Below are 108455 nucleotides of genomic sequence, written 5' to 3' on the forward strand. Positions count from 1 at the left end.
GTGGATGCTGTGTGATTTGTGACTCTGTTACAAATAAGTACCGCAAAATAACAGACGGTACACCACATACAATGAAATGATTTAGCTTTATAATTCTTAATTTGTCTAAAGGGTTAGTAAAGAAAATGCAATAAAAAGAAAAGGACCCATTTTAATGAAACAATCTAATGTGCACAAGTTGGAGCTCAAAGTTTCCCCGTCACCGATCCTCCATCCATCTCCCCGGGCTTCGCGGGCCCTGCACCAGGTCAAGTCCTACAAGCACTTCTCTCCAGTGACTTCTCCCTTCATCTCCCACTGAACCAAAGACCCAGCTCACCCCGGGTGTCAGGCACACAACATGAAAACACAGTCCCCTCATTGGACGGCTCACATTCCAAAGTACCTGTTATCTCTAACCATAACCCAAACTCTGCTTCTACAGAAAGACCATTACGTTACAGTGAAACCTTTCCCAGGGTGTTACATGAGTCACCTCTGATCCAACTTCTCTATCAGGGGAAAAGCTTAAGTTTGCTCAATCTATGCTCATAAGACATGCTCTCTAATCCAAACGTCATCTGGTAAATCAGCTATGCGCCCTCTTTAAAGCTTCCACATTGTTTCCATACCGGGGTGACCAGAACCAGACACAATATTCCATATGTGGTCTAACCAGAGATTTATGGAGCAGCAACATTACCTTGTGGCTCTTGAACTCAATCCCTGACTGATGATGGCCAGCACATCTTGTGCCTTCTTGACCCCCTATCAACTTGTGCAGCTACCGACGGGAATGCCAAGTTGCCATTGTTCCTCTGAACTGTTAAGAATCCTGTACTCTGCCTTCAAATTTGACTTTCCAAACTAAATCACTTCACACTTTCCTGGGCTGAACCCCATCTGCCACTTCTCAGCCCAGCTCAGCATCCTGTCGAGGTTCAAGTTTCAAGACACATTTATTATCAGTGTGTATGCAGTATACAACCCTGAGATTTGTGCCATTGTAACAAAAGACTACCTTCTACATATCCACAACTCCACCAACTTTTGTATCATTGACAAACTTACTAACCCATCCTTTCTCTTCCTTATCCAAGAACTGGAAATAACATTACACAATCTTGAATCTTATTAAAATCACAAAGAGCAGGGGTCCCAGAAGAATTCCCTGTGAAGCACCACTGTTTACCTACCTTGAGCAGAATATGTTCCATCTACAACTATCCTCTGCCTTCAGTGGGCAAGCTGATTCTGAGTCTGTACTGCCAGGTTTCCCTGGATCTGAAGCCTCCTGATGTTCTAAATGAGCCTACTATGGGGGTCTTTGTTGAATGTCATACTAAAATCCATAAACATCACTTCCACTGCTCTTCAGCTCTGACAAGCCAATCCACTAATAAGACCACAAGACATAGGAGCAGAATTAGGCCATTTGGCCCATCAAGTCTGCTCCAACATTCAATCATGGCTGATCCTTTCCTCCCCTCTACCACATTTCCCAGCCTTCTCCCCGTAACCTTCAATGCCATGTTCAATCAAGAACCTATCAAGCTCTGCCTTAAACACACATGTAACACACTATTTCACTGCTAATGTAATGATTTCTTTGTAATGTTCACTGCTGAAGTAACAGTTCCTCTGTAGCAGCAATGTTTGAGTTATGGCTGGAGATAACAGGACTGTGGGATGCATGTTAGCCAATCAGTATTTTGTTGCCCTATCTTGTGAATCTGGAAGCAGTTGATTTTGTGGGCTTTTGCCAAAGAGAGAGAGAGATGAAGGGAGAAAAAACGCGAATGGAGAGATTTGGTAGACCGCCAGACGGGGTGGAATCAAGGCGAGGGTCCAAAGGAGTTTGATGGGGACCAATCGGCCTATGAGTGAGCTCCAACTTTGCACACAGACTGTTTAATAAGATTGGGCCCTTTTTTTAAATTTCATTTCTCTATTAATCATATCGTCAGAGTTATAAAGCTTAATCATTTAATCGCATATTGTGTACTGTTTGTTATTTCAAGGTACTGATTTGTAACAGGGGACACCGCACAGCATCCACCCAAATGAGATTTCTTAAGTTTGGCTGGGCAGGAGGTTATCACCCCTTATATTAAGCCGCTAGGCAAAGAGAGAGTTACACACTCAATGACCTGGCATCCACAGCTGCCTGTGGTGATAAATTCCATAAATTCAACACCCTCTAGCTAAAGAAATGCCTCCACATCTCTGATTTAAATACCGGCACCTCTACCCTGAGGCTATGCCCCCTTGTCCTAGACTCCCTCACCATGGGAAATATCCTTTCCACATCTACTCTGTTTAGTCTTTTCAACATTTGAAAGGTTTCAATGAGATTCAACCTCCCCCCCACACCCAATCTTCTAAATTCCAGCAAGTACAAAGCCATCAGGCATTCCTCATATGATAACCCTTTCATTCCCAGAATCATCCTTGTGAACTGCCTCTAGACCCTCACCAATGCCAGCACATCTTTTCTCAGATGAGGAGCCCAAAACTGTTCACGATACTCAATGTGCGGCCTCACCAGTTCCTTATAAAGCTTCAGCATCACACCATTGCTCTTGTACTCTAGACATCTTGAAATGAATGCTAACAAACATTGCATTTGCCTTCCTCACCACTGACTCTACCTGTAAGTTAACCTTTAGGGTGTTCTGCACAAGGACTCCCAAGTCCCTTTGCATTTCAGATTTTTCTGCACATTTATTTCTATTGCCAAATGCATGACCGTGAATTTTCCAACATTGTATTTCACTTGCTACTTTTTTGCCCATTCTCCAAATCTGTCCAAGTCCTTCTGCATTGTACCTGTTTCCTCAACACTACCTGCCCCTCCACCAATTTTCATATCATCCACAACTTCAGAATTAAGTTTATTATCACTGGCATGTGTTGTGAAATTTGTTAACTTAGCAGCAGCAGTTCAATGTAATACTTAATATAGAAGAAGAAAAAAGTAAGTAAATAAATTATTGTATATGTATGTTGAGTAGAATAAAATCATGCAAAAAAACTTAATAATTGTATATTAAAAAAGTGAAGTAGTGTTCAAGGGTTCAATGTCCATTTAGGAATCAAATGGCAGGGGGAAGAAGCTGTTCATGAATTGCTGAGTGTGTCTTCAGGCTTCTGTATCTCCTCTCTGATGGTAACAGTGAGAAAAGGGCATGCCCTGGGTGCTGGAGGTCTTTAATAATGAACGCTGCCTTTCTGAGACACCGTTCCTAAAGATGTCCTGGGTACTTTGTAGGCTAATGCCCAAGATGGAGCTGACTAGATTTACAACCTTCTGCAGCTTCTTTCGGTCCTGTGCAGTAGCCCCTCCATACTAGACAGTGATGCAGCCTGTCAGAATGCTCTCCACGGTACATCTATAAAAGTTTTTGAGTGTATTTGTTGACATGCCAAATCTCTTCAATCTCCTTATAAAGTATAGTCGCTGTCTTGCCTTCTTTATAACTACATCAATATGTTGGGACCAGGTTGGATCCTCAGAGATCTTGACACACAGGAACTTGAAGCTGCTCACTCTCTCCACTTCTGATCCCTCAATGAGGATTCCTCCGACTTACCCTTCCTGAAGTCCACAATGAGCTCTTTTGTCTTACTGACGTTGAGTGCCAGGTTGTTGCTACGGCACCACTCCACTAGATGGCATATCTCACTCCTGTACACCCTCTCATTACCATGAGATTCTACCAACAATGGTTGTATCATTTGCAAATATTTGGATGGTATTTGAGCTATGCCTAGCCACACAATCATGGGTATAGAGAGAGTAGAGCAATGGGCTAAGCACACACCTGAGGTGCACTGGTATTGATCGTCTGCGAGGAGGAGATATCATTATCAATCCACCCAGATTGTGTTTGTCTGGTTTGGAAGTCAAGGATCCAATTGCAGAGGGAGGTACAGAGGCCCCCGTTCTGCAACTTCTCGATCAGGATTGTGGGAATGATGGTGTTAAATTCAGATTCAGATTCAGTTTATTGTCATTTATAAACCACAAATACAATGCAGTTAAAAAATGAGACAACTTTCTCCGGAATGATATCACGAAAAAGCACAAAACAGACCACACAAGAAAAACCACATGATGCTTGGTAATCCCCAATCCAGAGTCCGGAGAGGCTGCTGCGTATCAATATCGCGCTACCGTCTTAGTACGTTCCCCAGAAAGGAACTACAAACCCATCAGACAAACCTAAAGCTACAAGACCTACACAAAACCACATAGATTTCATATAGTTATAGTTAACATATAGTTTCAACAGTGCAGACAATACCATAATTGATAAAAGACTAACTGACAAAGACCACATAATTATAACACATAGTTTCAACAGTGCAAAGCAATACCGTGATCTGATAAAGAGCAGTCCATGGCACGGTTTGAAAGAAAGTCTCAAAAGTCCCGACAGCCCATCATCTCACACAGACGGTCAAAGGAAGAAAAACTCTTACTGCCATGAACCTCCAGCGCCGCAGCTTGCCGATACAGCACTTTGGGAGCTCCGACCACAGCCAACTCCAAGTCCGTCCGAAAACTTCGATCCTCCAACCAGCCCTCCGACACCGAGCACCGAGCACCATCTCTGCCGAGTGCTTCGACCCCGGCACCGGCCGCCAAGCAACAGGCAAAGCCGAGGATTCGGGGCCTTCCTCCCCGGAAATTTTTCTGATCGCACAGTAGCAGCGGCAGTGAAACAGGCATTTCAAAAGTTCCACCAGATGCTCCTCCATGCTTCACGCTTCCGTCTCCATCAAATCAGGATTGTACACGGCCCCTACTTACAGATAACAGATATTCATTCCTGGAGTGACCGCTGCACACTGCGTTGCGCCACCATCTTGGCTGCTAAGCTATTATCGATGAAGAGCATCATAACATAGGTGTTTGTGTTGTCCAGGTGGTCTAAAGTCATGTGGAGAGCCATTGAGATTGCTTTTGCTGTTGACCTTTTGTGGCAATAGAAAAATTGCAATGGGTCCAGGTCTTTGCTGAGGCATCTATTCCATCATTTAAATCATTGATATACAGCATAAAAAGAAGTGGCCCCAACACCGACCCCTGCAGAACACCACTAGTCACTGGCAGCCAACCTGAAAAGGATCCTTTTATTCCCACTCTCTGCCTCCTACCAATCAACCAATGCTCTATCCATGTTGGTAACTTTCCTGTAATACCATGGGCTCTTAATTTGGTAAGCAGCCTCATGTGTGGCACCTTATCAAATACCTTCTGAAAGTCTAAATTAAAATATACACTGCATCCCTTTATCTATCCTACTTGTAATCTCCTCGAAGATGTCCAACAGGTTCGTCAGGCAAGATTTTCCCTTAAGGAAACCGTGCTGACTTGGTCCTATCTTCTCCAGTGTAACCAAGTACTCCATTACCTCATCCTTAACAATTGACTCCAAAATCTTCCCAACAACTGAGGTCAGGCTAACTGATCAATAATTTCCTTTCTGCTGCCCTCCTCCTTTCTTAAAGAATGAAATGACATTTTTAATTTTCCAGTCCTTTGGCACATGCCAGAGTCCAATTATTTTTTTGAAAGATTATTGCTAATGCCTCCACAATCTCTGACGCTACCTCTTTCAGAAACCTCAGGTGCAGTTCATCTGGTCCGGATGACTTATGTACTCTTGGCTCTTTCAGCTTTTTGAGCACCTACTCCCTTGTAATAGTGACTGTATTAGTAATATTGAATAATATTCAATATTCATTTAGTTCCTTTAGCAATGAATAATTTTCAAAATTAAAGATGCTCTTTAAATTAAAAAGTACTGTTAAATTATGCCATTTCACAGTAAAGATGGATTTTAAAACATTACAACTTTTGATACTGATAAACCACTGGAATGTTTATTAAACAGTAAAATAAAGTTTAAAAAATACCAATTAAAATGTACATCAGATTTTATTGACAATTTAAACTTGCTTAATTTTGTAATTTGTATGTAAAAAAGCAGGTGCTTACATTCAAAAATTTAAGACCTTAAATTTATTTGCAGGTATATATGAAATGCAACAGTACATGCTGGTATCAGGAGCCTTTAAAATATAATGTACAGTTTAATTTCAATAAAAAACTTCATTTGTCTGCAATTTAAAAACAACCATTTCAGCTGCATCTATTTGCGGTGCCATACCCTGCATGTAATATGCAAAGCAGGTGAACGTAATATTCCACCAACAAAATCAACCTTGCCACTGTGTCTGTCCCCTCTTATCTACATGGCATACACATCCTCCCTGGTTATTGATCAAGCATTAATCAAACAGTTCTGATAATAATTGCATAGATTAAATGTTTAAAAAGTTATGTCAGATTATTACCCTGCTTCAATATTTATTGATCCACAGAATGGTTGTCTGACCCAACCTGTGTATTGGATTGATCAACACAGAATGATCAATACATTACAGAACGATTGTCTGTTCTATCTGTAACTATTAAAAACAGTTTATAATACCTAATGTTACCTTTTTACCACTTCAATTTGTAGAAAGCCTTTTTTAATATATAAACAATATTAATGCTATTAATTGGCTTTGATATTACTAAAAGTTGGTTTGTAAATGTTCAAAGTAATTTGAGTAAATCCCTCACAACGATGGAAGAAACAACATTACAACACAAAACAAAATCACTTTTCCTGCAGTTAACCCGCTCTATTAAAGCTGACAGGTTAATGCTAAGAATTGAAGAACCATAAAACCCAAGGCTTTAGTTTGTTAAATTCAACATTTTGTACTGTTTGTGAAACATTGCAAAAAATCTTTCATCCAACAGAATACAAATGTCAAATTTGTAAAATCAAAACTCGATAAGAGGCAGAAAAATACAATTTCAAATCTTGTCAAAGCACAATGAAGTAAGTGAAACCATAGAATGCTCCTTGGAAGAGTCTTGGTTTTGCATTTCACATGAAATGCCATATATGGCCCTCTGTGGTAACCATCATTCGCTTCACTGTCCTGTGAGGGGTACATGATTTGGCATTCAGGACCTCTGGCTGTCATAGTTATTGACCATCTGTTTGATATGAGCCAATTTTGTCTTGAGCTGCTTGCAATGTTTCTTCTTCTCTCGATATTCTACAGACTACCAAAAAAAAGGAAAATTGAGAATCAGTCAAGTATTTATCAGATGAGTAACATTTTAAAAACCCACAGAAAGATAAACTAGTAATCAACTCCAACTGGACACACACTTCCACAATGATGTGATAACAGAAAATTAACAAGCTTCACAATTCTTGGGGAACACCCATTACAAACTTCACAATTGTTGGGGAACACCCGTTACAAGCTTCACAATACTTGGCGAATACCCATTACAAGCTTCACAATTCTTGGGGAACACCCATTACAAGCTTCACAATTCTTAAATGCTACCAGACATAAAGTAACTTTTGCAGTGGTTTTATTTATTTAGAGATCTAACACGGAAATAGGTCTTTCCAGCCCAACAAGCCCAGGCCGCCCAATTACACCCATGTGACCAATTAACCTACTAACCCTTTCGCCTTTGGAATGTGGGAGGAAACTGGAGGAGCCAAGGGAAACCCATACAGTCAACTGGAGCCAGAGACGGATAAAAAAATTATCTGATATTCATTGCTGCATGATAGATCCTTTCCGTCAGGAGAACAGATCCAAAAACAACAGCTCTGTGCAGTATTGCAAACCAGGTCTACTTTATCATTTCCTGTCAGTCATCTTATGTACAGACACTCTTGTGCCTAGAGTCATTTTATAGACATACAAGCAATGTATACAAACTATCTTGTGTGTTTCTATTTATTGTGTTTATTTTATTATTGTGTGCATTATCTTATTAAGCTTTTGTCCTGCTGTATTGAATCCAGAGTAACAATTACTTTGTTCTTTTCTATACATGTGTACTGGAAATGTCGGGTGTCGGGTTGGAGATGTGAATCACAGAAATCTACAGCACAACACAGAACCTTCGGCCCACAACGTTGTGCCAACCATGTAACCTACTCTAGAAACTACCTAGAATTACCCTATCGCATAGCCCTCTATTTTTCTAAGCTCCATGTATCTAAGAGACTCTTAAAAGACCCTATTGTATTCGCTTCCACCAACAACAACAGCAGTGCATTCCACACATCCACCATTTTTTGCGTGAGAAACTTACCCCTGACATCCCCTCTGTACCTACTTCCAAGCACCTTAAAACCATACCCCCTTGTGTTAGCCATTTCAGCCCTGGGAAAAAGCCTCTGGCTATCCACAAGATCAATGCCTCTCATCATCTTATACATCTCTATCAGGTCATCTCTCATCCTCCGCTGTTCCAAGGAGAAAAGTCCAAGTTCACTCAACCTATTCTCATAAGACATGCTCTCCAATCCAGGCAACATCCTTATAAATCGCATCTGCACTCTCTGTATAGTATCTGCATCCTTCCTTAGTGAGGCGACCACAACTAACACAGTACTCAAAGTGGGGTCTAACTAAGGTTTATATAGCTTTACCATTACCTCACAGCTCTTGAACTCAATCCCACAGTTGATGAAGGCCAACACACCATACACCATCTTAACAACACTGTCAACCTGCGCAACAGCTTTGAGTGTCCTATCGACATGGACCCCGAGATCTCGCTGATCCTCTGCACTGTCAAGAGTCTTACCATTAATATTATATTGTCTTCAAATGTGACCTACCGAAATGAACCACTTCACACTTATCTGGGTCAAACCCCATCTGCCACTTCTCAGCCCAGTTCTGCATCTTATCGATGTCCCACTGTAACCTCTGACAACACTCCAGACTATCCATAACACCCCTAACTTACTAACCCACCCTTCTATTTCTTCATCCAGGTCATTTATAAAAATCACAAAGAGGAGGGGTCACAGAACAGATCCCTGTGGAACACAACTGGTCACCGACCTCCATACCGAATATGAATTACCTACAACCAACCTTTGCCTTCTGTGTTCAAGCCAATTCTGGATCCACAAAGCAAGGTCTCCTTGGATCCCATGCCTCAAACTTTCTGAATGAGCCTCGCATGGGGAACCTTATCAAATGTCTTACTGAAATCCATATACACTACATCCACTACTCTACCATCATCAATATTTTTTGTTATCTCCTCAAAGAATTCAATTAGGCTCATAAGACATGACCTGCCCTTGACAAGGCCATGTTGACTATCTCTAATCAGATTATGTCTCTCCAAATACACATCAATCCTGCCTCTCAGGATCTTATCCAACAACTTGCCCACCACTGAAGTCAGACTCACTGGTCTATAACTTCCTGGGGGATGGAACCCGGAGAGATAGAGCAGTGAAAGAAGTACATGGAGTAAAGCCAGATCTGACATATACAGAAGCTTTGAGGAAAGAGAAGCGGAATAAAGGGTGTAAAGGTAGTAAGGTAGAAGGGCTAAAGTGTGTGTACTTCAATCCAAGAAGCATCAGGAACAAAGGTGATGAACTGACAGCTTGGATACATACGTGGAATTATGATGTAGTGGCCATTACAGAGATTTTAGCTGGGACCAGGGCAGGAATGGATTCTCAATTTTCCTGGATTTCAGTGTTTCAAAAGGGATGGGGGGGGGAGGGGTGGTATTACTGGTCAGGGATACTATTACAGCTGTAGAAAACGTAGGTAATGTAGCAGGATCCTCTTTTGAGTCAGTATGGGTGGAAGTCAGGAAGGGGGCAGTTACTCTACTGGGGTTATTCTGTAGGGCCCCCTGGTAGCAGCAGAGATACCGAGGAGCAGATTGGGAGGGAGATTTTGGAAAGGTGCAAAAATAACAGGGCTGTTATCATGGGTGACTTTAACTTCCCTAATATTGATTGGCATCTGATTAGTTCCAATTGTTTAGCCGGGGAAGAGTTTGTTAAGTGTGTCCAGGACGGATTCCTGTTACAGTATGTTGACAGACCAACTAGGGAGAATGCCATACTAGATATAGTATTAGGTAACAAACGGGGTCAGGTCACAGATCTGTTAGTGGGTAAGCATCTGGGGGACAGTGATCTCCGCTCCCTGGCCTTTAGCATTATCATGGAAAAGGACAGAATCAGAGAGAACAGGAAAATTTTTAATTGGGGAAGGGAAAATTATGAGGCTATAAGGCTAGAACTCGCAGGTGTGAATTGCAATGATGTTTTTGCAGGGAAATGTACTATGGACATGTGGTCAATGTTTAGGGATCTCTTGCAGGATGTTAGGGATAAATTTGTCCCGGTGAGGAAGATAAAGAATGGAAGGGTGAAGGAAACATGAGTGACAAGTGAGATGGAAAATTTAGTCAGGTGGAAGAAGGCAGCATACATGAGGTTTAGGAAGCAAGGATCAGATGGGTTTATTGAGGAATATAGGGTAGCAAGAAAGGAGCTTAAGAAAGGGCTGAGAAGAGCAAGAAGGGGGCATGAGAAGGCCTTGGCGAGTAAAGTAAAAGAAAACCCCAAGGCATTCTTAAATTATGTGAAGAACAAAAGGATGACAGGAGTGAAGCTAGGACCGATTAGAGATAAAGGTGGGAAGATGTGCCTGGAGGCTGTGGAAGTGAGCGAGGTCCTCAATGAATACTTCTCTTCGGTATTCACCAATGAGAGGGAACTTGATGACGGTGAGGCCAATATGAGTGAGGTTGATGCTCTGGAGCATGTTGATATTAAGGGAGAGGAGGTGTTGGAGTTGTTAAAAAACATTAGGACGGATAAGTCCCCGGGGCCTGACAGAATATTCCCCAGGCTCTCCATGAGGCGAGGGAACAGATTGCTGAGCATCTGGCTAGGATTATTATGTCCTCGTTGTCCACAGGAATGGTACCAGAGGATTGGAGGGAGGCGAATGTTGGCCCCTTGTTCAAAAAAAGGTAGTAGGGATAGTCCAGGTAATTATAGACCAGTGAGCCTTACGTCTGTGGTGGGAAAGCTGTCGGAAAAGATTCTTAGAGATAGGATCTATGGGCATTTAGAGAATCATGGTCTGATCAGGGACAGTCAGCATGTCTTTCTGAAGAGCAGATCATGTCTAACAAGCCTGATAGAGTTCTTTGAGGAGGTGAGCAGGCATATAGATGTGGGTAGTGCAGTGGATGTGATCTACATGGATTTTAGTAAGGCACTTGACAAGGTTCCACACGGTAGGCTTATTCAGAAAGTGAGAAGGTATGGGATCCAGGCAGGTTTGGCCAGGTGGATTCAGAATTGGCTTGCCTGCAGAAGGCAGAGGGTCGTGGTGGAGGGAGCACATTTGGATTGGAGGGTTGTGACTAGTGGTGTCCCACAGGGATCAGTTCTGGGACCTCTACTTTTTGTGGTTTTTATTAAGGACCTGGATGTGGGGGTAGAAGAGTGGGTTGGCAAGTTTGCAGACGACACAAAGGTTGGTGGTGTTGTAGATAGTGTAGAGGATTGTCGAAGATTGCAGAGAGACATTGATCGGATGCAGAAGTGGGCTGAGAAGTGGCAGATGGAGTTCAACCCGGAGAAGTGTGAGATGGTACACTTTGGAAGGACAAACTCCAAGGCAGAGTACAAAGTAAATGGCAGGATACTTGGTAGTGTGGAGGAGCAGAGGGATCTGGGAGTGCATGTCCTCAGAGCCCTGGAAGTTGCCTCACAGGTAGATAGGGTAGTTAAGAAAGCTTATGGGTTGTTAGCTTTCATAAGTCGAGGGATAGAGTTTAAGAGTCACTGGGTAATGATGCAGCTCTATAAAACTCTGGTTAGGCCACACTTGGAGTACTGTGTCCAGTTCTGGTCACCTCACTATAGGAAGGATGTGGAAGCATTGGAAAGGGTACAGAGGAGATTTACCAGGATACTGCCTGGTTTAGAGAGTATGGATTATGATCAGAGATTAAGAGAGCTAGGGCTTTACTCTTTGGAGAGAAGGAGAATGAGAGGAGACATGATAGAGGTGTACAAGATATTAAGAGAAATAGACAGAGTGGACAGCCAGTGCTTCTTCCCCAGGGCACCACTGCTCAGTACAAAAGGACATGGCTTTAAGGTAAGGGGTGGGAAGTTCAAGGGGGATATTAGAGGAAGGTTTTTTACTCAGAGAGTGGTTGGTGCATGGAATGCACTGCCTGAGTCAGTGGTGGAGGCAGATACACTAGTGAAATTTAAGAGACTACTAGACAAGTATATGAAGGCAGAGTGAAATTGGGATGGGGAAAGGGAGAGGGAGGGAATTACCGGAAGTTGGAGAATTCGATATTTATACCATGGGGCTGGAGACTACGGTATATGAGGTGTTGCTCCTCCAACCAGAGTTTGGCCTCATCATGGCAGTAGAGGAGGCCATGTATGGACATATCCGAATGGGAATGTGAAGCAGAGTTGAAGTGAGTGGCAACCGGAAGATCCTGTCTGTTGTGGCAGATGGAGCGGAGATGCTCAACGAAGCAGTCCCCCAATCTGCGTCATTGAATTCTCCAACTTCCGGTAATTCCCTCCCTCTCCATTTCCCCATCCCACTTTCCCTCTGCCTCCTCCTCCAGCTGCCTATCACCTCTCTCATGATTCTGCCTTCTTCTACTACCCATAGTGCTTTCCCCTTACATTCCTTCTTCACCTCTCCTGCCTATCCCGTCCCTGCTTCCCCTCCCCCACCCCTTGATCTTTCCTCTGATTGGTTTTTCACCTGACACATTCCACCCTCTGCCCCATCTTCTTTATAGGGCCCCTTCCCCCTCCTTCTTTAGTCCTGACGAAGGGACTCGGCCCGAAATGTTGACTGCTCCTTTCAACGGATGCTGTCCGACCTGCTGAGTTCATCCAGCTTGTTTTTATGTGTTTATTTGACCACAGCATCTGCAGTGTACTTTGTGTTTACCATCCCAGAAGAGTATTGATAATGTCTGGGGTCACCTGTCTTGTAAGGGCACCACCCAGAAAACGACAATTCAACGCACTTCTGTAGAAGAATTTTCCAAGGATAATCGTGGTCATGGAAAGACCATCAGTGCCTACATCATACAACATGGCACATAATGATGGTAATGACTAGAAATGACATTGAACAAACTTGAATCTTCAAATTCTCCTCCCAGAGATTTTCAAGTTTAATCTAATAATCTGTGAGGTTGGAGCAGAGGTGCTTATCAACTCCTCATGACTCTCCAATAGAAGTTTGGTAAAAGAATCACCGAATCCTCATATTCATGACAGAAAGCAAAATAAGGCAGAGAAAATTACTGATATCCTATCCATGGCAAGCAGTGATCCATTCTACTAAATTAAAGTTTTAAACTACTCACATTCTTAACTTCTTTTAGTCTGTTATATTCAACAGCAATATCCTGGAGACAGAAAGAACATAAATATTAACTTTACGATCCTAGTTCTGATGAAAGCTCCTCAGTCCCAAACATCGGTTGTTTTTTTTCCCCTCAACAGATGCTGCATGGTTTACAAAGTAACTCTAGCATTTCCCATTAATTTATAATAGACTATATTGGGATATTTTCTAGGTTTTTACAACCCGTTCAGATGATTTAAGTACAAAAGTTTACCAAAATACCATGTAATTTTACCTTGGGATGCAATTCAATGTTTGAAATTCAAAGGAAATTTTTGTCCATAGTCTATTTATTCAAATACCAACAGAACAGTGATTGAATACATTATTATACTGAAATATAGTTTGACAAATTGTGAGTTTCCTCAGTTCCCGAGTAGGCCTGAGTTCAGAAAAATGTTTCGGTTTATACAAATACGTTGTTTTTACTAATTAAGCCACTAGGGATCCAGTTCTAACTACAGAAATAGCCCAGGTTTAATCCACAATGTGTTGATGCACCAACAAGCCAGGCTCTAATGTCAGTTCCATATTTAGAGTAACACACACAAAATGCTGAAGGAATTCAGTAGGTCAGGCAGCATCCATGGAGGGGAATAAACAGTCACCTTTCAGGCTGAGAGAAATGACCACTCTTTATTCCTCTCCACTGAAGCTGCCTAACCTGCTGAGTTCATCCAGCATATTGTGTGTGGTAATCTGGATTTCCATCATATGCAGAATCTCATGTGTTTATGCTTAATCTTTACTATTTTGAAGTTCATAGTTTAATTATCATTCAACCATATATTTATACCCATGAGTGCAACCAAACAGTGTTACTCCTGGACCAAGGTTCAAAACACAGTACCAACAGTGATGCACAGCACAAGGCACATATATCACATCTAAGAAAGCAGTAAACATATAACCACATAAAAAATTGTCCAAATCTCTGAATCCATGAATGTTGCAGCAGTTTGCAGGTGAACACAATCCATCTTGTCTCCTGCTGAGCAAATGCTGGGAGTCAGCACCAACTATAGCATGGACACCTCCGACAGCCCAGTGGAGCATCTGACTCCAGCGTCTCCCTGGGAGGCTGCAAACACCATGGTTTCAGGTCCAGTCTTTGCTATGACTGAGGCCACACAGCTCCCCCACTATCTGCCTCCGCCATTCACCAATGAATTGGACTTGCAGCATTCCACACCACCAATGTCCAGCAGGATCTTGCGATCACAAGAAAAACAACTGAGACAATCATTCGCTGTAAGACTGCACACCTCTCTGTCACAGGCAGCATCATGGACCACACCAAGTCCAGCTCATTCCATTTTTCCACCAATGAGCAACTCGCTGTTCAGAGAGACCTGCAGTACTTCAAGTTCTTAATGTCTGGCAACCATAACAAATATGTTTAAAAAGACAATAACACCTTTTGACCCCATAGAAGCCACTGCGTCCGAGTGCAGTGTGTCTTACCCTGCTCTGTCCTCATTATTCCCTCAATATCCAGGAATTGTAACCTTGGTTTCAAATTAATAGATGCGGTCCCTCTGATGTATAGAGTGAACAAAATAAAACTGGCAAATTTTCACCCGCAATAATCATCTAGTCCTGGGAAATATCCACAAAAGCCAAACAAGACGATGATTGTATTTCATTGTTGTTCTTCTTTCTTGTTTCTACTTTTCTTAAATCGCAACAAGAGGCGGAGAAGGAAGAGGTAAAAGAAGCTCCGAGAGAAGCTGTTTTTTTAACTGATCGCGGCAAAGAGGCTAGACTGCGCAGGCGCGTGACGTAACGCGCCAAAGGTTTAAAAAGAAAGACTGCCATATACAGCAGCCATCGTCGGAGTGGACTGAGGCAGAGTGGGACAGCTTTGGCTCAATCAGGCTTCCGTGAGAACAGGCAGAGGCGAGGTTTGAACGGGGCACAACTGTGCAAGCGCGTGCAAGTCTGTGAGGCAGCGGGAGAATTTAAATAGCAAGCAGAGACTGAGTATGAGCTTCACTCCAGGTGAGGTAAGGCCGGGTAAGCTCCTTTAATTAATCTAATTAGATTAGGAGTAGGTAATGGAGACAGCAGTTAGGGCAGTTGAGTGCTCCGTTTGCAGTGTGTGGGAAGTCAGGGCGAGCACTGTTGTCCCTGATGACTACACCTGCAAAAGGTGCATCTAGCTGCAGCTCCTGACAAACCGTGTTAGGGAACTGGAGCTGGAGCTGGATGAACTTCGGATCATTCGGGAGGCAGAGGCAGAAATAGATGGGAGTTTCAGGGAGATAGTCACTCCTAGGAGACGGGTAGTTGGGTGACTGTCAGGAGAGGGAAGGAGAATAGACAGAAAGAGCAGAGCACCCCTGTGGCCATTCCCATCAAGTATACCGTTTTGGATACTGTTGGTGGGGACGACCTACCAGGGACAAGTTGCAGTGGTTGCTTCTCTGGCACCGAGACTGGACCCTCAGCTCAGAAGGGAAGGAGGGAAAAGAGGAGAGCAGTAGTGATAGGGGATTCGATAGTTAGGGGGACAGATAGGAGGTTCTGTGGAAGAGATCGAGAATCCTGGATGGTCTGTTGCCTCCCTGGTGCCAGGGTCCGCGATATCTCGGATCGAGTTCTCAGTATTCTCAAGAGGGAGGGTAAGCAGCCAGATGTCGTGGTCCATGTAGGGACCAATGACGTGGGTAGGAAGAGTGAGGAGGTCCTGAAAGGTGAGTTTAGGGAGCTAGGTGCCAAGTTAAAGGACAGGACCTCCAGGATAGCAATCTCAGGACTGCTACGAGTGCCACGTGCAGGTGGGTTTAAAAATAGTAAGATAGTGCAGATCAACACGTGGCTGAAGACATGGTGCAGGAGGGAGGGCTTCATATTTATAGATAATTGGGCAGTTTTCCAGGGAAGGTGGGACCTGTTCCGGCAGGACAATTTACATCTGAACTGGAGGGGGACAAATATTCTTGCAGGTAGGTTTGCTAGAGAGGCTCGTGGATTTAAACTAGATATGAGGGGGGAGGGGAACCAGAGTGCAGGAACAGATGTATGGGAGAAGGAAGAAAAATAAGACAGTAAAGTTCTTTGTACTGTTAGAGATAAACAGAGAGGAAGAGGTGGAGAATTTCTTAAATGCATTTATTTTAATGCCAGGAGCATTGTAAGGAAGGTGGGTGAGCTTAGAGCATGGATTGATACCTGGAAATATGATGTTGTAGTTATTAGTGAAACATGGTTGCAGGAGGGGTGTGATTGGCAACTAAATATTCCTGGATTTCGTTGCTTCAGGTGTGATGAAATCTGAGGGACAAGAGGGGGAAGTGTTGCGTTGCTTGTCAGAGAAAATATTACAGTGGTGATCTGGTAGGATAGATTAGAGAGCTAGTCTGGGGAGGCTATTTGGATGGAATTGAGGAATGGGAATGGTGTAGTAACACTTATAGGGGTGTATTATAGACCACCTAATGGGGAGTGAGAATTGGAGGAGCAAATTTGCAAAGAGATAGCAGATATTTGTAGTAAGCACAGGGTTGTGATTGTGGGAGATTTTAATTTTCCACACATAAACTGGGAAGCCCATACTGTAAAAGGGATGGATGGTTTGGAGTTTGTAAAATGTGTGCAGGATAGCTTTAGCAGCAATACATAGAGGTACCAACTAGAGAAGGGGCAGTGTTGGATCTCCTGTTAGGGAATGAGATAGGTCAGGTGACGGACGTATGTGTTGGGGAGCACATGGGGTCCAGTGATCACAATCTCATTAGTTTCAATATAATTATGGAGAAGGATAGGACTGGACCCAGGGTTGAGATTTTTGATTGGAGAAAGGCTAACTTTGAGGAGATGCAAAAGGATTTAGAAGGAGTGGATTAGGACAATTTGTTTATGGGAAGGATGTAATAGACAAATGGCAGTCATTTAAAGATGAAATTTTGAGGGTACAAAATATTTATGTTCCTGTTAGGTTGAAAGGAAAGTTTAAAAGTTTGAGAGAGCCATGGTTTTCAAGGGATATTGGAAACTTGGTTAGGAAAAAGAGAGATATCTACAATAAATATAGGCAGTATGGAGTAAATGAGGTGCTCAAGGAATATAAAGAATGTAAGAATAATCTTAGGAAAGAAATTAGAAAAGCTAAAAGATATGAGGTTGCTTTGGCAAGTAAGGTGAAAGTAAATCCAAAGGGTTTCTACAGCTATATTAATAGCAAAAGGATAGTGAGGGATAAAATTGGTCCCTTAGAGAATCAGAGTGGACAGCTATGTGTGGAGCCGAAAGAGATGGGGGAGATTTTGAAAAATTTCTTTTCTTCGGTATTCACTATGGAGAAGGATATTGAATTGTGTAAGGTAACGAAAACAAGTAGGGAAGTTATGGAAACTGACGATTACAGAGGAGGAAGTACTAGCGCTTTTAAGGAATATAAAAGTGGATAAATCTCCAGGTCCCGACAGGATATTCCCTAGGACCTTGAGGGTAGTGTAGAAATAGCAGGGGCTCTGACAGAAATATCTCAAATGTCATTAGAAACGGGGATGGCGCCAGAGGATTGGCGTATTGCTCATGTGGTTCCATTGTTTAAAAAGGGTTCTAAGAGTAAACCTAGCAATTATAGGCCTGTCAGTTTGACGTCAGTGGTGGGTAAATTAATGGAAAGTATTCTGAGAGATGGAAAATATAATTATCTGGATAGACAGGGTCTGGTTTGGAACAGTCAACATGGATTTGTGTGTGTAAGGTCATGTTTGACAAATCTTATTGAATTTTTTGAAGAAGTTATGAGGAAAGTTGATGAGGGTAAAGCAGTGGATATTGTCTATATGGACTTCAGTAAGGCCTTTGACAAGGTTCCATGTGGAAGGTTAGTTAGGAAGGTTCAATCGTTAGGTATTAATATTGAAGTAGTAAAATGGATTCAACAGTGGCTGGATGGGAGATGCCAGAGAGTAGTGGTGGATAACTGTTTGTCAGGTTGGAGGCCGGTGACTAGTGGTGTGTCTCAGGGATCTGTACTGGGTCCAATGTTGTTTGTCATATACATTAATAATCTGGATGATGGGGTGGTAAATTGGATTAGTAAGTATGCAGATGATACTAAGGTAGGTGGCGTTGTGGATAATGAAGTAGGTTTCCAAAGTTTGTAGAGAGACTTAGGCCAGTTAGAAGAGTGGGCTGAACGATGGCAGATGGAGTTTAATGCTGATGGTGCTACATTTTGGTAGGAATAATCAAAATAGGATATACATGGTAAATGATAGGGCATTGAAGAATGCAGTAGAACAGAGTGATCTAGGAATAATGGTGCATAGTTCCCTGAAGGTGGAATCTCATGTGGATAGGGTGGTGAAGAAAGCTTTTAGTATGTTGGCCTTTATAAATCAGAGCATTGAGTATAGGAGTTGGGATGTAATATTAAAATTGTACAAGGCATTGGTAAGGCCGAATTTGGAGTATTGTGAACAGTTCTGGTCACCGAATTATAGGAAAGATATCAACAAAATAGAGAGAGTACAGAGGAGATTTACTAGAATGTTACCTGGGTTTCAGCACCTAAGTTACAGGGAAAGGCTGAACAAATTAGGTCTTTATTCTTTGGAGTATAGAAGGTTGAGGGGGGACTTGATAGAGGTATTTAAAATTATGAGGGGGAGAGATAGAGTTGACGTGGATAGGCTTTTTCCATTGAGAGTAGGGGAGATTCAAACAAGAGGACATGAGTTGAGAGTTAGTGGGCAAAAGTTTAAGGGTAACACGAGGGGGAACTTCTTTACTCAGAGAGCGATAGCTGTATGGAACGAGCTTCCAGTAGAAGTGGTAGAAGCAGGTTCGGTATTGTCATTTAAAGTAAAATTGGATAGGTATATGGACAGGAAAGGAATGGAGGGTTATGGGCTGAGTGCGGGTCAGTGGGACTAGGTGAGAGTAAGTGTTCGGCACAGACTAGAAGGGCCGAGATGGCCTGTCTCCTTGCTGTAATTGTTATATGGTTCTTTGGAGTTAGAAAAGGGACTAGGAGTGTAAATGGAACTCCACCCATATGAATACATTTTACAGCAATGACAACTGGTGGACAGATATTTGGATTTCAGTTCTATAATAATTGCTTCCACAGACAGCATTCTAACTGATTGCATCACCATCTGGTATCCTTTTAAGTTTGCCAGGATTTCTCCTTTACTGTGGCTGAAGGCTGTATGAGTTTGTAGGACGGGAGACAATATGGTGAAGTGGGGTTCAACGACCAGCGAATTCTGTGAGTGTGGCAAAAGGGTGCAGAACATTGAACATGTTCTGTGCAACTGCCCACTCTCACCTGATTTAGCTGACACTGACCTGCTCAACATCGACCAAACAACACTAGAGTGGCTGGCTGTCTGGTGTGACAAGCTATGAGTTGCAAACTCAGCCAGTTCCATCATGGGCAGCAGCCTCCCCAGCATCAAGGACACCTTCAAAAGGCATCTATCACTAAGGACCCTCATCACCAGGACATGCCTTCTTCTCATTGCCACCATCAAGGAGATGGTGCAGGAGCCTGAAGACACTCAAGTGCCCATAGACTTTGCAAGGAATCCTCCATGTATTGTTTGTAGTTTCTGGGCCTTGATGTCATCAGCTTCCAGTTCATTCCTTGGCCAGCACACTATTGTGCCTGGGTATCTGAAGACTGGTAGGGTGAATGTGTTGATGGCTTTGATCTTGTTCTTCGCATTCAGCTGGCTTTTTAAGTCCTGTCTCACTCTTTGAAAGCACTTGGATGTTGCAGCCTTCCTTGTGTCTTTGTCATGGCTTCCATGTACCTGCAAGGTCTCCAGGTATTTGTAGCTGTCCTGTACATCTGGTGTGTGGCCTTCAGGTAACTCAGTTCCTTCAGTCTTGATGAGATTGCCTCTTTTCACTACCATCTGGCTGCACCTTTCCAGTACAAATGACAACAAGTTTCCTAACATATAGCAGTGGGTGATAATAAAACTGATTCTGACCATCTCTCATAAAAGGTTTATCATCAGATGTCTTTGGAATAAGGCCATAAGATATAGAAGCAGAATTAGGCCATTAAGCCCATTAAGTCTGCTCCTCCATTTCATCACGGCTGATCTGTTTTTCTCTCAGCCTCAACCTCCTGCTTTCCCACCCAAATATTTCACTACTGGTTCCAAACATACCTCGTATAGCTCACTGTCCTCTCTCTCGTCAATCTGCTTGTCCAGCTGGGAGAACTGTTTATTTATTTCATCCAGATCACCTTGGAGATGCTTGTATTGTTGCAGATCACTGTCAAATTCCCTCTTATACTCCTGCCTCTGTTGGTCTGAAGTGATTGGAGGATACCGACTGCAAACACATTTCAATTCTAGTCAATACAAGAACTGCATTAGAAGCTGAAAACAATGGCATAATTAGCAACAGCTTTTTTGGTACCTCTCCAAATCCTCTTCATCCAATTCATCGCAGGATTCTGCACCAGTTGTATAATCTGTTTCATATTCATCAGCGTCTGGTCGGTTTGGTCTTCCAGGTCTCCTCTTCCTCGGCGGTTTTCTCTGTGTGGTCGGCTTGCTTTCATCGGAGTCCCAGCTGGATGAACGTAGAGGGGGCTGCTCATGCATTAATGGAATTGAACTTTCCAGAAAACTGCAATAAGACATTTAATACAGGGATGTTAAACTTTTAATAGCAGTCATTGGTCCTGTGCTTTAAACACATCAGTTTACAGTACTCAGCACTTTGGTGAAGAATCTATGATGAATGTTCAAGTAATTAGACTATAGGACAAAGGAACAGAATTGCTGGTCTGTGGCGTAGTGGCATCAGCGCCGGACTTTGGAGTGAAGGCGCCGGAGTTCGAACCCAGCCGACTCTCTTGCACACTTTCCATCGGTGCTGGGTTGAGCATCGAGCTAGCAACTTGGCTTCGTAAAAATAAGAAAGCCTGCTAAAAAAAACGCCGTCACGACAGCGTCCTGATGACTCCACTCGGAGTTAAGGGCTTTCTTCTTCTACTTCTTCTTCTTCACAAAGGAGCAGAATGACACCATTCTGCCCATCTAGTATGCTCTACCATTCTATCGTGGTTGATTTATTATCCCCCTCAGGCCAATTCTCCTGCCTTTTGCCTGCAATGTTTGATGCCCTGACTAATCAAGAAAGTATCAATCTTCACTTTAAATATACAGTACTCAAAGACTTCGCATCCACAGCAGTCTGTGGCAATAATTTTATAGATTCACTACCTTCTGGTTAAAGAAATTCCTCCTCACTTCCATTCTAAATAGATATCCCTCTAATCTGAAGCTGTGCCTTCTGGTCTCCCACTATGGTGAACATCTTCTCCACATCAACTCTGTCTAGGCCTTTCAATATTCAGTTTCAATGAGATTCCCCCCACCCCCCATTCTTCTAAACCCCAATGAGTACAGGAACAGGATCTACCCTCATAAAATAAAATCTACTTGCTTTGGCATACAATTCCACAAACATTTCGAGGTTTCTAGCTTCTCACTTGAAATGGGCCATCTTATTTAAGAGAACCAAAGGAGAAAATTAAAGAAACAATGCGACTCCTTTCAGTAAAAGAGTTTTGCATAGCCACAGAACTGTTTACAGTCATAGGTTTGTGTGACTAATTAGAAACTCTGGGGAGAAGTAAATGAGATCAACTCATCTATTTTTGTTTTCAGGTGAGCAATTATAATTCCATGGAGCATGTGGGGATCTTCCAATATCCAGGCATTCCTTTTTTTTATTTTCTTTCTTCTTTTTTTCAATAGGGATGTTAGGGGGGAGGGGTTAAGGGGAGGGGGGATGGGTAACACATATTTTCTTTTTCACACACTTTTATTCTGTAACTATTTGAAAACACAATAAAAAAAATTTTTTTAAAATTACAAACAAGAAAATGTTGCTCCAAATCTGCAGGAAGCAATAAAGTGATAATTTGAGATAGTGGAACATGGTGTACTCACCGAGGAGCCCCGTCAGGTTGTACTCGATTGGGCTCGTACTCAGTTTCATTCAGGGAACCGCTGGGTTTATAATAACCGTCTGTCACCAGTTCCTCCGGAACCCCAGACACATTGTTCACCTTGAATATGCAGAAATATTATTTTTTGTGTTAATGGGATAATATTTAGAGAGGAATTTTTCCACATCTAAGTTACATTTGGAGTATTCTTGTTCCATGAGTCTTCAGCAAATAGTCGAAGTAACCAGTGTAGAATGTAAATTTCAGCTTCCCTCTTTTTACACAAAAAAAAGGTGATTTTATTGTGTGAACTTGTCCACTTGATCATCAAAACAAATTATATCATATTTTTACTGAGTTAAGTATTGTATATAATTAGTTTTGCTAAAACAAGTGTATGGGACATTGGAAAAAATGTTGAATTTCCCCATGGGGATGAATAAAGTATCTATCTATCTAACTTGCATCTTTGAACCATTTCTTGCCACTATTTAAGGACGGTTGCTCGGAAACTTGTCAACAAATGTAACTGTTTAGTGAAGATTCAATTGTTTCATCACCCATCTTGATCAAACAAAAACCAATAGAGTTAACGGTTCAGGGCAAGTGAGGAGGATGAATTGTGGCCCAGGTGCTAAATTAGGCTATGGAATGTTCAGATGCACTGGTATCATTCATGTTAACAGTCTAAAGTCTATAATGAAGGAAACGACTGCAGGAATTTTGGAAAGCATAACCAATAAGGCAGGATTCATAAAAAGCAAATTAATTTTGATATATCTGAGGTTCCTTGAGATGTAATAAACAGTGAAACTAGGAGGTGGGGGAAGAGGGTGAAGTAAGGAGCTGGGAAGTTGATTGGTGAAAGAGATGGAGAAGGGGAAATCTGACACGAGAGGACAGAAGATCATGGAAGGAAGGGAAGGGGAAGGGCAGCAGAGGGAGGCGATGGGCAAGTAAGGAGATAAGGCAAGAGAGGGAATCGGGAATGGGGAATGGAGGAGGAGGTTGGGGGTGGACCATTACTGGAAATCTGAGAAATTGATGTTCATCCCATCAGGATGGAGGTTGCCCAGACGAAACACAAGATGTTGCTCCTGAGTGTGGCCTCATCCTGGCAGAAAAGGAGGCCATGGACTGACTGGGAAGTAGAACTGAAATGGGTTGCCACAGGAGATCCTGCTTTTTGTGTCAGATTGAGTGAAGATGCTTGGCAAAACTGAAAAGCCTCCATCAACTATATTTGTCCTGACGAAGGATCTCGGCCCGAAACGTTGACTGCTCGTTTCCACGGATGCTGCCCGACCTGCTGAGTTCCTCCAGCTTGTTGTACGTGTTGCTTTCACCCCAGCATCTGCAGTGTACTTTGTGCTAACTATATTTGTTTGACATCTCATCTTTAATGTTTGCTAGTCTAATATGCAAACAGAATTCATGATTAGATATTTAAAATCAATATCTAAGTTTAAATATCGTGATTAGATATACAAATTATTAGACATCTAAATTTCTGAACTTCATGCTTCCAGCAGAGTTTTTCCAGAACACAAATCATGTAGATTTTTCACATTCACAACTTTAAAGACAGGTTTTCCAACAATGGAAACAGACTACAAATGTAACAAGCCTCTTCAGTTCACCATGTCCTTGGCCAACATGAAATTTCCACTTATTGTCATTCCATCTATTAAGTGTTTAGACAGGAAAAGGCGAGTTGTGTGAGAGGGACCCTCCTCACCACTGACTACATCTACATGAAGCATCATCAGGAGAAAGCAGCATCCATCACCAGGGATCCCCACCACCCAGCACATGATCTCTTCTCACTGCTTTCATCAGGAAGGTGGTACAGGAGCCTCACCACCAGGCTCAGGACAGTTATTACCCCTCAACTACCAGGCTCTTGAACCAAAGGGGATAACTTCACTTGTCAATTCATTGATGTTTCCACAACCAATGGACTCACTTTCAAAGACTCTTCATCTCATGTTCTAGCTATTTATTTTTTATTTCTTTCTTTTTGTTCTTACACAGTTTGTTGTCTTCTGCACTCTGGCTGAACGCCCAAATTGAGCTGTCTTTCATTGAATCTGGTACGGTTATTATTCTATAAATTTATCGAGTATGCCCACAAGAACATGAATCTCAGGGTTGTAAATGCTGACATATATATACTCTGATAATAAATATTCTTTGAACTTTGAGATACTGGCCAATTTGTGGAGACTGATGAACATTGTCAAAGGATTCAGTCAAATATAAACCAGTTGGGAATGTGGGCAGATAATTGGCCAATGGTGTTTAAGCCCATAAGAATTTGGAGCAGCATTCTGCAATGCTGGAAATCTGTAACACACGTAATGCTGGAGGAACTCAGCAGGTCGGGAAGCATCTACGGAGGGGTTTGCGGAGGAGCATGAGCAAGAGATGGGCAAATCCAGTTTGACTAAATCTGACTTCTTGGAGCCACACACAACAGAAACCGTACTTCAATGTTCAAAGTAAATTGTCACCATGTACAACCCTGAGATCCATTTTCACAGCAAATACAAAGAAACACAATAGAACCAATGGCCCTGATCCATCAGGCATCTATCATATTGCCAAAAACCTCTTCCCCAAGTATTCCCTCTTTATCCACCAACAGCAGAACAATTTACAGTAATCAAATAATCTAACAATTGGAGGGTCTTTTCATGTGGGGTGAGGAAAAATGGACCCACAAGAGAAAACACACATGGTCACAGAGAGAACATGAAACTCTACACAGAGCTGAGATCAATATGTCATCCACTGTCCCACTGTGAAACCAAGATTCATTCTTTGTTAATCTAGTTCACTCACAAATACATCACAATTCAGGGTTCACAACTTCACCTGGGTTTCTGGGTAACAACATCTCTTCTGATCAATCCTGGACCCAACACAATGATGTAAATATGAAGGTGGCATGACAGTGGCTATATTTCAATAGGAGTTTGTTGAGATTTAGTATATCACCAAAGACAATCACAGACTTTTACAGATGTACCATAGAGAGCTTTCTAACTGGTTGCATTACATCTGTTATGGGGGAGGGGGTGGGGGGGGGGGCAGTGCACAGAATTGGAAAAAGCTGCAGAAAGCTGAAAACTCAGCCAGCTCCATTATGGGCACTAACCTCCCCAGCATCCAGGTCATCTTTAAAAGGAGATATCTCAAAGTGGCACCATCTCTTCTCATTACTACCAACAGGGAGGAGATACAGGAGCCTAAAGACCCACACTCGATATTTTAGGAACAGCTTCTCCCCCTCCATCATCAGATTTCTGAATGAAATTAGTTTGGCACAACATTGTGGGCTGAAAGGGCCTTTTCCATAAACCATGAAGACAAACTTACTTTTTTAATGTTTCTTATTGCACCTAACAGTAATTTTTATGAATTACATTGTACTGCTACAACAAAACAACACATTTCACAACGTATGCCAGTGATAATAAACCCAATTCTGATTCTAAAGAATGGTTGAAAAGCAGCTTTTTCTACCACCTTTCAGAATTCAGATGAGGAACTCACATTAAGAAAAGGGAAACAATGCAAATATACAGAGAACAGATGCTGGAATTGAAGGTTGTGGTGAGAAGCTTGTGTGCAGTAGGAACATTAGTATAATGAAGCAAAACCCATTTATTCAATTTAATCTCCAAATTCTAAAAATGCTTAAGCACAAGAGATTCTGTGGATGTTAGAAATCCAGAGGAACAGATGCACAAAATGTTGGAGAAACTCATCAGGTCAGGAGTATCTTTCTCCAAACAGTATGGCTGATCAACATCTCCACCCCTCCACAGTGACAAACCACAACTACTGTATCATTTCCTGTCAGAATTACCTTATGTACAAACACTCCTATGCCTAGCGATACTTTATGGACATACAATCAATGTGTATAAACTATCTTATGCATTTATAAACAGAGAAATCTACAACACGTTACAGACCCATCGGCCCACAATGTTGTGCTGACAATGTAACCTAATCTGGAAACTGCCTATAAATTACCCTTCCACATAGCCCTCTATTTTTCTAAGCTTCAAGTACCTATCTAAGAGACTCTTAAAAGACCCTATTGTATCGGCTTCCACCACCATCACCGGCAGTGCATTCCACACACCCACCACTCTGCGTGTAAAACTCACCCCAGACATCCCCTCTGTACCTACTTCCAAGCACTTTAAAACTATGCCCCCTCTTGTGTTAGCCATTTCAGTCCTGGGAAAAAGCCTCTGACTATCCACATGATCAATGCCTCTCATCATCTTATACACCTCTATCAGGTCACCTCTCATCCTCAATTGCTCCAAGGAGAAAAGGCCAAGTTCACACAATCTATTCTCATAAGGCATATTCTCCAATTCAAAAAACATCCTTTTAAATCTCCTCTACACTCTCTATAGTATCCACATCCTTCCTGTAGTGAGATGACCAGAACTGAACACAGTACTCTAAGTGGGATCTGACCAAGGTCTCATACAGCAGTAACATTACCTCACATTTCTTGAACTTAATCCCACGGTTGATGAAGGCCAACACATTATACACCTTCTTAACAACACTGTCAACCTGCGCAGCAGCTTTGAGTGTCCTATCGACATGGACCCCGAGATCTTTTTGATCCTCCACACTACCAAGAGTCTTACCATTTATTTTATATTCTATCTTCAAATTTGATGTACCAAAATTATATTTCTGTCTTTTTCATTGTGTTTTTTATCTGAGTATTTTTTAGATTTTGTGCTGCCAGAATAACAATTACTTTGTTCTCTTCTACACTTGTGTATGTGAAATGACATTAATGTGTACTTGAATCAATGGAAGTGAATAACAGTCAATGTTTCAGGTCAAGACCGTTCATCAGGACTGGAAAGAAAGGGAGCAGACATCAGAGTTAGAAGGTGGGGAGAGAAAGGTGGGTGGTGAAGGGGTTAAGTGAGAAGCTGGGAGGTGATTGGTATTATGTTTGTTCTTGATAAAAGACAAAGTTAGCGTGGGGAAAACCATCAAATGGTTAATTACAGAATGGCTTCAACCTGACACAAGCATGTGCAACCAGCTCCCCAACATCAATTCTGGTTCCGGGTGAGCTGCCCACATTGCACTCTGGGAACTGAAGTTCTTTATGAATATACATAATAACACATCTTGCCCCTTAAAGAAAAAGCAAACAGAAAGCAAAGGAACAATAATACTTTTTAACAAAGATATTTGCATCAACTTCAATTGTAATGAATCAATACATTCCCTTATTCCTTCAGCTCCTTACATCTCTGTGGTAATGATCCCTTTGGTCTGCTCTTCATTTTCACAGATATCGTGCTTTCATTTTCTGTGTTAATAATAATGTCTTTGAGAACTCAGATCAACATGTTCCTTTCTTTCACATCCTTCTGCCAACATCCTATCTGTTCATCCCTGTTCTTATTATTACTGTGTGATCATAATTCGCTCCACATGCCTCATAATAGAGCCCTGGCCCACATACGTGATCAGTGAGTCTTTGCACAAGTTCCAAATGATGATGTTTCAACTCACAGAGCTCCTTCTTTTGGCTGCATAGAAGACCATAAGATTTAGGAGCAGAATTAGCCCACTTGGTCCATCAAGTCTGCTGCACCATTTCATTATCTAATCTAATTTTCCCCCTCAGCCCAATCTCCTGCTTTCTCCCCATATCCCTTCATGCCCTGACCAATCAAGAATCTATCAACCTTTGCCTTAAATATACATAAAGCCTTGGCCTCCACAACTGCCCGTGGCAAAGAATTCCATAGATTTAGCACTCACTGGCTAAAGAAATTCCTCAACTCCATTCCAAAAGGACTACCCTCTATTCTGAGGCTGTGTCCTCTGGTCTTATACTTTCCCACCACAGGAAACATACTCTCCATTGAGGTTTTTCAGCATTCGATAGGTTTCAATGAGGTCACTCCTCATTTTTATGAATTCTAGTGAATACAGGCCTAAAGCCATCAAACACTCTTCATATAACAAGCCATTCAATCTTGAAATTATTTTCATGAACCTCCTTTGAACACTCTCCGGTGTCAGTACATCGTTTCTATGATAATGGGCTCAAAACTGCTCACAATACTCCAAGTGAGGTCCCTTCAGCCAGCTGGAGTCAGAAGTGGACAGAGTACAAGAGAACAGATATTAACCCTCTCAGTACCGTGTGAGAAATAAAACTAACATCATCTGCCACGTGTTCATAGACTTCAAGAAGGCATTTGATAGGATGTGGCATGAAGCACTCTGAGCCACAGTGAACAGATACAACATGGGCCACAAGCTGATCCAAACCAAGCAGCTCCTCACCAAAGCTAGCAGCATGGTACTTGTTCAAAGAACAAGTGGAGAATGGTTCCACACATCAGTTGCAGTCCAACAATGCTGTCTCCTTTCACCTGCGCTGCTCAACATTTTCCTGGAGCAAACAATGACAGATGCCCTGGAAGTCGATATCAGCACAGTCAGCATTGGAGGACAGATCATAACCAACCTCAGGTTTGCTGACGACATTCATTGGGTGGCAGGAAGTGAGGATGAATTGGTCTGCCTTGTGAACCATCTGGATGACACATCTACCAATTATGGCATGGAGATTAGCATAGAGAAAACAAAGCTGATGAGAAACAATGAAGAGCCAATCACAACAAAACTCACAGTCAGTGGACAAGAACTAGAGGCTATCAAACAGTTCAAGTGTCTTTGCATCATCTTCAACCAATAAGGATCAAAGCCTGAAGTCCTTGCAAGGATAGCCCAAACTAAAGCCAATCTTGAGAGACAATAAAATGCACATGAAATGCTGGAGGAACTCATCAGGCCAGGCAGCATCTATGGAAAAGAGTACAGTCAATGTTTCAGGCTGAAACTCTTCAGCAGGATTGAAACTTCAACTGTACTCTTTTCCATAGATGCTGCCTGACCTGCTGAGTTCCTCCAACATTTGTGTGTTGCTTGGATTTCCAGCATCTGCAGATTTTCTCTGGTTTGTGGAGATAGTAACATCGCTTTCAGATCCAAGTTGAAACTCCTGCATGCACTTGTGCTCGCCATCTCCTTGTATGCATGCAAATCATAGACTTTGACAGTAGAACTGAAAAAGATGACCCAGGCAGTGGAAATGAGATGCTTCAAAATGCTCCTCGGTATCTCCTATACAGACCATGTCTCAAATGACAAAGTACGAAGAACGATCACACAGCAGATGAGACACTACGAAGATCTACTGTCCACAAGTAAAGAGAAGGAAACTGAGATGGAATGGCTACATAACAAGATCAAATGGACTCTCAAAGTCTATTCTTCAGGTAGTAATGCAGGGGAAAAGAAAAAGGGGAAAACAGAGGAAGAAATGAATAGACAACATTGCAGAGCAGACTGGAGAGAGCTTTGCCACAACCTAGGCACTTGCCCACAACTGTGAGAGATGGAGGCAACTGGTGCAGCGCTCATCTGTACAGCGCCCCAAGACCCAGGCAGGTTGCAGCATCTGTAACCATAACTATCCCAACACTGACACCTGTGGAATACCAGTAGTTACCGACAGCCAACCAGAAAGGACACCGTTTTTTCCCCTAATCTTTGCCGGCTGCCAAACAGCCAATGCTCTATCCATGTTAATATCTTTCCTGCAATACCATGGGCTTTCAACTTGCTAAGCAGTCTCTTGTGTGGCACCTTGTCAAAGGCCTTATGAATATCCAAGTATACAACACCTACCGATTCCTCTTTGTCTATCCTGCTTGTTATTTCTTCAAAGAGTTCCAACAGATTTGTCAGGCAAGATTTTCCCTCAACGAAACCATACTGACTATGGCCTATTTTATCATGGGCCTTCATGTATCCTGAGGCCACATCCTTAAAAATAAACTCCAACCACTTCCCAACCACTGAGGTCAGACTAACTAGTCTATCATTTCCTTTCTTCTGTTTCTCTTCCTTCTTGAAGAGTGGTGTGACATTTGCAATTTTCCAGTTCTCTGGGACCATTCCAGAATCTAGTGATTCTTGATGCCTCCACAATATCTTCAGCTACCTCTTTCAGAACCTTAGGGTGTATACCATCTTGTCCAGGTGATTTATCCACCTTCAGACCTTTAAGTTTCCCAAGCACCTTCTCTCTAGTAATGGCAACTTCACTCAGTTCTGACCCCTGACCCTCTCAAGCTTCCACCATACTGCTAGTGTCTTCCACAGTGAAGACTGATGCAAAATACTTATTCATTTCATCCGCCATTTCCTTGTCCCCCATTACTACCTGTCCAGCATCATTTTCCAGCAATCCAATATCCAATCTCATCTCTTTTTATACTGTGTATCTGAAGAAACTTTTGGTATCCTCGTTAATATTATTGGCTGGCTTACCATCATATTCTATCTTTTCATTCTTTATCACTTCTTTTAGTTGCTTTCTGTTGGTTTTTAAATGCTTTCAAATCCTCCAACTTCTTTGCTCTTTCACTTTTATGTTGGTTTTGACTTCCCTTTTCAGCCAGATGCATCATCATGCCTTAAGAATTCTTCTTCAGAATGGATCTATCCTGTGCCTTGCAAATTGCACTCAGAAACTCCAGCCACTGCTGCTCTGCCATCATCCCTTCTAGTGTCCCATTCCAATTAATTTTGGCCAACTCCCCCTCATGTGTCTGTAATTCCCTTTACTTCACTCTAATACTGATACAACAGGCTTTAGCATCACCCAATCAATTTGCAGGGTGAATTCAATCATATTATCCTCTCTGTCCACTAAGGGTTCCTCCTTTACCTTTAAGCTCTCTAATCTGTTCCAGTTCATTACACAACACACAATCAAGTATAGCTGATCCCCTGATGGGCATTCTAGAAATTTCCCCTCTTAGGATCCAGCGCCAACCTGATTTTCCTAATCTTCTTGCATATTGAAATCCATGAATATCATAGCATTGTACAATGGACCATGGGTAATGGTGAAGGTGGGGCAGCAGAGAGTGTTTATGGGCAAGTTTGAAGAGAAGTCATAAGAGGGAGCCAGAATGGGAAATGGAAAAAGGAAAGGGAGAAGGGAAGAACTCATCAAAAATTGGAGAAATCGTGTTCATGCTGTCAGGTTGGAGGTCTGCAAGACAGAATACGAGGTGTTGTTCCTCCACCCAGATAGCGGCAGTAAAGGAGGCCATGAGCCAACAGATATGTTTTCCAATCTTTTAAAAGTTTTTTTTAACTAGTTTTACTTTTGATGAAGTAGCTTATATGTTCTAATGTGGCAACCCACTTTCTGCGCAGGCGAACCGGCTCACAAATAGCCAGCGCGGGGGGAGACTTTAGTAATGTACCTCCGATGTCATTTCCGCCCGGAGAGGGCGGGTGCTAGGGATCCTGAGAGGCAGGATTTATGAACATTTGGAGAGGCATAATATGATTAGGAATAGTCAGCATGGCTTTGTCAAAGGCAGGTCAAGCCTTATGAGCCTTGTAGACACCACTGGAACCAGCCTCCCCTCCGTGGGCTCTGTCCATCCTTCCCTCTGGCTCAGTAAAGTAGCTGGCATCAAAGACCCCACCCACACCAGGCATTCTTTCATCTCCCCTCTCCCATTGGGTAGATTGTACAAAAGCCAGAAGGCACATACCACCATGCCAAGGACAGATTCTATCCTGCTGTTATGAGGCGATTGAATGGTTCCCTTGTACAAGAAGATTGATTCGTGACTTCACGATGTGTTTCATTAAAATCTTGCACTGTCTGCCTGCACTGTACTTTCTGTAACTTTATACTGCATTGTGTTATTGTTTACCTTGTTCTACTTCAAGGTACTGATGAATGAATTGAACTGTATGAAGTATATGCAAGACAAGTTTTTCATTGTATCATCACTATGTATGACATTATTGATCATGGACTTTGACAATGATTGTACTTGGCAATATTTTTCTACAGAAGTTGTTTACCACTGCCTTCTTCTGGACAGTCTTTACAAGAAAGATGACCCCAGCCATTATCAATACTCTTCAGAGATTGTCTACCTGGCATCAGTAGTTGCATAACCAGGGAGTGATAAGTATTAGCCGCTCATTTGACCATCCACCACCTGTTCCATGGCTTCACGTGACCCTGATCCAGGGGTGGGGGAGGGGAGGGGTGCTAAGCAGGTGCTATACCTTGCCCAAGCGTGACTTGCAGGTTACAACTCCTTTGGTACAGACGCATCTCCACCCCACCACCTTGTATCTCAGTATAATAATAAACTGGTTGGCAAGTTGATGGAGAAGATCCGGAGAGGCAGGATTTATGAACATTTGGAGAGGCATAATATGATTAGGAGTAGTCAGCATGGCTTTGTCAAGGGCAGGTCAAGCCTGATTGAATTTTTTGAGGATGTGACTAAACATATTGACGAAGGAAGAGCAGTAGATGTAGAGTATATGAATTTTAGCAAGGCATTTGATAAGGTACCCCATACAAGGCTTATTGAGTAAGTAAGGAGACATGGGATACAAAGGGACATTGCTTTGTGGATCCAGAACTGGCTTGCTCACAGAAGGCAAAGAGTGGTTGCAGATGGCTCATATTCTGCATGGAGGCTGGTGACAAGTGGTGTGCCTCAGGGATCTGTTCTAGGAACCCCTATTCTTTGTGATTTTTGTAAATGACCTGGATAAGGAAGTGAAGGAAAAGTCAGTAAATTTGCTGATGACACTAAGGTTGGAGGTGTTGTGAATAGTGTGGAGGGCTGTCAGAGGTTACAGCGGGACATTGATAGGATGCAAAACTGGGCTGAGAAGTGGCAGATGGAGTTCAACCCAGATAAATGTGAGGTGGTTCATTTTGGTAGGTCAAATATGATAGCAGAATATAGTATTAATGGTAAGACTCTTGGCAGTGTGGAGGATCAGAGGGATCTTGGGGTACGAGTCTACAGGTCATTCGAAGCTGCTACACAGGATGACTCTGTGGTTAAGAAGCCATACAGCGTATTGGCCTTCATCAATTGTGCAATTGAGTTTAACAGCCAAGAGGTAATGTTGCAGCTATATAGAGTGTTAGAGCAGATGGTGAGGTGGAGGAGGATAAAGATCATGTGAGGACTGCTTGTGTGGACAGAAATCAAAGGTTTGTATGTGATAGGAATGTTCTCAGGTGCCAAAGTGAAGAGACTGGGGAAGAGGCGTCTGGCTCTCAAATAGAGAAAGATAGGAGACAGCATGTGAGGGAGGTGTTAGAGAAGGGACGCGCTTAGACCGAAGGTTTGAGATGTATCTATTTTAGCACAAGGAGTGTTGTGAACAAAGTGGATGAGCTTAGAGTGTGGATCAGTACTTGCAGCTATGATGTGGTGGCCATTACAGAGACTTGGATGGCTCAAGGACAGGAATGGTTACTTCAAGTGCCGGGTTTTAGATGTTTCAGAAAGGACAGGGAGGGAGGCAAAAGAGATGGGGGCATGGCACTGTTGATCAGAAATAGTGTCACGGCTGCAGAAAAGGTGGACGTCATGGAGGGATTGTCTCTGTGGGTGGAGATTAGGAACAGGAAGGGGTCAATAACTTTACTGGGTGTTTCTTATAGGCTGCCCAATAGTAACAGGGATATCGAGGAGCAGATAGGGAAACAGATCCTGGAAAGGTGTAATAATAACAGAGTTGTCGTGATGGGAGATTTTAATTTCCCAAATATAGATTGGCATCTCCCTACAGCAAGGGGTTTAGATGGGGTTGAATTTGTTAGGTGTGTTCAGAAAGGTTTCTTGACAAAATATGTAGATAAGCCTACAAGAGGAGAGGCTGTACTTGATTTGGTACTGGGAAATGAACCTGGTCAGGTGTCAGATCTCTCAGTGGGAGAGCATTTTGGAGATTGTGATCACAACTCTATCTCCTTTACAATAGCATTGGAGAGAGATAGGAACAGACAAGTTAGTAAAGCGTTTAATTGGAGTAAGGGGAATTATGAAGCTATCAGGCAGGAAATTGGAAGCTTAAATTGTAAACAGATGTTCTCAAGGAAAAGTAAGGAAAAAATGTGGCAAATGTTCAGGGAATATTTGTGTGAAGTTCTGCATCAGTATGTTCCAATGAGACAGGGAAGTTATAGTAGGGTACAGGAACCTTGGTGTACAAAGGCTGTAATAAACCTTTGGTCTTGGTCACTTCACTACAGGAAGAATGTGGAAGCCATAGAAAGGGTGCAGAGGAGATTTGCAAGAATGTTGCCTGGATTGGGGAGCATGGCTTATGAGGATAGGTTGAGTGAACTCGGCCTTTTCTCCTTGGAGCAACGGAGGATGAGAGACCTGATAGAGGTGTACAAGATGATGAGAGGCATTGATCATGTGGATCATCAGAGGCTTTTTCCCAGGGCTGAAATGGTTGCCACAAGAGGACACAGGTTTAAGATGCTGGGGAGTAGGTACAGAGGAGATGTCAGGGGTAAGTTTTTTTTAAAAACTCAGAGAGTGGTGAGTGCGTGGAATGAGCTGCTGGCAAAGGTGGTGGAGGCGGATACCATAGGGTCTTTTAAGGGACTTTTGGATAGTAACGTGGAGCTTAGAAAAATAGGGGGCTATATGTATGCCTAGTAATTTCTAGGGTAGGGACATGTTCGGCACAACCTTGCGTGCCGAAGGGCCTGTATTGTGCTGTATGTTTTCTGTGATTCTAATTCCAATTCTGGTTTGTTGTGACTGCCCAATCTTCACTTTGCTTTGTAGGTCTTCACACAAAAGTTAGGAATAAAAGGTGAAAAATTGAAATCTATCACCTTGCACCTTCTTACAAGCTTTGTGTAACATTGGCTTTGAAATTTAACACTACCTTTCTTCCAGAAATCAGCTTTCTGATGTTTCCGACTGTAGCTCTCTATCTCCAAGACACATAATCTCCATGGTTAACGAATATATTAAAGTAATATGGGGGCGGAGGTTCAAAGGAATTATGTCACAGATCAACACACAAATTGCTGGAGGAACTCAGCAGGTCAGGTAGCATCTATGGAAATGAATGAACAGTCAATGTTTTGGGCTGAGACCCTTCTTCAGGACTCACCGAGTTCCTCCAGCTATGTACATGTTGCTCTGGAATTTCAGCAATTGCTGAATATCTTCTGTTAATATCATAGATCAATTAAAATTGTATCAAAAAGGTGAAGCAAAGGCTTCAAGCTTAAGAAGAAAAACTGTTCCTAAATTCTTCAGATTTTGTTGTTAATAGAAATGTGCAGGCTTCTGCCATGCATTTCTGATGGTATTTCCCTGTGGTTTCGAGGCCTGGACAAGTTACAGATATTCCTTGAAGTGTGCTCCAACTCCTGCTCATTCCCCCCACCCTTCTTGACCATGTCCAGTTCCCTGGTTCTTACATCCCACCTCCCAGTCTCCATAACCAATGGATCCACAGTTGCATCAAGGACATGTATACAGCAAGGTGCCAGAAAAGCACCAGTAACATCACAAAGGATCCCACCCACTCTGCTCTTGGTTTGTTTGTCCCCCTCCCATCAGAGAGGAGGCCAAATAGTATCCACGCCAGGACCGCCAGACTCAAAAACACTCACTTCCCCAAATAGTAAGGCCGATCAATACCTCCACCTAGTAACCCACCCCATCGCACCCCAACCGCCACTACTTCATTTCCTGTCAGTCACTTTGTACAGACACTCCTATGCCCAAAGTCACGTTATGACATAATGTACAAGGTATATGTATTTCTGTCTGTGTTTTATCTTTGTTTTTTGCGCTGCATCAGATTTTTTTTTGCCTTTACATTTGTAGTACATAAGGAACTAACATTAAACAATCTTCAATTTGAATCTAAAAACTTCTGTGAGCTGTAGCAAGATTTCACCAAGTTATTCCACTTACCTCCCCTTTGATAATTTTGAACTGATCACTACCTGATTAACACCTGCATCATCCTCACTCGCGTGTCCAGACAGGTATACATAGTTTACCATACACCTGCATCATCCTCACTCACCACACCCACCTCAGCGCACCATCCCAACAAATATGGGAAGAGTCACAGTGGACTTTCAGCTCCTCCTCCTCCCCCCCCACCACGCACCCATCGTGGAAAATGATTCACCTATGCAACTTCCATCCCAATGAAGCACACGCATGGCTCACAATATTTCAACAGCTCACGAGCCAAGAGGTAATGTTACAGTTCTATAAAATTCTCGTTAGACCACACTAGAAGTACTGAGCTCAGTTCTGGTTGCCTAATTATAGGAAAGACTTAGAAGCTTTAGAGAGAGTACAGAGGAGATTTGTTAGGATGCTACGGATTTGAGAGCATGTCTTATAGATGAACGACCTAGGGCTTTTCTCTTTGAAGTGAAGGAGCACGAGAGGAGCTTGATAGAGGTGTACAAAATGATGAGGCACAGATCGAGTAGACAACCAGCATCTTTTTCCCACCAGGGTGGCAGCTGCTTATATGAGAGAGCATAATTTTAAGGTGGTTGGAGGAAAGTATGGCGGGGGGGGGGGGGGGAATGTCGGGGGTGGTATCCCCCCACACACAGGTGCATGGCAGAGGTGGAGTAGGTTCAAAGGTTAGCACAACATTGTGGGCCAAAGGGCCTGTACTGTGTTGTAATGCTCTATGTTCCATGTTCTAAAATGGTCCTCACAGAAGCTGAGGAATTGCTTTGTGGCACACCTCTGTTCATTCCACAGGAGTGACTCCAAGTTTCTGCCTACCTGCCATTTAGAATTGATATCCCACTGAGCATCTAGCCTGGGGCCTCTTGCATTATTACAATAAGACACTACATTGGCAGATTCAACATCCAGGTTCTGAAACTTCAGGCACCCAACTCTGCTTCAGAACAAGCTGTTTTCAGTGGATCTGGCTCAACCTACTCAGTCTGTCCTACAGACCAACAACAAAGGCAAAGCAGCAGAATACATTTCCCTCTTCATAGAAACATTCTTTCCTGATTTCTTAAAACCAAGTTATTTCTTTCTTTGACTTCAGACGCAATCAACAGCAGCAACAGAAGTGAATGAGTAAAATACCCAAATTAAACTCCTCAAAAATCCAAAGAGTTTAAAATACTCCATGTAGGCAGAGGGAATCAGAGATTTAGCTCAGTGACTTTTCTCACAAACAATACTCATCAGGATTCCTGAAAACTGGAAATGTAACAAAACAGAAGCAGGGAAAATGAATAAGGAAAGGAGTGTGAAGGATGTTGGGAGATATTAAATGACAGAAAGGAGACAAAACCTCATTACGATCTTGCAGTTTGTAGTTTACCTGTGCCAAACTTATTCAGTAGTTGTTACACTTTATTCTGCATTGTTACTGCTTTACATTGTCCTACTTCAGTACATTGTGTAATGGCTTGAACTGTATGAACAGTATACAAGACAAGCTTTTCATTGGATCTCAGTACATGTGACAATAATAAATCAATTCTAAGAGATTACAAGCCAAGTCATTACAACTGCCACTGTTGAAAATAGAGACTGTGGCTGTGACTTGAGATTGTTCAATGCAGTTTTAGTCCAGAACAGTTTGGATCAGTTCCTATCTCCCCGATACAGCTGCATTTGTTCTTACACTTCACCACTTCCTCTTTAAAACCATCCATTTCCTCAGTGTATTTCTACCAAACCCACACAGGTCCCATAGGAGGCTGCTTTTTTGAGATCAGAGAAATAGTTTGTCCCAATCCTGCACAGATTCAAGAATGTTGTATATATCCTTAATGTACTCCCTCTACCACCACCCTTGGCAGAGTATTTCACTCACCCTCCACTGTGTGAAAAGCCTCTTCAACATTGTTCCACCTCCTACTGCTTACATTAGCCATGATCTGCTCTTCTGTCTACAACAACCAGTTTATCACCACGGCAACCCATTCTGAATTATGGACTTTTGACCCAAAAACATTAACAGCTCTTTCCACAGATGCTGTCTGGCCTTTCTAGCATTTTAGGTTTTCAGGTCGAATTTCTAAAGAGAGATTAGCTTTTTTGTCATATGTACTTTGAAGCTCTGTTTGTGTCAAATCAAACCAACGAGGATTGTGCCATGCCCACAACTCACTAACACTAATCGACTGTGGGAGGAATCCTGAGCACCTGGATGAAACCCACATGTTCATGGGGAGAATGTACAAACTCCTTACAGACAGAGAGAGTTGAACACTGATCTTATAGCCAGCACAGTAAAGTGATGCGTTATTCACTAAGCTACCGTGCTGTCTCAGATTTCAGCCTTTCTGCATTTCTTTCTTGCCCTTTGTTGAGTTCTTTGCCTTTCAAATGGTTTCTGTAAAGATTTACCCCCCCCCCCCCCCCCACACACACACACAGTGCTCTGGACCATTTTCCCCTCTTCTTCCAATTATGCAACATTCAAGGGAAGTTTTGATTCCTCTTCTCTTTACCTCAGCCAAGGGTTGCCCAATCTTGGTCAGCAAATATTCTTTCTCCAGTTTCTTAATCTTTGTCTCCCTCTTGGACCATATTATAGCCCCTCGTAATCTCCCACCTCCACATTTCATAGAACATTGCTATCTCACACAAGTTTTAAAAGACAAACTTCAACTTTGAACAGTTAATTATGAAGTGCAACTTCAATTAAAAACACAGCACAGCATTATTTAAATAAAGCTCAACTTTTTGTTCAATTTATTTCTAGGTTTTCAAGAAACAGTATATAGATTTTAAAGATGAACCATCGATGATTGAACGTCAGACATCTTTAAACATTTCTGACATTAGGAGATAAAGTGATCTCATTGTGTCTCTGGTTTCATTCTGGACTCAAATAACCAGAACCAAAACAAAACCTGTTCTGTGCCTGTAATCCAATACCACATAACACGTGAACACATCAGGGTAGAGCCAAGTGTTGGAAGAAAATTTGTGCTTCATTTCAAACTGCAGAGAGCTTAACAAATAAATTGAATAGTTACATCCAAATTGTAATAAAGACTTTCTAAAAGGTAATTTATTTGTTTAGGTATTTATAATCACATGGGTTCCAATTTTCCACCAGAGGTAAACAGCTTCAATGTAGCAGGAACCATCAGAATGTAATCATTGGCATCATATTACAGATTCACCATTCGAAACCTGTTTACTGACACACCCAGAAACTGGCTCCCTGAAACCATCCCGCCATAGTGTTGCATAAAAATATTTACTTCACCAGGTGGGAGGAATTTCAGTTTCAATACTTAAAGCATTCCAAATCAAAACCCATCAGTTCACACACCACTTCCACAGAATTGTACAGCATCAGAACCAATTTAAACATTGTGTAACTGCTTCAGAGGAATCAACATCATTCCAATGCAAGAAGAATGTCTCCCATTGTTTAGGGAAATAAACAAAGTTATTTTATAAAATAAAGTTACTGTACATTAAAAAATCCCCTTTCCTTGTCTCCCCATCAGTTACGTCCCAGAGAAGAAGTTCTCAAATGGCAGGAGTAGGCAACCGTGAGTGACAAAGGAAGTTAAGGACTACATAAAATCCAAGGAAAAGGCATTTAAGGTAGCAAAAGTGATTTGGGAAGTTGGTTGATTGGGAAGCTTTTAAAATCCAATAAAAGGTAACAAAAAAAGCTAAAAAGATAAAATACAAGGGCAGACTAGCCAATAATATAAAGTAGGATACCAAAAGTTTTTCCAGTTATATAAAGAGTAAAAGTGAGGTGAGAGTTGATATTAGACCAGTGGAAAATGATGCTGGTGAGGTGGTAATGGGGGACAAAGAAATGGCAGATGAATATGGCAACTGTCTTCACTGTGGAAAACACTAGCAGTGTGCCAGAGGTCTGTGAGTGTCAGGGAGCAGGAGTGTGTGTCATTGCTATTACAAAGGAAAAAGTGCTAGGCAAACTTAAAGGTCTTAAGGTAGATAAGACACCTGGACCAGATGGACTACATCCCAGAGTCCTGAGAGGGGTTGCTAAAGAGATAATGGATGCATTGGTCATGATCTTCCAAGAATCACTTGATTACAGCACGGTCCTGGAGGACTAGAAGATTGCAAATGCCACTCCACTCTTCAAGAAGGAAGGAAGGCAAAAGAAAGGAAATTATAGGCCAGTTAGCCTAACCTCAGTGGTTGGGAAAGTGTTGGAGTCTATTATTAAGGATGTGGTTTCAAGATACTTGGAGTCTAATGATGAAATAAGTCAAAGTCAGCATGGTTTCTGTGAAGGGAAATCTTGCCTGACAAATCTGTTAAGAGCTCTTTGAGTAAGTAGCAAGCAGGGTGGACAAAGGAGAGGCAGTGGATGACATTTACTTGGCTTTTCGGGTGTTTGATAAGGTGTTTATGAGGCTGTTTAACAAGATAAAAGCTTATGGCATTACGGGTAAGATACTGAAATGGATAGCAGAAACAAGAGAAAATCTGCAGATGCTAGAAATCCAAGCAGCATACACAAGACGCTGGAGGAATTCAGCAGGCCAGGCAGCATCTATGGATAAAAGTACTGTGCAAGTTTTGGCCCAAAATGTTGACTATACTTCTTTCCAAAGATGTTGCCTGGCCTGCTGAGTTCCTTGGGCATGAATAGTGGGATGGCTGACAGGTAGGGAGCAGGGAGTGGGAATAAAAGGGGCCTTTTCTGGTTGGCTGCCAGTGACTAGTGGTGTTCTTCAGGTCAGTATTGGGACCATTACTTTTCACATTGTTTGTCAATGACTTGAATAATGGAATCTAAAAACGCAAACACGAGGAAATCTGCAGATGCTGGAAATTCAAGCAACACACACAAAATGCTGGTGGAACGCAGCAGGCCAGGCAGCATCTATAGGGAGAAGTACAGTCGACGTTTCAGGTTGAGACCCTTTGTCAGGACTAACAGAAAGAAGAGATAGCAAGAGATTTGAAAGTGGGAGGGGGAGGTCTGAAATTATAGGATAAGACAGGAGGGGGAGGGCTGAAGCTAAGAGCTGGAAAGTTGTTTGGCAAAAGGGATACATGGCTAGAGAAGGGGGAGGATCATGGAACGGGAGGCCTAGGGAGAAAGAAAGGGAGAGGGGAGCATCAGAGGGAAATGGAAAGCAGGCAAGGAGAGTTATTGTGATTGGGACAGAGAGAGAAAAAAGGGAAAAAATAGTAAATAAATAAGGGATGGGGTAAGAAGGGGAGGAGGGGCATTAACGGAAGTTAGAGAAATCAAAGTTCATGCCATCAGGTTGGAGGCTACCCAGCCGGTATATAAGGTGTGATTCCTCCAACCTGAGTGTGGCTTCATCTTGACAGTAGAGGAGGCCATGGATAGACATATCAGAATGGGAATGGGACCTGGAATTAAAATGTGTGGCTACTGGGAGATCCTGCTTTCTCTGGTGGACAGAGCGTAGGTATTCAGTGAAACTGTCTCCCAGTCTGCATCGGGTCACACCAATATATAGAAGGCTGCACCAGGATAACTGGACACAGTATACCACACCAGCCGACTCACAGTTGAAGTGTCGCCTCACCTGGAAGGACTGTCTGGGGCCCTGAATGCTGGTGAGGGAGGAAGTGTAAGGGCAGGTGTAGCACTTGTTCCACTTACAAGGATAAGTGCTGGGAGGGAGATCGGTAGGAAGGAATGGGGGACGAATGGACTAGGGAGTCGCGTAGGGAGTGATTCCTGCGGAAAGCAGAAGTGGGGGGGAGGGAAAGATGTGCTTAGTGATGGGATCCTGTTGGAGATGGTGGAAGTTACAAAGAATTATATGTTGGACCCAGAGGCTGGTGAGGACAAGGGGAACCCTATCCCGAGTGGGGTGGTGGGTGGATGGGGTGAGGGCAGATGTGCGGGAAATGGGAGAGATGCATTTGAGAGCAGAGTTGATGGTGGAGGAAGGGAAACCCCTTTCTTTAAAAAAAGGAAGACATCTCCTTCGTCCTGGAATGAAAAGCCTCATCCTGAAAGCAGGTGCGGCAGAGACGGAGGAATAGCAAGAAGGGAATGGCATTTTTGAAAGAGACAGGGTGGGAAGAGGAATAGTTCAGGTAGCTGTGAGAGTCTGCAGGCTTATAGTAGACATCAGTAGATAAGCTGTCTCCAGAGATAGGGACAGAAAGATCAAGAAAGGAGAGGGAGGTGTCAGAAATGGACCAGGTAAATTTGAGGGCAGGGTGAAAGTTGGAGGCAAAGTTAGGAATTGATGGCTTTGTGGCAAAATTTGCGGATGATATGAAGACAAGTGGAGGGGTAGGTAGTGCTGAGGAAGAAATGTGATTACAGTAGGACTTAGACAAATTGGAAGACTGGGCAAAAAAGTGGCAGACGGAATACAATGTTGGGAAATATATGATAATGCATTTTGGTAAAAGGAACAATAGTGCAGACTGTTATGAAAATGAGAAGGTTCAAGCATCAGAGGTGCAGAGGGATTTAAGACTCCCAGAAGGCTAATTTACAGGTTGTCATTGTTAGGTCCTATCTGGAATTTCCAGTTGGCGGATGATTTCCCTCCACGCTACTCTGTCCCGACATTTGTCCACAACATCCCTAATCTTGTCCAGCTTGGTCCAATCCTTGATGTTATCCAGCCACGTTGTTCTTTGCCTTCCTCTTCCCTTTTTCCCCTCCACCTTTCCATATAGCAAGTCTGACAAGATGTTATCGCCGCGTAACGTGTCCACAATAAGCAACTTTTAACTTCATAATCTTCTCCAGCAGTATCCGTGGTCTATCAACTTCGGACAAAACCCTCTCATTTGAAACTTTCTCTATTCAGCTGATCTTCAACATTCGTCGATAGCACCACATTTCAAAAGGATTAATTTGTTTCGTGTCATCCTTCTTCAGGGTCCATGTTTCTGATCCATACCTCAGCACTGAGCATATGTAACACTCGAGGAAATGGATTCTACTTTGGATATCTACCTTCTGATTGCATAGTAGATCTTTTAGCTTCATGAACTGAGTCTTAGCCATACTTATTCTCCTTCTGATCTCAACTTCCCATCTCCCGTCATCTGTCAGACACCTTCATGAACCCAAAAGAAGGGTCTCAACCCAAAAGATTGACTATTTATTCATTTCTGTAGATGCTGCCTGACCTGCTGAGTTCCTCCAGCATTTCATGCATATTACTCTGGATTTCCAGCATTTGTAGAATCTCTTGTGTTTATTCCAACTGTTCCACCCACTAACTAATCCTTAATCCATACCAGCACCAGCACTTGATGCTCCAGTCTAATGCTTCTTTCTACTGCTTTTCTGAAGCAGTGAATAAGCGTATCTAACACCATCTACAGCACACAATATTACAGTCAGGTCCTTATACAAAGGAAAGCATATCAGCAAATCTGTGTTTGGGCTTCTCAATGTGCATAAGCCCAATGTTCTACCGACTCCATGCAGACATTTGCCATTATGAAAAAGAACTCAACAAATATCAAACTCTCACATTACCTCATTGCAAGCTGCTTACATATCAGAAAGAATAAACATCACTCTGTGCATTTACATAGTAAAACAATAAAAATTTAAGCTTTATTTTATTTAAGAGATACAGCACAGAACAGGCTCTTCCAACCCAACCCAGCAACCCCCAATTTAACCCTGGCCTATCCTCAAGACAATTTACAATGACCAATTCACTTATTCACTGGCAAGTCTTCGAACAGTGGGAGGAAACTGGAGAAAACCCATGCATTCATGGGGAGAACGTACAAACTCTTAATGATAATGCTAGAATTGAACTCCAAACTCCAGAAAACGCTGTGTTGTAATAATTACTGTAAAGCCCCATATTGTTTTGATGCACATGACATCGAAATATACAGTGAAATGAACCATTTTCATCAATGACCTACAGTCTGAGGATGTGCTGGGGTCAGCCCACAAGTGTTGCCATGCCAACAAAGCATGCACACAATTCACTAACGCTAACAAGTACTGTATATCAAATAAAAAGCAAGTCTTGGAGATCAAAAACCAAGAATTGTTACAGATTCAGTGCAAAGAATACATTATTGCACAAGTTTTGTAGAAATAAATTTTGTAATGTTCTTCAACCCAGACAGTGAACTTATCCCTCTATCTACAGTGACAACATTCCTCCAAACACTGGAAATATCATTGGTAAAATCCATTCTCCTTTTTATTTAGTGTCTGTTTAGCCTATTTATAATCAGGGATCACCCCTACGATGCTATTGACTAAGTAACATTGAGAAAAGTGATTTTCTTTTAAATAAAAAGTTGGAAAATTTATTTTGCTCTGCTACTTAAATATCTCACTTGGCTTACCAAAAAACAAATGACAACGGATTTTTCCAATGCAAGGAACATTTTACAAAATAAACTATTTACAACATACTGAATCAAACTAAGAGAAACTTACCCACTCCTCGACATCTGGAGCCATCTCACTTTCCATGGGAATCTTATCCCACAGGATGTTGTCTTTACCGTATCGTGAAATCTTGCTTCGTGTTTTATATGCAAAGAAGATGATCAGACCCAAAGCTATTACAATCATGAATCCCATGACAATTGCTAGGGCCTTGAGGGAGATTACAAAACAAGATGAGCAAGACTCGCATCAGTATTCAACAGCACTGTTACAGTCTGATCTATAAGTGTCAGCCAGTGAATTCCCTGCTTCATTGCAAAGTTATCAAATCACATTTCTGAATGAAAAAACCTTACATAGCTCTATTTATAAATAATTGCTTTTAAAATTCATTAATGTTTTCAGAAAATTCCCCCAGAAATGTCAATGTAAAATTAAGCATGAAATATCAGTTAAACACTTAACAGACTATTAATATTGGCCACAATTTTATTGGGAACAATTGTCTGGATACTTTGTTTAGCAGTTTCTTGTTAAGAGTTTACTTTTTAAACAAAATATTATGTAGTGTTTGTTCATATTTCATTGGATAATTACCCAAAGTCACAAGTTTTCAGCTTAACATTGACTTACAAGGCTGAGTCTGGGTTTGAATCACTTTGGCCCCATTCACTACCCAGTGAATTAAAGGTTGACTGAATACTGTAATCCTAACACAGAAACCCTCCACAATGCACTTTGATCAATGCAACTACTTGCAGCCCCAGCATATTTAAGATTAGAATTTTTCAGCCTGTTCAGGTAAAAGTCACCACAACACATTTCTATTCTCTGGTACCTTGACAGCAAAAATTAACGTACCTATCAAATGCCTTCAAATAAAATAAATTTGTCAACAGTACTGGATTGAGTACAAGAGTTGTGGATAGAACAGAACAAGCCCTTCAGCTCAAAATCTTGTATTGAAAATTAAATTAGCAATCAAGTTGCTAACTAATCCTTCCACTTCCCTCACATTCATGTACCTATCTAACTGTCTGTTAAACGTCTCTAATGTATTTGCCTATACACCACCCCAAGCAGCATATTCCAGGCACCCACCAGTGTATAAAAACTTGCTCCTCACATCTCCTTTGAAATAATCTCCCTCTCACCCTAAATGTATGCCCTCTGGTATTAAATATTTCGAACCTGGGAAAAAGATACTGTCTGTCTACTCTATCAATGCCTCTCAATTTTATAAACCTCTGTCAGATGTCTCCTCTGGCGTTATATTGACATTGTACAGGGTGTGGGTGAGGCTGAACTTGGAGTACTGCAGACTGAATGAGTGCAGAGAACATGTACAAGGATATGAGGACCCGTGTTATAGGGAAAGGTTGAATGGCTTAGGTCTTTATTCCCTGGAGCACAGGAGTCTGAGGGGAGATTTTATAGAGGTATACAAAATTCTGAGGAGTATAGATAGGGTAAGTGCAAGCAGGCTTTATCCACTAGGTTGGTTAAGACTAGAACTGGTGATCACAGGTTAAGGGTGAAGGGTGAAATATTTAAGGGCCACATGAGAGGATGGTGAGAGCATGCAACAAGCTGCCAGGAGTGATAATCTGGCTTTGATTTCAACTTTTTAGAAAAGTTTGGCTAGGCTCATGGATGGGAGGGGTATGGAGGGTGATGGTCTGGATGCAGGTCAATGGGATTAGGTAGATTAAGAGAATGGCATGGACTAATTGGACCAAAGGGCCTCTGAGCTGCAGTGTTCTATGACTGTCATTGTTATCTTACTTCACTACAAAATTAGTCCTGACCACTTCAATCTGGACAGAGTGCATTGAGAACATGACAACAAAATGACACTGCAGTTTGCTTCACCTCAGAGGGTGGAGATACTCACCTCCTGTGGTTCGACAACACAGTAATGGTAGAGATACTGGTTAGTGAAGACTCCAGTAGTGGATGGGATGTAGAACTGATTACAGAGCGTCAGCAGCTGATTGTAAAACACCGATCCGGCAGCCTGCGCAGTGGGATTGACTCCCATGATGTAGACAATCGTCGCCACAAACATTATAAAGCCGACGACTGCACATGAAATGATCAGAATTAAATAAAACTTCCTTGTTCTTGAAAGACTGGCCCTAGAAACGAGGATGATGAAGACAACGAGCAGTGTTATGAAAGAGACGGCCGCTAACGCAATCATGAAGCCTTTAGCCGCCCGCGGATCAGTGTAGCCGCCTCCGTATCCATATGCTCCGACTCCAGCTCCGTATCCATAGCCTGTACCAGATCCATATCCAGTGCCAACTCCCCCATAACCTCCATAACCCCCATATCCCATGCCGTTTCCTACACCCATCCCTCCCCCGTAATAGTCCATGTCCCAGGGGAGAGTGGATGCCACACAAGCAAAGATGCCGATGCTCATCACAATGATGAGAACTGCCAGAATCTTGATAATTCCGGGAGGAGAAGACCACTTGTAGAAATGCTGCGTTTCATCTGGATAGTAGGAACCAGCCGGATGTGATCGCAGGTCTCCATCGTACATGTCCTTACTCGGGGCATAGAGTGAACCACGGCTAGAATGTGGAAAATAAAGAGTTAATTCAACAACACAAATCAAACATTACTTACAGAAAAGTAATCCTAGATTGTCTTTTTTCATAAATTACAACATTTTCCCCTTATAAAGGCCATCATTGAGAAAAGCTCATGTTTCCTCTTACAGCCAAAGTCTTTTGATAGCACTTTACAACTTATGAGGCATTTTTGATATGAGGCAGCCTAAAGGTCTTTAAACATTAGCTTTATTAGTCACATGTAAAATGAAACATACAGTGAAATGCATCATTTGTGTCAAAGAACGTGCAGAGGACAGCCCACAAATGTCACCACTCTTCTGGCACCAAAACAGCATGCCCACAACTCACTCACCCTAACCTGTGATGCTTTGGATGTGGAAGCAAACCAGAGCACTGGGTAGTGGGGGGGAACCCACACGATCATGGAGAGAATGAAAAAACTCCTTATAGACTGGCAGGAATTGAACTCCAAATCTTCCAGTGGGGCTGCATAGTATTACACTACCATGCTGCCCTTTATGGCAGCCTCTGTGAGAACAACAAGGACCTCAGTGCTTCTCCTGCGGCAAGTCTGTTGTTTCTCACCCAAGACAGAATTGTGAGAGTATTGTGTACAGGATGTTATGTAACTGTAGGCCGAGATCAATAGAGCCAATCAGTAATGGACTTAAGGGTTAGAGAGACAGGGCAGGAAAGTGGGCTTGAGGAATACTGTATATTCCATGACTGAACAGTAGACTAGGCTCAAGCACCTGAATGTTCTTCTCTTCTTAACTCTTGTGCTCTATTAGAGACTGCCCCATTTCACCACTAACAGTTCGCCCCCTTAACTGTCTCTCACTCCAAGGTGGTGAAAAGAATTATAATATTAAAGTAATAATATATAAACAAGTAAATCAATTACATATATTGAATAGATTTTTTTTTAATGGGCAAAAACAGAAATACTGTGTATTTTTTTAAGAAGTGAGCTAGTGCCCAAAGATTCAATGTCCACTTAGGAATCGGATGGCAGAGGGGAAGAAGCTGTTCCTGAATCGCTGAGTGGGTGCCTTCAGGCTTCTGTACCTCCTCCCTGATGGTAACAGTGAGAAAAGGGCATGCTCTGGGTGCTGGAGGTCCTTAATAATGGATGCTGCCTTTCTAAGACACCACTCCCTATAGATGTCCTGGGTACTTTGTAGGCTAGTACCCAAGATGGAGCTGAGTAGATTTACAACCTTCTGCAACTTCTTTTGGTCCTGTGCAGTAGCCCCTCCATACCAGACAGTGATGCAGCCTGTCAGAATGCTCTCCATGGTACAACTATAGAAGTTTTTGAGTGTATTTGTTGACATGCCAATTCTCTTCAAACTCTCTAATAAAGTATAGCCGCTGTCTTGTCTTCTTTATGACTACATCAATATGTTGGGACCAGATTAGATCCTCAGAGATCTTGACACCGAGGAACTTGAAGCTGTTCACTCTCCCCACTTCTGATCCCTCTATGAGGATTGGTACGTGTTCCTTCATCTTACCCTTCCTGAAGTCCACAATCAGCTCTTTCGTCTTACTGACGTTGAGTGCCAGGTTGTTGCTGTGGCACCACCCCACTAGTTGGCATAGCTCACTCCTGTACGCCCTCCCGTCACCACCTGAGATTCTACCAACAATGATTGTATCGTCAGCAAATTTATAGATGGTATTTGAACTATGCCTAGCCACACAGTCATGTGTATATAGAGAGTAGTGCAGTGGGCTAAGCACACACCCCTGAGGTGCACCAGTGTTGATCATCAGCGAGGAATATATGTTATCACCAATCCGCACAGATTGTGGTCTCCCGGTTAGGAAGGCGAGGATTCAGTTACAAAGGCAGGTACAGAGGCCCAGGTTCTGCAACTTCTCAATCAGGATTGTGGGAATGATGGTATTAAATGCTGAGCTATAGTCGATGAACAGCATCCTGATGTAGGTGTTTGTGTTGTCCAGGTGGTATGAAGCCCTGTGGAGAGCCATTGAGATTGCCTCAGCCATTGACCTATTGTGGTGATAGGCAAATTGCAATGGGTCCAGGTCCTTGCTGAGGCAGGAGTTCAGTCAAGTCAAGACCAACCTCTCAAAGCATTTCATCACTGTTGATGCGAGTTGCCTCCAGCAGTCTCTTGATCTCTTTCAATACTCTGAATATAAATGGTCATGTCCCCAGGATTTGTTAGTTTTCACAGTTAACTTCTCCAGCTCTACTTTATTCACTAACTTTCTCCTTCATTTCCTCAGTGGAAACTCCGGATCCTCAGTTCTTCAGTCCTCTGAGGTGCTTTTCAGGAAGACACAAAGTGTTCAATTCCTTTGCTATTTTCTTATTTCTCCTTCCAAAATCTGCTTTTATCCGGGAGGGACCCGCATTTGACTTTGTTGTTTTTCTTTTTACATAGAACATTAGCCCGCCATGTTATGCCAACCTTTCGCCTACTCTTAAATTAATCGAACCCTTCCGTCCTGCAGAACCCTCCATTTTCTATCATCCATGTGCCCATCTGCCTGTACCACCACCTCTGGCAGCCCGTTCCATACACCCACCCACCACTCTGTAAAAAAAACTACCTCCAACATCCACCCCTATAATTTCCTCCATCCACCTTAAAATTAAGCCCTCTGGTATTGGGTATAGGGAGATCGGCGGTCTCTGGCTGTCCACTGGACCTCTGCCTCTTATCATTTGTACACTGCTATCAAGTCACTTCTCACCCTCCTTCGCTCAAAAAGAAAAGCTCCTGCTCACTCACTCACAAGGATGGTGGGAGCACAAGAGCGTAGTCAGTCGCATTTATATACGAGGAAGTGACAGGTGTCCAGACGTCGGATCAAAACGGATGGATTCAGGAGTGAACCTCCTCACACACACAAGCCAACAGCTGAGAAATACCAACGTTTCGAGTTTATTTTTATCTGCACACATACATACGTGTGTACACAGGAGCAATGAAAACTCTTACTTGCATTTACTTGTGTTTTCACAAAAAGAACAAATTAAATATTTTTTTAAAAGAAAGAGCAGTTTTAGACGTCTCAAAGTAGACTCGGCTGAGAATGGGGAGAGAACGGAAGGAGCGGAGCAGTCCGACAACCGAGCTGTTCGCTCCCGTACTCGCTGCCGGATGGTAGGGGTGGTGAATCGGGAGCGGGTGAGAGAGACTGAGCACCGAGCTGTTCGCTCCCGTACTCGCTGCCGGATGGTAGGGGTGGTGAATCGGGAGCGGGTGAGAGAGACTGAGCACCGAGCTGTTCGCTCCCGTACTCGCTGCCGGATGGTAGGGGTGGTGAATCGGGAGCGGGTGGGAGAGACTGAGCACCGAGCTGTTCGCTCCCGTACTCGCTGCCGGATGGTAGGGGTGGTGAATCGGGAGCGGGTGAGAGAGACTGAGCACCGAGCTGTTCGCTCCCGTACTCGCTGCCGGATGGTAGGGGTGGTGAATCGGGAGCGGGTGGGAGAGACTGAGCACCGAGCTGTTCGCTCCCGTACTCGCTGCCGGATGGTAGGGGTGGTGAATCGGGAGCGGGTGAGAGAGACTGAGCAGCGAGCTGTTCGCTCCCGTACTCGCTGCCGGATGGTAGGGGTGGTGAATCGGGAGCAGGTGAGAGAGACTGAGCACCGAGCTGTTCGCTCCCGTACTCGCTGCCGGATGGTAGGGGTGGTGAATCGGGAGCGGGTGGGAGAGACTGAGCACCGAGCTGTTCGCTCCCGTACTCGCTGCCGGATGGTAGGGGTGGTGAATCGGGAGCGGGTGAGAGAGACTGAGCACCGAGCTGTTCGCTCCCGTACTCGCTGCCCGGATGGTAGGGGTGGTGAATCGGGAGCAGGTGAGAGAGACTGAGCACCGAGCTGTACTCACCCGTAGTCACTGCCCGGATGGTAGGGGTGGTGAATCGGGAGCGGGTGAGAGAGACTGAGCACCGAGCTGTTCGCTCCCGTACTCGCTGCCGGATGGTAGGGGTGGTGAATCGGGAGCGGGTGAGAGAGACTGAGCACCGAGCTGTTCGCTCCCGTACTCGCTGCCGGATGGTAGGGGTGGTGAATCGGGAGCGGGTGAGAGAGACTGAGCACCGAGCTGTTCGCTCCCGTACTCGCTGCCCGGATGGTAGGGGTGGTGAATCGGGAGCAGGTGAGAGAGACTGAGCACCGAGCTGTTCGCTCCCGTACTCGCTGCCCGGATGGTAGGGGTGGTGAATCGGGAGCAGGTGAGAGAGACTGAGCACCGAGCTGTTCGCTCCCGTACTCGCTGCCCGGATGGTAGGGGTGGTGAATCGGGAGCAGGTGAGAGAGACTGCGCACCGAGCTGTACTCACCCGTACTCACTGCCTGGCTGGTAGGGAGGTGGGCTGTCCAACACGCGACTCGACATGTTTCGGGCTGTGGAACCGCTGCGACTGCACTTCAAAACTGACAGGGACAAACAATATGAGAACAAAGTACTCGGTAGCAGCACCTCATCAACGGACGATCCCAACACGGCTCTGAGACACCGACACCCTTCCTAACCCTTCACCCATTGGTGGGTAACCCGCGAGAGCCCGCCTCCCCGTGCTGACCATTTGCTCGGGCCTATGTCAATCACTGGTGCCCATTCAGGGCGCGGTCGGTGGGGTGAACAGGTGATCCGGTGCCAATGATCGTGGCGCCCCCGGGAAGTCCACCTGTCACCTCGGCACACAGACCACACCGCCCCTCCGTCCAAAGACACGGACGCTTGGTGTGTAACTCTACACGTCTTGTACCTGGACACAGGTAGCGAGGCGCCAATGCCCACTGCTCGGCTGAGGATTCGACCCTCTCTGAGTTCCGTTCCGTCTGCGGTGTAAACACAGTTCTCCTCCCAAACTATAGTCATTGGCTGTCCCGCCGTTGTCAATGGAGACGCTGCTGTTTGCCTGCAGTTGTAGAACAGAGAGGGGAAGGAGATTCCGAATGCGATTTACTCATGGTGTCAGTAGATTCAGATTGAATTCACGTGTACATCGAAACATACAGTGAATTGCGTCGTTTGTGTTAACGAACAAACCTAGTCCTCAGCGAAATATTTCCACAGATGCTACCTGACCAGCTGGGTTCCTCCAGCATTTCGTGTGTGTTACACGTACCGCAAAAATCGCCACACATTTCAAAGCCCACACAGTATGACTACACAGCATGCCCACAGGGGTCTGGAATGAGAAATTACGAAACTGGGAACGAGTTTCATACATATGTCTGTAGAAATCAATGTTTGCAAACTCATTGGCCAATTTATTCGGTACCCCTGCCACAGTGTATGTTTGTGGTTTTCTGCTGCTGCAACCCATCCACTTCAAGGTTCAACGATCCAGAGATGCTCTTCTGCACACCACTGTTGTAACACGTCATTGTCTCCTTCCTGTCAGTTCGAACCAGTCTGCCCATCCTCCTCTGATCTCTCTCACTTATAGGATATTTTTGACAATAAGAACTGCAGCTCACTGGATATTTTTTGTTTTGGTTTTCACACTGTTTTCTGTAAACTCTGGAGAGTGTTGTACATTAAAATCCCAGAGGGTCAATACTTTCTGAAATACTCAAACCACCCCATCTGGCACCAACAATCATTCCACGGTCAAAGCCACTTAGATCACATTTCCTCCTCATTCTGATGTTTGATCTGAACAACGGCTGAACCTCTTGGCCATGCCTGTGTGTGTTTTATGCATTGAGTTGCTGCTGTATGATTAGATAAACACACGTAAAATGCTGGAGGAACAGGCAGCATCTGGAAATGAACAAACAGTCAATGTTTCAGGCTGCATCTCTTTATCGGGACTGGAAAGGAAGAGGGAAGAAGCCAGGAAAAAGAAGGGGTGGGGAAGGAGAACAAGCTGGGAGGTCATCAGTGAAGCTGGAAGGGGCGATGAAGTAAAACGCTGGGAGGTGATAAGTAGAAAAGGAAAAAGGCTAAAGAAGAAGGAATCTGAAATGAGAGGAGAATGGACCATGAGAGAAAGGAAAGGAGGAGGGGAACCTGGGGGAGGTGATAGGCAGGTGAGATGAGGTTAGAGGGGAACCAGAGTGGGAAATGAAGAAGAGGGAAGGGGAAGGGGGAAATTACCAGAAGCTGGAGGAATTGATGTTCATACCATCAGGTTGGAGGCTACCTAGACAGAATATGAGGTGTTGCTCCTCCACTCTGAGAGTCACCTCATCATGGCAAGTAGGAAACCATGGACCAACGTGCAGAATGGGAGCGGGGATTGGAATTGAAATGGAAAATCCTGATTTCTGCAGATGGAGCAATCGTGCTCAACACAGCAGTCCCCAATCTATTGCCCATCTCACCAACGTAGAGGAGGCTGCATCAGGAGCACTGGACTCAATAGACAACCCCAGCAGATTCAAAGTTGAAGAGTTGCCTCACCTGGAAGGACTGTTTGGGGCCTTGAATGCAGGTGAGGGATGAGGTAAATGGGCAGGTGTAGCATTTTGGCCACTTGCAGGGTAAGTGCCAGAAGGGAAGTTAGTGAGGAGTGTGACGAGATCTGAAGAGTTATTCTAAGTGGACTGTTCCTTCAAAAAAAGAGAGAGAGGGAGCGAACAGCGTGTGTGCTATTTCAGCAACGGAGAGACAGACAGACAGACAGACAGTCAGACATACTTTATTGATCCCGAGGGAAATTGGGTTTCGTTACAGCCGCACCAACCAAGAATAGTGAAGAAATATAGCAATATAAAACCATAAATAATTAAATAATAATAATTTAATCATGCCAAGTGGAAATAAGTCCAGGACCAGCCTATTGGCTCAGGGTGTCTGACACTCTGAGGGAGGAGCTGTAAAGTTTGATGGCCACAGGTAGGAATGACTTCCTATGACGCTTAGTGTTACATCTCAGTGGAATGAGTCTCTGGCTGAATGTACTCCTGTGCCTAACTAGTACATTATGGAGTGGATGGGAGTCATTGTTCAAGATGGCATGCAACTTGGATAGCATCCTCTTTTCAGACACCACTGTCAGAGAGTCCAGTCCCACCCCCACAACACCACTGGCCTTACAAATGAGTTTGTTGATTCTGTTGGTGTCTGCTACCCTCAGCCTGCTGCCCCAGCACACAACAGCAAACATGATAGCACTGGCCACCACAGCCTCGTAGAACATCCTCAGCATCGTCCGGCAGATGTTAAAGGACCTCAGTCTCCTCAGGAAATAGAGATGGCACTGACCCTTCTTGTAGACAGCCTCAGTGTTCTTTGACCAGTCCAGTTTATTGTCCATTTGTATCCCCAGGTATTTGTAATCCACCACTATGTCCACACTGACCCCTTGGATGGAAACAGGGGTCACCGGTGCCCTAGCCCTCCTCAGGTCCACCACCAGCTCCTTAGTCTTTTTCAGATTAAGCTGCAGATGATTCTGCTTGCACCATGTGACAAAGTTTCCCACCGTAGCTCTGTACTCAGCCTCATCTCCCTTGCTGATACATCCAACTATGGCAGAGTCATCAGAAAACTTCTGAAGATGGCAAGACTCTGTGCAGTAGTTGAAATCCGAGGTGTAGATGGTGAAGAGAAAGGGAGATAGGACAGTCCCCTGTGGAGCCCCAGTGCTGCTGACCACTCTGTCTGACACACAGTGTTGCAAGCACACATACAAGCACAAGAGAAAGTCTGTGAGTTGCCTTGGAAACTGAAAGGCGGAACCATATGATGGACAGCTAGTGTTCAGCACTTGTGGGATATTTACAAGGTCAGCTGGCTTTGTAATCAGACACACCAGACACCAAGGAGGACACTGGTGAGCTTTGTTTGCCCACGACAAGGGTGGGGTTTTTTGCTCACAGTGTGGACAAAGGGGTGACCAGTGGAACGCTATCAGTGTGCTTAACCCTTGCCTGGGTTGATAGCGGTACCACGTGTAAACGGCATCCTCTTTTTGTGGTCACAGCCGGTGACTGTAAGTTCGGGAGGAGGAGGACAACATGGAAGATCGACGGCATCGAAACTGGGAAGACAAAACAACTCCCTTTCTCTCCAACTCTACTCAAATCAAATTCCAGAACTGAACTGACTACTTACCATACCACTGTAAGACTGTATCAGCTAATCACCTGAGCTGGGAGAAGCTTGGGAACTTTAATTACTCACCTACAAATATACATATACTTTACTAACCGATTTACCTTATCTTGTTTTATATTACTTTATCACGTAGTTTCTAATAAAATAGTGTTTATAATGGAAGACTCAGACTCCAGGTGTGTCCATTTCTGCTGGTCCTTTTTAACCCATTATGGGGTACGTAACAAAATTGGGGCCTACATCCAGGATCTGAACAAATTGGTGGGAGACATTCTAAAGCTTGTTGGGGGCTTGATTGACTAGTTAATTAGATTGGGGAAATTCCCTTTTAATTTGTGTGAGTGGATTATTAGCAGAAATGGAGTTTGAGGTTAATAAGTTTGTGGCAGAACCAGCCCCTGATGATGCTAAGAGGGATATGAAATTGGGAATTTCTCATAAGTTAAAAGTTAAGGCAACCACTCAAATGAAGAAGGCTCAGATACAGCTGTTAATAGCACAGCATCATGTAGCCAAGGGGAAATTGGAAGTGGAGGTGTTGGAAATGTTTGCTGAAGGTAAAGTGCTTACTGAGGTTGAGGTTCAGCTTCAGGCAGCAAAACTGAAGTATGAGTATGAGTTGCAGTTAAAACAGCTTGAGATTGACAAAGCAGAAAAGCAAAGGATACATGAGGCTAGGGAGGCAGACAAAAAGAGGGATGAAACAGAAAGGCAGAGGGAGTTTGAGTTGAATAGGATAGAGAGAATGCAGCAAGGAGGCCCAGTGCCAGATCATGATGATGAGCTGGTGGTACCATTTAATATCAAACAAGAAATTAAGTTAGTACCGCCATTTGATGAAGCTGAAGTTGATTGGTATTTCCTACACTTTGAAAAGGTGGCCCAGACTCGGAAATGGCCAAGGGATCATTCGGCTGTCATGTTACAAAGTGTGTTGAAGGGGAAGGCTCAGCAGGCGTATTCTGCCCTGACCCTTGAACAGTCAAAGAATTATGCCACAGTTAAGGATGCTGTGCTTTAAGTCCATGAGTTGGTTCCGGAGGCGTATAGACAAAAGTTCAGAGATTTGAGGAAGTCCAGGAGCCAAACTTATGTGGAGTTTGCCCATGAAAAATGAGTATACTTTGATCATTGGTGTACCTCAAAAGGGGCGAATGAGAACATTAACAATTTAAGAGAGTTGATGGTGATTGAAGAACTTAAAAACTGGGTCCCTGACAACATCAAGACGTACTTGAATGAAAAAGAGGCTGAGGCCCTGTCTAGAGTTTGCTAGGTTAGCAGATGAGTATGCTTTAACCCACAAGGTAAAGTTTTTCCTGAGCAGAAACTACCAAAGGAGTAGCAGGGATAAAAAAAAAATACACCACAGGTTAAACCAGAGAGTAAGTTGGGAACTAGTGACAAGAGTAAGGAGGAAGGAAAGCAGTCAAAAGGGAAGTTTCCCAGTTTCACCTGTCACTATTGTAAGAAGCCTAGTGATGTGGCAGCGAATTGTTTTGCTATGAAAAGGAAAAAAGGAAAGGAAAAGGAGACAATCTCTACTGGTTGTGTTCAGTCGGTTGAGACACCACGGAGAAAGAAGGAGTCTGACTGAGTGCAAGAGGGATTAAGTGGTTTATCTCAGATGGGTTTGTGTCTGTAAAAGAGGGGTCAACCCCAGTTCCAAGGAGAATCTGAAGAGATACTAGGGCTTTTCAGTCACTAATATTGGATAGTGTTTTGGACTTTGGTGATGAGACAAAAACTGATTAAGTCAATATTATTAGAGCAATTGGAAAGGGGACTGAGTCTGTGCCTTTGCGTAAGGTAATTTTGAAATGCAAATTGGTGTCAGGACCTGTTAAGATCGTGGTAATATCTGAGTTGCCAATAGACAATGTTGATGTCTTGCTGGGTAATGACCTTGCAAGTAGGGATTTTTATTCAGCACTGCAGCTAAGGAGAAAGCCTGTAGCTGGCGACACACACACAGATACTGATGTTTACCCCGCATGTGCATGAAGCATGTCTGAAAAGGCTGCTGACGCAGATAGTAAAGACAGGGGTTAAACTTATGAGAATTTCTCAGAGACTTTTCTACCTTCCATGTTACATCAGGATTTGGGTAGTAAGGGGGATGAGAAAGGTTTGTCCTTATCCAGGGATGAATTTATAGAGAACAAAGTCAAGATTCTGAAACTTCTACGTTAATGGAGACAGCTCTCACAGAAGAGGAGGTTCAGAGAGAGTCAGTAGGATATTATTTTAAGGATGGGGTGTTAATGAAGAAGTGGAGACCACCGACTGTGCCTGCAAGTGAGGATTGGGCCATTGAACATCAAGTTGTGGTCCTGAAAGTTTACAGGGCTGAGATTTTAAACATGGCTCATAGTATGTCTTTAGGTGGACACTTTGGAGTGAGAAAGACAGTGAACAGGATTATAAAGGAATTCTACTTGTCTAATTTAAGAAAGGATGTTGTGAATTTTTGCAAGACTGTTCATACCTGTCAGGTTGTGGGAAAACCTAACCAGGTGATTCAAGTAGCACCACTTAGACCAATACTTGCTTTTGGTGAATCTTTTTCCAGGGTCATAGAGGATTGTGTTGGCCCATTGCCAAAGACTGCAGCTGGCTATGAATATCTGTTAACAATCATGTGTGCTGCGTCTAGGTTCCCTGAAGCGGTGCCTCTCAGAAACATCAGGGCCAAGACTGTGGTAAAAGCACTTATTAAATTTCTCACACTGGTAGGTCTACCTAAAGAAATCCAATCTGACCAGGGTAGTAACTTTACTTCGAGAACATTCCAGGGGATAGTTAAAGAGTTGGGAGCTAAGCACATTGTGCCATCTGCATATCACTCAGAGACCCAGGGGGCTTTGGCATGGTTTCACTCCACTCTTAAGGCAATGATTAAAATGTACTGTGTGGAAAATGGAAGAAACTGGGATGAAAGGGTTCCCCTACTCCTATTTGCTGTTCAAGATTCAATTCAAGAGTCTTTGGGCTTCAGCCCGTTTCAATTTGTTTTTGGTCACAAAGCTAGGGGACCTTTGACCCTACTTGGAAAGCGGTGGTCAGATCAGGAAGTGTGTATAAGCCTGCTTAATTATGTTTTGGAATTCAGAGACAGACTTAACAAGGCTTGTGACCTTGCGAGGCAGAAATTACAGCACTCTCAGATAAACGTGAAGCAGTGGTATGACAGGAAGGCGAGGGAGCAGAGATATCACGTTGGAGATAAAGTCTTGGTGCTGTTCCCCCTCCTTACCAACCTCCTTCAAGCCAGATTTAGTGGACCATATTAAATAATTAAGAAAATTGATTCTTTGAATTATGTTATTAAAACTCCTGACCGATGGAAGGCTACACAGGTCATACATGTAAATATGATCAAGCCTTATCATGACCTCGAACCAGCACCTGTAAGTACTGTTATGACAACAGAGGAAATTGTGGTGCCTGGTACTGGGATACCAGATAATTTTAATGAGCTCAATGTAGTTTCCACGAGACTTGGAAATGCTGAAGTTTTGAAAAATATTGACAGAAAGATCCATCATTTGCTGCCAAGGCAGCAAAAACAACTGAAGAGCTTAATTAACAAGTATAAAGATTTATTCCCTGACATTCCAGACTGTGTACAGTGTGAGGCATGATGTAATTGTAGATAGAGTTGATCCCACTAAGCAGCACCCTTACAGAATGAACCAAGACAAAAATAAAATGGTTGAACAAGAAATCGGATACATGCTAACAGCCGGCATAATTAGGCCATCCACTTCAGACTGGGCGTCACCTTGTGTGATTGTCCCTAAGCCGGATGGGAGTATGAGATTCTGTACTGACTACAGGAAAGTTAATGCAGTAACTAAACAGATGCTTATCCCATCCCAAGAGTGGATGACTGTATTGATAGAGTGGGGAAGGATAAATACCTTACAAAGATTAAACTGTTAAAAGGATACTGGTGTGTTCCTTTGACAGACGGGGTTAAGGAAATATCTGCATTTGTGACACCATCTGGACTGTATGAGTACAATGTTTTACCCTTTGGAATGAAAAATGCTCCAGGGATGTTCCAAAGGATGATGAATTCAGTGATTCAGGGTTTAGAAAATACAGGGGTTCATATTGATGACTTGGTTGTATGGAATGACACCTGGGAAGAGCATATCTCAGCAGTAGAGAAACTGTTTAAAAGGCTGTCCAAGGCAAATCTCACTGTAAATCTTGTTATGTATATTTTGCCAACGCCACTGTCACGTATCTGGGCTATGTAGTAGGCCAGGGCCAACTGGCACCTGTGCAGGCCAAGGTTCAGGTTCCTGTTCCGACGGGTAAGAAAGCGTTACGAAGGTTTTATTACCGTTGGTTTAGTAAGAACTTTGCAGGCATCACTCTCCCCCTAACGAAACTCCTAGGGAAGAGTGAAAGATTTGTGTGGACTGACCTCTGCCAAGAGGCATTTAACTGCCTGAAAACCGTTCTGTGTTATCACCCTGTGCTCAACGCACCTGATTTCAATAAACCATTTTCGATCACGATAGACGCTAGTGATGAAGCTGCTGGGGCAGTATTGTTGCAAGAGGACGATGATGAAATTGAACATCCAGTAGCTTATTCGCAAAGAAATTTAATGTACATCAGAAAAATTACTCCACTGTTGAAAAAGAGTTGTTAGCACTCATTTTAGCACTACAACATTTTGATGTCTACATATGTCCTGCGCAGAAACCACTTGTGGTTTACACAGACCATAATCCATTAGTGTTTCTGAGTAAAATGAAGGATAAGAATAGAAGGTTACTTAACTGGAGTCTGATCTTGCAAGAATATGACATGGAAATAAAACATGTGAAAGGTACTGACAATATTATAGCAGACTGTTTGTCTAGATATCTAGACCTGCATCTCAATATCACCAAGACCAAGGAGATGGTGGTGGACTTTAGGAGATCTAGGCCTCATATGGAGCCAGTGATCATTAATGGAGAATGTGTGGAGCAGGTTAAGACCTACAAGTATCTGGGAGTACAGTTAGACGAGAAGCTAGACTGGACTGCCAACACAGATGCCTTGTGCAGGAAGGCACAGAGTCGACTGTACTTCCTAAGAAGGTTGGCGTCATTCAATGTCTGTAGTGAGATGCTGAAGATGTTCTATAGGTCAGTTGTGGAGAGCGCCCTCTTCTTTGTGGTGGCGTGTTGGGGAGGAAGCATTAAGAAGAGGGACGCCTCACGTCTTAATAAGCTGGTAAGGAAGGCGGGCTCTGTCGTGGGCAAAGTACTGGAGAGTTTAACATCGGTAGCTGAGCGAAGGGCGCTGAGTAGGCTATGGTCAATTATGGATAACTCTGAACATCCTCTACATAGCACCATCCAGAGACAGAGAAGCAGTTTCAGCGACAGGTTACTATCGATGCAATGCTCCTCAGACAGGATGAAGAGGTCAATACTCCCCAATGCCATTAGGCTTTACAATTCTACCGCCAGGACTTAAGAACTTTTTAAAAGCTATTATTAATGCTTTTTGAGATAGTGATTTAGATGTATATCATATTTTTTACTGAGTTAAGTATAGTATGTAATTAGTTTTGCTACAACAAGTGTATGGGACATTGGAAAAAAGTTGAATTTCCCCATGGGGATGAATAAAGTATCTATCTATCTAGATGTTAAGTTTGAGTTTGTATTGCTTTGTTATGTTACCTGATAATTACACATGTATTGCTTTAAGCTGTATAATCGATAGTTAAGACAAAAATTTTGCTGCTTCGTCAAAATTTTTCTTGAAAGGAGGGAGGTGTGACAAGATCTGAAGAATTATTCTAAATGGACTGTTCCTTTAAAAAGAGAGAGCGAGAGGGAGCGAACAGCGTGTGTGCTATTTCAGCAACGGAGAGAGAGAAAGTCTGTGAGTTGCCTTGGAAACTGAAAGGCGGAACCATATGATGGACAGCTAGTGTTCAGCACTTGTGGGATATTTACAAGGTCAGCTGGCTTTGTAATCAGACACGCCAGACACCAAGGAGGACACTGGTGAGCTTTGTTTGCCCATGACAAGGGTGGGGTTTTTGCTCACAGTGTGGACAAAGGGGTGACCAGTGGAATGCTATCGGTGTGTTTAACCCTTGCCTGGGCTGATAGCGGTACCACGTGTAAACGGCATCCTCTTTTTGTGGTCACAGTCGGTGACTGTAAGTTCGGGAGCAGGAGGACAACATGGAAGATCGACGGCATCGAAACTGGGAAGACAAAACAACTCCCTTTCTCTCCAACTCTACTCAAATCAAATTCCAGAACTGAACTGACTACTTACCATACCACTGTAAGACTGTATCAGCTAATTACCTGAGCTGGGAGAAGCTTGGGAACTTTAATTACTCACTTATATATGCATATACTTTGCTAACCGGTTTACCTTATCTTGTTTTATATTACTTTATCACGTAGTTACTAATAAAACAGAGTTTATAATGGAAGACTCAGACTCCAGGTATGTCCATTTCTGCTGGTCCTTTTTAACCCGTTACGGGGTACATAACAGGAGGGGCAAATGGACAATGGAATCACAGAGGGAGTGATTCCTGTGTAAAGCAGAGAGTGGAGGGGAAGTAAAGATGTGTCTTTTGGTAGGGTCCTGTTGAAGATGGTGGGGGTTGCGAAGAACAATGCATTTGATGGGGTGGTAGGTAAGGGCAAGAGGAACTCAATCACTGTTAAGGTGACAGGAAGATGAGTGAGTGCGGATGTTTGGGAAGTGGAGGAGATGTGGGTGAGGGCAGCATCAGTAGTGGAGGAAGGGAAAACCTACTCTTTGAAGGAGAACTTGCCTGTTGTCCTGGAAAGGAAAGTCCCAACAGAATCTCTAATGTTAATCTGGCTGATTACCGGTAAGTATTTGCACTAATGATTAGATGTACTAATAGAGTAGCCATTGAGTGTAGACCAGCATTAACTTGGAAGGCAGACAGATTTGTTTGGAAGAATGCTGATTACCCCTCTTACCTGCACCGCAACCCACCTGCATGCTATCATTTTCTGGAGATTACCCCTCAAGTTACTCAGTTTTATCATAAACACAAGAGATTCTGCCAATGCTGGAAATCCAGAGCAACATACACAAAATTCTGGAGGAACTCAGCAGGTCAGGAAGCATCTAAGGGAATGAATAAACAGTCGATATTTCAAGACCCTTCATTAGTCCTAATGCAGACTGTAAGTGTCGCTACACTTCTGGCGTCAACATAGCATGCCTACAATTTACTAATTCTAATGTGGGAGGAAACTAGAGCATGTGGGGAAACCCCCATGGTTATGGTGAAAACGTGCAAACTCCTTACAGACAGCGTCAGGAACTGAACTGGATTGTTGCCACTCTAGAGCATTACGATAACTGCTATGTACCTTATTATGAATCTGTTATACTTGGAATCCATTTCACATGGGAAATAGCAGGAAAGGAGGATAACATTACAACCTACTGACTGTTTACAGGTAGCAACACCCACAGATACTCACACACAAAGGACTTACGCAAGATCACATGAAAGGTTCGATAATGCTGAAAGAATCTGTTTTCTCAAACCCTCAGGGAAATAAGTTACTCAGAATTTTTAGTCTCTATAACACGGAACATATTCTAGAATGGAATTGAACTTCAAATAAGTGGCATTGATTTGATCTGTCTCTTTTTCCCTTCTCCCAGCAGCCCCAGCATTTCATCTCATTCCACTCTTCCACCCTCTCATTCTGACCAGCACCCACACATTCCTCCATCAGGTTTCTGAACAGGTGAGGCAACACTTCGCCTGCGAGTCCATTGGAGTCATCTACTGTATCCAGTGCTCTTGGTGCGGCCTCCTCTACATTGGTGAGACCCGACCTAGATTCATGGACCAATTCATCAAGTGCCTTCACTGCATCTGCCACAAAATGTGGAATTTCCTGGTGGCCAGCCATTTTAATTCTACTTCCCATTCCCATTTCAACATGTCTGTCTGCATCTTCCTCTACGGCCACAATGAGACTACTCTCAGGTTAGAGGGGCAACACCTCATATTCCATTTGGGTAGCCTCTGACCCGATGGAATAAACATAGACTTTTGTTAATTTCTCCCCTTAGCCCTTCTCTCATTTTCCATCCTCCGTTCTATCTGCCCTCTCACCCCTTTCCATCTCTTTACCTGCCTATCACCTCCTTCTGGGTCTCCTCCTCCTTCCTTTTCTCTGATGATCCGATCAGATTCCTTCCTCTTCAGCCTTTGGCTTTTTCACTAATACTTGCAGCAGTCTGTGTGTGAAACTCATGAACCTGGACCTTCTCTCTCCCACTGGGCAGGCAGACAACCAGGATCAAGAACTCATTCTGTGCTGCTGTGAAAGACTATTGAATGCTGCCCCAGTATGATAAGGTGGACGTTTAATGTCACAATCTACCTTGTTATGACCTTGTAGTCTACCCGAACTGTATTCTGTTATTATTTTACCATCATTGGTCTGTGATCAAATGCTGCCTCACCTGTTCAGAATTCTGATGGAGGAATGTGTGGGGCGTGGTCAGAATGAGAGGGTGGTAGAGGTGACAGAGATGGAGTGCTGTGGCTGGTGGGAGAAGAGATAGAGGCAGAGAGTGAACAGACATTAGAGAAATTAATGTCGCTCAATTGCATTCCAGAGTACGTTCTGTATCGATCAGAATGAATAGTATTCAAGACAAGCTTTTTACTCTTCCTTAGTACAAGTAACAATAATAAACCAATTTTCATTCTATTTTCAATTCTTATAAACACTGCTTATTGCACTATATTCATTCTGTAATTTATAGTAAACTTCCTGTCTTTGCACTCTACTGTTCCACAGAACAACAAATGTCATGTCATGTAAACCTGATTCTAATTTTGATTCTTTCCACTGGTTCCTGTCCCCACCATCTTCTACTGTACTCTCCGATTAGATTCTATCTTCCTCTGCCCTTCGTGATTTCCACCTGTCACCTGACTACATTTTGTATCTTTCCCAGGTCCCTTCCCTCACCTGCCTATCAACCACCTCACCAAGATCCACCTATCACATGCCAGCTCTTGCTCCTACCACTCAGCCCAGCTTTTCATGCTGGCTGACTCCCCTCTTCACTTCCGGGCCCGATGAAGTATCTTGACCCAAAACAGCAGCTGTTTATTTCTCTTCATTCATACTGACTGACTTTCTGAGTTCCTCCAGTATTTTGTGTGTTACTCCAGCTTTCAAAGTTAGAAATTCAATGGTTGAAATCACTTTTTTTAAAAAAAGTTTTTGAATGGAATGTTTCAAAAGCTATCTCTTCAAGATTTAAGACTGTTTAATGTAACTTACAGTACGCAATTGTAAAGGAGAGCAAAATATATTGTGACCCCAGATCCGATGCAGCACAAAAGAACTCAATATAAAGAACACAAAAATAAAAAAAACACAGTAATAAAAACATAAATAAATATAAGTGTGAAGTGGTTCATTTTGATTGGTCAAACTTGAAGACAGAATAGAAAATTAATGGTGAGACTCTTGGCAGTGTGGAGGATCAAAGAGATCTTGGGGTCCGTGTCCATAGGACACTCAAATCTGCTGTGCAGGTTAACAGTGTTGGTAAGAAGGTGTATGGTGTGTTGGATCAACCGTGGGATTGAGTTCAAGAGCCGTGAGGTAATGTTACAGCTATATAAGACCTTAGTTAGGACCACTTTCCTGAAAGGAAAATCCTGCCTGACAAACCTACTGCAATTCTTTGAGGAAATTACAAGCAGGGTAGACAAAGGAGATACAGTAGATGTGCTGTACTTGGATTTTCAGAAGGCATTTGACAAGGTGCTGCACATGAGGCTGCTTAGCAAGATAAGGGTCCATAGAATTAGAGGGAAGTTACTAGTGTGGGTGGAGCATTGGTTAGTTGGCGGAAAACAGAGAGTGGGAATAAAAGGATCCCATTCTGGCTGGCTGTCGGTTACCAGTGGAGTTCCTCAGGGGTCGGTGTTGGGACCGCTGCTTTTTACGATGTATGTCAATGATTTGGACCACGGTATTAATGGATTTGTGGCTAAATTTGCTGATGATACAAAGATAGGTGGAGGAGCGGGTAGTGTTGAGGAAACAGAGAGCCTGCAGAGAGACTTAGATAGTTTAGGGCAGGGGTGTCAAACTCATTTTAGGTCACGGGCCGGATTGAGCAAAATGCAGCTTCATGCGGGCCGGATCAGTCGGATGCGTGCGAACGCAGCTTTCGTTGCCTCCGTTTTTTCAGCCTGCTCTCATGTGTCTCAGTCTCTGCTATAACTACAAAGTGTTTCGCTTTACAAATTCCGTTTCTTATGAAGAAGACTGCCGAGCAAGACTGACGAATAAACACTAAAAACCCTGAAAACCTGGTACCTGAATAAACTCAGCATTAGCCATATCATACGCCATAGGCGCTTCGATTACTGGGGCCAGCTTTAACAGTAATTAGATATTATCTCACGGGCCAAAGATAATTCCACCGCGGGCCGGATTTGGCCCGCGGGCCTTGAGTTTGACATATATGGTTTAGGGGAATGGGCAAGGAACTGGCAAATGAAATACAATGTTGGAAAGTGTACGGTCATGCACTTTTGTGGAAGAAATAAACATGCAGACTATTATTTAGATGGGGAGAGAATTCAAATTGCAGAGATGAAAAGGGACTTGGGAGTCCTTGTGCAGGATACCCTAAAGGTTAACTCCAGGTTGAGTCGGTTGTGAAGAAGGCGAATGCAATGTTGGCATACATTTCTAGAAGTGTAGAATATAAAAGCAGAGATATGATGTTGGGGTTCTGTAAGGCACTTGTGAGACCACACTTGGAGTATTGTGTGCAGTTCTGGGCTCCTCATTTTAGAAAGGATATACTGACATTGGAGAGGGTTCAGAGAAGATTCACAAGAATGATTCCAGGAATGTAAGGGTTACCATATAAGGAATGTCTGGCAGCTATTGGGCTGTATTCCCTGGAGTTCAGGGAATGTTAAAAGGCCAGAACAGATTAGATATGGCAAAGTTATTTCCCATGTTAGGGGATTCTAGGACAAGGCACGACTTCAGGATTGAAGAATGTCCTTATAGAACTCAGATGCGGAGAAATTACTTTAGTCAGAGGGTGGTAAATCTGTGGAATTTGTTGCCACAAGTGGCTGTGGAGGCCAAGTCATTGGGTGCATTTAAGGCAGAGATCGATAGGTTCTTGATTAGCCAGGGCATCAAAGGGTATGGGGTGAAAGTAGGGGAGTGGGGATGACTGGAAGAATTGGATCAGCCCATGATTAAATGACAGAGCACACTCGATGGGCCAAATGGCCTACTTCCGCTGCTATGTCTTATAGTCTTAAAGTCTTATCACTTAGAGTACTGTGTTCACTTCTGGTCACCTCACTACATCAAGGATGTGGAAACCATAGAAAAGGTGCAGAGGAGATTTACAAGGATGTTGCCTGGATTGCAGAGCATGCCTTATGAGAACAGGTTGAATGAACTTGGCCTTTTCTCCTTGGAGCAACAGAGGGTGAGAGATGACCTGATTGAGGTGTATAAGATGATGAGAGGCATTGTTGTGTAGATAGCCAGAGGCTTTTTTCCAGGATTAAAATAGCAAACACAAGGGGGCATAGATTTAAGGTGCTTGGACGAAGGTACAGAGGGGATGTCAGGGGTAGGTTCTTCACACAGAGAGTGGTGGGTGCATGGAAGATACTGTCAGTGATGGTAGAGGCTGATACAATAGGGTCTTTTAAGAGACTCTTAGATTGGTACATGGAGCTTAGAAAAATAGAGGGCTATGTGGTAGGGAAATACTCGGCAGTTTCTAGAGTAGGTTACATGGTCAGCACAACGTTGCAGGCTGAAGGGCCTGTAATGGGCTGTAGATTTGTATGCTTCTATGTTCACATCAGATAGTTGATATACACAGATTGCGTGCTCATAAAGTGACACTAGGCACAGGAATGTGACAGAAGGTGACTGACAGGAAATGATAAAGTAGTGGTGGTTGGGGGTGTGGAGGGGTGGGTTTAGAACATAGAATAGTACAGCACAGTACAGGCCCTTTGGCCCACAATGTTGTGCTGACACTTAAACCCTGCCTCCCATATAAGCCCCACCTTAAATTCCTCCATATACCTGTCTAGTAGTCTCTTAAATTTCACTAATGTATCTGCCTCCACCACTGACTCAGGCAGTGCATTCCATGCACCAACCACTCTCTGAGTAAAAAACCTTCCTCTAATATCCCCCTTGAACTTCCCACCCCTTACCTTAAAGCCATGTCATCTTGTATTGAGCAGTGGTGCCCTGGGGACGAGGCACTGGCTGTCCACTCTATCTATTCCTCTTAATGTCTTGTACACCTCTATCATGTCTCCTCTCATCCTCCTTCTCTCCAAAGAGTAAAGCCCTAGCTCTCTTAATCTCTGATCATAATGCATTCTCTCTAAACCAGGCAGCATCCTGGTAAATCTCCTCTTAACTCTTTCTCTTAAGCTTTCTTAACTACCTTATCTACCTGTGAGGCAACTTTCAGGGATCTGTGGACCTGTACCCCCAGATCCCTCTGCTCCTCCACACTACCAAGTATCCTGCCATTTACTTTGTGCTCTGCCCTGGAGTTTGTCCTTCCAAGGTGTACCACCTCACACTTCTCTGGGTTGAACTCCATCTGCCACTTCTCAGCCCACTTCTGCATCCTATCAATGTCTCTCTGCAATCTTCGACAATCCTCTACACTATCTACAACACCACCAACCTTTGTGTCATCTGAAAACTTGCCAACCCACCCTTCTATCCCCACATCCAGCTCATTAATAAAAATCACAAAAAGTAGAGGTCCCAGAACAGATCCTTGTGGGACACCACTAGTCACAACCCTCCAGTCTGAATGTACTCCCTCCACCACGACCCTCTGCCTTCTGCAGGCAAGCCAATTCTGAATCCACCTGGCCAAACTTCCCTGGATCCCATGCCTTCTGACTTTCTGAATAAGCCTACCATGTGGAACCTTGTCAAATGCCTTACTAAAATCCATGTAGATCAAATCCACTGCACTACCCTCATCTATATGCCTGATCACCTCCTCAAAGAACTCTATCAGGCTTGTTAGGCACGATCTGCCCTTCACAAAGCCATGCTGACTGTCCCTGATCAGACCATGATTCTCTCAATGCCCATAGATTCTATCTCTAAGAATCTTTTCCAACAGCTTTCCCATCACAGACAGAAGGCCCACTGGTCTGTAATCTGTAATTATCTGGACTATCCCTACTACCTTTTTTGAACAAGGGGTCAACATTCGCCTCCCTCCAATCCTCCGGTACCATTCCTGTGGACAACGAGGACATAAAGATCCTAGCCAGAGACTCAGCAATCTCTTCCCTTGCCTCGTGGTGCAACCTGGGGAATATTCCATCAGGCCCTGGGGACTTATCCATCCTAACATACTTTAACAACTTCAACACCTCCTCTCCCTTAATATCAAAATGCTCTAGAACATCAACCTCTCTCATGTTGTCCTCACCGTCATCAAGTTCCCTCTCAGTGGTGAATACCGAAGAGAAGTATTCATTGAGGACCTCGCTCACTTCCACAGCTTCCAGGCACATCTTCCCACTTTTATGTTTAATCGGACCTACCTTCACTCCTGTCATCCTTTTGTTCTTCACATAATTGAAGAATGCCTTGGGGTTTTCCTTTACCCTACTCACCAAGGCCTTTTCATGCCCCCTTCTTGCTCTTCTCAGCCCCTTCTTAAGCTCCTTTCTTGCTACCCTATATTCCTCAATAGACCCATCTGATCCTTGCTTCCTAAACCTCATGTATGTTGCCTTCTTCCACCTGACTAGATTTTCCACCTCACTTGTCACCCATGGTTCCTTCACCCTACCATTCTTTATCTTCCTCACCGGGACAAATTTATCCCTAACACCCTGCAAGAGATCCCTAAACATCGACCACATGTCCATAGTATATTTCCCTGCAAAAACATCATCCCAATTCACACCCGCCAAGTTCTAGCCTCATAGCCTCATAATGTGCCCTTCCCCAATTAAAAATTTTCCTGTCCTCTCTTATTCTGTCCTTTTCCATGATAATGCTAAAGGCCAGGGAGTGGTGGTCACCGTCCCCCAGATGCTCACCCACTGAGAGATCTGTGACCTAACCCGGTTTGTTACCTAATACTAGATCTAGTATGGCATTCCCCCTAGTCGGCCTGTCAACATACTGTGACAGGAATCCATCCTGGACACATTGAACAAACTCTACCCCATCTAAACCATGTGTCTTGGTGCCAGAGACTTAGTCACTGTGGCTCCCCCTGCAGGTTGTTCCCCTCCAAAGTATCTAAAGTAGTATGTTTCTTATTGAGGGGAATGGCCACAGGTATACTCTTCATTGGCTGTGTATTTACCCTCCTACTCCTGACAGTCACCCAGTTCCCTGTCTCCTGCAACCTAGGAGTAACTACCTCCCTGTAGCTCTGAATTATCACCTCCTCATTCTTCCGTATCAGTCGAAGGTCATCAAGCTGTGGCTCCAGTTCCTTAATATGTTCTCTCAGGAGCTGCAACTCAGTGCACCTGATGTAGATGTGTTTATCCGGGCAACTAAGGGTCTGCCGGACTTCCTACATCTCACACACAGTACAAAATAATGCTCCTGGAGCCATTCTCATTGCACTTCTTTGCCCAAACAGACGAAGAATGAACAATAAGAACAAAAAGAGGAACTTAACCAGATATTTTATCTCTCCTAAAGCCAATGAGCCAAAGCCACTCACAAAATTGGCTGCCCTGCTTCTGCTTGCATTATTTTATTCACTCTTTCTAATGAATCCTGTTCAATGTTTTTTCACAGTCCAACTCTGAAAAACTGCCACAAGGTTCTGCCTTTTCAATCTTGAGGGTGGACCTGATTAAAAAAGGTAGTTCTCTTCATGTACTCTTGCCCAATGATAAAGTTCATCAGCTTAGTTGTGTTGACATCAAGGAAGAAATTATTTGCCTGGCACCAGGCCTCAAGCTCTTCCGCCTTCTCACTGAAGGCCATCTCGTCATTGCTGCTGATGAGCCTGACCACGGTGATCTTGAGAATGTGATTACATGGATGTTTGGCCATGCAGCCAAGTGCACAGCAATGGGCTCAGCACACAGCCCCGGGGGGCACCTGTGTTGAGGAAGAACGGTTGTACATCCTGGCTATCTGAGGTCTGGTGGTTAGGAGGTCCAAAACAGTGATGTATTTGGACTGAGGAGTAGGTGTTTGTTCAACAAGATCTGTGGAACAATGATTTATTTATTACGGCCCAAAGAACCACACTGCCCAGCAACCCACTAATTTTATCCTAGCCTAATCATAGGACAATTTGCAATAATGAATTGACCTGCTAACCAGTATGTTTTTGGACTGTGGAAAGAACCCTGAGCACCTGGAGGAAACCTACACGTTGACGGGAAGGATGTACAAACATCTTACAGAGGATAACAGAATTCCATTTCGAACTCCGATGTCCCAAGCTGAAATAGCATCATGCTAACCACTACAGTACCACGGCACTCCTAATATTAAATAGTGTTGGATGCTGAACTGAAGTTACAGCATCCTATGATAACAATCTCAGTATTTTTTCTTGTAACTGTATCCTAACTCTTTCCAATTGCTATATTCTTTACAACACATACAAAATGCTGGGGGAGCTCAGCAGGCCAGGCAGCATCTATAGAAAAAAGTCCAGTCAACGTTTAGGCAGTCCTGACGAAGGGTCTCAGCCTAAAATGTCGATTGTACTTTTTTCCAAAGATGCTGCTTAGTCTGCTGAGTTCCTCCAGCATTTTGTGTGCTTTGCTTGGATTTCCATCAGCTCCAGATTTTCTCTTGTTAGCTATATTCTTTACACTCTTTATCATAATTTGACAAAAGATTTCAATCCCAGACAGAACCTATCTTCAAAGTTGTTGAGGAGCCTACTGTTGTTGTGAATGCCCTACAGTTTACAATATAATTGAAATTTCCTGCACTTAATCAAAAAACAGCCTAGCTGAGGATGGGCCTCAGAAACGGCCCATCCCAGGAGGGTTTGTTGTACAAAGAAATAGCTCATCTCAGGATGGGCCTGTTGTACCAAGAAACAGCCTAGCTGAGCTTGGGCCTGTTGTAGATTGAAACGGCCCAGCTGAAGATGAGCCTGTTGTAGATTGAAACAGCCTAGTTGAGGACGGACCTGTTGTAAAACCTGTTCTGCTGCTCTTGTCAAACAGTTTAAACAAAGAGCCTCCTTTTGTGAGGGGGATGGGGCCTCGAATATCCGAAAATTCATCACTATTAGCATTCTACAAAGCAGGTACTCTTCAATAGTTTTTAAAAATGAAAATGCTTCGTCAGTAATGACCTCTAGTGTGAACTAAATTTCTACATCTGAAAATGTAAAAAAGGAATTCATGAAACTTCTGTCTGCAAGGAGACAAAGTTGTGAATGTCTCTCAGTTGGTTGGAAATACTTTGCCCCAGGTAGAGCAGGATGGGTGTGGTGAACTACATATACCTGTCTGGACACGCCCCCTGCTGACTGCTCCTGTGGCTCCTCCCACTGACCGTGGCTCCTCCCACAGACCCCAGTATAAAGGCGATTGAGGCCTGAGCCCTGCCCTCAGTCTCCAGGATGTAGCATGATGGTCAATTGCTGCTTGTTCTTTCTTCCAGTCAATAAAAGCCTATATCTCGCCTCATGTCTCAGAGAGTTATTGATGGTGCATCAATGGGGAGGGCATGTTGGTTCACTAAGTTATCAGTGAATCATTTTATAATATCATCTGTACCAAGATACAGTGAAAATCTTGTGAATCATTTTATAATATCATCTGTACCAAGATATAGTGAAAGTCTTGTCTTGCATACTGTTCATATGCAGTACGTTCAGGTAGTACAGAGTTAGACTTTCGTAGAGTACACAGTGAAGTAGACCAGCTACAGAGAATGCAGTGCAGGTAGACGTAAAGTGCAGAGGTGATTGTGGGGTCACGAATCCATCTTTTGTACTAGCGAACCATTCAATAGTCTTACAACAGTGAGTGGAAGCCATCCTTGAGTAACGTACACAAAATGCTGAACTCAGCAGGTCCTGCTGCTATCTGTAAGGAGTTTGTATGTTTTCCCTGTGATCGCATGGGTTTCCTCCTATGGTCCAAAGACGTACAGTTGGTAGGTGAATTGGTCAGTTAAATCAGGGGTTTACTGTGCAGTATGGCTTGTTGGGCTGGAAGAGCTTGTCTGTGCTGTATCTCTAAATAAGTACAAATAAGTAAATAAAGGGTTATTTATTTAAAAGGACACTGGCTATCTTTGAGATTGGTGGTACCATGAGACATAGGAGCAGAATTAGGCCATTCAGCCCATCGAGTCTATTCTGCCATTCCATCATGGCTGACATATTATCCCTCTCAACCCATTCTCTTTCTCATCATAAACTTTGATGCCCTTACTGTAAGGAGAGCACAGACACTGTTTCAGAGACATCTCAGAGACACAAGAGATTCTGCAGATATTAGAGATGGAAGGTCTCAGCCTGAAATATCGACTGTCCATTTCCCTCCATAAATGCTGCATGACCTGCCAAGTTCCACTAGTGTTTTGTGTATGTTGCTGTGGAAATGTTCCATTGTCATCACCACTTAGGAGCCAGATTGCTGGAGACGACGGGATGATTGCAACCATTCAGCTCCTGTTCTGGGGTGAACAGGGGAAAGGAGGGGTTAGCTCAGCTTCATTGTCAACTTAGTTCAGTAGAGTCATTGTAGGATCAAAGGTTTCCCATCTGGATTTCAGGAAAACAGTGTTCATGTTTTTCATGCTGCTGTAGTGGGAGAGTGATGGAGTTAATCAGAAACTGTAGCCAGCTTTTGTATTGTAAATAAGAGTGAGATGATACTGTTGCAATTCAATGTAAAATATCGACATCAAGGATTGCCTTCTACAAACATACATTTACAGGTACTTGCAAATCTGTTGTGGTATGTTGGTGTGACAGGCAAAAAAGGCAACAGCATTCAACAGTTCTAAAAATAAAGAATTAAATAAAAAATAAACTTGGAGGTTAAAGTACAGATACAATAAAATATAAATACCAGCATGTATTTACAATCCAAACAGCATTTTAAAAATGACTTAAAGTGTTTCCATTTGGAATGGAATTAAACATGAAAATTCAGAACTTACTGACAATGATTTCCTGCTCCTTCATATTCTACAGAAATCACGGACAAATCTAAAAGTAATTCTGATGCAAAATAAAATCCAAAAGTGGTGAGCTTGTTTGCATGTATCATTCATAATTCATCATTCACAGACTCAGAATAGAAGGGTGTCCTTTAGAACAGAGACGAGGAGGAATTTCTTGAGCCAGAGAGTGGTGAATCTGTGGAATTCTTTGCCACAGGCGGTTGTGAAGGCCAAGACTTTACTTGTACTTAATACAGAGGTTGGCAGAATCTTGATTGGTCAGGGCATGAAGGGATACAGGGAGGTGGCAGGAGATTGGGGTTGAGAGGAAAATTGTATCAGCCACGATGAAATGGTGGAGCAGGCTCGATGGGCCAAATGGCCAAATTCTGCTCCATATCTTACGGTCTTACAATTACTGCTTCATGCCATAAACTCTAACAGTTCAAAATTCAATGGTTCAAGTTCAAGTATGCTATGGCATTTCCTGCAATGTTGATGACACATGTTTTGGTTACGATCCTATTTGGTATTTAGGTGAAGATGGGAGTGAATTCCTGACATGGTTCAGCCAGGATATTGACATTGTATTGGTTATTCTAAAAAAAGCTTCTAGTTTAATGGTGTGTGCATGGAAGGGGTAAATCAATGGAAAGCTGTACTGAATTATTAACTGAAATACAATAGTATTTTCTTACATAAGTCATTTTTGTATAAGTATCTCAGCATTTTTTGTGTCAATTTAAGGATGTTGGTAGGTGTTATTGTATCTTAACTCGATTTTCTCCGCAGTGCATAACTTACGACTTTGCAATGATTACAATGTCCTTGCGTTTCAGCCCAAATGCTTTTCGCTGATTGTATAAAGTAATGACCATCGTCGTCATGTTCAGAATCAGAGAATCAGGTTTAGTATCACTGATACATGAGCTGAAATTTGTTATTGCAAATGTTGATGCTGAACTGATATTAATTACTATCAAATAGAAAATGATATTAAATAATTATTAAATAATTGTGGCCATTATGGCAAATTGGATGACTCAGGGGCAGGAATGGCTGCTGAATGTGCCAGGCTTTTGATATTTCAAAAAGGACAGGGAGGGAGGCAAAAGAAGTAGGGGCATGGCACTGCTAATCAGGGATAAGGAGGAAGTCGTGTAGGGATGGTCTACTGAGGTAGTTATTTTGGGTGGAAGTCAGAAACAGGAAGGGGCAATAGCTCTACTGTTTTTTTTATATAGACCACCCAATAATAGCAGAGACATCAAGGAGCAGATAGGGAGGCAGATTCTGGAACAGCGCAATAATAATAGGGTTGTTGTAATGGGTGATTATAACTTTTGTAATATTGACTGGCATCTCCTTAGAGCAAAGGGTTGGGATGGGGTGGACTATGTTAGGTGTGTACAGGAAGGTTTCTTGACGCAATATGTAGATAAACCTACCAGAGGAGAGGCTGTACTTGATCTGGTATTGGAAAATGAACCTGGTCAGGTGTCAGATCTCTCGGTGGGAAAGCATGTTGGAGCTAGTGATTACAACTCTATCTCCTTCATCATAGCACTGGAGAGGGATAGGAGCAGACAATTTGGGAAAACACTTAATGTGTAGGGGGAAATATGATGCTATTAAGCAGGAACTTGGGAGCATAAGTTGGGAGCAGATGTTCTCAGGGAAATGCACGGCAGAAATGTGGCAAATGTTCAGGGAACATTTACACAGTGTTCTGTATAGGTATGTTCCATTGAGGCAGGGAAAGGATGGCAGGTAAAAGAACCATGGTGTACAAAAGATGTAGAAAATCTAGTTAAGAAGAAAATAAAAACTTATAAAAGGTTCAAGAAACTAGGTACTGTTAGCACTCTAGAAAATTGCAAGGTTGCAAGGAAGGAGCTTAAGAACGAAATTAAGTGAGCTAGAAGGGGCCACGAGAAGGCCTTGGTGAACAGGATTAAGGAAAACCCCAAGGTATTCTACATATATGTGAAGAACAAGAGGATGAGCCGTGTAAGAATAGGACCAATCAGGAGCAAGAGTGGAAGCATGCATAGAGTCGGAGGAGGTAGCAGAGGTACTTAGTAAATACTTTGCTTCAGTAGTCAGCAGTGCAATTGACCTTGGCAACTGTGGGGATAACTTACAACAGACTGAAATGTTTGAGTGGAAAGACATTAAGAAAGAGGATGTGCTGGAGTCTTTGAAAGGTATTAAGTTAGATAAGTCACCAGGACCAGACGAGATATACCCCAGACTACTGTAGGAAGTGAGGGAGGAGATAGCTGCACCTCTGGCAATGATCTTTACATCATCAATATGGATGGGAGAAGTACTGGAGGATTGGAGGGTTGCAAATGTTGTTCCCTTGTTGAAGAAAGGGAGTAAAGATAACCCAGGAAATTATAGACCAGTGAGTCTGACTTCAGTGGTGGGCAAGATGTTGGAGAAGATCCTGAGAGGCAGGATTTATGAGCATTTGGAGAAACATAATCTGATTTGGGATAGTCAGCCTGGCTTTGTCAAAGGCAGGTCGTGCATTACGAGCCTGATTGAATTCTTTGAGGATGAAGATAGAGCAATGGATGTAGTTTATATGGATTTCAGTAAGGCATTTGATAAGATTCCCCATGCAAGGCTCCTTCAGAAAGTAAGGAGACATGGGATCCAAGGAGACATTGCTTTGTGGATCCAGAATTAGCTTGCCCACAAAAGGTAAAGGGTGGTTGTAGATGGTTCATATTCTGCATGGAGTTTGATGACCAGTGGTGTTCCACAGGGATCTATTCTGGGACCCCTCGTCTTTGTGATTTTTATAAATGACCTGGATGATGAAGTAGAAGGGTGGGTTAGTAAGTTTGCTAATGACACAAAAGTTGGAGATGTTGTGGATAATCTGGAAGGTTGTCAGAGGTTACAGTGGGACATCGATAGGATGCAGAACTGGGTTGAGAAGTAGCAGATGGAGTTCAACCCAGATAAGTGTGAAGTGGTTCATTTTGGTAGGTCAAATTTGAAGACAGAATATAATATTAATGGTAAAACTCTTGGCAGTGTGGAGGATCAGTGAGATGTTGGGGTTTGTGTCGACAGGACTCTCAAAGCTGCTGCGCAGGTTGACAGTGTTTTTAAGATGGCATATAGTGTGTTGGCCTTCATCAACTGTGGGATTGAGTTCAAGAGCTGTGAGGTAATGTTACAATAATAATGATAATAATAATAATAATAATAAGACCTCAGTTAGACCCCATTTGGAGTACTGTGTTCAGTTCTGGTCACCTGACAACAGGAAGGATGTGGAAACTATAGAAAGGGTGCAGAGGAGATTTACAAGGATGTTGCCTGGATCGGGGAGCATGCCTTATGAGAATAGGTTGAGTGAACTTGGTCTTTCCTCCTTGGAGTGACGGAGGATGAGAGGTGACCTGATAGAGGTGTATAAGATGATGAGAGGCATTGATCGTGTGGATAGCCAGAGGCTTTTTCCCAGGGCTGAAATGACTAACATGAGGGGGCACAGTTTTAAGCTGGTTGGATGTAGGTACAAGGGTTATGTCAGGGGTAAGTTTTCACACAGAGAGTGGTGGGTGTGTGGAATGCACTGCCGGTCGCAGTGGCGGAAGTGGATACAATAGGGTCTTTTAAGAGCCTCTTAGATAGGTACATGGAGCCCAGAAAAATAGAAGGCAATGTGCTCGGGAAATTCTAGGCAGTTTCTAGAGTAGGTTACAAGGTCGACACAACATTGTGGGCCGAAGGGCCTGCAATGTGCTGTAGATTTCTATGTTCTAATATGTAACGATGATAGAAGTATATCTAAGTATATTTGTATGGTTGTCAACTGTTTGATTATATGAAAAATTAGTAAACACTGACTTTAAGTGCAAATAAATCAAATAATGAAATTGATCTATTACCTCTTATTTTACAGTTTAATGCTTTATAAGAGTAAAAATGATATCAGGAAAGGCCAAATTTAAATATTTACCTGAATTTGATAGATGTTGCTCTAAATTACTAAACTAGTATTGTTAAGATAAATGATATAAAGTAATTTTGAATTTAATCTTTAACTGCTGAATAAATTTGTTCTCAATCAATTATTGCTGTTGTATCCTTCAGTTTTCAGCAGACTTTATCTAGTAATCCACCTGACTTAATGAAGGAAATACTTAATAAATAATGGACTAATTTTTTGAAGAAGAATCAGCAATTCAACAAAACAGCACTAAAGTCAACCATTTGCTTGGAAAGGACATGAATCAAGAAGTGAAAAATTATGACTATGATAAAATTTCAGTTAATTGAGCTAAACAGAATTATTAAATTTTCACTTTTGCTATGTGAATTCCCTTTACATATGGGATACAGTTGTGTCTCATTAATGGAATTCACACACATTGCTGACTTGAATATATATCAAAATATCAAAAGTGCATAAAGCAACGGACCATTGCACAGAACAGCACCATGGGAATACCGTCATGACACAACATTCACCAAGGGAATACCGTCACCACACAACATTCACCATGGGAATACCGTCACCACACAACATTCACCATGGGAATACCGTCACGACACAACATTCACCAAGGGAATACCGTCATGACACAACATTCACCAAGGGAATACCGTCACCACACAACATTCACCATGGGAATACCGTCACGACACAACATTCACCAAGGGAATACCGTCACCACACAACATTCACCAAGGGAATACCGTCACCACACAACATTCACCATGGGAATACCGTCACCACACAACATTCATCATGGGAATACCGTCACGACACAACATTCACCAAGGGAATACCGTCACCACACAACATTCACCATGGGAATACCGTCATGACACAACATTCACCATGGGAATACCGTCATGACACAACATTCACCAAGGGAATACCGTCACCACACAACATTCACCATGGGAATACCGTCACCACACAACATTCACCATGGGAATAACGTCACCACACAACATTCACCAAGGGAATACCGTCATGACACAACATTCACCATGGGAATACCGTCACGACACAACATTCACCATGGGAATACCGTCACGACACAACATTCACCATGGGAATACCGTCACGACACAACATTCACCAAGGGAATACCGTCACCACACAACATTCACCAAGGGAATACCGTCACCACACAACATTCACCATGGGAATACCGTCATGACACAACATTCACCATGGGAATACCGTCACCACACAACATTCACCAAGGGAATACCGTCATGACACAACATTCACCAAGGGAATACCGTCACCACACAACATTCACCATGGGAATACCGTCACCACACAACATTCACCATGGGAATACCGTCATGACACAACATTCACCATGGGAATACCGTCATGACACAACATTCACCAAGGGAATACCGTCACCACACAACATTCACCATGGGAATACCGTCATGACACAACATTCACCATGGGAATACCGTCACCACACAACATTCACCATGGGAATACCGTCATGACACAACATTCACCAAGGGAATACCGTCACCACACAACATTCACCATGGGAATACCGTCACCACACAACATTCACCAAGGGAATACCGTCACCACACAACATTCACCAAGGGAATACCGTCACGACACAACATTCACCAAGGGAATACCGTCACCACACAACATTCACCATGGGAATACCGTCATGACACAACATTCACCATGGGAATACCGTCACCACACAACATTCACCATGGGAATACCGTCACCACACAACATTCACCAAGGGAATACCGTCACCACACAACATTCACCAAGGGAATACCTTCACCACACAACATTCACCATGGGAATACCGTCATGACACAACATTCACCATGGGAATACCGTCACCACACAACATTCACCAAGGGAATACCGTCACCACACAACATTCACCAAGGGAATACCGTCACCACACAACATTCACCATGGGAATACCGTCATGACACAACATTCACCAAGGGAATACCGTCACCACACAACATTCACCATGGGAATACCGTCACCACACAACATTCACCAAGGGAATACCGTCACGACACAACATTCACCAAGGGAATACCGTCACCACACAACATTCACCATGGGAATACCGTCATGACACAACATTCACCAAGGGAATACCGTCATGACACAACATTCACCATGGGAATACCGTCACCACACAACATTCACCATGGGAATACCGTCATGACACAACATTCACCAAGGGAATACCGTCACCACACAACATTCACCATGGGAATACCGTCATGACACAACATTCACCAAGGGAATACCGTCACCACACAACATTCACCAAGGGAATACCGTCACGACACAACATTCACCAAGGGAATACCGTCACCACACAACATTCACCAAGGGAATACCGTCACCACACAACATTCACCATGGGAATACCGTCACCACACAACATTCACCAAGGGAATACCGTCACCACACAACATTCACCAAGGGAATACCGTCACCACACAACATTCACCATGGGAATACCGTCATGACACAACATTCACCAAGGGAATACCGTCACCACACAACATTCACCAAGGGAATACCGTCACCACACAACATTCACCAAGGGAATACCGTCATGACACAACATTCACCATGGGAATACCGTCACCACACAACATTCACCATGGGAATACCGTCATGACACAACATTCACCAAGGGAATACCGTCATGACACAACATTCACCATGGGAATACCGTCATGACACAACATTAACCATGGGAATACCGTCACGACACAACATTCACCATGGGAATACCGTCACGACACAACATTCACCAAGGGAATACCGTCACCACACAACATTCACCATGGGAATACCGTCATGACACAACATTCACCAAGGGAATACCGTCATGACACAACATTCACCATGGGAATACCGTCACGACACAACATTCACCAAGGGAATACCGTCATGACACAACATTCACCAAGGGAATACTGTCACCACACAACATTCACCAAGGGAATACCGTCACCACACAACATTCACCATGGGAATACCGTCACCACACAACATTCGCCATGGGAATACCGTCACCACACAACATTCACCAAGGGAATACTGTCACCACACAACATTCACCAAGGGAATACCGTCACCACACAACATTCACCATGGGAATACCGTCACCACACAACATTCACCATGGGAATACCGTCATGACACAACATTCACCATGGGAATACCATCATGACACAACATTCACCATGGGAATACCGTCATGACAAAACATTCACCAAGGGAATACCGTCACGACACAACATTCACCAAGGGAATACCGTCACCACACAACATTCACCATGGGAATACCGTCACGACACAACATTCTCCATGGGAATACCGTCATGACACAACATTCACCAAGGGAATACCGTCACCACACAACATTCACCATGGGAATACCGTCATGACACAACATTCACCATGGGAATACCGTCATGACACAACATTCACCAAGGGAATACCGTCACCACACAACATTCACCAAGGGAATACCGTCATGACACAACATTCACCAAGGGAATACCGTCACCACACAACATTCACCATGGGAATACCGTCACCACACAACATTCACCAAGGGAATACCGTCACGACACAACATTCACCATGGGAATACCGTCACCACACAACATTCACCATGGGAATACCGTCACGACACAACATTCACCATGGGAATACCGTCACGACACAACATTCACCAAGGGAATACCGTCACCACACAACATTCACCAAGGGAATACCGTCACCACACATCATTCACCAAGGGAATACCGTCACCACACAACATTCACCATGGGAATACCGTCACGACACAACATTCACCATGGGAATACCGTCATGACACAACATTCACCAAGGGAATACCGTCACGACACAACATTCACCAAGGGAATACCGTCACCACACAACATTCACCATGGGAATACCGTCATGACACAACATTCACCAAGGGAATACCGTCACGACACAACATTCACCAAGGGAATACCGTCACCACACAACATTCACCATGGGAATACCGTCACGACACAACATTCACCATGGGAATACCGTCACCACACAACATTCACCAAGGGAATACCGTCACCACACAACAATCACCAAGGGAATACCGTCACCACACAACATTCACCATGGGAATACCGTCACCACACAACATTCACCATGGGAATACCGTCACCACACAACATTCACCAAGGGAATACCGTCACCACACAACATTCACCATGGGAATACCGTCACCACACAACATTCACCAAGGGAATACCGTCACCACACAACATTCACCATGGGAATACCGTCACCACACAACATTCACCAAGGGAATACCGTCACCACACAACATTCACCAAGGGAATACCGTCACCACACAACATTCACCATGGGAATACCGTCACCACACAACATTCACCAAGGGAATACCGTCACCACACAACATTCACCAAGGGAATACCGTCATGACACAACATTCACCATGGGAATACGGTCATGACACAACATTCACCATGGGAATACCGTCATGACACAACATTCACCATGGGAATACCGTCACGACACAACATTCACCAAGGGAATACCGTCATGACACAACATTCACCATGGGAATACCGTCATGACACAACATTCACCATGGGAATACCGTCACCACACAACATTCACCATGGGAATACCGTCATGACACAACATTCACCATGGGAATACCGTCATGACACAACATTCACCAAGGGAATACCGTCATGACACAACATTCACCATGGGAATACCGTCACGACACAACATTCACCATGGGAATACCGTCATGACACAACATTCACCATGGGAATACCGTCATGACACAACATTCACCAAGGGAATACCGTCATGACACAACATTCACCATGGGAATACCGTCACCACACAACATTCACCATGGGAATACCGTCATGACACAACATTCACCAAGGGAATACCGTCACCACACAACATTCACCATGGGAATACCGTCATGACACAACATTCACCATGGGAATACCGTCATGACACAACATTCACCAAGGGAATACCGTCACCACACAACATTCACCATGGGAATACCGTCACCACACAACATTCACCATGGGAATACCGTCATGACACAACATTCACCATGGGAATACCGTCACCACACAACATTCACCATGGGAATACCGTCACCACACAACATTCACCATGGGAATACCGTCACCACACAACATTCACCATGGGAATACCGTCATGACACAACATTCACCAAGGGAATACCGTCATGACACAACATTCACCATGGGAATACCGTCACCACACAACATTCACCATGGGAATACCGTCATGACACAACATTCACCAAGGGAATACCGTCACCACACAACATTCACCATGGGAATACCGTCACGACACAACATTCACCATGGGAATACCGTCATGACACAACATTCACCAAGGGAATACCGTCACCACACAACATTCACCATGGGAATACCGTCACCACACAACATTCACCATGGGAATACCGTCATGACACAACATTCACCATGGGAATACCGTCACCACACAACATTCACCATGGGAATACCGTCACCACACAACATTCACCAAGGGAATACCGTCATGACACAACATTCACCATGGGAATACCGTCAGGACACAACATTCACCAAGGGAATACCGTTACCACACAACATTCACCATGGGAATACCGTCATGACACAACATTCACCATGGGAATACCGTCACCACACAACATTCACCATGGGAATACCGTCACCACACAACATTCACCATGGGAATACCGTCATGACACAACATTCACCATGGGAATACCGTCATGACACAACATTCACCAAGGGAATACCGTCATGACACAACATTCACCATGGGAATACCGTCACCACACAACATTCACCATGGGAATACCGTCATGACACAACATTCACCAAGGGAATACCGTCACCACACAACATTCACCATGGGAATACCGTCATGACACAACATTCACCATGGGAATACCGTCATGACACAACATTCACCAAGGGAATACCGTCACCACACAACATTCACCATGGGAATACCGTCATGACACAACATTCACCATGGGAATACCGTCACCACACAACATTCACCATGGGAATACCGTCATGACACAACATTCACCAAGGGAATACCGTCACCACACAACATTCACCATGGGAATACCGTCACCACACAACATTCACCATGGGAATACCGTCATGACACAACATTCACCATGGGAATACCGTCACCACACAACATTCACCATGGGAATACCGTCATGACACAACATTCACCAAGGGAATACCGTCAACACACAACATTCACCAAGGGAATACCGTCACCACACAACATTCACCATGGGAATACCGTCATGACACAACATTCACCATGGGAATACCGTCACCACACAACATTCACCATGGGAATACCGTCATGACACAACATTCACCAAGGGAATACCGTCACCACACAACATTCACCATGGGAATACCGTCATGACACAACATTCACCATGGGAATAACGTCATGACACAACATTCACCAAGGGAATACCGTCACCACACAACATTCACCATGGGAATACCGTCATGACACAACATTCACCATGGGAATACCGTCACCACACAACATTCACCATGGGAATACCGTCATGACACAACATTCACCAAGGGAATACCGTCACCACACAACATTCACCATGGGAATACCGTCATGACACAACATTCACCAAGGGAATACCGTCACCACACAACATTCACCATGGGAATACCGTCATGACACAACATTCACCATGGGAATACCGTCATGACACAACATTCACCAAGGGAATACCGTCACCACACAACATTCACCAAGGGAATACCGTCACCACACAACATTCACCATGGGAATACCGTCACCACACAACATTCACCATGGGAATACCGTCACCACACAACATTCACCATGGGAATACCGTCACCACACAACATTCACCATGGGAATACCGTCACCACACAACATTCACCATGGGAATACCGTCACGACACAACATTCACCAAGGGAATACCGTCACCACACAACATTCACCAAGGGAATACCGTCACCACACAACATTCACCATGGGAATACCGTCATGACACAACATTCACCAAGGGAATACCGTCACCACACAACATTCACCAAGGGAATACCGTCATGACACAACATTCACCATGGGAATACGGTCATGACACAACATTCACCATGGGAATACCGTCATGACACAACATTCACCAAGGGAATACCGTCACCACACAACATTCACCATGGGAATACCGTCACCACACAACATTCACCATGGGAATACCGTCATGACACAACATTCACCATGGGAATACCGTCACCACACAACATTCACCAAGGGAATACCGTCACCACACAACATTCACCAAGGGAATACCGTCACCACACAACATTCACCATGGGAATACCGTCATGACACAACATTCACCATGGGAATACCGTCACGACACAACATTCACCATGGGAATACCGTCACGACACAACATTCACCAAGGGAATACCGTCACCACACAACATTCACCATGGGAATACCGTCATGACACAACATTCACCAAGGGAATACCGTCATGACACAACATTCACCATGGGAATACCGTCACGACACAACATTCACCAAGGGAATACCGTCATGACACAACATTCACCAAGGGAATACTGTCACCACACAACATTCACCAAGGGAATACCGTCACCACACAACATTCACCATGGGAATACCGTCACCACACAACATTCGCCATGGGAATACCGTCACCACACAACATTCACCAAGGGAATACTGTCACCACACAACATTCACCAAGGGAATACCGTCACCACACAACATTCACCATGGGAATACCGTCACCACACAACATTCACCATGGGAATACCGTCATGACACAACATTCACCATGGGAATACCATCATGACACAACATTCACCATGGGAATACCGTCATGACAAAACATTCACCAAGGGAATACCGTCACGACACAACATTCACCAAGGGAATACCGTCACCACACAACATTCACCATGGGAATACCGTCACGACACAACATTCACCATGGGAATACCGTCATGACACAACATTCACCAAGGGAATACCGTCACCACACAACATTCACCATGGGAATACCGTCATGACACAACATTCACCATGGGAATACCGTCATGACACAACATTCACCAAGGGAATACCGTCACCACACAACATTCACCAAGGGAATACCGTCATGACACAACATTCACCAAGGGAATACCGTCACCACACAACATTCACCATGGGAATACCGTCACCACACAACATTCACCAAGGGAATACCGTCACGACACAACATTCACCATGGGAATACCGTCACCACACAACATTCACCATGGGAATACCGTCACGACACAACATTCACCATGGGAATACCGTCACGACACAACATTCACCAAGGGAATACCGTCACCACACAACATTCACCAAGGGAATACCGTCACCACACAACATTCACCAAGGGAATACCGTCACCACACAACATTCACCATGGGAATACCGTCACGACACAACATTCACCATGGGAATACCGTCATGACACAACATTCACCAAGGGAATACCGTCACGACACAACATTCACCAAGGGAATACCGTCACCACACAACATTCACCATGGGAATACCGTCATGACACAACATTCACCAAGGGAATACCGTCACGACACAACATTCACCAAGGGAATACCGTCACCACACAACATTCACCATGGGAATACCGTCACGACACAACATTCACCATGGGAATACCGTCACCACACAACATTCACCAAGGGAATACCGTCACCACACAACAATCACCAAGGGAATACCGTCACCACACAACATTCACCATGGGAATACCGTCAGCACACAACATTCACCATGGGAATACCGTCACCACACAACATTCACCAAGGGAATACCGTCACCACACAACATTCACCATGGGAATACCGTCACCACACAACATTCACCAAGGGAATACCGTCACCACACAACATTCACCATGGGAATACCGTCACCACACAACATTCACCAAGGGAATACCGTCACCACACAACATTCACCAAGGGAATACCGTCACCACACAACATTCACCATGGGAATACCGTCACCACACAACATTCACCAAGGGAATACCGTCACCACACAACATTCACCAAGGGAATACCGTCATGACACAACATTCACCATGGGAATACGGTCATGACACAACATTCACCATGGGAATACCGTCATGACACAACATTCACCATGGGAATACCGTCACGACACAACATTCACCAAGGGAATACCGTCATGACACAACATTCACCATGGGAATACCGTCATGACACAACATTCACCATGGGAATACCGTCACCACACAACATTCACCATGGGAATACCGTCATGACACAACATTCACCATGGGAATACCGTCATGACACAACATTCACCAAGGGAATACCGTCATGACACAACATTCACCATGGGAATACCGTCACGACACAACATTCACCATGGGAATACCGTCATGACACAACATTCACCATGGGAATACCGTCATGACACAACATTCACCAAGGGAATACCGTCATGACACAACATTCACCATGGGAATACCGTCACCACACAACATTCACCATGGGAATACCGTCATGACACAACATTCACCAAGGGAATACCGTCACCACACAACATTCACCATGGGAATACCGTCATGACACAACATTCACCATGGGAATACCGTCATGACACAACATTCACCAAGGGAATACCGTCACCACACAACATTCACCATGGGAATACCGTCACCACACAACATTCACCATGGGAATACCGTCACGACACAACATTCACCATGGGAATACCGTCACCACACAACATTCACCATGGGAATACCGTCACCACACAACATTCACCATGGGAATACCGTCACCACACAACATTCACCATGGGAATACCGTCATGACACAACATTCACCAAGGGAATACCGTCATGACACAACATTCACCATGGGAATACCGTCACCACACAACATTCACCATGGGAATACCGTCATGACACAACATTCACCAAGGGAATACCGTCACCACACAACATTCACCATGGGAATACCGTCACGACACAACATTCACCATGGGAATACCGTCATGACACAACATTCACCAAGGGAATACCGTCACCACACAACATTCACCATGGGAATACCGTCACCACACAACATTCACCATGGGAATACCGTCATGACACAACATTCACCATGGGAATACCGTCACCACACAACATTCACCATGGGAATACCGTCACCACACAACATTCACCAAGGGAATACCGTCACCACACAACATTCACCAAGGGAATACCGTCACCACACAACATTCACCATGGGAATACCGTCACGACACAACATTCACCATGGGAATACCGTCATGACACAACATTCACCAAGGGAATACCGTCACGACACAACATTCACCAAGGGAATACCGTCACCACACAACATTCACCATGGGAATACCGTCATGACACAACATTCACCAAGGGAATACCGTCACGACACAACATTCACCAAGGGAATACCGTCACCACACAACATTCACCATGGGAATACCGTCACGACACAACATTCACCATGGGAATACCGTCACCACACAACATTCACCAAGGGAATACCGTCACCACACAACAATCACCAAGGGAATACCGTCACCACACAACATTCACCATGGGAATACCGTCAGCACACAACATTCACCATGGGAATACCGTCACCACACAACATTCACCAAGGGAATACCGTCACCACACAACATTCACCATGGGAATACCGTCACCACACAACATTCACCAAGGGAATACCGTCACCACACAACATTCACCATGGGAATACCGTCACCACACAACATTCACCAAGGGAATACCGTCACCACACAACATTCACCAAGGGAATACCGTCACCACACAACATTCACCATGGGAATACCGTCACCACACAACATTCACCAAGGGAATACCGTCACCACACAACATTCACCAAGGGAATACCGTCATGACACAACATTCACCATGGGAATACGGTCATGACACAACATTCACCATGGGAATACCGTCATGACACAACATTCACCATGGGAATACCGTCACGACACAACATTCACCAAGGGAATACCGTCATGACACAACATTCACCATGGGAATACCGTCATGACACAACATTCACCATGGGAATACCGTCACCACACAACATTCACCATGGGAATACCGTCATGACACAACATTCACCATGGGAATACCGTCATGACACAACATTCACCAAGGGAATACCGTCATGACACAACATTCACCATGGGAATACCGTCACGACACAACATTCACCATGGGAATACCGTCATGACACAACATTCACCATGGGAATACCGTCATGACACAACATTCACCAAGGGAATACCGTCATGACACAACATTCACCATGGGAATACCGTCACCACACAACATTCACCATGGGAATACCGTCATGACACAACATTCACCAAGGGAATACCGTCACCACACAACATTCACCATGGGAATACCGTCATGACACAACATTCACCATGGGAATACCGTCATGACACAACATTCACCAAGGGAATACCGTCACCACACAACATTCACCATGGGAATACCGTCACCACACAACATTCACCATGGGAATACCGTCATGACACAACATTCACCATGGGAATACCGTCACCACACAACATTCACCATGGGAATACCGTCACCACACAACATTCACCATGGGAATACCGTCACCACACAACATTCACCATGGGAATACCGTCATGACACAACATTCACCAAGGGAATACCGTCATGACACAACATTCACCATGGGAATACCGTCACCACACAACATTCACCATGGGAATACCGTCATGACACAACATTCACCAAGGGAATACCGTCACCACACAACATTCACCATGGGAATACCGTCACGACACAACATTCACCATGGGAATACCGTCATGACACAACATTCACCAAGGGAATACCGTCACCACACAACATTCACCATGGGAATACCGTCACCACACAACATTCACCATGGGAATACCGTCATGACACAACATTCACCATGGGAATACCGTCACCACACAACATTCACCATGGGAATACCGTCACCACACAACATTCACCAAGGGAATACCGTCATGACACAACATTCACCATGGGAATACCGTCACGACACAACATTCACCATGGGAATACCGTCATGACACAACATTCACCATGGGAATGCCGTCATGACACAACATTCACCAAGGGAATACCGTCATGACACAACATTCACCATGGGAATACCGTCACCACACAACATTCACCATGGGAATACCGTCATGACACAACATTCACCAAGGGAATACCGTCACCACACAACATTCACCATGGGAAATACCGTCATGACACAACATTCACCATGGGAATACCGTCATGACACAACATTCACCAAGGGAATACCGTCACCACACAACATTCACCATGGGAATACCGTCATGACACAACATTCACCATGGGAATACCGTCACCACACACATTCACATGGGAATACCGTCATGACACAACATTCACCAAGGGAATACCGTCACCACACAACATTCACCATGGGAATACCGTCACCACACAACATTCACCATGGAATACCGTCATGACACAACATTCACCATGGGAATACCGTCACCACACAACATTCACCATGGGAATACCGTCATGACACAACATTCACCAAGGGAATACCGTCAACACACAACATTCACCAAGGGAATACCGTCACCACACAACATTCACCATGGAATACCGTTCATGACACAACATTCACCATGGGAATACCGTCACCACACAACATTCACCATGGGAATACCGTCATGACACAACATTCACCAAGGGAATACCGTCACCACACAACATTCACCATGGGAATACCGTCATGACACAACATTCACCATGGGAATAACGTCATGACACAACATTCACCAAGGGAAATACCGTCACCACACAACATTCACCATGGGAATACCGTCATGACACAACATTCACCATGGGAATACCGTCACCACACAACATTCACCATGGGAATACCGTCATGACACAACATTCACCAAGGGAATACCGTCACCACACAACATTCACCATGGGAATACCGTCATGACACAACATTCACCAAGGGAATACCGTCACCACACAACATTCACCATGGGAATACCGTCATGACACAACATTCACCAAGGGAATACCGTCACCACACAACATTCACCATGGGAATACCGTCATGACACAACATTCACCATGGGAATACCGTCATGACACAACATTCACCAAGGGAATACCGTCACCACACAACATTCACCAAGGGAATACCGTCACCACACAACATTCACCATGGGAATACCGTCACCACACAACATTCACCATGGGAATACCGTCACCACACAACATTCACCATGGGAATACCGTCACCACACAACATTCACCATGGGAATACCGTCACCCACACAACATTCACCATGGGAATACCGTCACGACACAACATTCACCAAGGGAATACCGTCACCACACAACATTCACCAAGGGAATACCGTCACCACACAACATTCACCATGGGAATACCGTCATGACACAACATTCACCAAGGGAATACCGTCACCACACAACATTCACCAAGGGAATACCGTCATGACACAACATTCACCATGGGAATACGGTCATGACACAACATTCACCATGGGAATACCGTCATGACACAACATTCACCAAGGGAATACCGTCACGACACAACATTCACCATGGGAATACCGTCACCACACAACATTCACCATGGGAATACCGTCATGACACAACATTCACCATGGGAATACCGTCACCACACAACATTCACCAAGGGAATACCGTCACCACACAACATTCACCATGGGAATACCGTCACCACACAACATTCACCATGGGAATACCGTCATGACACAACATTCACCATGGGAATACCGTCATGACACAACATTCACCATGGGAATACCGTCACGACACAACATTCACCAAGGGAATACCGTCACCACACAACATTCACCAAGGGAATACCGTCATGACACAACATTCACCATGGGAATACCGTCACCACACAACATTCACCATGGGAATACCGTCACGACACAACATTCACCAAGGGAATACCGTCACCACACAACATTCACCAAGGGAATACCGTCATGACACAACATTCACCATGGGAATACCGTCACCACACAACATTCACCATGGGAATACCGTCATGACACAACATTCACCAAGGGAATACGGTCATGACACAACATTCACCATGGGAATACGGTCATGACACAACATTCACCATGGGAATACCGTCACCACACAACATTCACCATGGGAATACCGTCACCACACAACATTCACCATGGGAATACGGTCATGACACAACATTCACCATGGGAATACCGTCATGACACAACATTCACCATGGGAATACGGTCATGACACAACATTCACCATGGGAATACGGTCATGACACAACATTCACCATGGGAATACGGTCATGACACAACATTCACCATGGGAATACCGTCACCACACAACATTCACCATGGGAATACCGTCACCACACAACATTCACCATGGGAATACGGTCATGACACAACATTCACCATGGGAATACCGTCATGACACAACATTCACCAAGGGAATACCGTCATGACACAACATTCACCAAGGGAATACCGTCACCACACAACATTCACCAAGGGAATACCGTCATGACACAACATTCACCAAGGGAATACCGTCATGACACAACATTCACCATGGGAATACCGTCATGACACAACATTCACCAAGGGAATACCGTCATGACACAACATTCACCAAGGGAATACCGTCACCACACAACATTCACCATGGGAATACCGTCACCACACAACATTCACCAAGGGAATACCGTCATGACACAACATTCACCAAGGGAATACCGTCATGACACAACATTCACCATGGGAATACCGTCACCACACAACATTCACCAAGGGAATACCGTCATGACACAACATTCACCATGGGAATACCGTCATGACACAACATTCACCATGGGAATACCGTCACCACACAACATTCACCAAGGGAATACCGTCATGACACAACATTCACCATGGGAATACCGTCATGACACAACATTCACCATGGGAATACCGTCATGACACAACATTCACCAAGGGAATACCGTCACCACACAACATTCACCAAGGGAATACCGTCACCACACAACATTCACCATGGGAATACCGTCATGACACAACATTCACCATGGGAATACCGTCATGACACAACATTCACCAAGGGAATACCGTCATGACACAACATTCACCAAGGGAATACCGTCACCACACAACATTCACCATGGGAATACCGTCACCACACAACATTCACCATGGGAATACCATCATGACACAACATTCACCATGGGAATACCGTCATGACACAACATTCACCATGGGAATACTGTCATGACACAACATTCACCATGGGAATACCGTCACCACACAACATTCACAATGGGAATACCGTCACCACACAACATTCACCAAGGGAATACCGTCATGACACAACATTCACCAAGGGAATACCGTCACCACACAACATTCACCAAGGGAATACCGTCATGACACAACATTCACCAAGGGAATACCGTTACCACACAACATTCACCATGGGAATACCGTCATGACACAACATTCACCAAGGGAATACCGTCACCACACAACATTCACCATGGGAATACCATCATGACACAACATTCACCAAGGGAATACCGTCACCACACAACATTCACCATGGGAATACCGTCATGACACAACATTCACCATGGGAATACCGTCACCACACAACATTCACCAAGGGAATACCGTCACCACACAACATTCACCAAGGGAATACCGTCATGACACAACATTCACCAAGGGAATACCGTTACCACACAACATTCACCATGGGAATACCGTCATGACACAACATTCACCAAGGGAATACCGTCACCACACAACATTCACCATGGGAATACCGTCATGACACAACATTCACCAAGGGAATACCGTCACCACACAACATTCACCATGGGAATACCGTCATGACACAACATTCACCATGGGAATACCGTCACCACACAACATTCACCAAGGGAATACCGTCACCACACAACATTCACCATGGGAATACCGTCACGACACAACATTCACCAAGGGAATATCGTCATGACACAACATTCACCATGGGAATACGGTCATGACACAACATTCACCATGGGAATACCGTCATGACACAACATTCACCAAGGGAATACCGTCATGACACAACATTCACCATGGGAATACCGTCACCACACAACATTCACCATGGGAATACCGTCATGACACAACATTCACCATGGGAATACCGTCACCACACAACATTCACCATGGGAATACCGTCATGACACAACATTCACCAAGGGAATACCGTCACCACACAACATTCACCATGGGAATAACGTCACCACACAACATTCACCATGGGAATACCGTCATGACACAACATTCACCATGGGAATACCGTCATGACACAACATTCACCAAGGGAATACCGTCACCACACAACATTCACCATGGGAATACCGTCACCACACAACATTCACCATGGGAATACCGTCACCACACAACATTCACCAAGGGAATACCGTCACGACACAACATTCACCAAGGGAATACCGTCACCACACAACATTCACCATGGGAATACCGTCACCACACAACATTCACCATGGGAATACCGTCATGACACAACATTCACCAAGGGAATACCGTCATGACACAACATTCACCATGGGAATACCGTCACGACACAACATTCACCAAGGGAATACCGTCATGACACAACATTCACCATGGGAATACCGTCACCACACAACATTCACCATGGGAATACCGTCATGACACAACATTCACCATGGGAATACCGTCACGACACAACATTCACCAAGGGAATACCGTCATGACACAACATTCACCATGGGAATACCGTCACCACACAACATTCACCAAGGGAATACCGTCACGACACAACATTCACCATGGGAATACCGTCACCACACAACATTCACCATGGGAATACCGTCATGACACAACATTCACCATGGGAATACCGTCACGACACAACATTCACCAAGGGAATACCGTCATGACACAACATTCACCATGGGAATACCGTCACCACACAACATTCACCATGGGAATACCGTCACCACACAACATTCACCATGGGAATACTGTCACCACACAACATTCACCATGGGAATACCGTCATGACACAACATTCACCATGGGAATACCGTCATGACACAACATTCACCAAGGGAATACCGTCACCACACAACATTCACCATGGGAATACCGTCATGACACAACATTCACCAAGGGAATACCGTCATGACACAACATTCACCATGGGAATACCGTCACCACACAACATTCACCATGGGAATACCGTCACCACACAACATTCACCATGGGAATACCGTCATGACACAACATTCACCAAGGGAATACCGTCATGACACAACATTCACCATGGGAATACCGTCACCGCACAACATTCACCATGGGAATACCGTCACCACACAACATTCACCATGGGAATACCGTCACCACACAACATTCACCATGGGAATACCGTCATGACACAACATTCACCATGGGAATTCCGTCATGACACAACATTCACCAAGGGAATACCGTCACCACACAACATTCACCATGGGAATACCGTCATGACACAACATTCACCATGGGAATACCGTCACCACACAACATTCACCAAGGGAATACCGTCAGGACACAACATTCACCATGGGAATACCGTCACCACACAACATTCACCATGGGAATACCGTCACCACACAACATTCACCAAGGGAATACCGTCACCACACAACATTCACCAAGGGAATACCGTCACCACACAACATTCACCATGGGAATACCGTCATGACACAACATTCACCATGGGAATACCGTCACCACACAACATTCACCATGGGAATACCGTCATGACACAACATTCACCAAGGGAATACCGTCACCACACAACATTCACCATTCGAGCTCCTTGATACCTCATTCCTGAATTTGGACACAGAATTTGAAGCCACAATTGTCTTTTTGCACCGAGTCATTTTTTTTTCATTTGCTTCATTCAGGATTCCCAACTTGGGGTCCACAGCCCCCTTGCATAATGGTCTTTGTCCATGATATAAAAACATTTGGGAACCACTGGCCTGATCTATGTGCTCATGTCCTAGAGTAGAATGATTGTTACTAGTGATTAAAACATTGGCTAAAATGCTGTTGCACTTTTCTATTCTACATTGACAAATTTCTTTTTTTCAGTCCTGCTTCACACAACAGTATTATCATGAAAACAATGCCTTTTCATCCATATACCTCTTAAAATGTTAAACTGAATCTGGGGTGCACAGTATTGTAGTGGTTAGCATAACGTCATTATCCTGCCTGTGAGCCAGGTTTGATTCTGGCTACTCTCTGCCAGAAGTGTGTACGTTCTCTTGTGAGCACATGGGTTTTCTCCTACAGTCTGAATTTGTACTGGTTTGCAGGTTAATTGGTCACATTGGTGTAACTGGGCAGAACAGGCTCAGTGAGCCAATTAAACAGTAAAATAAAAAGATAAATGGAGATACTTCTTCATTCTATCTCAACATTCACTCCTGACCATATCTAGTATTCCCCTAAGGGGTGGGGAGGAAGGAGGAGAGGGAGGGGTGGGGGGGGGTGGAGAGAGAGAGAGAGAGAGAGAGAGAGAGAGAGAGAGAGAGAGAGAGAGAGAGAGAGAGAGAGAGAGAGAGAATGGGGAGGAGAGGGAAAGGGTGATGGAATCAAAACCCAACTAAGAACTCAGCTCAATATTTAGTTCAGAGGAAATAATAATAAATTGAAGCAAACCCAAGAATTTTTAACCAGCAAACATGCAACACTATGAGTTGCTGTTATAACCATTCATGCAGCTGTCCCTGCATCACAATGGACTGATATTATTACTCATGACTGCACTGAGGAGAGGCTCAGTCACAAGCACAAGACTCCCTCAAACTGCATTATCATTGTGTTTTTAGCCTTTACTATTAAATACCCACTGACCATCTCACTGTGATAACGAGCTCATCTCCTGGGAAGGCCTGTCACTAGTATGTTTGCAAGACCAATAGGATGGCTTTGTGGTGAGCTTCTCTCTAAGTTTTCAGGGCATGGTAAGTTCAGTGAAAATGAATTTTTGTTAACAGGCACAAAATTGGGTTAGATGCCTTCACTTTGCAATTTAGCTTCAAATCCAGCTCAGAATAACAGAATGAAATACCCATTTTCATGGGTACTATTTGAGGATCATTTGGTAGTCTCAGATTAGTGCTTGGTATACTCAGTCCAGTGTTTGGTCAGTCACAGTCCAGTGTTCAATTGCCTCAGTCCAGTGTTCAGTCATCTCAGGTCAGTGTTCAGTCAGTCTCAGTCCAGTGTTCAGTCAGTCTCAGTCCAGTGTTCAGTCAGTCACAGTCCAGTGTTCAATTGTCTCAGTCCAGTGTTCAGTCAGTCTCAGTCCAGTGTTCAGTCAGTCTCAGTCCAGTGTTCGGTCATCTCAGTCCAGTGTTCAGTCAGTCTCAGTCCAGTGTTCAGTCAGTCTCAGTCCAGTGTTCGGTCATCTCAGTCCAGTGTTCAGTCAGTCTCAGTCCAGTGTTCGGTCATCTCAGTCCAGTGTTCAGTCAGTCTCAGTCCACTGTTCGGTCATCTCAGTCCAGTGTTCAGTCAGTCTCAGTCCAGTGTTCAGTCAGTCTCAGTCCAGTGTTCAGTCATCTCAGTCCAGTGTTCAGTCAGTCTCAGTCCAGTGTTCGGTCAGTCTCAGTCCAGTGTTCGGTCATCTCAGTCCAGTGTTCAGTCAGTCTCAGTCCAGTGTTCAGTCAGTCTCAGTCCAGTGTTCAGTCATCTCAGTCCGGTGTTCGGTCAGTCTCAGTCCAGTGTTCGGTCAGTCTCAGTCCAGTGTTCAGTCAGTCTCAGTCCAGTGTTCGGTCAGTCTCAGTCCAGTGTTCGGTCATCTCAGTCCAGTGTTCGGTCAGTCTCAGTCCAGTGTTCGGTCAGTCTCAGTCCAGTGTTCAGTCAGTCTCAGTCCAGTGTTCAGTCAGTCTCAGTCCAGTCTTCGGTCAGTCTCAGTCCAGTGTTCAGTCATCTCAGTCCAGTGTTCAGTCAGTCTCAGTCCAGTGTTCAGTCAGTCTCAGTCCAGTGTTCGGTCATCTCAGTCCAGTGTTCAGTCAGTCTCAGTCCAGTGTTCAGTCAGTCTCAGTCCAATGTTCGGTAGTCTCAGTCCATTGTCGGGTTCTAAGATATAGGAGCAGAATTAGGCCATTCAGCCCACTGAGTCTCTCTGTCATTCCATCGTGGCTATTCCTCTCAACCGCATTCTCCTGCCTTTCCCCAAAATCATTGAAACCATGAGTAATCAATAACCCAACAACTTGCACCTCAATTATACCCAGTGATTTGGTGAACACAGCTATTTGTGACAATGAATTCCATAGATTCACCACACTTGGGCTAAAGAAAATCCTTCTCATCTCTGTTCAAAATGGACATCCCTCAATCCTAAGGCTGTGTCCTCTGATCAAGACTCACCCACTGCAGGAAACATCCTCTTCACACCTTAACACTTTCATTCCTGGGATCAGGCTTGTGAACCTCCTCTGGACCCTCTCCAATGCCAACACATCTTTTCTTAGATAAGGGGCCGAAAGCTACTCACAATACTCCAAGTGCGATCTAACTAATGCCATATAAAGCCTTAGCATTACATTCTTGCTTTTATATTCTAGTCCGCTGGCAATGAATGCTAACATTGCATTTGCCTTCCTCACCACAGACTCAATCTTGCAAGTTAACTTTTAGGGAATCCTGCACAAAGAATCCCAAGTAATTTTGCACCTCTGATTTTTGAATATTCTCCCCATTTAGAAAATAGTCTACACCTTTATTCCTTCTACCAAAGTGTATGGCCATACACTTCCCTGCACTATATTCCACCTGCCAATTCTTTGCCTGTTCTCCCAATCTGTCCAAGGCCTTTTGCAGTCACCCTGCTTCCTCAACACGATGACCCGTCCATCTATCTTTGTACAGTCTGCAAATTTGGCCACAAAGCCATCCATTCCTTCATCCAAATCATTGACATATACGTGAAATGGTCCCAACACTGACCCTTGTGGCATACCAACAATCTCTGGCAGCCAAACGTAAAAGGCCCTCTTTATTCCCACTCTTGGCCTCATGCCAGTTGAACAATCTTCTATCCATGTTAGTATCTTTCCTACAATACCATGAGCTCTAATCTTGTTAAGTAGCCTCATGTGCAGCACTTTGTCACCACCTTCTGAAAATCCAAGCACACTACATCCACTGTCTCCTTTGTCTATCCTGTTTGTTATTTCCTCAAAGAATTCTAACGGGTGTGTTAGGCAAGGTTTCTCCTTTAGAAAACCATGCTGACTTTGGCCTATTTTATCATGTGCTTCCAATAACCCTGAAACATCATCCTTAATGATAGAGTCAACATCTTGCCAGTCTCTGAAGTTAGACTAATTGATCTATAATTTCCTATCTTTGGTCTACCTCCCCTCTTGAAGAGTGGAGTGACATCTGCAATTTTCCAATCTGTCAGAACCATTCCAGTATCCAGTGATTCTTGAAAGATCATTACTAATACCTCCACAATCTCTTCGGCTATCTCTTTCAGAACCCTGGGGTATGGACCACCTGGCCCAGGTGACTTATCTACCTTCAGACCTTTCAGTTTTCTGAGCACCTTTTACATAGTAACAGCAATTGCACTCACTTCCGCCCTCTGACACTCCTGAACCTCTGGCATAATGATAGTGTCTTCCACAGTGCAGCTAACGGACTGGTGCAGAGCCAACAACCTGTCTCTTAATGTGAACAAAACAAAGAGATGGTTGTTGACTTCAGGAGGGCACGGAGCGACCACTCCCCGTTGAACTTCGACGGCTCCTAGGTAGAGATTGTTAAGAGCACCAAATTTCTTGGTGTTCACCTGGTGGAGAATCTCACCTGGTCCCTCAACACCAGCTCCATAGCAAAGAAAGCCCAGCAGCGTCTCTACTTTCTGCGAAGGCTGAGGACAGTCCATCTCCCACCACCCCCCCATCCTCATCACATTCTACAGGGGTTATATTGAGAGCATCCTGAGCAGCTGCATCACTGCCTGGTTCAGAAATTGCACCATCTCGGATCGCAAGACCCTGCAGCGAATAGTGAGGCCAGCTGAGAAGATCATCGGGGTCTCTCTTCCCGCCATCACGGACATTTACACTACACGCTGCATCCGCAAAGGAAGCAGCATTATGAAGGACCCCATGCACCCCTCATTCAATCTCTTCTCCCTCCTGCCGTCTGGGAAAAGGCTCCGAAGCATTCAGGCTCTCACGACCAAACTATGTAACAGTTTCTTTCCCCAAGCTATCAGACTCTTCAATACCCAGAGCCTGGACTGACACCTTGCCCTATTGTCCTGTGTATTATTTATTGTAATGCCTGCACTGTTTTTGTGCACTTTACGCGGTCCTGTGTAGGTCTGTAGTCTAGTGTAGCTTTCTCCTTGTTGTTTTTTAATGTAGTTCAGTCTAGTTTTTGTACTGTGTCATGTAACACTATAGTCCTGAAAAACATTGTCTCATTTTTACTATGTACTGTACAGCAGTTATGGTTGAAATGACAATAAAAGTGACTTGACTTGACTTCAAACAAAATTCTAATTAAGCTCTTCTGCCATTTCCTTGTCCTCCATTACTACTTCTTCAAAATTATAATTGCCAGCAGTCCGACATCCAATTTTGTATCTCTTTTACTCTTTATGTATCTGAAAAAAACTCTTGGTATCATCTTTTATATTACTGGCTACCTTACCTTCATATTTCATCTTTTCTCTCTTTATGCTTTTTTTAGTTGCCTTCTGCTGGTTTCTTTTTTTTGTAATTTTTTTTTATTGAAGTTCATTATCAAACAAACATTTCCATAAGATGTATTTTAGACATTGTATATCTATATCGTATAATCATATATGTCACAAATCTCCACATAACATTTATCTGAGGAATACACTTATAGAAGAGAGTGGAGAGAAAAAAACAAGCAAAAGGAAAAAACTACATACAAGTAGGGAGTGGTCTTTTTTCCAACATATTCATTGTTTTGTGAGAATAAAATCAGGCCCATGAGTTAAACCATTTTTCCCAGTATGAATCAAATTGTTTCAGCTTATGATTAACAGATGCTGTTATCTTCTCCATTTTGTAAATCCATGCATTTAAAGTTGGGCTCTCCTGAGATAACCATTTCCTAGTAAGAGTCTTTTTACCAGCCACCAACAGTATATTCATTAAATATTTATCTCTATCCAACCATTCTTGAGGTATACCCTTCTGTTGGTTTCTAAAGGCTTCCCAATCCTTGACCTTCCCATTAGTTTTTGCAATATTATATGGCCTCTTGTTTGCTTTTATGCTGTCTTTGGCTTTGCTTGTCAGCCATAGTTGCCTCATCCTCCCTTTAGAATCCTTTTTCAGTTTTAGGATATATCTTTCCTGTGCCTTCGGAATTTCCCTCAGCAACACCCACCATTGCTGCTCTACCATCATCCCTGCTAGTGTCTCCTTCCAATCAACTTTGGCCAGCTCCCTCGCTCATGCCTCTACTCCACTTTTACTCATCCCTCTACTCCACTGTAATACTGATACATTCAGTTTTGGCTTCTCCTTCTCAAACTGCAGGGTGAATTCTATCATATTATGATCACTGGCTCTGAAGCTCTCATAGACAACAGCCAGTCCAGAATTTCCATTCCCCTAGTAGGGTCATCCACAAGCTGTTCTAAAAAGCTATCTTGTAGGCACTTCACAAATTCCCTCTCTTGTGATCTAGCACCAACCTCATTTTCCCAATCTACCTGCATATTGAAATCTCCCATGATCATCACGACATTACCCTTTTTATATGCCTTTTCTATTTCTCATTATACTTTGCAGCCCTCATCCTGGCTACTGTTCAGATCACTGTATACAACTCCCATCAGGGTCTTTTTACCCTTGCAGTTTTCTTAGCTCTGTCCACAATGATTCAATACTTTCTGATCCCATGTCACCTGTTTGTAAGGATTTGATTTACTCTTTTACCAACAGAGCCACCCCACCCCCTCTGCCTACCTGCCTGCCCTTTTGCTATAATGTATATTCTTGGATGCTAAGCTCCCAACAGTGATCTTCTTTCAGCCACAACATGGTGATGACCACAATGTCATACCTGGCAATCTCAATCTGTTAGAGGATAATCTATTTTGTTCCATATACTTCCTCACAGTCTCACTGCACACTGCATCCAGTTGTAAGTGAACTGCCCTGTCCTCAGCCCTATTACCCATTCTCCACCAAATAAACCTTCCCTAACAGCTCTAGTAAACCTGAGCGCAAGGATATTGGTCTCCCTCAGGATCAAGTATAACAGGTCAAACATACCCCAGAAGAGATCCCAATGATCTAGAAATCTGAAACACTGCCCCTGCACCAATTCCTCAGCCACACATTCATCTGCCAAATCATCCTATTCTTGCCTCATTGGCATGTGGCACAGGTAGCAATCCAGAGATTACTACCCTGGAGGTCCTGCTTTTCAGTTGTCTGTCTAACTCCCAATATTCTCTTTTCAGGCCCTCCTCCCATCTCCTACCTATGTCTTTGGTGCCAACATGTATAAGACCATAAGACATAGGAGTAGAACCAGGCCATTCAGCCCATCGAGTCTACTCCACCATTCCATCATGGCTGTTCCCAGATCCCACTCAACCTCATACACCTGCTTTCTCATAATATCCTTTGATGCCCTGACCAATTAGGAAACAATCAACTTCCACTTTAAATATACCTATGGTCTTGGGCTGCATAGCTGTCCCACAGAGTCACTACTCTCTGCCTATAAACATCCCTCCTTACCTCTGTTTTAAAAGGTCACACCTCAGTTTTGAAGCTGTGCCCTCTAGTTCTGGATACCCCCACCTCTCCACAGCCACCTTATCTAGTCCTTTCAACATTGTGTACCAAGATTTCTGGCTGTTCACATTCTTCCTTGTGAATGCCATGGACCAAATCTGAGACATTCCTGACCCTGGCACCTGAGAGGCAATATACCATCCAGGCGTCCTTATAGTGTCCACAGAATGTTGTCTCTATTCCTTTTAACTGTGGAATCTCCTCTCACTACTGCATTCCTTTTCTCTCTTCTCCCTTTCTGAGCCACAGAGCCAGACTCAGTGCCAGAGACCCAGTTGCATGGCTTCACCCTGGTAGGTTCCCTTCCACTGCCCAAAAATATCAAACTGATATATTTTATTATTCAGGAGACAGCCAAAGAGTCTTATGGTCTTATGGTCAATGTTGTCCTGAGGTTGAGAACTTCCAGAAGGGTCATTATTCTGCTTTGAAAAGTTTAATGTTTGATCAGATGAAACTGAAATTATAAGCAATTCATCCTGTGATAGGTTGTGAATTAACACAAATTGGTAAAGCAGCACTGGGCTAAAAAAACAACCATCAACAGGGCTTTTAATTGTTACGTTCTTAACATTAGGAGTGGTAAGATATCTGCTCCCAAACTATAAGATTAATCTTCCATTATGCATTTTCTTTTTTGTAATTTATTTTTTTATTGAAGTTCATCAAACAAACATTTCCATAGGATGTATTTCAGACATTGTACATATATATCATATAATCATATATATCACAAAATCTCCACAAAGTATTTATTTGGGATATACACTTATAGAAAAAGAGTGGAAAGAAAAAACAAGCAAAAGGAAAGAACTATGTACAAGTAGGGAGTGATCTTTTTTTTTACAACAGATTCATTGATTTGTGAGAATAAAATCAGGCCTATGAGGCATTATGTAGTTAAACCATTTTTCCCAGTATGAATCAAACTATTCCAGCTTATGATTAACAGATGGCTGTTATCTTCTCCATTTTGTAAATGTCCATTGTAATTTCCATCCATGTATTTAAAGTTGGGCTCTCCTGTGATAACCATTTCCTAGTAAGAGTCTTTTTACCAGCCACCAACAGTATATTCATTAAATATTTATCTCTTTTCAACCATTCTTGAGGTATATATCTAAAATATATGGTCTTACTCTCTAAGGGTATTTCACATTTAAAGATGTCTTGTAGGACATTGTGTATCCCCCTCCAATAGTTTTTAATAACAGGGCAGTCCCAAAAAATATGATAATGATTTGCACTTTGATTTCCACAATTTCTCCAGCAAACAGGGAGGTTACTATCATAATGGGATTTCTGAGAGGGTGTAATAAAATATCTTATCAAGTTTTTCCATCCAAACTCCCTCCATTTCTGTGAACTGGTACACTTCCATTGATATCTCCATATTGTTGTCCATTCTTCCTCATATATAATTATCCCTCCTTCCTTCTCCCATTTTGTTTTAATGTCTGAAGTCAAATGTGTTTTAAGACTTGACAACCCCTTATACATGCTTGAAATTATTCTCCTATCATTATCTGAATTATATGCTTTTCTAAAGAGTTTTATCAAGCATGTTACATCAAGCCTTGGTTACATTTTTAAGCATCTTATTAACATATTGTCGCATCTGTAAATACCGATAAAAATCTTGTTTTTCTAATAAGTGTTCCTCTTTAAGCATTTCAAAACTGAACAGTGTTCCTTCTTTCATTATGTTGCAAAGAACTGTTATTCCTTTAGCTGTCCAGTCCTCAAATCTAGCATACAATTTATTTGGTTGTAAAATCCGAGTCAGATGCACACCATTTGAGAATGGCAATATCTCCCTCTAGATTATTTTCTTTTATAGTAGTTTTCCATATTTTAAGAGTCAATTTCACCCATGGGTTATCAATAGTACTTATGTACCTTTGCAGGCTGTTATCAGCCAAAATTGCTTGTATGGGGATGGGAAGTATCCGCTCCTCAATGTTTTTCCATTGAGTGTCATATGATGGGTTGCACCAACATATCACAGCTCTCAACTGTGCTGCAAAATAATAGTCTCTAAGAGAAGGCAAGCCCCATCCCTGCTTTTCCTTTGCTAATTGCAAAGTTTTGAGATGAACTCTAGGCCTTTCACCCTGCCAAATATACCTTGATAGCATCTTGTTTCATTCATTGAATTGATTTTGATTAATCTCTATTAGTAGGGTCTGAAAGAGATATAACAGTCTGGGCAGTATATTCATTTTAATGGACTCAATCCTTGAACTGAGACTGAGAAAAGGAATCAGGCTCCATCTTGCCATCTTCCTTAATTTTTTTATATAAAGGCTGATAATTACATTCTGATAATTTTGCCAAATCTTTTGGCATAATGATGCCCAAATATTTGAAAGACTCTGTGTGCCATGCCCAAGGGTATCGACTTTCAATTTCTCTTGGTTGGCTATAATAATATGAAAGTAATTGTGTTTTATCTATGTTGATCTTGTATCCTGATAATTGACCATATTGTTCAAAGGATTGCATCAATTTAGGTAAAGAGTATGTTGGTTGCCCTAGATAGATCAAAATGTCATCCGCATAACAAGCCAATTTATGCTCTGTCCCTTTAATAGTAATTCCCCTGATATCTTCATTTTGTCTGATGTATTGAGCTAATGGTTCCAGATGTAACGCGAAGAGTAGTGGTGACCATGCACAAACCTGTCTCGTGCCCCTTTCTAGGGTAAGACTATTTGATAAATATCCATTGATTTTAATCCTAGCAGTAGGATTGTCATATAGTGTCTGTATAGTTTTAATAATTGTGTCTTGGAAACCAAATCTATGTAAAACTCTGTAAAGAAAATTCCAATTAACTGAATCAAGTGCTTTTTCAGCATCCACACATCACTATTGCTTCGATTTTATTTTTTTGTATATGATCCATAATGTGAAGTGTCCTTCATATATTGTCTTGAGTCTGGCGTTGTCGTATAAAACCTGTCTGATCATTACGTATCAGTATGGGTAGAAACTTCTCTAATCGTTTGGCCATGATGGAGGTAAATAACCTATAATCCACATTAAGAACGGATATTGGTCTAAATGACCCGCATTCCATTTTATCCTTGCCTTCTTTCGGTATAGCTGAGATTATCACTTCCTTCCAACTGGGTGGCATTTGTGACTTTTTTTAGAGCCCAGTTCAGTGTGGGGAGTAAAACAGGAATTAACTCATTTTTAAATTCTTTGTACCACTCTGCCGTATACCCATCTGATCCTGGTGACTTGCTTAATTTAAGCCTACTAATTGCAGCTTTTAATTCAACTTCAGTTATGTCAGCAGTCATCGTTCTATTTTGTTCTTCGCTTAAAGTGGGTAACTCTAGAGAATTCAAGAAGGTGTCAATTTGGGTTATGCTTCCCCCTGGAACTTTGGAATATAGAGTTTTGTAAAACACTTCAAAAGCTTCTTGAATTTCACTTAGCTTATTTTTTTATCATTTTCGTTCTTGGGTCCCTAAATCTATGAATTGTATTTTCTGCTCTCTTTTTTTTCAGTTTCCACGCCAGTATTTTCATAGATTTTGATCCACTTTCATAATGTCTCTGTTTCAGAATCATTAAATTTTTCCTGATTTCTTGCATAGCCAAATTATTTATTTCATTCCTAATTTTTTAAATTTCCCCTAATGTATCCTGTGCCAAATTCAATTTGTGTTTTTTCTCTAGTTCCTTCAGCCTATTTTGTAATTCCTCTAATGTTTTATTCCTTATTTTTTTCTTATATGAAGATATCGCTATAATTTTCCCTCTTAAGACCGCCTTCAGAGTATCCCATAAAATGGGAGGTGAAACCTCTCCATTATCATTAAATTCTAAGTAGAGACCAATTTCTTTTTTAATTTGTTCATTAAAGTACGGATCATTGAGTAGACTTGAATTTAGTTTCCAAATAGTATTCTTTGGTTGTAGGTCAAAATCAACAGATTAATATATAGGTGCATGGTCACTTACATCTATTGTTCCAATTCCACAGGTGTTTATTTTGTCTTTGTCTTTTCCAAATGTTATGAAATAGTCTATTCTTGTATATACAGAATGGGGAGCAGAATAATGAGTGTAATCCCTTCTGTCAGGGAAAAGGTCCCTCCATATATCAATTAAACCAACATCCTCAAAAAGTGTATTAACTTTCTTATGTAAAGATTTTGTTTCATAGGTTTTTCGATTAGAAGAGTCTAAGTTTGGTTGTAATTGTAAATTTAAGTCTCCCCCACATATCAGGAGACCTTTTGTTTCCGTTACCATAATAACAGTAATTTTCTGAAAGAAACCAATGTCACTTCCCAGGGGTGTGTATATATTCAATAGAGTAACTGAATTGCTGTTTATATTCACCCTTACCAGAATATATCTGCCCTCTTTATCTCCCATTTCGAATACTTTTCCAAAATTGAGATAAGAATAGCAACTCCTCTCCTATGTCCTGATCTATATGAGGAGAAAAACAGATTAGTGAAGTCCATTCTCTTTAGTTTTCTATGCTCATTATCACTTAAATGAGTTTCCTGTAAATATACTACATGGGCTTGTTATTTTTTCATTTTGGATAAAATTCTCTTATGTTTGATTGGATTTAACAGCCCATTTACATTAAAAGAAATGTATTTTACCTTGTCCTTAGCCATCTGTATTTATCTGTCAATGTATCATTGAAATTAGAATAAAACTGAATCGATCTACTCCCTGAACAAATAAGAACCAAGAAACGCAAATAATAACAAAAATGGCAATGAACATGTGATTCCAAGGCTGAGGTCTCTAGTAGATGATCCTGCGTTGAGCTAGAGGAAATGTCTAGCTGTGGGGGATAACACCTCCCACTTGTGAGTTGAGGGCCCCCATTGCAGTATTCATAAAAGCTAGTGAACAAATCCATTACACAGAAAAGATTTCCCTGTGTACTCCTATATATATATATATATATATATATATATATACACACACACATATATATATATTTACACACACACACACACACACACACACACACACACACACACACACACACACACACACACACATATATATATATATATACATACATACCCACACATACACATATATGCACACATATATATATATATATTCTCATTTTGGTGGGGAAAAAGGAGTAAGTGAGTGAATAAAGATGAACAACTAAGTAATATAAAATCCACATTATAATAAGTATTTCTCCAGATAGGTCTATCACCATGTACTTTTGCTTCTGTTTAGCTTCTCAACATTTTTAAAGTTAGCCAAACCTTATGGCTCTTCTGAAGAGGGTGAGGACTGTCTTTGGGAAACTCCCCATCTCTTCCTGATATATTTCTCTCGGCCTCCTCCTGTCTCCTGCCTTCTCGATTCTCGCACTATTTCCCAAGCGGAGTGGGACAATTCCTCAGCCAGGCTTTCCCTCAGTTTGGTCATGCTGATGGGCAACCCTCTGGCCTTCATGTCTGTAGTCACCTCTTCTACTATCTGGTACAACCGTGTCCCGTTGTCATAAAACACTCCAAGTTTAGCAGGGTACGGAGTTTGAAATCTAATCTTATTTTGCTTTAGTACTCGCTTTACTTCAGAGTATTTTTTGCGTTTCTGGAGGACCGCGGGGAGTAATCTTGGTCGAAATATATTAATTTATCCTCTAAAAACACTCTCTTCTTACCCCAAGCCCTTTGTAGAATCTCCGCCTTGGTGCTGTACCAAAGGAATTTAATTATCATTGAG

The 108455-nt window shown here is 43.3% G+C and overlaps 1 protein-coding gene across 4 annotated transcripts; it reads right to left on the reverse strand.

The window, feature by feature from the left end:
* Positions 1-5907: 5907 nt before the first annotated feature.
* LOC140738628 (occludin-like) lies at positions 5908-107160 on the reverse strand. Of its 4 annotated transcripts, none has more exons than XM_073066215.1 (9): positions 107088-107160; positions 51904-52056; positions 46455-47142; positions 44609-44770; positions 22263-22381; positions 20719-20931; positions 20463-20631; positions 13280-13321; positions 5908-7114 (listed from the first exon to the last, which is right to left on the reverse strand). In XM_073066215.1, the coding sequence occupies exons 2-9, from the start codon at positions 52014-52016 to the stop codon at positions 7013-7015; spliced, it is 1608 nt and encodes a 535-aa protein (XP_072922316.1). In that variant the 5' UTR covers positions 52017-52056; positions 107088-107160; the 3' UTR covers positions 5908-7012. The 4 variants fall into 4 exon arrangements, with proteins under 4 accessions (XP_072922316.1, XP_072922334.1, XP_072922326.1 ...); XM_073066233.1 differs by lacking the exon at positions 107088-107160 and adding an exon at positions 51475-51568 and having other exon boundaries at positions 51904-52021; XM_073066225.1 differs by lacking the exons at positions 51904-52056; positions 107088-107160 and adding an exon at positions 51475-51799.
* Positions 107161-108455: the final 1295 nt, after the last annotated feature.

This window comes from Hemitrygon akajei, chromosome 2 (assembly GCF_048418815.1).
Source record: "Hemitrygon akajei chromosome 2, sHemAka1.3, whole genome shotgun sequence".
NCBI lineage: Eukaryota > Metazoa > Chordata > Chondrichthyes > Myliobatiformes > Dasyatidae > Hemitrygon > Hemitrygon akajei.

Bases quoted from the DNA above. Each gene is read 5' to 3' on its own strand.
- LOC140738628 (XM_073066215.1), bottom strand. From the start codon at position 52,016: ATGACTATAGTTTGGGAGGAGAACTGTGTTTACACCGCAGACGGAACG. The intron at 47,143-51,903 runs GTACAAGACGTG...TCCACATTCTAG, and splicing joins GCCTCGCTACCTGTGTCCAG to CCGTGGTTCACTCTATGCCC. The intron at 20,632-20,718 runs GTACCAAAAAAG...ATGTGTTTGCAG, and splicing joins GATGAAGAGGATTTGGAGAG to TCGGTATCCTCCAATCACTT.